The sequence below is a fragment of the Xiphophorus couchianus genome, chromosome 13, assembly GCF_001444195.1.
Source record: "Xiphophorus couchianus chromosome 13, X_couchianus-1.0, whole genome shotgun sequence".
Lineage (NCBI taxonomy): Eukaryota > Metazoa > Chordata > Actinopteri > Cyprinodontiformes > Poeciliidae > Xiphophorus > Xiphophorus couchianus.
Window position 1 is genome coordinate 7,920,662 of NC_040240.1, and position 144,179 is coordinate 8,064,840.

A 144,179-nucleotide genomic window follows, 5' to 3' on the forward strand; every position below is an offset into this window, starting at 1 on the left:
CTAGGGTTCCTATGAAAAAGTATATTTTAGAAACACCAAAATTATGGGTTTTTTTTCAGATACTATTTGTTGTACCTTAATACAGATGAAGACATTTTGTGACAAAGTCTACCATATTCTATAGACAATATGATTTAGCATTTCAATCAACTTTTTTAGAGTGCCGGTTTACAACACATCATCTCAAGACACTTTGCAAAAACGAGAAAAACAATTCAATCATGCATTCAGTTTACCCTAAACCCAACAATGCCCTGACGATTACATTGGAAACTCTAGTGCAAGCAGCAATAGAAAAGTTTATTCCAAAGTGAATGTGCAGAAAAGACTGCAATGCAGAGAGTCCAGTCTGGGTTGAATTTTAGTGCATGCTGAACAGAATCTTCACACACTGAACAAAGTAGATCTTAAAGGTCTTACTGTTCTGGTTGATGGTGAAGATCAGAGAAGGACACAACTGTATCCACAAGGGTTCGGTTTGACTGAGAGGGGCAGTGAGCAATCCTGTTTATGAGCCACCCTGGATGGAGGTGAGCGTTGGACAGTGGACAGGCAAGCGAGGATTCGATGGAGGATCCAGGCGAACAGCTAGGTGTGGCATCAGAAACATATCTGGAGGTCGAGGAGTGGACCTTCAATAGGGCACTGGCTGCAAAAGAACAGAAATATAGAAGAGTTAAGTACCAGAAGCTATAAGCAAAATCTTAATGAATAGAGCAATTAGTTGACCGGTTACCAAAGAATGTAGGTTGACATTGTAGCAGAGAAATCACTCTTCAGAATAATGTACCCTTGATTGCAGCTGATGAGCACACGCCTGAGGCTTTACCTGCCAGTCACATCCTGAGGAAGAGGAAAGTAGGAAAAACAAACACTCACACAACCACCACCCATCGCACAACCCAGTGGACACAACAAACAATGCAGTGAAGTCCAGTTTATAAACCCATATAGCGACAGTAGAGAGGGAAACTCTTTCTTAACAGGAAGAATCTCCTGCAGAACCTGGCTCAGTGTGAACAGTCATCTGCCACAACCGACTGGAGGTTTGAGAATACAGAGCATATATAGGCCTACGCAAAAAAAAAAGAAAAACAGAAGCCCTCATCCAGGACTATTTTCTATGTTAGAGGAAATATAAGTTAATGGCAGTGTTAGCTCCTTCAGTGGCTTCATCTAGGAGAGAAACACATCTTAGCAGATCACTTCTGAGTGGGTCTTAAAGGGTGTAAAGTGAGAGAGAGCACATTCAGTTAGTTGCAGCAAAAGCTCAGCCAATAGCTTTGCCTAGAAGAGAGACACATAATGTTGGCCTCTGTGTTGTGATGGACAGGGAACCTGACCAGGGCCCACTTCCCAACTAATGAGTGCCGGCATAGGCTTCCAGCCTCCCATGAAGACAGCTTTTGCTGCAATTAAAGGTTCTGTTTTTTTTGCGGTACAACTCATCCAGCATTGCAGTGTTGAGTGTTCAAAGATTTTGGCTAAAGCAAAGGGAACTAAATGCACATGTGTAGCAAAAATTTCACTTTGTTAGATGCTCATTGTAACATTTATGACAAAATATTATCATACCTAATAATATGATTATGAAGCTCCTGATCTTCCTCTGTATTTTTAACACATTAGGTAATTTTAAAATTATTTAACACATTAATATAGTAACTGATGGTTGTATGATTGTGAGTGCATGCATAATTCAAGAGGTCAGAACTAATTTGCCTACATCTTACATCTTCAAAGGTGGGCGAGGACTGAAGAATTGTTGCTAATTAGGTAGCACACGTTGTGTATTTGTGTGTGTGGAGGCACGACACTTTTCCTCGCACATTGGCTTCCATGGCAAATCGGATCCGTGCTAAAGTGGAGGATATGCTCAGATGACTCACGGAGTGGGTTGAAGTCAAATTTATGTAAGGAAAAAAAAAAAGGTCAGGGCGAAAGAAACAACAAAGATCAAAATCAAGGAAATTGTCACACCTGTGTGATGGAGTGGTTTGGCACCAACTTGCTAATGAATGGAAAACTCAAAAGCAGCCAATTAGACACAGTGCTTGTTAAAGCTGCCATGTAACACTTGCTGTGTTGGGATGGATTGGCCTTTCATGGCAGTTTTGGGCCTACTGATATGGCTGCTGACAAGTGTGTTAAAAAATAGGGAAAAATGCTTCCGGCCAAAGTAGTCTGCTCTGTTTGCTGTGGCATTCTCATCATAGTGGGCAACGAAATGAGGGTCAGCTGGCTAAATGGCACCACCAAAAAAAACAAGCAAATAAAACACATCCGCTGGCTGCCTGCGGGGCTTCACAACAATATTCAAGCCCCTTCAACTTCATCACGTTTTGGGAACGTATAAAAAAAAACAAAAAACATACAGACTTAATGTGACAGACCAAAATAAAGATGTGTATAGTAAAGCGTGGAAGAAAAATTATACATCTTTTCCATTTTCTTTTTTTTCCCTTTTTTACAGTTTCAAGTGTGTGGAGGCATATTTGTACATGAACAATAAACTTTTTCATTTTTACATTTCTAACACACACAACATCCCCTACAGTCACCAAGAGTGTGACGTATGTAGACAGCGTCTGGTTTTTCAATGGAAAAAAAAAAAAGAGCAAATCGTCTATTTAGAAACAAACTTGGTCTTCAACAACAAAACTCAATGGCAGGTAACAGAGGCAACATTTTTGTCACTTAGTGTCAGATTTCTTCACAACAGGAAAATGTGACTGTTGCTGTGGTAGAGGGGGAAGGTGTTTAAAAACCGAGATTTTTGGCCAGGTCAGTGGTTAGACTGTTCCTTTTGGGGTTCTTCAGGTAGCATTTTCCAACAAGACAAACTGTATTAACAGCTCATTGATGAACTGGAAAAGAGAAGAGACACAAATATTAACCTACAGAAGTCTGAAAACGCACCTTTGTTGTAATGCATTATATAAAAGAACTTCAGTGTTGTAAATGGTTGTTTCCTCTGCAGCGTGTTGCTAGCCTGGTGGAGCTCTGCCTCCTGGTTCTCCTCACTGACTAAAGTGATGCAACACAAGGGGAATGTGTTTTTTTGAAGCTTCTTTGTTGAGCCTCAGACATGATGAATATTGTCACCAAACTGGCCTTTCTGCTTGTCAAGTCTACAAGAGGTCCAGCTCTACTACTCACTGGTAGGATGTGAAATGCAGACATGGACTCTTCACCATTTCTCAATTTTCTTGTCTTTGCTGTTGTTACGTCATTATCATATTCATAGTAGACTGTTTATTAAAGTTTTTTTTTTTTTTCATTTAAATCAAAGAGAGCGTATTCTGTAAAACGGAGCTTTACATCATCTTATAATGTTATTCCTCCAGCAAAAGCATAGCTGGAGTTTTGCTTTGATTCTTTCATAGAAGTTTGAGGAACCCTTGAATCTCTGGTGGCAGCCATTCAGTGGTGCCTAAACGCAACCCCCTGCCGAGCAACAGTAGCAATTAGCAAACACCCGGTGGAACTGCACGTCTGCTCAGCTAATCATGCAAACTACACTACGGTACTTCTTAGTCTAACACACCTAAGAAAGGTTGTAAACAGCAGTATGAGAAGCATTGCTGTCAAGACATGCTATTGAAGGCGGACTATTGAAAAAATAAAAGCTTCTTAAAGGGACACAGACCCAATTCCAAAGTGTTAGTCAAATTTATGTTAAGTCATGTTTGACATATATAGCGTATTTATATCAACTGAAGGGAACATAGCTACTTTACTGTGCTATAAAATGGAAATATGTGTCTGAAAATTACATAATACTGCCCCTTTAAATTTACAATTAGATTTTATAAAACAGTAGTAGCTATAGCAACCCCTCCTCCCCCCCAATGCTGCCACCACTTTGCATGGTGCAAAGAAAGATCAATTCTGGCATCATGTAAAATGTGGTTTTTATATTTTTGCAGTGTCTGCGATGGTTTTTTTTATTGCTGCTTACCAGTAAAAAAAAAAAAAAAAAAAAAGGACCGGATTTTTACAGCATGGAGAGATCAACCCCCATGAGGTGTTGATCTCTCCAGACCCTCCAGAGCTACAATACTTCCTTTAGGCGCTTCTGTGATTAATGCTCAGTTCAGGGTTCAGGTGGACGGCCATGTTTTGTGTGCAGTTGTGGTGCGATATTCCCATGTTCAACTAATGGATTCAGCAGTGCTGTGAGAGACGATTTTGTGTTATAACTTAACCCATAATTACTTTGTGTTGGTTAATCACACATGGCAAGGCAACTTTATTTATATAGCACCTTTCAGCCAAAGACAATTCAAAGTGCTTGTACAAGAAAATTAAAAACAACATTTAAAAAATCAAGCAGATTAAAAATAGACAAAATAAACATTAACATTTTGAATATAGTGAATGAATAGAATTTTAAAAAATTAAGAATAGGCAATGTCAAATAAGAAGGTTTTTAACCTTGTTTTAAATAAACTCAAGGTAGGGACAGTCTTACAATGAGCAGGAAGCTTATTCCAGAGTGTTGGAGCATAAAAACTAAAAGCTGATTCACCATGTTTAGTTCTGACTCTGGGAATAGTTAGTAGGTTTGATTCTGATGATTTTAAAGGTCTGAGTGGTATATATGGTTGAAGAAGATCAGAAATCTAGTCTGGGTTTCTATTATGAAGTGCTTTGTAAACTATTAAGGAGATTTTAAATTCTATTCTTTGAGCAACAGGCAGCCTGTGCAGGGATCTTAGTTCTGGACTGATATGCTGATCTCTTTTTGTTTTAGTTAGGACTCTTGCAGCAGAATTCTGGAGAAGCTGGAGCTGTCGTATTGCTTTTTTTTTTGATGATACAGTAAAAATGCAATTGTCGTAATCGAGTCTACTAAAAACAAAGGCATGAACTAATTTTTCAGAATCTTGTGGGGACATGAGTCGTCTAATTTTAGCAATATTTTTTAGATGGTAGTATGACATGAACAATTGTGGTTGCAAAATTGCATTTCAAGGCCCACGACTACCTTTGCAAAAAACTGTGTGTGCTGCTTCATTTTATTTTTCTCTTTTGCTAGCTTCATGAGAAAGGGAATCGAGGGAATAGGGGAGTCTAGATTAAAACAGTGATGCACTGCCGGGCTGCAAATCCTCCCCACCCCCAAAAAAGGGGGATAGAGGGAGGTGGGGGGTGGTGGCTGACGGTGAAGATGAAAGCAGGGCCGATAAGCAAACAGGTGCATAAAGACGGTGAGAAGGAGTTCAAAAATAGAATATTGTAGAGCTAAGCCAGCAGGGATGAATAATGGAGAGGGAAGGAAAATGCAAACGTATAGTAAGGAGGGGAGGAGTGGTGTGATTCCACATGGGAGGATGACACATGTCTTCTTCTCCTTGGAGAGTAAAAGTAGAATTGGGGGAGGGGCTGATTGACTGGCACCATCTTCGCCTGTCATTCAACATCTACTCATCCTCATCAAAGCTGGCCGGGCGCCCTGCGATGAAGCCAAGGGCAGAAAACGAGCAAGGCACATTAAGATTCATCAATCTGAAGCTGTTCCCTTCCAAACAAGCTCACCACATAAAAAGGTTTTTCTTCCTTTCTCTCTCTCTCTACAGATATCAGTAAAGCCTCACCTTTTATTTCCCCATTATTCTGGCAAGCCATCTAAGAGTCGTGTCAACTGTTTCTGGTTGAAAACAAGCAGCGTTAAAGTCAACGTCATCTCTTTGAAGGAGTATTAAAGAAAATAATAAAAAAATAAATAAATAAAAAAAAAGGCAAACATAATTTGCTGTCAGCCGCTGCTGCTGCAGTCAGAAAAATATTTTCCTCCCATCGGTCTCTGCTCTCTGAGTCAGGTAGGTTGAGTCACAGAGAAGTCAAACATGCTCCTTTTCTCGCCCCCCCCCACCTCCCCTCTTTCACTCTCTCACTGTGCTTGTTTTACCAACACCAATATGTGGTTATTAATTACTGCGTGGCCTCAGCTGCTGAGTCCAAACATCCTGAATACAGTGGCAGAGTGACTCACCAGACTGGAGCTGTCCGAGGAGGCTGCCAGCGACGAAATACATCACACACATCAACACTGCGGCCCACCGCTGGCGCCTGAGAAGACGGTGTCTTAGCACTGCACCCTGCTGTTCAGCGCGGGTACTGCAACACTACCAAGCTAGATCTTCAGCACCATCTGGTGGCGAGGGAAGAGAATGCATTTATTCGAAATTTAATTTTGTGTTGCTATGTAGCGAAGAATTTAAGCGTCGCCCACAACTAGTAAATTATGTCAGAGAATGAGCCGTACACTGATTTTGATTGAGAGGAGGAACATTTTCCTTCGTGAATATTACTGCAGCATCTTGTATTCATACTGGCATTCTTTGAATAATTGTGCCTCCCCAAACAACCTGCTCCTAAGTGGCTATAATTACACATCATTTAGGGAGAGCTTGGGTCATTCAAACGTTTAGATGTTTTTGTCTTGAAATCAGTTGCTATGGTTTTATGTTATCTAGCAATCTGCTATTATTTGAAAGAAATCCAAAGCATGAATTAGACTGATGCAAAATAGCTTCATAAAAATACACATTACAATTTTTTTCTCTCACTGCTTGACATTAAATCTAACAAAAATGTTCCTGTTTTAAGTCAGCTAGAATTACCACAGCTTTTTCTAGATGGTCAATAACAGAATATTAAGAATATATGTATTTCATTGAGCTCTCTGGACAGCTCTTTTAATAAAGTGAAGGCAAACTCTCAATCGCTTCTGCGAACACACTGCAGCTAATTCTTCTTCATTGGGATTCGGCGGCCTCTTCAATCTGACTTAAATGTGGCTGGGAATCAAAACTAGGAATCAAAACGAAAAAATCTGAACGAATCCAGGAGAATTAAAACGTTAGTTCTAGTAGAAAATGTTTGGGATCCACTAAGGTAAGGGAACTAAGCTTCTAGTAACTTAAAAGAACAAAATTTGAATGATCTGTCTTATACTTCAAGAGGCTTCGACTGAAGATCCTGGTTATAGAGACCTAAATGTTGATTAAATCTTTAGATGGATGGATGGATGAATGGATGCATTGATGGATCGAGACCTTGGTGTAATCATCAAAGTATGCAGCAAAAAAGTAATTTCACCTAAATTATTAGTAAACTGTCCCATTTTTTGCTCCATCTCATTTTAGAAATAAAGTTGTACCTCACTGTTCTCAACAACTAAGACCTGCATGGTAAAAACAATCATCCTTCAGAGCCTGCAAAGTAAAATCAGTACCGTCGCTCAAACTTCAATGCTAGGCTTCCTTTCTCCTTATTTATTACAGTTTTTCAAAATGCAAACACTGTAATGTGACACCCATTTTATAAATCAGCCCCACTGCTGAGTGAGCACATAATTTCTTTGAGTGTTCACAAACTTACATAAAAAAAAAAAAAAGCCCAGCTAAATCTTTGAAAATTAAATGGTTCTTTTGTTCTGAAGCAACAGGGAAAGATTTGCAGCAGCATCGCCTGTGGGGAGCAACTGAGCGGAAGCACACGCTCCACGTTTTGACAGAGACAATTGATCAAAACAGACTAATTAATGTATGTGTTTTACATATATTCATTTCCGTATCAAATATTAATGGAAATAAACGTATTTGTTTTTCAAATGAGTGCGAGGCCTATCAAATATTTCAGACACACCTCATTAAAGATACAGAGCCGAGAGCGAGCATGCATTTTTAAAAGGGCCACAATTCACAATGGAATCTCGCAGAGTCGGCTGCTTACTGGTGCTGGCCTAGATCGGCTCTGCAGAAAGTGGGAGAGCTGCCAGAGATCAAGCTCTTCTTGTAGGGGAGTCAAACCCCCTTTGGCCTTTATCTCCTGTAGTATATGGAAAGCAAATAGAAAAAGATTTGCGTGGGTGGGCTCTCCACATCCACCCACGCACAAATATGTCATGTAGTATTTTTTAGATATTTTATTCTAACAGTATGCTGCCGTGTTCAAAATAAAATCAAACTGATATCACTGGCCAGATCAAACAATGTTTTCTATATGTACCGTATTGTGGAGGAGTAGAAAGCAACAGGCCTAACAGGCATGGCTTGCTGTTGATTTTGTGCAACCGAATGATTAATTGAAAATGGAGTGTGTTCAAAATAAAAGCAGCGTGGAGTTTAATCAGCGAGGTGATTCATTCGGTGTCAAACAAAATCATCGTTCAGGAGAACTGTCTACTTTGATTAGAAAGCTGGCTGGATGAAGGAAAACACACGAAGGACCGCAGGAATAGATGTCCTGATCTGCTGAAATGTTTTCGAATGTTTGGAACCAAAGCTAGAAAGCTGTGGAAGAAAGCTGACAAGTAGCTTTTGTATTCATAAAATAAAAAAAGCCAAAAATGGCGAAGACTTAGCCAATAATGAGCTGCACGGTGTTCAAATTACCAGCTTTTTGAACTATTTGCAGAAAGCTTGGGCAAAGTGCCACTCCTTTTCTCATGCTAATATAGCATCAGTTTCTAGGTAGAACCAAGGATCATAGATCAGTTTGACAGCATCAAAATACCTGACGAGCTCATGTTGCCTTATGCTGTATGAAATTACCCTTGAAGGTAATGTCTCACCAAAACAATGACACCAAAACACACCCAGCAAGAACATCAATCTTGTTAGCTCCTGATCAAGAAGATTAATGCTACAAAATGGCAAGCTCAATTCACAAACCTTAGTCATTTAATCTCAACAATTTTTCCTCATGTTTTTGGTTTGGAATTGAAGTTGCAGCGTTCCCAATGCGTTGGCATGAAGGCACAGACCGATACTATTTAGGAGACGGTGTCAGAGTATGTTAATGTCTCAACAGTTGAAGAATCCATCATCTCTTCCCAAAGTCCCTTTATGATTTTTTGTTCTTGAACTCAAAACTGAATATTGCAAATATTGCAGTACTCGCAGCAGGTAACAAAGCAATAATCTCAAACCCCGAGAACAAACGATAACAAAAGAACTAGAGTTTAAATAAATCATTCAAAGCTCACAACTTTCATGCTAATGTAAAGCCTGGTTTCTTTTTGCTTGACTAGAGTTCTGCTGGGTGCTCTTTGCTTTTGCACAAAGAGCTCAAAGTGTGCTATTGCTGTGATAAACTCGCTGAACTATTCCGCTCTATAGCTTTGTATTATTATAGCGCCTTAGAAAACACTAGCAATCATGAACGATACATCCAGGTTTTGGGGGCACCAACTCGTGCTGTATCTCAGCTTCACAGTGCCAAACTACATTTATTGCATATTAGATGGCTTTATAATAATGTGATCTGGCCTGTAGTCCAGAGCTGCCACCTCCAGAGTTGTTGCGTAAGAGAGAATACGACCAAGAGCAACAATTTATTCCACTGTACAGCATTTCAGTGAGCCGTTTGAAATGTACTTTACAAATAAAGCTGAGAACAAACTGTACAATTTCTAAAACATCTATGAAGCAGGCATGATAAACCATAACAGTATGTACACTGTAAGAGGTAATTAAAAGATAACTTTAAAATGAGAAATAAGTGCTCTTGACATGTCTTTTTTTGTTTTCAAATTCTTTAAGATGAGAATTCAATGTCTTCCTTGCTCTCCTCACCTCACTCTGCGGTTAATTGAATCTTAAAATATGAGATATCATTCAAAGCCAATGTCACAGAGAGGATGAGAATAATCAGAAAATGTAATTGTGCTTTAGGTATTTAAAGAGGTGATCCTACACTTAGATAAACATCCCTGAAGTTTCTCTCTTTAGTTTTTTCCCCTCATTTATTTGAATATTTTCATTGACTGGACCTAAACAATAAGTTGGCGACTGACCTAAAAACACTGAAGGTGTCCAGTGCCTTGCAAATGTTTTCATACCCCTTGACTTGTGACCTGAAAATTGATAAAAGCAATCTCCAATGCACATGTGCTTCACTGTATAATTCTGTTGTATTTTAAGTCTTTATACATGTAAGAATATTAGAGACCTACCTGAGAAGGTAAAATACACTGACGTTTGTGGTGGTAATGTGATAAAGAGGCATGAATACTTTTGGCAGCAGCAGTGGTGATGAGTTTGAATTAGAAGCAACTGTTAATTTTACATCGACCTGTTAAATCTCTGGAAAAAAGATTGTTTTGCAGCGGTCAAACAGCAAAATGAACCCAAACGTGACCCCGGTTCACATGGCACACCGGACACTGTAAAGAGAAAAGAAAACACACAATGTTGACCTGTTGAGAAACACAAAGCCACCCTGACGTCGCTGCAACAGGTTTGTGGCTTTGATCTTTATCTTTGTAAGCATGACTCAGTATGAGATCATGCTGACTCACAGCTACTACAATACAAAGATCTTTTTAGCTCTTAGTGACACCCACAGACGGAAAACACAAAGCCCATTGGAAAAAAAACAAACTACTTTTTAATCAACCTGTGAAGAGGTTCTCTCTCCTGATTTACCTCTGATAGTAATTGCATTCAGTAGTTAGAAATATGCCTTCTGCACAACTCAAGCATATCAAAGTGCAGTATTTATTTTTTTATTTTTGTAGAAGGTCACAGAGGACAAGACGAACTCCTTCCTGAACCCTTCTACCACCAGTTCTGTTCCTGTTAGGCTGTAACTTAATCTGCTACTCAACAAAGGTGCCACACATCAACGGGAGCGATGAGTAACAAACTGAATGCAAATTTTGTTTCACTTGGCACAGATTTCATTGTAGATGGCATTCACTGTATTCAAAGCATGCTTCGGCGAGGCATCTGCAGCTCTGCAACACTGCTGAAAGCACAGACTGTGACCGAGGTGCCGTCAGTGCTCTCGCAGTCAACACATTCCCACTTCACTGATCATTCTTATATCAAGCAGTTCATTAAATTGTGCATAATTAAAGCTAACGTCGTTACACTTGTAACAGCAGTCGGTGCAAAAACACGAGTTTGGGGGGGATTTCTGAGTGCAATTACCCGACTTCAACAACAGAGGGGGCGCTTTGATCGGTCTCCTGCGTTGCGCGGAGTCGTGATCCATTTGAGATCTAGTGAGTCATTTCTCAGTACCACCGTGTCCTGTGCCTTCCACGTGGTGGTGAGTCACCCTCCAGTGGGGGAAAGAACATGTAGGACAGCTTCTGACTGACATACTTGATGAGCAGATACCATCTAAGAAATACTTGGCTATAAGGAGCAGAGCAATTCAGAAAAAAAAAAAAATGTTGCCACAAAAGGAAATTGATTTTGATCTCCCAAATCAAGCTTGTCAATAAATAACAGCCTTCTGGTATGTACTGCAATAGAAAGAATGAGACCCACCAGAATGCTTTTTATTTCAATTTATTTATCTTTAAAGAACCAATACGAATCAGGGAGGGGAGATGTCTTCAAAATGGGTACAATGATAAAAAAAAGAGAAAACTGACCATTTTCCATTCTCCTCCACCCCGTCTGTCAGACCAGATCCGGGCTCAGTGTGTGAGCTGAAATCTGCATATTTGTTTGGGAAACCCTGTAGCCCCCCCCACCTCATCACAACCCTCTCCTCCCCATTTGGTAAAATGAATGACAGCTGGAGGTGTACCAGCTGGAGCAGCTCTGATTTCCTGTCTGAAATGTCTGCGTACATGTAAAATGTGTGTGAGGAATGCTCAGCAGGGTCTGATGGGCTTATCTAAGGTGGACTGATTATTGCACTCCAACAAGACTTGTAAGAAGAAGGGGGGAAAAAAAGTCATGGCTCTTACATAGTTACTTTAAAAAAAATTAAAAAAAGAAAAATTGGATAACAAAGTGTCCTTGCCCCTGCCAAACTCAACACTGCCACAATTCTCTTGCGAATAAATATTATATATTTAGACTCAGTGAGGCCCTAAACTGAAAGTGACTTGAAGCAAGTGAGGAGCAAAAAAAAAAAAAAAAAAATTCAATAAAAAATAAAACAAAACAAAAAGAACAAACAAACAACATTACTGCATTTTCAGGGTGAACCTTTTGAGTTTTGTGCAAAAACAAAAAACACAATCGAAATGTGTTCAAAGTTTAAAAATGTTTTTTTTTCTCTTTCTTAAAATAGAGGCCAAATAGCAATGAAAGGAAACAAGAACAGAATCAAAACATCATCACCATGTATGTGTAAAAATGAAAATTCACATAATGAAAGGTAAAATATCCCATGATTACAACTTAAAGTGAGAAGAAAAAAAAAAAAGAAAAACAAAAAGACAAGTACAGGATGGACTCGAGTGGAGAGAAAAAATTTTTAAAATAAAATAAAATTCTGGCCCGTGGTTTGGTTGAGCTGTAGAACCGGGAGGCGGGCCCATCTGTGTGCTTTGACCTTCCATTCATTGGTTCGGCTGGTGGACTTCCCCAGATTTTGTTTGATCATTCGATTTCTCTCAGATCAATTAACCATGACTCAGTGTTTACAAATCATCACAACAATTACTGATAGCACTCTTTTTTTTGTTATCTTCTCTTTGTTGGAAGATTCCGAACTAGATGTGCATTGAAAGCGGATGCACAGACGGATGGCCTACTGCACGCAGCAGTTGTGGCCGTTATCTTTGAACCGCAGACGCATTTTGGGTCTGTATTTCTCGAGGTAAAGAAGCTGTTTGGAGTTGAAGGCTCCACGTCTCTTCCTACAGGAAACAAAAAACAGGAAAGAAGTTTTAGTTCTAAAATGGGAAGGCACAACACTCAAACTCAGAGGAATTATTAACTTTTTAGAGTAATCCACTTCTTTGCTTATTGACCATTTCTCACTGACAACAAGGACCAACAATGTGTCTACAACTCATTAACTCATCTCTAACAGTTCAACCACATGAAAAAGGTTCATATTGCAACCATGCAGGCTTCTTTAAAGAGACAGTGGAGAATTTCTGGAATGAGGTTATTTTAAAAAAAAAAGAAAAAACAAGCCAGTTTTGTCTTATCTGCAGCAGATTACTTGGTATCTTTAAAAGTATGAATTTCAACTGGTTAGACCTAGCTAGACTGAAAGAAGCCCATCGTGCAGCATGTTTAAATTGTCAAAAATCAAAAATGTCAAAGCAGTTAATGCCAATGCTATTGTATAACTTTAAACCACTGTCATGTTTGCGTCGGATGCTAATTTACATATAAGCTAAAAATTGCTTTTACACAGAAAATTGATCTAGGAGGCTGTGCACTCCCAATAATCGTCCCATGAAACAAAGTGTAAAAAGCAACAAAATGTTAACTTAAAACGCTACAAATAATATTTAACAGAATTTTGTGGATGATTTGACTCTTTGGCTACACTTAGAGCATACAAGTGTCATATATGTCATTAAAAATAGGCATTAATAAAATGTAGAAATTCGTGTTTACAAGAATGTTGTTGAACAGACAGTGGAAGAGCAGGAAGGATACCAAAACAAGATGGCTTACGCTTCAGTAGAAGAATGCTTTTGCAGGTTTGCAGAGAAGATTGAGAACTTTGGCTTAATGCCTTTTTCCATTTTCCATTATTAAATTCTAAGTATTTAACAAGTATCTAATACTCTTTAAACTCACTTTACATGGACATTCTGATTGGAAAATGATATAGTTTGTGTCCAAGAACACATTTCATGTAGGAAGATTGTTGGTGGCACACCACCTACCTTGATTTCCTGTGTACATAATCAGTGGCTTCTTTGCAAAAAATAGCCTCCTGATGTCACAAAAAATAGTGTTGGTGTAAACTGCTGTGAAGTTCTTAAGGATTCAGTCATTTTACAACTACAGATGTCTTCTTTATTTCCAAAAACTGTTACACAACCCATTAGCTTCAGCCTCCACAACCAGGTAAGCTGGATTTATATTAATAAAGACGCAAATATACTCATTCACTGCTTGTAACCTTTTAACCTAATCTCAGTCCATAAAGAAATAATCATGTTTTGAGTCTGTAAAGCTCTAAGACTAGTACTCACTGCCTTATGAACTGCACGGCATCTTCATACTTCATTCCTCCCTCAAGGAGGGCTAAGGCCACCAAGACTGGAGCTCTGAAAGGTAAAGGAATCCATTAGACTGGTTAAAGCAAGAACAGGGAGAACAGGAGATGAAATGCCAAGGTTCACAGGGCTCCTTGGTAATAAAACAGGGGGAGGAAGGTAAACCTGGGAAACAGGCCTGGGAAATCTACAGGGGTGTACAAGTTCACAGGCGCCCTACTGAGCCGCTGTACTAGTACTTTGTGATAAGTTACAGTAAAACGGCCAACTCCTCGCTCACCAGAGAGAAGATGGGATGAGAAAAAGTAAATAAATATAGCTTGGACGAGTTCCTTGGACGAGGTCAGATTTCAGCTCTAGCGGAGCATTTCCTTCAGCTACTTTTCTAGCTCAGAAATTCTGAGGACCAGCGAATTAGAAAATTGAAAAGAAAAATGAAGTTCAGATGAAAATATCTCTCTCAACACGTTCTCTGTACCAAACTCACGCGGATGAGTTCAGCAAGTAAACCTCTACGAAAAAGACTGGTGGTGGTTTCAGAAAATACCAGTCCAACCAATACTTGGAAAAACGAAACCTCTGGAATGTCACAGCAATGCAAAAGAAAGAAGAAGAAGAAGAAAAAAAGGCCTAGAAGCTAGAGGAGCTGCCGGGTGTGCTGAGTACTTGTGGTCTGAGAAGACACTTTCACACCAGTTCGCCCACATCATGTGCTTCTTCCTGCATTGTCTTCATACTTGTGCTATTTTACACAACTAAACTGTAATTCCCCGTCACACTAAGGTGCGATTACAACGCGGCATAACTTCACATTACCCGTGCAACTTCACTTTATGGCGAGCGAAAATCGAATTGCCTAATTTTGCAGTCGCAGACAGAAAGTGTTGTAACTAATGACGGATTATCTAATCTGTTGACTTTATTTACAGAGCCCTCAGGGAACAGGAGGAGAACACAACAGTTCAAGTTACAAGATGAAACTCAGCACTGGGACAAAAGACAATCGGCTCAAGCTGTGTCATGTCTAGGGAAGAAGGAACAGGTGGTGAAGGGAAGAACAGAGGGTGAGAGGATGGCAAGAAAGATTAGAAAAAAAATAAAGAATTGACTTCTCAGACACTTCACAATTCTGAGCTTTCTGTAGCAGTGTGTGAACTCTGTGACCTCATCTAGGAGTCAGTGTGTTACAGGCGGATGAAACAGAGCCTTGTCTGACCAAGAAAAACCCCACGACTGGACAACAAACCCTAACCGTGGAGGCAGGGCTACAGCCAACAGGATTACATTAAAATATACTTGTGCATCAGAATAGCCCAGTCAAAGCCCAATTCTAAATTTAATTGGAATTCTAAGGCAGGATATAAAAACTAATGTTCACACATACACTTTTCCAATAACACTCAAGCACTTTTGTTGTAAAGTTTCAAACTTTTTCAGCATCACACTTTGGACATAAAAAAATCAATTTCAATAATGTTGTTTAACATGCAAAATATAAGACAACCTTTATTTCTAATACTATGCAGATCAATAAGTTACTGTATCAAAAGGAATAATAAATCTTTATTATAGTGAACAAGGTTTCCCCCCAGAAAACTTGCTAAGCCCGGTGGTTGGGAGCTCAGCAGTCCTTCATCCAGCGGTTAAAAAATGGTTAAAGTTGAAAGGGAAATTTGAAAATATCACTTGACAATTATGCGTTATTGAAAGATTAATACCTGAACACCAACTATAAAGTTTTAAAAATGCAAACATTTTAAAAGACTTAAATAAATAAGCGATGCTTAGCCTGGTGGGGGCACAATTAAAGCCTGGTGGCCCGCCAGGCTTATAATACACTGGGGGGAAACCTGGTGGACCAATCCAAACAGGTCATGCTAATGCAAATTACCTTCCTTCTCAAATGACATACTTAACACAATTTACAAAATTTACACACAAAAAAAGGAAAAAAATATCTCTAAAAAAATATTTTTGCCAGGTTTTCTGTCATATAGCAAATAGAAATAATTTTGCTGATTCTAACTGATGTAAAACAAGAAGTTATTTCTAATTTCACTTCAGACAGCAAGAAACAAAATGTGTTGGCTTTTTCATTGGGTGAATAAAAACATCTGCTTTCAACTGTAAATACTGTATTCCAAATTTAGGATTATAATCAGACGTCACGTTGCACTTTGATTTTCAAACTGCACAGTTTTGTAATAACCTCTTTTAAAGACTTTATCCAGGAATCAAGGAAATTCTAAGCCTTGAAAACACCTAACTGAAATTGTGTGAATTGAATGTGTAGCAAAGAGCAATTTCTGCAGGATTTAGTTTAAGTTTTTGTCTGAAAAACGACAAACTGAGACATTCGTACCTGCCCAGCCCTGCCACACAGTGCACAGCGACGCAGCAGCCGGGTTGCTCTCGAAACTTGGTGTTAAGCAGCTTCAGCCAGTCGTCCACAATCTGCGTGGGAGGAGGGGCACCATCATCGAAGGGCCAGTCCTGGAGTTGGAAAGAGCAAATTGAAAACTAATCAGCACGAATGACTTCGGAAGGCAGAGACAAACCCGGAAAAGCGATGCTCACCAAGACTTGTATGCCCTCCTTCTCCACTGGAGCCTTATCGTAGGTGGCATCACAAACTCTCACCAACGTGTCTACCTCGAACTTTTTCAGCTCCTGACAGACGACAAATAAGCTTTTAGTCGGAGACATTCATTACAAATATGAATGCACTCGATGACCAATAAAGCCTCTCACCTCGGTAAACTTGTTGAGCGTAGCATTGGTGGGATTGTGGGTGATAAGGAACCTCATGGCCTCATGTTTAATCTCGACTGCAGCAGGGCGGTTCATGTTGGCGAGACGGCTTGAAAAAACAATTACAATACTCATAAAATAAAAAGCGACTGTTGGCTCAGATGTACAGATTGCTATGAGGTTTGTGTGATCGGGGAAGGGTAGAATAAATAAAAAAAGGACAAGACGTGAATAAGAATGGGTCAGGAGAACGACAGGTCTTCACTGAGGGATGATGCACACAGAGAGAAAAAAAACAACCCAAACAAAACTAGTCCACAGTTTTCTGGGATGAGAAAAATGTAAATTGAAAGGAAATTGAAACAAAAAAATAGGAGGGGAAGAGGAAAAAAAAAAAAAAAAAAAAAAGATGAGACTATCCAAAAGTCATCCAATGAGTTTACCCCATTCAGGAGAGCTGGTTGTGATTGGCTGTTCAAGGAGAAAGCGGAAAGCAAATATTTTTCGTATTGGTTGGGATAGGGCAGGGCAGTCAGGCCAAGGACTACGCGATATCCCAGAGAGGAAGGGAGGCCTTTTGGAAAAAAACGTCAGCAGTTCCTAATGTGCTGGCAGTCAGGGAGGTTTCTGGGTAGCGTAGTCCCTTGGGGGGCGGCCGATTCACTTCTCCACTGAGGTGAGGTGCTGTGCCTGGCAGAATTCTCCGGTCACACACGCCATATAGGTACGGCTGAAGTCGACACAGAAAGCCTGCGTAGAGAGGGGAAAAAGGATTCTTAAATTTAAAATAATAATAATATCACACTTTTAAAACAGATCAATTTAAATTAAAAGGGACGTGCACATTTCTCACACTACAAAACGTTAAAAGTTGTTCTGCAGAGGATGTCTACATGATCACCTACTTACGACCACAAATGCAGAAATGCTATTCTCAGAATGTAATTACTGCTTGCTTATTAGACTGTGTGACCCGCCGTTGATATTTCACTTGCGACTCTGATGAAGACGCAGATCGTGTCGAAACGTTTGCACAACAAAGCTAAAAACGGATCATTGGGCTTAATTCTTGTCCGCAAGTTTGTGCTGCGCAGCAGCAGCACTGTCCGTCAGAAGACGTGTAGAGTGTCAATCTTTTAATTAATACTTCCTGTGTTCAAAATATGAGAGGTTATGTCCTCCAAACTGAGTCAGAACCTTGTCTCTGTCAATAAAAGTCTAAAAATTATCTGCTCCGGTTTACTAAACACAAACAGACTCAGAACAAAAACAACTCAATGTTTCTTACCTCAGACTATGTCCTTATTCTAATAATTTAATGCAAAAAAAAAAACAGAAAATAAAAATCCCCAAGCACTGGTTTCCATTTTTCCCCCCTTTCTGATACATAAAGCTTGCTTTAGATCTTAGAGTCCTCATGTTACCTTTAAACTCGGTATACATCCAAAAACCAAACTAATTGATTCCCTTCCCTCAGCCAGCAGTAAATGCTTAAGGTACCGCAAAGTGCGTTAAATTAGAACAAGTGCATGAGCTGAAATAAAATATTTTATAAGCTGTATTCAGATGAACAAATATTGTCTCAAGTATTGGATGGGCATGACTGGGCCAAATACTTTATGCATTATTTTTTTTAGCTCTCCATAGAAAATGGCTTTCCATTCAGCAATGTAATAAAGGGCTATTAAAATGAGTGCAGAAGTCTTGACTGGACTATGCACGCATCAGTTGAGATTTATTCGAATTTCTTTTAAATCATACAAGCATCCCATCCTAATCAAATTCAATAATAATGGATTCAACTTTAAAAGTAACTAAAAAGTTTATAATTATTATTTTTCAATTGGTGTGTGTTTGCAGCTCTAAAGCTCGATTAAATATTACAGTTTGAGACGTATTGAAATTTAGAGGTCAACGATGAACAATGTGTGCATCCCTCATCATAAGCAATATATTCAAGTCCTAATATCTCGCATTATTCCATTAGCTCCACAATAAATAGTGACATTCAAGGACAAGGCAATGGCAATGCGGCCAAAAGTCTCCACTGTCACTGTCCACACTAAAATGCAATAATGATAGCTCTTCAAGAGCACATCCATCCGTTTCTAATCATCGTAAATATAAACTTGAGTGACTAAAACCCTCAATAAAAAGGACACACCTAGCTAAATGCAGTGCAGGCGGCGTCTCATTGGTTGAAGGACACCACACACCCAGCATATCTGAGATGTCTAAACATGCAACGAATCACTTCCTCTTCCAGTGACTAAGACTGATCTAATTACATGTTGTTTAATCAACAAAAAACTAGAACAAAAGGTACACAGGGTATCTGCGGGTTTCAGAAAGTCAAATTTAAGACCTTTTTTTAATATCACTGTAAGTTACATTCAAAGCCAAAAAGCCTACAAATATAAGGGGGACTTCAGACATATCTGCAGTCTTGAAGACCAGAGTGCCACGCTAAAAATCTTGGGTTGGCAGCACAAGTGGTGGAAACAAACATTGTCCAGGGAGCTGACCATAAATGTGCACTTACCCATATAAGAGCTGTGAGTAACGTATTCAGGCTGACTTACATTTTTATCCTAATGAACTTAAGACATTTTAAGGCCTTAATCTTATACTTTTAAAAAAAGGTAAGACATTTAAGTATGTGCAGACAACCTGTTATACGCAGAAGAATAATAAAATTTTCTGGTCTTGGAATAACAAAGACCAGAAAGTTACACAGTAAGTTCATTTTGATTAAAAAAATAATCCTGCAACCTGCAGCACATTTTTGAGTCTGTAACACTGCTTTATTTAGCTGTGAAATTACAACACCTTTGGATTACGACACTTTGTAAATTCACCACCTGTCACCCAAATGGAAACTAATAATATGCACAGCAGGGCTGGCGCACACACAGGCTTCAGAAGACTCCGTCCCAGAACAGGTAATGTCTGGTCTGTAACTAGCTAGGGAGTTGCCACTCAAACCGCTGCCAAGTCCTCGACAGCCTAAAGCCAGCTGCCGCAAACTGGCTGGAACCGTCTCAGAGCGACATCACACGGAGGTGTGTGTGAGGGCCTGCGCGGAAGGAGGGGTTGCGGGGAGCTGGCTATCAGGACTAAGTACACACAAGAGTGGGTGGTAGAAGGCTCAGACTTTATCACTGCACAGGCCATAGTCACAAGGTGAGGATTAAAGGGTGGGCAAAGATTCAAGAGCCAGAACTTCAGTCCCACGCTCCCTTTTTAACTCTTCAAAAATGACCAGACTTGGGTTCTGAATCACCGTTTCTCTCGCTTACGAGAGCAAAAGCACATTTCAATGTGTCTCAACTGAATCTGCTTCCCTTGTAGTAGGTTTTATGAAGAAGAAACACAGCTCAAGGGATCCAGGAATATGATGCCATTCTTAGAAACCACAACAACTTTCTCATCTTTCCTCAACTCCCACCAATCTAGACTGCTGCCGCTTATCCGCAGTCAACTACCAACCAGAGTCAAAGGGACGCATCTACTCACTGTAAATTCTACTATTCGGTTCTTCTCTCCCTCTTCTGTGCTTGGCAACAGCTATAAGGGCACTCTCAAAGACAGACTTGACTTTTTTCTTTCCCCCACTCCTTTCATTCTGTGACAGCCGAGATCCTCTGTGGCGCCTTTAATTACCACCCTCGAGCTGCCAAAAACAGAACAGGAGGGTTGCATGCAGACAGCTGAAGAATGGGGACTTGAAGGACTTGATGAACTTTTGATTCTTCAGAAATGGAGAGGAGTGTTAAAAAAATGTGGCTGCTGGTTGTATTTAACATTAGCAATGAGACACAAAGATACAAGGAGATGAATAAACAGGAACGGAGCAAAACACTAACACAAGGACCAGACAGGACTTCCACAAAGACAGGTTAGGTCAAAAGATTAAAAATAATAATTAAAAAAAAAAACAGACTAGAGATGGTTGACCAGATGCAAAGAAGTCACATTGTTTGGTTTAAAGACTCAGCAAACAGTAGGATTTAGAGACAAAAAGACAACAAATTTGAATTGTCATTTGAATTGAACAATTTGAATGTCACCATGCATATAAATAAATAAAAAGGAAAGAAAGTAGGGCTTTATTTTGGGGCGGGATTTCCATTATGCCTAATGAAGTCTGAGTAGGCCTAAGCATCTTCACTTCCCTTTTAGCTTGCCATCCACTTAACATGCAGATAAGCAAACAAAATTCATGAAGTTAACTGAAAATTCGCAACGATTCCGAAAACTGTTTATGCAACAACTTCTTAAAAAAAAAAAAAAAGTGTAACCAACAGTATTTATAGATATTGGTTGCTCCAGCATTTACATGTTTATTTCCCTGATAAATATGAGCAAAGGATCAAGATATACACTTTGAGTTAACCACCATGCCTTCATTTGCGTTCAACAAAGTTTCTTTAGATTGCATTTAATCCTGAAACGATACCACCCACTAAATTTTTCAAGTTTGTTTACGTTCCAAATGTCTGGATTTTCACCTGACTTGTTCTAGAAAAGAGTGAATAAATGCAGAACAGGATAAGAAAAAAAAAGTAAAAGGAAGTTGACTTTATTGGGCCCTCAAAGTAGATAAACAAATTGGGGTGGGGGTGATTTCAAAAAGGAAGTAGGTAAAACTTGGCAACATCAGACCAAAGCAGCTGCCTGTAGGGCTGTCGTCAGTAGATTGTCGGGAAGGCATGCAAACTACAGTTGAAATTTGCAAACTGGTTCTGCGATCAAGAACCGCTTCAATGTAGTAAGAACGAGATGCACTTGCACTTGGTTTGTAGACAACAGAGCATGTTTAACCACACAGGAAACAAGCCGTGATGCATAAATTAGCAGTCAGAGCTGCCAAGTGACAAGCCAGCCATCTTTGGTTGAGTTTATAGTGAATGAGTGGTAGAGGTATTTTATGTAAATCACTTTAAACCTGTTTTTTTTTTTATCAATACCTCCAAAAGTCCCTTGTAATATTTGTCCTTGTTACAGAAAATCAGCATGTTTCTACATTATCCTGCACATAGCCAGAGGTTGTTGAATTCCACTATCTCCAAAAAGCATGAGTAAACTAAAACTTGCTTTTACTTTCTTATGTAATTGACTCCTGATAAATCCCAGAGAACGGAATAGAAGTCTTGAAATTTAAGGGGGTGCAAAAAATTGGAAATAACAAAGGGAAAAAACAAACAAAAAAAAAACTACTCGTGGGAAATCTGAATTGATTCAAAATGAAAAAACAATTTAAAGATGTGTTTAACTTGAACGTTTTTGCGAGTACATTGCAAGTTGCATTATGCGTCCACTCGGCTACCGTAGGAGGCCATCTTTGCACACTTTGCGCATTTTAAATAATTCTTTGACACATTTTTATTTAAGAAAATCCAGACAGCTAAGCTAAAACCCGATGCTGGGAATTTAAGTTGCAGAATTTTATGCACAGGCCCATTTTTCTTTTTAAATAAACTGATGGAATTTGATGCATTATGGAACCTTATAGACTGTTTTAAATTAAGTTTCTGTTTACACTGCATTTCCTCTTCTCAGTTATAATTTAAACAGAATCTTAGCGTTTTTGCTAGAAAAATTTGTTTCAGAATTTAATCACTAAACACTGAAAGATCCACATCTCTATTGGAATTCATCTCCTTGTTACAGTGCAGGTGTTCAAAACAAACAAAAAAAAGTGACCAGCTCAAAAGCATTTGCATTGTAAGTCCTTGCCATGTACACACACAGCTATATAAAAAAAGAAATACATAGCAGTTGCTATTTTGTGCATGCCTGGCTGTACAAATATATATTCTAAATTGGGTAAAAGGTCACTATGTACATGCAGAGGCCCACACAGTGGGCTACTTTGTGCTCCATTCCCACATCACATGTGCTGTGGATGAAGCACTGCTAAAACTGAAAAAGAAAGGAAAGACAAAAGCCAACAGTATATAGCATGGAGTTTAAAAAAAGCTAACTACTTGCACACGTCTTTTTAAGTGACAAAATGAGAAAGAACAGAAGGAGGCGGAATAAAATGGTATTGAGCAGGGAGTAGCGGTAACACTTGATAAGAACAGCGGTATCTGAGAACAGAGAGGGACATGCAAACCAAAACATGCGATAAAAGAAGCAGAATAATGGGAATCAGGGCATGGGTATCCAACAGGTGCTGAATCATTGGTTTAGGTGGCCTCAGCTGTAGAGAAATCTGAATAAAAAGTATCATCTGACCAGGGTTAAAAATACATGTTATCGTTTATGACGGACATTGTAAGGGCGTTAATGTTTCAACAGATTGCAGGGCTTGGAAATAGAATTGATAGCAGCTGATTTAATTCAAAACCTTTCACTTTGTTAAGCACTTCAATGCAACATGACTCCGTAACTAACAAGGACAACGAGAGTTTCTGTTGACACCCGATAGCACTCAGGTGGTCAATCGCCATGATTCTTGAAACAAGCACAACATATACAGAAGTAAGTAGTGTAAACACACAGAAGCCGGCTCAGGGAATACATTTGCTACATGGACGAAAGGGTGTTTTACTAAAATTAGATCGCACAAACACACACGAGGTTAAGTGTCTGGTCAGACATACACAGAAACTAGTAGGACCGTGATGGCAAAACAGACTTTTAGTAAACATGAATGTCTGAGGGCATTTCTTCCCCCACCTTCTTGTGAGAGATGTTATATGCATCTCCGTCTGGTGGTTTGAGGTTGTGTGTCTCCTCGCTGATGTTTTGTCTGGAGCCAGACCGGGCACGGCCAGATTATGCCGCCTTGAAGCAGCCGGAGGCCTAATTTTCTGTGTCCAATCCTTGTCCATTGGCAGGAGGAGAGCAGAGCAACATACATCACAGACGTGACATTTGGTGGCTCCCGTAAATTTGAAAGCAGCAGGCTGTCTTCTGCACCCAATTAATTTTTATTCTGAACTTTTGTTAAAAAACGTAAGTACCAATATCAATTGTGACAAAATAAAAAATAAAAAAAATGGAGAAAACTGAGAGGGGTGGTGGCTGACAGTTTTAACACTACGCAGACACCATCTGTAGGAGTAAAAGAGGAACAAAGTGTCAGACATAAACATCCCTTTGACCTCTCCAAGTACTAAATAATATAACTGGTATCTCTGGAAATGACAATGAGTTCAAGAAAGTACAGTTTCAAGAAAAAAGCTGATAAATCTTTGACATCCAAGAGAGCAGGGACAAAAGAATAAGTTTGCAACATTAAACCAGACCAAATGGGGAACAAAAGCAAAATAAAAAAAATATAAAAACAAAAGAAAAAAAACACAGGATGGTTCGGCAGCTCTCGCCTCCAACTGGGGCTGATTCAACCCAAACTTTCACAGCAGCTACGACTAATTCAAATGTTGAAGAAAAAGTGTAAGCAAAGTTCAAGGACCTCAATTTCAAGACCTCTCAAAACCAGCTTGCTTTTCCATTAGCCAGAACCATTAGATCAGTGTTTACTGCTGGTCCAACACAGGTTTCATTTCACTTGAACTCACCTGAACCCTCGAAAGAGAAGGGCTCTTCAGGAAGGCGGTTTGTCCTTTCTGAAGTGTTTTGATTTAACATTTTGATGGACATTTTTGAGAATGTTAGAAAAATGGATTGGCAAGTTTGCCATTTCTAACATTTCAAAATGACAGAAATGGCTACTGTATTGCTCCTCTCCTCTCCTTAAAAGTTTCCCCCCCAATCAGAAGCATTAACAAGCTCTGTTTGTAGTGGGAATTTTTTTTTTTTTTTCACCATTCACAACAGATGATAGAAAGCATACTGACATTATTGAAATCCAGTTATTAGAAATGTATAGTCAAACAGTCCAAGAATGTCAATCCAATCATGTAGAGAAATTAAGACTCCATTAAACGTCACTGTAGTAATATAACAGGAAAATCTGGTCAAAATGCCACTTAGTGAAAATGGGAACTTTCAGGAATGTCCGAAAAATAAATGCATGACGATAAATGTTGCACATGTTCTAAACCACGCAACTTTAGGTTATACGGTTTGAATCCTATATATAATGCTTGATTTATAGTTAAAGTTATTCATATAAATATCACTGTTAAACAGTTGATGTACAGCAAGGTACACGTCTGACTGCTGCTCCTAAACTTGTATTCAAGAATATCCAAAATATATTAATGAAGGTAAATATACAATGTTCCTTAGAAGACAAAGAAAACAAACACAAAAATACCAAAGTGTGGATATGCTTAATTTTTATAGTTGATGGTCATCTGTTCTTCCTAAACTTACCATTACATAAAGACCACGTATTTCTCTGATAGTCTTTAGGCAACACCGATCTAGATAAAAGTCTCAAAATCACTAACTAGCAATAATCAGCCAAGATAGCAGTAACTAATAATGACAGAAATTTTGTGTACCTTACTTGTAAATGATGAAATAGACAAATTTATTGATCACAAAATACCCAAGATTCAAGTTTTCCCCCTCCTTTTTTTCTACGATTTCATATCGACAGCAAATGACTTCTGGGAACTTTCTGAGGTGACACACATACACACTACATGACAGTCGTTTACTAATAAAATATTCTTCAAATACATATTATAAATCTAACTTCTTTAGATCGACGTTCACACTTATGGTATGAATTTTCTCAAGAGGGGTCAAGCTGCAGACCCAGAGGAAAATCTCGGAGTTTAGAGAGTTTTCCCTCTTCTGTTGTGCAAATAACATATAGCATGAAAATAACCACCTTCTTTATAATATGTAATGTGCAAGAGCTGACTATGGTTTCATATTTGGTAAGAACTCATGATAAAGACAGTTTCAGATTTTCAGGAGTCTTCAAAAAGCAAACACTTCACGTCTAAGGTCATCCATGTCTAAATGAATGGCGTCTCATTTACTTCTTGTTCTACTTATGAAATATTGTTTTTGGGTGGAGCATATGCGATGAGCACATCGCTCATTACACTAACTGACTTTGTTCCGACAAAGTAAAATGCCGAACAATGACGCAGCTCAAAATTTCTTTCCACCTGGTCTACAGCTGCTGCTTGTTTTAAACAGCTAAGTAAGTAACGTGTTGCAGCTCTCGCTTAAACTCACTGAAAAAACAAACATTTTTAAAACAAAACAAAAAAAATACAAAGAAATGCCTAAAGTTCTGTGGATATTAGGTCTTTTCAATGGTGAGGATCACACCAGCCTTTGAGACTCTATACTTTGCAACTAAATATTTTAGCTCCTTTCAGGAATATTCCTGCTATTCGGCCATATTTTCTCAGCAGTGACAGCTGGTGTTCAGGAGGGGAATTGCAGTGATAGTACAACACCTCCAGGAAAAGTTGAAACAATTTTTTTAGACAAATCTTAGGAAAGTCTTACTAACCATTTGAATAACAGAATTTAAACCGATTCCCAGGACTACTCGTGTTACTCTTGTTTAAAATGTTCAGGTTTAAAGACAATTGCCAAAACTACAAGTGTGACATATTAGGAAAAAGTTATGGTTTATTAAAAAATATATATATACAAATGAAAGTAAATACCCCAAGAATATGGAGTAGAATAATGCATGCAGTTGTAAACTAGTTGTGTCGGAATTCAGCAAGTGACAAACACCCTGCTATTCATCATGCTTGAAGGAATACAAAAGTCAAACGCGAATACCAAAAAGGAAAAGACAAAAGTACAATAAGCAACTCTAGTTAAACCTCTCCTTTTTTAGTTTCACCAGTTTATCTAGTGTAACAAGCACAACACTCAAATCCCCAGGCATGCCTAGACAGGCCAGCATTGAAAGATTGGGGCGTATATGCAAAATTCAGCTCCGGAGATCCCAGACTGTTGCTGTGCCTCTCACGACCTGAACCTCTCCTGGGGATTTGCAAACAGCAGGCTCGGCAGAAAGTGATACGTCAAGGCAGTGGATGCTGCGTGACTACGTGTTTTGTTGACGGAATTCTGCCACTTTTCCAGGAACGGATGTGGGAAGCACTAGAACATGTCCTTTCAGAATGTTTCCAAGAACAGAATCTTTGTTCGCCTTAAAAGATAATTAAAGAGAGAGAGAAAAATTGCGCAATGTTCCACTTCAATGGTCCTTTTTGTTGTTGTATATAAAAACTTAGCACACCCCTAACCTTTAGATGAGAGTGCTTGAACTGTTTCCTAAAGGATGGTTTTCAGGAAGTGCCATGCCAAGGGTCTAGTCAAACACTCTTCACCCTCTTTCCAAACTTTTATGAATACCAACTTTTGTCACAGTATGTCATGCTTTATTGGTGATGAGTTTCACTACTTAATGAGCTTGTTATTTAATTTGAATGTCGCAATCTAAAGTGCGGTTGAATTGTTTCAACACTCCTTTTTCAAAGTCACAGAAATGTGTCCCAATCTTCCATTAACCATGTTGCATTTATCCAAAGAAAATCAAGCGAGAAAAACAATCTTTAACACACAAAAAAGAAAGGAAACCAGGAGGTACATTTGCTAATCATTCATATGTGGAGTCTACAAGATCTCTAGAAGTATGCATGTAAAAAAGTCACAACATGCGTAAGTGGCGTGGAATAATACTCAGTGCAACCAGCCGGACAGGAAATATCAAAACTAAAAGCATGAATGTGGTTCTGAAAGTATGCAGTTCAAAAACATGACTCACATTGCAATATGACAATAGAGGCCAACAAGAAATGTGAGGAATAAACTTTCACAATTGACTGTACCAAAAATATGTTTCTTTTACAGTCACTTTGTGGGTGGGAAGTGTTTAATAGAAGTCTAAAATTAGATCGATATGCAGAATGATGCACAATGCATGCAACATTCCTACAAAAAGATACAAAACTAGTCACAAATGTTGCTTTCTGTGGCAGCAGAATATTTTAGAATATTTATTCATCAGTGCAGCAAGAAATGAAATTCCCTCCCAGAGCAGGTAATAAAGAAAGTCTCTGATAAGTAATTAACCTTAAGCTAACTTGGTATTGTAAATTTAGTTGATTGCTGTACTACAATACAGAAATAAAGGACTATTGTAAGAAAAACAGTTCATATTAAGGGTTAAGCATAACGTGGGTGAAACCTTGCTTTCAGAGCTCAAGCGAGGTTTGCTTGGGACTCCCATGGGTCAAGATGTCAAGACCTATAGCCCAATAATTACCCTCAGGCCAAATAAGTTCAGCTCTACTATAAGGAGGCATCACCTCTGGTAAATAATGGAGTTTCCCAATGAACTGAGGCAGGCAGGCAAAGGCAAGCTAAAAGAAATTACAGAAAAGGCAAGAGTTTCATTGTCCTGTGACATTCTGGCTCTATTTAGTATCTGGTCTCAAGGTAACCAGGTCCGCATGACTTAAGAAAAATCTAATAGCAATAATAATAAATACGTTCATGATGTTGGTGGCGATATGTTTCTTTTCTCATCATGTCGCTCTGTGACCCTTTACATTGTAAGTAATATAATTTTTGTCCCATGTGAGCATCTGCTGCTGAATGAGACTCTGTCCACCTGTCTAATCATAACATAAGCATTTACAGTGCAAGTTCTTAAGACTTGTAATATATTAGCCATAATTATTGCACTCCAGTCCTTTGCGATATGGATAATGCACACACCGACACTGCGTTGGCAATATAGTTGCACCAGATTCAACACAGCAGAATGTGGAAAGTCCAGAGAGAAAGTCTACATAGGCAACTTTTTGGGGAACTAAAAACAAAATGTCAAACAGTAAAAACTGCAGTTTTGTGAGCAAACTGAGCTTTCTAACCAATAACAGAAGAGAGGATACGTGCCATTTCAGTAGATGTAATCAAAATGTGGGCAGCCCTATACAGAAAAGATTACACATTCAACCAACGGTTTGCAAAAGCAGTATATTTTAATTAAATTTAAAGTGCTACAGTTTGGCTTTTGAAAATGGTCTGTTCCTGTTTGGCTTGCAGTTTCTACAAACAGACATCAGCATGTCTATTTTCAAATGCACAATATTTAGCAGTAATTTGTTTTGAGCTGTTCTTTATTAGATCCCCTGTTACTGGTAGCTTAGTATAAATTTAGTGTGTGCAAACCTCAAAATTCCATAAAGAAAAATCTACTTAGTGTCACATATTCACTTAAACCTAGGGTTTTCTTTCTGATAATTGGCACTTAAAATCTAAGGATTTATACAATATCTTCCAAAGTCAAGTTAGCTGACAATCTAAATGATTCGGGTTTAAACAAAGACTATTTGCTGTGTTTATGTTATAATAAACTGGGCATGCTGACTATACCCTGTTCAGCACAACAGGTTGCCTTGCTGTATCCCCAGAGGACAGAAGCTAATCTTCAGTTGGAGTGCTTGTTGTTCTGGCTCGTGTGTCCCTGTAAGCTAGAAACAGGAGGTGGGGGAATTATAGAGGGTAGGGGGAATATGGAAATCCCCTCCCTACTCCTATGAAAAGAAACACCCAGCACACATGTACTTTGCATGGTTACGGACACTTATCACATCGCTTTACAGCCTCTGAGTGAGCACAGATAAACAATGCAACGATCAAAGCCTTATGATAGTGCTTAGAGGGTGGGCAAGGGCAGGGAAAAGGGCTAAAGAGCTTACAGAAGGGAACAGAAATGTAGTGTCAGAACAAGCACCAAGCAATCAAAGCAGTCCTTTTTGTCTTAGTTTCTTCATTAAATTAAAACATATCTACCTACAGTATTAAATAACCAGTGGGACAACATAATAAAACTCAAAATTATTTCTAAATACACTAGGAACATTTAACAAGTCTGAGGGGTAGTGGCACTGCTGTTCCAGCCAAAAATGTGCTTTGGCAATCTAGCCCAAGGCATAAAAAGAGACACTTTTATGAATGATAAATTATTTCAACTTACAAAAAGAAGCACATTTGTTGCTTTTGCTGCATATGGCTGCCACCATTTTGAATCCATGTTGGAAACTCTTCTGTTGACGCAAGAAAGAAAATAGTTCTCGAGTTGCCCCAGCTGACTAATAAAGACGCTGTTTTCCGCCTGCTCGTCAGCTGGCGGAAAACAACCAAAACGTCTCCATTTACTTTTGCAACTTTGTGTGACATCATTTGGGGAACCAGATAGGAAAAAGGCAATTTGCAAGTACAATAAGATAAGGCTGTATGATGTGGTGCACTAAGGCCGAAGCTGGCATCCCGACTCATGGCTTACCATCAGCATTAAACTAAAGGACCATTTTGATTATCTCAATTTATGCAATAAAGCATTTCTCCGATCTAGATCTGTTGTTACTAAACTAAAAAAAATTGCATCAAACAGTTTGTTCATGAATCCTTCAGACCACAAAAGTGTGTTTTTCGTTTAGAAAACAAGTATAAAGTATCATTTTTCTTCAGATACTTATATTGTCAACCACACCGACCCAGAATTATGATCAAGCTAAAAAAAGAAAATAACACTAGTGAAAAAAAAAAAACTAAAAAAAAACATTGTTCCAATTCCATTGTGTGCTTCTGGTTTTAGTAGTGAAACAAGTTTATGTGCTGCTTTTAGTTCCAGAAGAATGTTTACAAACTTAAAATCATTGATATTTTAGGATGGAATGTAAGCATTAGGCTAAAACTAACAAAATGTGTGACTTTTAGAACAACAACTAGCGTTACCCCTACTAGTTTTACTGCAAAGTGCATTTTAAAAAGTTTCATGTAAACCAGGAAAAAGTTGATAATTAGTTCTTGGTATTTTGTTGGCATACACACCCTCTCCTGTTGCTCAAGTGTTACACTGGGTAAATGTGAACATTTGGAATGAGCAGATGTTACATAATGACTTCCACCCAAACTGCAATGAACAGGTTAGTTGGAGCGCCATAACCAATGCTCAAAGTCCAAAATGCTGCATGAAGTTGTCTGTACAAACCATCAACTTGAGAGTTTATCGTCTGAGAGTTAAAAAGATGGTTGTTGTTTAATTGTCTGGACTGTGGATTCGTCTGAATATTATTGATATACATGTGATGAAACCAGAGAGATGTACTACAGCAGGATGTATAGGTGAGCCACTAAAATAAAGATTTACTTTACAAAAGAATGCCAACACTGACAGATACAAGAGAGCGCCTGCACAAATATTTACCAAGAGGTTTGGTCCCACTGCAGCATCAATTCTGCTGACATTTGGAAGCAAACGCTGAGTTCGGAGAGCTGCATCAGGACTCGCCTGTTGCTATATCAACAATTATCTCTGTGGTAGCAACAAGTGCTTCTACAGGGAATTCTGATGTTCTTTGTGAAGAGATCTGAACAAAGGCAACATCTTTAAACATTCACATATTTGAGACTAGCAAGAAACTGGACATGCAGCGTTAGACCTTAATGTTTGAAAATGGACATCAAGGTCCGTCTGCTAGAATGGCAACTTTCTTAAGAGGAAAAATACACTTAATTATACAATCACAGCTACTGGGTACAAATCCCTTTTGTTCTGAGATCATGTTCATGAAGACCATGCAAGTTTAGAGTCATTCGGGGAGAAGCTGTCAGTCAGTTTAAGTGTTTGATAAGCTTCTTAAGAGGGAGAACAAAAAACAGCTGCAGCATGAGGCAAATTAATGCCTAGGTAATAAGAGAAACACAGCAAGATTGATGTTTACATGTTCCCCAGCACGTTAGACCAAAACAGATTTTGAATCAATGCCTCAGCTTCATATAAAAAAAGAAGAAAAAACCCAAAGCAAGGGTTAAGTCCTACCTGTTGCTATAGTTTCAGCAGGCAACACCACAGCAGCAGCATCTACATGAGGTGTTAGTCTGACAGACCGTCCCAACGAGTCTGTGTCTTTGCTCTAACTGAACGCTACGGCAACAACTGTAAACGAATACTGTGCCGAACACAGCATGACTCATTAACAGATACGTTATGCAGAAAAACTGAAAAGGCATAGACAGAGTGATGCGCTGCAATATAAAAGTTGGAGCATCCAAATGTTCAAAGAAAAAAAAAAAAGAAAAAAAGTGGAGATTGACTCCCTGCTGCTCGCACGGTGAGAAGTGATCACAACTTCAATGCACAAGAATAACCCTTAACGAAGCCAAAGATTGTACTATGTCGGGGATTTTTTTTTTTAATAAAAAAAGAAACAAAAATGAAAATAAATACAATTTCAGACAACTATGTAAAGCCAGTCAACATTGAGCAGGCCTTCTCCACCCTACCTTTCAACACTCACAGGATCCCCGTGGCTAGATGGGCTTAAAGCCAGCAGGCAACAACACAGGTGGTGTTCTCCCCCAGTAACCCGCTTTGATAAGTTGGCATCGTGTTACAGTACATGGGGTTCGCCTTTCACAGTTACGGTAACCAAGGCTGAGAACTTCCCCTTCTGCCACAGTGTATTTCTACACAGATAAAACACTACCTTTTTTTTTTCCTGTAACATAGTACGCATAAAACACGACAGTTTTTTCTTCGTATAACTTGAGCAGTTTGAAGATTGATTATATAAAAATTGCTCTTAGGTTAAAAGCATGGTTATTTTATTTTGTTTACTTTTATTTGAAAGCAAGTCTCCCCTTGGGGCTGGGCAATAAGATAAGACCACTGCACATTCAGCTGAGTTACCTGGAAGCCCCAGAAATAACTTTAGAGGTTCAAGTTAAGCAACTTCAAACTCTGATCATTCTTGGGGGGGGGGGCAAATAAAAATATACTTATACCAATGATTTAGCCTCAGCGGTTAGACTTTGTAACTTTAGTAAAGTCAATACAAACTAAGAAAAGATGGAATTTAATCAAACCAAATTATGCTAAATCAGCCTTTCCATTTGTTCACATCTGTAGCAGAGGAAACTGTACTGTGGTCAGAATTACAGCCCATTATTGTAAAGTGATAACATGTTTATATCACAGAGGTTACACTCTGAAACATTTAAAATCACTCTAAAAGTCAGAAAATGTACAGAGCCTTAGAAGCTAAATCTAGAACTCTGTGTCCCAAAGATAAATTAACCAAATAAGCGTTGCAGTGTGCCTCACTTCCTTCAGCCTAAAGTTGGTTAATAAAACTCAATGCTGAGGAACTGAGATAGATTTCACATTGACAGGAGAAGTACTCACTTAGTCAGCCTCTGTTTATTAATCTATTTAAATCCAAGCAAAATAAAACATTAGTTTTCATTTTGAGTTTTAATATTATGGTTGAAAAACAGCAGTTCCATCTGGATTTCAAGTAAAATACGAGTCTTCAACTGAGTTAAAGTGGGAGATGACAGAAACAAAATGCTAAGAAATGTTTGACATCCATTCTCAAATAAACCAAACCTTGACATTTGTGTCGAGGTACATCCACAAAGTCCCAACACCTTACCGGGAAAAATTTATTTGGCCCACGTCCTGCAGTGGAAACAACGAGGATTTAAAACTGGGGGAAAAAAAAGTTTCTGCTGTGAAAACACACAAACATGCACCAACGACTAGGTTATCTCAAAGAAATCCCATCTAAAGGTTTGCGAACTGAGACATTCAAGTTTACCTAGGACTCAATCTACCACACTTTTAAAAAAAAGCTGAAAATTCAAGTCAAGTGTGTGTCTGTGTGGGAGGGCGGTGGGGGGGACTTGGTTTCTCATGACAAGCCGCATGACATGGGATTCCCTCTAGCTCAAAGTCTCATTCACCACATCCATTTATAAGCATATACCTTGCAGTGTGAGACCGTATGACTGCAAGGTGTGATCTCTGTCTAGACTGGCCAGTGCATCACGCGCCAATTAGATTCAAGATGAAAGCCAGCTCACCAGCAGGAATGACCTGCGTATGTGTTGAAGCATGAGTCATATAAAAGAGTTGAGGTGGCATTACTCAAGATTGTCAGGTATTCTGGTCTTACATTAAACAAACCTTTGAATCAGTTGCTACAATTAGACACCATCAGGACAATCTTTGTGTCAACAAAAGAAAAAAGAAAAAATGCTCTTTATATCACAGGTTTCTATACCTCACTCTCTATTGCCACTACAAACTAAGTGGGTCACCTTGCTGGGGCTCACTCATAAGCAGGAATGTATAATTAGCTTACCTGTTACTCATTCGCTTATCCACCCATGTTGGCAGGAATGTTTAGAGCGTCAATATCGTATCACCCTCTCGTTGAAATTTACTACCAGCACCGAAACCGGAATCACTGAGCAGCCATAAATCAAAAACCAGCGAGGCATGGGAATTTGCAGTGGCCTTTAGTGTCACAGCTGCTCAAGTCAACTTCCTCCCCCAACTGCATTTCCTCATTTCACTTCAGCCCACAAAAGCTAAAATGCAGGGGTGCTTTCTGTTTCAAGAAACACCAGAAAGGATAAATTACAGACCCGTCCAACCTCGATTGTAGCAGCAATTTCTGCATCAAAGTAAATTGCTGGTGGAAATACTATGGCTGTGTGTAAACTGTTAGACAAGGTGTCAGTTCGGTTGATTTGTGAGGGGAACAGGTATGTTTCTATCAGCGAGTCTGTTCTGTTACAGTTGTTGGATTTTCCTTTTAGAGGACTCCGCTATCTTCGTCAAACCTGCTTATTTGGTATTGTGGAATTGCAGCTTCTAAAATCCACATTAATAACACACATAAATTTAGAATTCAATGCATTGTCTATTCAGTTCATGTTGGGATACAGCAAAGTACAGTCAGAACTTTTCGTATGAAAAAACCCCCCAAAAAACTAAACAAGTATGTCCTGAAGTGATCTTAATCCTTAAACTGTTGCAGAGTGCAAGCAATGGTCATGTATTAATAAATGCATAGATGATTCTTTTAAGTTTTACTGAAAAGTACATATAATAAAACTAAATTTCAATTAACAATCTATACAGGATCATTTTTTAGCTCTCCCTCCCCCCAATATTTGAGTGTTAATTGATAGACATACAATTGCCCAGAATTTCAGATTTTCAACTGTTCAAAATATACACATATAGGTATTATTTGAAAAGTTTAAACTAACAGAGCAAGTTTAAATGGTGGCCTGGGTCACGGCTTCGAACAAATAGGTCAACCCATACAATTGAGTCAACATTTGTCACTCAGGGTGGAACCGGCTAACTCAGTCGCCTTAAACTATTGCCAGTCTTAGCCATCTGGGAGCCACGACTGTTGTGCCACAACTACTGACGTTACTCTGTAAAAGAACTAAATCCCAGAACGTAAGATGACCACCACTTGCTATAAATTAAGATGTCATAATAGTACGTCTGCGGTCATTGTTACACTTGAAGCAACTGTAAAAAAAAAAAAACGTTAACCACTGGTTAAAGGCAAACTAGATCGTACAACACAATCTGCTAAGCTTGAGCTGTTTCGCAAGCTTAATGTACAATTAAAGGTATCATTAACCGCCAATGTGACACAACGAATAATATTTAGCTTTGGCAAAAATAAAACACCTTTGAAACGTTCACGGTGGACTTTCTTGTCGACATTTCAATAAAAACCCGTTCGAAATGTTCCGTTTTCCTCTAGGAAATGGCAGTGGTCACAATAGCACGCTAATACCGCTACATTAGCTAGCAGCTTAGCCGAACTCCGCATTTTGCCGTCACCACTAGCAACGTTCAATCTGGGAAAGTCTCAATAACTTAAGACTTTTCCCAGATGTATACTCATAACACTGAGGTCATAAACAAACTGGTAACATTTCCGTGCCTCATAATACATCTTATGTGTAAAAGCGGCGAGAGTCGTGGCTGTTTAAGCTATGAAGCTAGGCTAACATAGTGGTTCGCCTTATCAGGCAAGCCCTCATGCAACTTACTACGGCTGCCATGTATCGTAGAAACCTTCGTATCATGGAACATCCCTCTTCTAATTAGTCATACAAAGAAATTGAAAGCCAATGTTCGTAATTTGTTCAATGAATACTTACAAGGATCAGGCTGAACATTGAAATCCCGTAACTACCCCGGAGAAAGTGGAGGGAGTGAAAACACCGCTGTCACGTCGCCTTTTTGTTCCTCTTCAATGTAGCACCCTCAATTCTCGTTGGAAGTCGGGCTATGATGGAGGGGAGGAGACTCCCGATGCCTTTGCGGACCGTCGGAAATTGTATCACGAATGATACGAACTACTAGAAGGTACAACAAAACAATTTCAGAGCCATATGCACATTCCTACTGGGCACATACGAATTGCGTGAAGTATGGAAAACCATTAAATGCTTTTCATTGGACTTGTTTTGACAGCTACTTCAAAATGCGTCCTTTGTAAACACAAAAAATGGAGAAAAATGTGGAATATATAGCTTCCTTTAGACGAATTAATCCCTTTTAAATTAATGATAACAGAAAAACCAGATATAGAATAATGCAACTGTAAAAAAAAGTAGTAAAAATTTGCCATTCACCATAAAAACGTAGTCAAATGAAAAAAAAATACATTCTTCTTAATTTTGTAATGTTGTAAAACATGAAATGTCAAACGATCACTTATTAAGGACACACTGTATTTTTACACACCCAAATTAAGACCCAGTACTAATATTTACCATTGCATTTATGTGCTACAAGAGGAAAAAAAAATCTATTACTATAATCTAATATAAAATATAACAATCTGTTAAACACTGGCATTTATTGGAAATTCAGCTTTTCTTTTTCTGAATCTGTTCTTCTTGATGAAACTTTTTTCTTGAATTAACTTTAATATTTTATATGCATCTTTAAAATTGATATGACGGTTTTAAATTTGAACCTGTAACAAAATAGATAACTAACCGAATACAACTTTTGAAAAATGCTTTTTATCCCGCCCTCCCTCCTCTACTGAAACAAAACAAAGATAAAAACCGATTGCTACATTAGTTTACCAGAATCATCCAAACGCAACACGGAGAGCTGCGTCAGTAAGACGTAAGAGGAATCCGGGTGAATAATGACAGCTCACCATGGTGACGACAGTTCCAGAAAGTTAGAACAACAAATCATCCCTATGCTCGTGGGTTATTTGTTTTATATATAGATATACTTGTCACGTGTCCGTAGAATCAAATTCCAAACAAATACAAGCGTGCTTATTTAAGATTATTTAATCCTCCATCGTCCATCTATGAAATTTGAGATTACTGAAAAAAAATATCTTCAGCTAATTCTTAAATCATATTCAAATATCTTTAATCTCTCCATATTTACAATGCTATGTCAGACCTCGTATTTATTTGATACTTTTACAATCTAACAGCAAGGTACTCTTGGTAAGGTGCTTATTTTTGGATCTACTGTACATTTTTGGATCTTAACTGGCTCAAAGGTTTATCGGCACATCCGCCTGGGACCTTCAGTAATCCCTCAGATAAGTCTGACTGTATCTTTGCTGGAGTTCTGTGGCTCCCTCTAGCGGCAATTTACTTACTTGCAACAGCTTCCCACAACCAACTGTGCAGCACACAAAATAAATACTATTCTTTAAATCTGCTCCGTAACAAGTGTTGTTCATTCACACAAGTTAATCTCAGTGTATTAGAATATCACTAAAAAGTAAACTTATTTCAGTAATTCAAATTAAAAAACTAAAATACTCCTATATTATATAAAATGATTACACACACACAAAGAGATGTATTTCAAGGCATGAGACAAGAGTACAAACGTTTTTTATCTCTATTTTTATTGATGTGTTATCAATACAATCAAGTACTGTAGATTTTGTATAAGCAGACAAACATTTTCAATCAAAAGGAGTGCATTTTATACCCATATTCTATTGCAGAGTGCAAGCAATAGTCATGTATAACAACAACAACAAAAACATACACTACTACATTGTACGTGACACGTAAGAAAATAAACGTTCACAAGTAATCCTTCACAAACAACTCTAGAATGCTAGCTACATGTTACAAAGGCTATTAACTAGTCAATGCTATTAAATACCATTTGTATGTTCTAGGCTTCGGTGGTCAGTTTTGGCATCTCTATTAAATTATCAGTAATGTATAAATATATCTCCATTAATTTCATGTGCAAATGGGAATGGCCGTTTGTGTTTACTGAAAATAAAAACAAACAAATATCCCTTAAAGAACCGAAGCAAAACTGTTGGGATTCTTTTTTTTTTTATTATTTTTCGATTGTCGTTTTTTTTTTTTTCGTTTTTCTTTTTTGTTGTTTAATATAGACAAAAAGGAAACAAGTTCAAATATATAATTTGCGTTTTAGGATCTCACTGACACTTGCTAAATGATTTGCACACAATGCAAACTCAGCAAGCAAGTGACATTGTCTGTAAAAACTTAAGGAAAGAGAGCAATAAGCACGTGTGACTCTCATCAGCGCTTCTTTTGTTCAAAACTAAAAGATGAGTTCGAAAGAACAAAACACACACACACACACACACACACACAAACACACAAAGAAAAAACATACAGCAAAAAACAAGTCTTAGAATGTGATACAGAACCGTACTGAATGATACACAAGCAGTTGTTGGTGTGTTCATGCTATGTGAAGGAAAGGGTAAGTGCGTTGTGTTGGTATAAAATACTGATTAGGCACCATCCTCGCAGTGCTATTCTAGAGCAACTTAAAGGGTTACTGTTTAGTGACAGCATTCTGGATCAATTATGGGGGGAGAAAATCTGTCTAACAGCACACATTCCTTTTAATTGCAGATCTCAATGTTTGGCACAAAGATCATCTTCATTACCTAAGGTGTAAAGCTGTTTTCTTTCAGTGTAACAAGTGTTTGGGCAGCGTAAGCAGATTCTGTTGGATTTCAGAGAAATAAAAGAGCAGACTTAGGCTTTTCTCTTTAACTCAGTGTTCTGCAAAAGTATCGCTGGAACCTTTTCACGTTTCATGCTGGAACCACAAAATCCAATATATTGAAGGTGGAATTCAATGTGTAAGACCATCAGAGAGTACGGGACAGCTGCGAAGACGACAACGGCCCACCTAAAGTGACAGGTCGCAGACATAGAGAGGATTAGTCAAAGAAACAGCCAGGAAGTCCATGGTAACTCTGGAGGAGCTGCAGAGACCCACAGATCAGGTGCAAGAATCCTTTTGACAGGACATGTACTGGCCTTGCAGTCCACAAAAAAGGTTCTTGAAAAAGAAAGCCACAAGAAGTATTAGTACAGACTGCAACAAGCCGAGCAGGGAGGAGACGGCAGTATAACGCTTTGGAGATGCCTTCTTTAAGACCCATTCTTAATGCAGAAGCCGTGGCAACACTTGAAAGTCGACGTTCGCAGACACAGAGCTTCAATTTCTCGATGTGCAAAAAGCTGGTAGAGCATCCCTAGTGTGAATGAAATAATCGCTGTGAAAGGTGGTTCTGCAAAGTATTTCATCTGGAGCGATGAACATAAATCCTTACTATAAAATACACTGCAGGTTTTAGTGACGGTACCAAATGTGTAAAAGTTCAAGGCGTGAATACTTTTGCAAGGCACTGCAAATATGACAAATTTTGCCCCGGCTGGGCACTGTGTGATTTCGCCTGCTAACAGCTACTGAAATCGGCACATCTCAAAAACTGTTTACTTTTCTTGTTTGACTTGGTTCAGCTCAGAGTTTGCAGCAAGCCGTGATTCCGTTTGCATGAGTCAAAACGTAGAAAAACAGCAAATTCAGTGTTAATCATGAATGCTCCTCGATATTATCATCAGTATCTCGTTTCAGCTTTGGCTGTTTTCCATGTCACATGAATCATCTATTTCAGTAGCTATTTCTCTTTCTCCTCTCAGCAGAGACTCGTGATGTAAAACCTCCTGTGGAATTCCTGCCAAAACCCAGAGGGAGCTGAAGCATTCTGATGTTCCGATTCTCAAGCGTTCTTGAGGAGCATTAATGAAATCATAGCGTTTCCAAAGACTTTGTAAGCTTGTTCAAGTTTATTATTATGTTCGTTGAAATATTCATGTCCTGACTTTTGAACGGGACAACATGACGCAGCCAAAAAAAAAAAAAAAAAAAAAACACCACACACATACACCCACACATTTATTGACAGGAAGATCTTCAATGTTTCATCCAGCAGTAGTGAGTAAACACAGAGCTCTTACCTCTGACCTGCTGCCTCTTCTAGAAATAAACTGGGGGTTTGTTAAATGTTACACAGCCTGTATTTCACAACTGGTGAACTTCTGCTGGTCCCTTTTCTTATTTGCTTAGAAAATCCTTATTTATTCAGACTTCTGGACGTACATCACAAGTTGTTAGCACGGCTGGTAAACGTACATAATAATAAATACTCCTCTTACGGATGAAATAATTTGGAAAAAATCCAACCTTCAACTTAACCGGATTTTGTTCAGAGGGGTTAAGAAAAACCCTGTACATAAATAATTGTCTTTAATCTCACCAATGCCAAACCATACAGGGACAATATTGCCATAGTTTGCAATTGTAAGTCGATCAGACTCTGTAGAAGCTCATGTTTTTAGAACTCCACGACCTCCCGTTTACATGTGGTGTAGATTTGATGGGACAAAGCGGGCAGTTATAAAAATGTAAAAGACAACAGAAGAAGCCATTAATTCGAGACAGATGCATCTTAATCTTTATAACATAGGAAATGGAAACAGAATCTCCAAGGTTAGCAAGGCTCCAAAACAGCGGTGTCCAAAGTGCGGCCCGGGGGCCATTTGGAGCCCTTGGAAAAGAGTTGTGCAAATTTAGAAAGCCAGGACAGGTGGTAGATGGAGATGGAGATGTTTTTTTATTTTCAATCTGGGGAAAATTATTTCCGACAAATTAAAATCTTGGAATCAATCTTGGAACAATGGAAATGTTCTCTTGCCTCCTTATTAATTGCATAGTAAATAGAACTGCATCTATACAATGATGCACAAATATGACATTAAATAGTTTATTAAACTCGGCTAAGTACGGGAAATATTTTCAAGAAACGATTGGCACAAATATTATTCTTATTGTTGATAATAGCCAATTGGGTTCTCTATTTTTTCAGCAAAGCTCAAAAGAATCGGCAAATTGGATACCCTTTCTTTTAATTAGCCAGCTGTGCCTCTAAATGATTCATTTATTGTTGAAGAGGTAAAAAAAAATATTACAACATAGTTTTTCTTATTTTAGCTTGTAAGGAATTTCTTTACTAAAGGGTGACTCTTTTTACTTCTAGCAAATAAGCATGATCAATCTAAAGAACGATATTTTTTTTTTCTATAAAACCCAGTTTACAGTGTTAAGCCTCTGTACATATGTTTACTAGAAGTGCCAAAAATCACAGATGGCATAGTCACAGGCATTTTGTTTGAAATTTATCAGCATCTCCAGTTCTGGAGTACACTCAAGCTTTTACCATTTTCACATATTTGTTTTCTCTAATAAGAAGAACGGGACATTTCTGGCATTGTGTTTTGAACTGGTAAGTGATGTAGAATTATTCATTTATAGGAGATCCTTTTCAATCAGATGTATGAAAGATTGAGTATTGGGGAAAACAAAATCTCTTATTGGTGCAATAAGACAGTGCAAATGGGGGAAAAAAAATCAATCTAAGCTAATCTAACAGTAGACAGACTTTACTGTCCATTTGCAGATGCTCTTGTTATACATTTCTTACTGCATGTAAATACAAACTCTATTCACATCCTAATTTGTCTCAAACTACAAAAAACACAGAGAAACTAAGTAGCACCCAGTAGGTTCATATACCAACAAATAATAAAGTATAAATTTCTCTATAGAAATTTAGAAGTTGGGCAAAATAAAAGTGTTGGAGGACCAAATGCCTTGATTTCTTTTCACAGAACAAACTGTGATCTTGTGTTGAAGTGTTACTCTTTGTGCAGGGTTTTTTTTTTTTCTTCAAATAATTATTTAAATTACACACACAGAAGCGACTGCTGCCGGGAAACATGTCTCCCTCCTGCCCCACGTTTTGGTGACCATATTGTCTGACAGTACGTGCAGTCACACGGGAAGGTCTGTTACTCACTCATTACGTGTAAGGCACTTACAAGTCTAAATCCAACAGACAAAAGCGATACTGATGACAAGGTTCAAATAATAACAAAATATGACAATATAATAATTAAAATAATATAGGCTAAAAACATCACAAAATATAACCCAAAACATACATTTGAAGGACATTAAAAGAACACAGTATAACAATCCTTCCCCTGCCTTTTTACATTTCATATAGAATTCACAATTTTTTTTTCAAACAGACTGTTGGAGGTGAAAGAAATAATGCGATTGTAATAATTTTTTTTTATATGTTATGGGTTTTCTTTTGTTTCTATTATGGCTGCAGGTGTCTTGGGTATAGGGCTGATCTGAGTCACAAATATAGGAACTTTTATTTGAAGAAGAAAAGGTTATGTGGGACAGAGCAGGAATCCTGAAAAGGAGGAGTGGATGTACTCGGTAGAGTAAAGGCCGTTTGCTTGATCTGAGGGCATTTGAACCCATACCTCGTCACCTTCTTTAAGCTCTAGGACTGCACTGCCAGATGCTTGGTCCATGTAGCCTTTCTTGTATTCATCATAGGTATAAGTGGCTGGCACATTGTTCTTGTACAAAGCCACCCACAGGCTAGTTCCCTTCACGTGCATGTGGTACGCAAAGTAGTAGACGCCAGATAAAGGAGCGGTGAAGATGCCAGTAGAAGTGCTGTAAGCATTTTGTCCATTATACAGGGTCCTATCAAATTTGATTGGCAGAGAGGAAGGTGGGAATGGTGTGGTGAGAATAGCAGTGAACGCTGGCGCTAGTGAGGCAGAGAGAACTTGAGTGTATGCAGGACCCTTCCTGTCCCCAGGTACTTCTTCCCCACCCAGTCCTGCATCAGTGCCCCCTGCAGCAACAGTTTGGCCATTTCCTGGAGGGCCAGGAGGTCCAGGAGGACCCGGTGGACCAGTCATACCATTAAGCCCAGAAGACCCTGGTTTTCCTGGTGGACCTTGTGGACCCATTGCTCCCTTGTCACCCAGTTTGCCTAACCCTGGAGGCCCTGGAAGTCCAGCTTCTCCCCGTGGTCCAGGGGCACCCTGTGGGCCCATAGGACCCATAGGCCCTTGGAGACCGGGAATTCCAGACTGGCCTCTGGCTCCTGGAGTCCCTATAAAGCCTACCTCACCTTTAGGCCCTGGAGAACCTGTCAACCCTGGATTCCCAGGTTGGCCAATTTGCCCTGACTCACCTTTAGGGCCTGGTTTACCAATAGGACCATTAGGTCCAGAGATGCCCTTTTCCCCTGGGAAACCAGGTCGCCCAGAGATACCACTGGGGCCTTGGTCACCTTTGAGTCCAGGCAGTCCTGGGGGTCCCTTGGGTCCTAGCTCTCCCTTCAGCCCTGGCATTCCATGTTTTCCTGGAAGTCCCATTGGACCTTGAATGCCTTGTGGTCCTGGTTGTCCATCAAGACCTGGCACCCCAATTGGACCAATGATTCCTTGTTCTCCCTTGTCCCCAGGGACACCTGGAAATCCACCATGACCCTTTTCTCCTTTTGGCCCATTTAGACCAGGTTTTCCATAGCCGGGTGCGCCAGGATTTCCAGGATTTCCTCGAGTCCCTTGTTCACCTTTAGGACCCACAGGACCTGGTGTTCCTGGATGTCCATCTAGACCAGGCTTCCCCAACCCAGCTGGCCCAGGAAGACCTTGTAGACCTGGTGGCCCAGGCTGTCCTGGTTCTCCTAGTTTTCCTGGCAATCCTTCATCACCTTTAAATCCAGGCGGTCCTGGTAAACCTTTCTGTCCTGGTTTGCCAATACCTGGAAAACCAGGGGGTCCTGTACTGCCTTTTAGACCTGGTGGGCCCCTGATACCTGGAATTCCTGGTTTCCCATTACCATTCTCACCCTTAAGTCCACGTTCACCTGGTTGGCCAGAAATACCTTTTAATCCTGGCTCACCCCGAGCTCCAGGTGGACCTCTGATACCTGGGAGTCCAGGCTTTCCATTCAGTGATAAACCAGCAGGGCCTGGGACACCAGGGGGCCCAGGAAGTCCACGGGGTCCTGGCTCACCACGAGGTCCAACCTCTCCATTAACTCCTGGCATTCCATTCGGCCCAATCTTTCCTGGAAGACCTGGGAGTCCAGGCTTACCAATTCCTGTAAACCCTGGAGGTCCCTGAGGCCCTGGTTGTCCATTGAGACCTGGTTTTCCCAGTCCAGGCTTTCCTGGTAATCCTGGTGGCCCAGCAGGGCCTCTTGGTCCAGGTTTCCCTTGAGGACCTGGTTCCCCTTTCATCATAGGTGGTATATCTAAAAAACAAAAATCAAGTAGTTAGAGTAATCATTGCTTTCTCTCTTTTTATTTTGCAAAGAACTAAAGCCATTTAAGTTATTCCACAGTGTAATCCTGTTTGCAGCTCTCTTTTACAGTACTTTTATCATACTAATATTGTTCTTACAATAACTGTTTTAGATGTCACACATCTGCTGACACCATGTCAAGATGTTAACATTAAATGAAGTATTTTAAACAATCTTTTTATTGTTTTCTTTTTCATACATATGCAACAACTGACAAGATATAGATTCATTAATATAATATGAATAAATTAATTACAAACAAATTAAGGAATAATATTTGGGATACATGAGCACAATTCATATAAAGACGCAGAAGCCTTAGTAGGAACATTAAATTTCAGATATAAAATCAGAAAGGACCTTTTCGATTGAGGATTTGACTTTAGATTGTTGAAGTGCCTTTCAGTACAACAATCTCTAGAGCTTAAGCTCTGATATTCAACATTTAACTTAGAGCTTTTACTCCCCTCTGCTGGTACTGCATAAGTCTTGAAGCCATTTGTACTTTTGAAATAAGAAACTTGAAATCAAACACATTTTACTAGAAAGCATACCAAAAAACATACTGACAGTAATTTACCAAAGGCTGTTAAACAAAAGCATTGGCCATTCAGAAATTGCTTTCTATATGCACTCAGTGTTTATGGTGACAAAGTTTTGTTCAGTCATTATATTTCTTTATTGATGAATTAAAAAGGAAATTCTAATTTGCAATGTTAATTTGATTAATTAATGTATTTTTCTGAAATACTTTTTAAAATTAATTAACATAATATGGGACATTTAAGATCCGACCTAATTTCTAAGTCTTACCTTTCATTATGTTACATGGTACAGAAGATGATTCTTTTGTTTATTTGCTTTCTTTAGAATTTAATGAGCATTATTTTTATGAAAGACACTTTAATTCAAGAAATGTCTTTTTCTATTTCTGCACGTTCATTTGTTTTGAAAGTCTGCATGTTTGTGAGTCAGGTGACAATATAGGGACGTAGTGAGGACTCTTGACCACTGAGTGGCAGTATAGTCATACATCCTATTTGAACCATTCATCAAAGAGCAGTGTTTAGTTCTCAGGTCTGAGCTCACTATTCACGGAAAAAAAGGAATCCCTGTGGTCTTGTTGATGCTCCTGACAGATCTTTGAAGTTTCAACAGGAGAGTTAGGTGCTAAACGTCACCATCAAACAGTCTCCCCATCTCACTCATCTTTTTTTAACACCCTTTTATGTACTTACATTTGCTTTAAAAACTGGGCCTCTGATTACACTCGCCACCTCTCACATGATCCAGAACTGGTCAGGTACACTTTAAGTCCAATAGTATGCATTTGTTGTACAGTGATGGTTACCACCCATCCCCTCACCTCTATTCTCCTTCCCTTGAGTGTTTTTTTTAAGTAATTTATTTTCTTTCCTGGAAAATATGTGATTAAAAACATTGAAGTAACGGCATCCAGATGGTGTGAGGAACAACTAGCCCCGCTCACTCACTTCAACTAACATTTGGCAATCGGACCTTTAATAGGCCCCTACTGAGCAATGCCAGATTCCAGAGGAGGGATATTTGTGTACGTTGAACATAGGTTTCAAATATTAGGTCTATTTACAGAAAGAGAATAGACCTATTAGGCTGCAGAAGGGCTGTGCGGTCTGTTCCTCTGTGTGGTTTGCAGAACGTGAAAACAAATGATAGTGGAAAGAGGGATCACTTACCAACATAATGTCCCTTGCCCTCTCGAAACGGAGGCCCAACAGGTCCTTTCATCATGGGTTGCATGTACTTCACATGAGGGATGGGGGGGTAACCTCCAGCAAAAGCACGGCCCCCAAGCATCAGCAGCAAGCAGACAGGAGCCAACAGCATGGTCACCGGCATCCCCAGCTTCTCATACACACAAAGATCTGTAGGTGAGAGAGAAAGACAAGTTGAAAACTCGTCCTGGTATAAAGGCTTTCATCTATGAGCTTCGATGAACCTTTTTCAACTCTCTTCCATTGATAAATATTCATCATTTTTTATTTTTAAGTATTACAAATTTCTAAAGTGCATAATACTGCTAAAGTATTTGCTCACTCCTTCAAGTCATTGAATTTGCGTCTAATCACATCCATACTCCCAATGTGAAAAATCAGACTGCTTCTGCTAACATTTATGAAAGAATGACTTGCTCTTAGGAGCTAATGTGAATTACAGTATGTTTAGGTAACAGGGCGCCACCTGGGAACAAGCCAAGTTCTAACAATGTACAATTTTACATAGAATCTGAATCAGAAGAAATATCTAGTGAATTATTGTTTTATGGTTAGAAAGGCCTGGTAGATTACATTTTCATGAGGTCTTAGAAGGGTGAGCAGACTTTGAAGATGATAAGAAACAACTACTACTTGTCACTATAATTAAGTTATGCTTGATATTGTTTCTGATCAAGCGTAAAATTCTGACTGGCCCTTCAAAACTGGTCATTTACGCTATGTTTACTCAAGACTTCTGTCTGGAATCTTTTCGGATGTTGACTGGTGAAAAGTTCCATGTTTAGACAGCATCGCTAAGACATTTAATCTGTTGTTGTTAAAGCCTAAGGCACCAATTGGCACTGTGATTTCAGCATGTTATCGAAGCAAGCATGTGCTTTGGCTACCTTAGCTTCCACCTCACTAACTTCTACCTCGTATAAAAAACGGTAACCCATTTCCAATGAACCAAGTGTTCATGCAACACATACATAGTCCATATCAAATGTTATGTTAGACTGAACAGGTTAAGTAGCATATGCAACACAATGCAATCCGCCATTGTTTTACTTGAGTTTGTTCTTGCATACATAGAACAAACTGCAGCCGTGTGTTCTGCGCACGTGTGCTTTCACGTCTGCGGAGTTCTTCACACCTCCGCGGGGGTGTTCTCGAAAACTCCCACTCAGAGCGGGCTTCAAAAAGTGCCGGTGTCAGAGAGTCCAATCACTGGAGACGTGTAAACGAGTGGCTGGATCTCAACAAAAATGTTTTGGTTTCACTGAAAACCAGCTCTGTGTAAATGTGGCATTGGATAGTAGTAATAACATGCCTGGAAACACATTGCAGAAAACTGGATAACTGGGTCAATAAGAGGTCAGAAAATAAGAAAGTTTGGTAAACTACTAGTAAAAACCACTTTAAAAGATCGCAATATAATCTGGGTCATTGGAAAATAGATGCCGTGAAATGAGTGGTGGCTGAGGAGCCTTATATCATGACTGCCATGTTTCTAATTCCCTAAGTTTCAAACTCAAATATATTTACACAGACTTCTTTCCATTCAGTATGTAGCTTACGTTAACAGCAGCATGCTTTTATTTTTATTTTTCTAACTGAACCGGCAACAGGGACAACTTTAGATATTAATGATCTTAGGCATCCACAGTATGCATTTCTGTCAACTCAAATTAACCTCAGGTAAAGACGGCCACATTGCCTTTGGCCAAATATTTTTACAGCCACGGCCCTATGTTCACAGGAAAACCACCTGAGGACACTTGGCATGTTTTTGGTCCTAAAAAACATGCAATATTAAGTGCGCGCAACTGGATTCAACCTGCAAAACCAAGATGCATTCCAAATCCAACTCTACCCCCAAGCTTTTAAGCCCTGTTTGGGATAAAGAGTTAGGTTTTTAATGATTTGGAATGCAAAATGTATTTTGAGGCTCAGACTAACTGCATATAAATGCCAACCATATCACCACTTTATTAGGCAAGGAAATTCTGTAAATGTGGTTAATTTTTATTGCATAGCAAACATTTTTACATAGAGGTTTATTGAGGCAATTAGCACGCAGCTGTGCTGTACTTTTACAGCGCTGTATAACAAGTTTGCAAAAGACAGGTGATGAATATTTGAGTGGAAAAGACAAAATTAAGCAGAAACACAGAGCGTTCTAACATGTTTTAGTGAAGGTACGCAACAAATACAATAAACCAAATAATCGCCTTGCATAAAGGGTTCATTAAGTACTGCTGGAAACGACACGAGGAAAAATAATGCTAACAGGAAGTCGTCCATCCATCCATCCATTTTCTAACATTCTTGTCCCTAGTGGGGTCGAGAGGGGTGCTGGTGCCTATCTCCAGTTAACGTTCCGAGTGAGGTTCACCATGGACAGGTCACAGGAAGTCGTGACAGTCAAAAATTAAAGTTTGACACATAATTTGACTCACCAAACATGTGACGGAAGGTGCTCAGATCATATTAGACCAAAATTAAATACTCCAGTCAATATGCAAAATGCTACGTGTACAAGAAAACTAACAATGAACACCTCACTCAACGCACCGTCCCCACTTTGAAACATGGTGGTGGCAGCATCGTGATCTGAGGATTTCTAAACTTGCCGCTGGGATGGAAGTCTGTCTTCCACTGGGATAATAGCACTCAACACTCTGTCAGAGCTACAACAAAATGATTTAGATCAAAGTGTACTCACGTCTTACAATGGCCCAGTCAAAGACCAGGGCTAAGTCCAAATCGGTATGTGTTGTAAAATTTTTACAAGACTATCCTTTAAGAGTTTTCTTTGCAAAAATAATGCAGAAAACATATTTTTAAAGATGATCCTCTACTTTCGTTGTTCTTCTACATAAAGTCCCAATCAAAACACACTGAGTTTTACAGTTGTAATGTGACAAAATGTGAAAAAGTTCCACTCACACAAATAAATATTTCACACCACTCTATATTTGTCACCGCATTCCTCTACGGTATACATGCATGTCAGTACATGTGTGTGCAGTAGCAGCATCAGATTTCTCTTTCTATGAAATTGGGTAATTTATAGAGGGAAGAAGGATCTTTCTCTCCTCAAGTAATTGTGAGACGGTTACTTCCACAGCGTTTGTGGTTGTCATTTCCTTGTTTTCCTCTCAGCACGAGAGAGAAAAGTTTGCGCAATGAACGTCTGCGCCGAGGCGCAGCGTTCATATGAGCATAAGTTGACATCTTCTAATTTGACAATTACATCTCATTACACAAAATGGTTAATTGGCAACAGGATTGGAAGTAATTTGGGAATTCATGGCACGCTTTAAATCACAAGCACTTAGAAAATGAGGTGTGTTCATTGGCACCACATGTGCTGAGATTAGCCTGAAGTCTGCGATTTCTTTTGGGAACTAAAGCTAGATAGCCCAAATTCTTGATTTACGGCCATTTACCAAAGAATTCCTTTAGCTGTATATTTGAGATTCATCATAAATATCTGTAACTCGTGTTTGTTTATGCATTTTGGAGACTACAGATCTTCACTCGAAAGAAACATGAGGAATGCAAAGAAAGAGATGTTAAGAAAAATAAATAGGAGAAGGCAGACAGTATTAGTGAGACAGTGTTTGGTGGCTGGCCGACTTTCTGGCTGGCTGGCAAGGAAGCTTGTCTGGTGTGGGGGCCTGTGGTTTCAGCGCAAATGCGCAGCAATTTAAGAGGCAGGTCTGAATGCCCGCTGTTTTGCAAGGAAAAGAGTTGAAATCTAGAGAGAAACAGCATCTTCAAACCTTATAGACAAAGAAAAATTTCAATGCATTGAAATGTTCTGGGAAAAAAAACGTTGTTAAAATTTTTTTGTGTTTTTTTTCTGTACCAAACCACTTGTGTGACAACATTGGCATCATTTTTTTTTTTTTTTTTGATAATTCGGCGTTTTCATTCATTTTGTTCATCTGAGGTGTAGGAACTTCCTCTTTCCCTGGGTTAGAAATATGATTCTAACTCATGAAAATGTCTTGATAAGAGCCATTGATTTATATTTTTGCCCAGTGGTGGTTCTTACATAAACAGTGCAGTGGGCGAGACCCACCTTCAGCCAATCTCTAAACAATCCAAAATTACAGGAGGCCATTTCTAATACTGCTCTTGGCAACTGCCTATATGGCCGATAGCCAAAAGCACAACTGGCAATTGACAGCAAACCTTCACCTCAGCCCAAAATGTATTTTTTAAAATCCTTCCTCCCACCATCTATGACCAGTAACAGCCTGCTGAAGATAAACATCCCTACAGCATGGTATTAAAACATTTGCGTTCAGGGTGACGTCCAATGTTGTTTCATGCTGTTTAAAGTGTTTCGTAGATTAGTTATAGAGATCAGCAGTCTCTTAATAGGTTGCACTGGATTTTGTTTTGTATCAGAGTGAAGGGGACTAAATAGAGATGAACACCAAACAACTCTGTTGGTTTGTCACATAAAATCCAAATAAAATACATTGGGGCTTGTCACTGTAACATGAGAAAGTATGAATAAGTTCAAGAGATATTTACTTCAGTATGTGAAAAAAAACAAACTGCCACAGTGTAGTCCAAAATATTGAAGTAGACCATAAAAGGTTGAAGATAAACCTCTACTTGTTCAGTAAACCTCACAGACCTATATCTAGAAACCACCTGACATTGACGTGATGCCTGCAGTTATCACCTTTCATGAACGTGAGTTATGCGGCTCTGGTGCAATGTCTTAAAAAGCGCAGGAGGGCTGCAACAACTACCGAAGCATGAGCGGCAGCTTCCAAACCGTAATTTAGCAGCACCTCAAGAGGTCTGACATGCCAGAGAGACACAGACAACCCCGACGACTGAAGCCAAGCACTCGCTGCGCCATCTACCCACTAATGAAATGAACAGCGGCGGAGAGGTTTGACCCAAGGAGCAGGGCCTACGTTTACCCCCTAAGCCGTACATGTGCCGGTCCAGACTGCCAGACGTTTCCCAAACCACGTGCCACAGAGAGATCACAAATAAACCCAAGCGTGAGGATCTGGCGTCACGGTCAGGAAGAGGAGGTGCTTGTTTTGCGGTGAAAATACGAGCCTGCACGAGCGGACGGAACGGCACCTCAACGTTGTACGTTGCGTGAGGTCAACTTTTACAAAACGACAGAATACAACAATCGGGTCGAGCGGTGCTTGAATAGTTTTGGTTCCAACCACAGACCTCGGAGAGAACCAAACTTTAATTCTGACAAAACTTTGAGCTGATTCATCCAATTCTGATAAACCTCAGCCACAGCGGTGACCATAATGAATTCTCACTCAACCATGAACCCACACGGCTGGCAGGCGGCTTCTCAACCACCGCCACCTTCTTTCACCAAACTTTCCCCCTCCTTGCAAATATCTAAAGCAAACCAAGAGAGGCGGAGGGAGCCGTTTTCACACGCATAAAGAGCACTGGCTCAGTCTAGACATAACAGCATTTACAGGTTCTAAATATTTTCACTAAGAAGGCAAGCACACGTGCACGATGCCAAGAAAAGCCTTTAAACTTAAAAAGGGGCTCAAACGTCTGCTGGCAAGAACACATGAAATTACCGCTTCTGGAGGATGTTTACTCAGCTGTTTTATCTTGTAGAAAAGAAAATCCCAGACATGACACAAACGTGTGTTTTTTTTTTTCTCTATCAGCCAAACATTCTGTCTTTTAAAAACATGTCTTAAAAAGATCTTTGAATTTTAAATTAATTGCTTTTTTAGGCTCAAGTGTAGAAACTTGAAGAATAACATGACTAGTCATTTGACACGTATCTTTTGGCTTTTGTGGCAGCTTAAATGCTATGAGATATGGCTTTTACCATAAAAAATAAATAAAACATATTCAATCTGCAGTATATCATATGAATATCTCACACAAAAGATACGATAGCATATTAACACCACATAAAAATGTTCATATCTGTAAATTACAACTTCAAAGTATTTCATTGGTATAAAGCAGTACTCTGCAACCTGCAGCTATGGATTAATTAATTAATTAATTAATTAGACCCTGCAAAATGGCTCTTAACACCATAGGTGAAAAGATAAACATAAAGGTAACAAAATACATAGTCTTAGCTGTTTTTCATGCGTTCTCATGCAACATCTGCATAGCATTTCCACAACAGAATGGAACAAATGGTTTACGTCATACCAAAGGTGCACATTTGTGTTAAATAACTTGGTAAATCCCTTCAGAGGTCACGTAATTAGTAAATAGAGTCGATAAATGCAGTTTGTCTGTGAAGATAGAAAATTCCTACGTGAACAATCTGACTAGGGTTACGGAAGAACAGGAAAAAATGCAGCCTGTATGTACAAAGCTTGTCGAGACTTAAGCCAAAACACGTTCAACTGTTCAGCAGTGAAAGGTGGTTCTGTCTAAATACAAATGCAATTTTTTTTAGAATTTCATTTGAAAAGGATTTGAAAAGCAAAGTTTGATTTTCCTTCTCTTTCACCAAGATGTTGGACTTGTGTTGGCCTATCATATCATGTCTTAGTAAAATGCACACATTTTTGTGGTTGAGATGTGACAAAATGTGGAAAAAGTTAAATACTTGCGAAGCACGGTAAATTTTGCAGAAAAACATCTTGTTCTAGATCGTTTCCACTTTGAATTCCAACCATAAAATTGCAACTGGTTTAAAACCCCCAGGCTGCTTGCTGGCCATACCATCAAGCTGACGTGTCTGAATTACACTTGTGCAACATTATGGTCTGCGGTGGGATGCATATTTCATTCCTTAAAAAACAAAAAAATAACTTTGTCATCACCAAACCTAGTTTTGAATGATGAATAATTGCATTTTGTAGAAATAATGAATGTCATCTCTCTTTGGAATGAATTGAAATTTGCAATTTAGAACCATTTTTTCTTACTGATCATCTGTCACATATGTGATTTTCATTTCTTCAAAATAGATGCTAATTATGAGTCCAGTTTAGTTTTGCTTTTTATGGAAATCAGCCTTCAGTACAATTCTTTTTCTAACTCGGTTTTCTCTTTGTTTGCCCGTCTCTGTACACACTTGTTCCATTTTCTTTCAACATCCTTCTGTGCTCTACCTGTAAATAAACTGCAATGTACATAAATACATCCGAGAAGGCCTTTTGCCTACACAAACTGCATCCTTCGCCAAAGATTTCAAGAGATCTTCAAAATGTGAATACTTTCACGATCTTAACAAATTCTACGCACACGAGAAGTGCTGCGTTAGCACATGAAGAAATAGAAATGATCTTTGCAACCATAGAAATTCAGACGTAAAACACTTCATAATCAGCCACTTTCAAATACTGATCAACACAAACTGAAATGTGAAACTGTCTTTTCTATTTAATAGAATGATTACATATTCGAAAGCTTTAATATTAAAACTGCTCAATATCAGGAGATCATATTTTGTCAATAATAATAGTTTGTTGACATTTTTGGTAGCTTCATAGAAGTAATGTATTTTAAACTGTGCAGCATACATTGCTACTTCTTTCCTGAGATCCATCTCCGATTGGTCGATCAGAGCTTCATGATAACTCCTTCCCTGAATATTGTTTTTTTTTTTCAAAGTGCCTTGAAATTAGTTTGTGTATCATGTCATTTGCCTCAGTAATAAAGAATTTCGATCATTTATGGAAATAAGTAGCCATAGCAACTAAATGTCTGCAGTAAGTTAAATGAACTGTGTGTGATTTTTGTTTTTCAGATGTTATGTTTTCTCCTATTTCAATCACTTATATTTCTGATGGACAACTCAGATGGGATATGACAGAAGATGAGACGAGTCGAATGAAAATATATCTCAGCTTTCTAGTGCAAGTCGATATCAATTTTTTTAGTCAATATCACATAGCCACATTTCTTTACATAAAGTTGTGAGTAGATTAAATATCCGTTATATTAAGTCATTAGTTGCAGCACAAAATGTTATCATAGTAGATGCAAATTAAAGGTGAATTAATCTTGTGGCAGTCAGCTCTGCTTTTACCTGAAAGACTTGTGTATTTAAAAAAAAAGCAATAATATGATAAACAGAAAGGAGAAAAGTCTAGAACTTGAAAAGTATTTTGAGGTTTATTTGGCGTCTGCCTCATTTCAATGAGGTAATTCTTCCCTCAGCCTGATGAGCACTTGGAGGTGTCAGATCGTGGCCTATTATTTGAGCTGTGGTTACAAGTCCCTGTGTCTTTGAATCCACTGCATATTTCTCCACATTATAAAATAATCACCAGAGAAACAGACTGACCATAACACGACCATGATTGCGTGCAAAGGTGGCCAAAAATCTGCATGCATAATGCGAAATTAACATCTGTTATTTTAGGTGGCAGTGGTAAATTTCAGGTTTTGTTTGGTTGCTGTTCAGGAAAATTATTATTTTTTTCTCTCTGCCAGCAAAAAAACCCCAAAAAAAACATCTCCTGCCTAAAGCGGTTTTGTTTCCCTTAAATCATTAGTTAAGTAAACTGGAGTAAAAGTAAGGCATATTGTAAAGCAAACTGAAGTAGGATATGTCATAGGGAACATTAAAAAGCTCCTTTTTGCTTTTCTGAGACTGTCCTCTCTTCCAAAAACAGTTCCATGGGTGGTTCATTCATTCCAAGATGACTTTAATGACTTGCAATAACATTCAAAGCATATGAAACCGCTTTGTTTTTTTGTTCTTTTTTCCATACCTTTTTCAATTATTTTTGAAATATTAGGTTTTAATCCCATCCAAGTAGCTTTATTACCTAAATCTAACAAGAAGACATAAGTCTGTTCTCAGTTTGTGGGCGTGCGCAGGCGTGTGTGTGCGTGTGTGTGTGTATGCTGGGATGCCACCAAGGCAACCAACCAACCAGAACAATATCCAATGTCTGCTTCAAGATATGCCAAAACTAGCCTTGGATATCAAATAGTCTCAGAGCTCATGCTTATTTGCTTTGGCAGAATGTGTCTGTCAAAATTCATCATCAGATATTTTTTTCTTTTACACGCTCGATTTTAAGTCACATGCCGTGTTTGGTCTGATTGGATGAAGGTCGGTGTTCTGACATCCAGAGGGATCTTAGGAAAATCAAAAGGGAACTAGGATGATTTCAGAGCAACTCAGATTTGTCTGGGAATGTCAGGTTGTGCCAAATTGAGCACAAATTCCACGTAGGTTTTAACTTTAGCTAATCAGACGTTAATAAAACAACTTTACTCTCAGGTGTAGAGTAAAAGTGCAATGTGTTAGGCTTTCTTATGTTGAACCAAAACACTACTTTTTGACATTCCTAAATGCCAAAAGCAATTTTGACAAAATTAGTCATTTAAACCAAAATTACCAGGGTTTATTTAAGGCTTAAATTTTATAGACGTACTGCATTTTATTTAAGTTATACATATGTAACTTAAGAGTGTATGTTTCACAGGATTTTCTTAATTTTCTCACATTTAAACCCATGTAGCCTAAACTCAAGTGTGACAGCAGTCTTGCAATAGCAGCCTGCAAATGGCATTCAATTGCATATACCTGCTTCTGCAGCTCACATCGATTCGGACTATAAACACCTAACACCCAGTAAAAAGGGTAAAATGAGTAGAACCAAGTGACTTCAAAGAGATAGCACATGTGGACCATCCTCATGTTTTTCTGTCGTTTAGCAGGCGAGAAATAGACAAAGGTCAAGAGACATTCAAAGAAGCATGAGCTCATGTCAACTGATTGAGTAGTAAAACTGTAAGAAAACGAGAGGAGTAAAGTGTATAAAATGATGAAAGTTTGCAGAAAGAGAAAAGATGGGAGAAGGTCAAATTCAAGGTTGTTATTTGCTCGATGACTTCATTAGATGGAACATGCTGTTAATACCACTGGGAGTAAATTTGAGTGCAGAACCAGACATGCTAATAATTAAATAAGGGTTGATGCACTGTGCAGATGAAAGTTTTTGAGCACAGGATGAAAGGTGAAGCAGTCAAAGTAAGGCAGAATTACTGACACAATACCGGATCTCTGGGGTCTCACACATGTTACATGTTACACAATTACGTGTTTCAGGCCAGTAAAAAGGCATCCAGTTCATTGTATTCACCTGACTGATATCTGTCGCATTGCCAGTTCATGCTCTGTCATCTCAACTTTTCTGCAGATTGAGTTTGCGCAGCGTGGAAAGTTACCCCTGGTCCAGGAGGTGGTGGGTTCGCAACATGCACAACAAGAAGGAGGATTGTGACTGAGAAAAACAAAAAAAAAAGCGAGAGTCTCCAGGTAAACACAGACATCTGCAGATTTCTTCCTGCCCCAGCAGTGCACCTCAACTCTATACAAGCCCCTGATTAGGTAATCGAGAGAAAATAGTAGAAAAACAATCTTATAAAGGCCCCTGTGCTTAAACCTTTTCAAGGCAATAAATATTCTGTCTTTCATTGACTCAAGACTCACTGGCAAACTTTCACAGGCACAAAAACTGACATTAAGTTTTCTTTGTTGTTTTTTCTCGTCCAGTGAAAAATAAGAAGTTGATGCATTGATGCAGACTTATGTCTGGACGACTTTGTTATGAAGGGAGTTGTGTGTTAGAGAGCACTGAGGAGATGACCTCACCTCACCAGTGGGAAAACTTCAAGGGCATCCAGGAATCCGATCTCCTGTAAATCAGTATGATTGCCTTCTCGTCGTGCCATACAGGTCACCTCTGGCAAATTCAGGGCCTTTCCACCCCGAATCCCCTCTCCAATTTCCTCCTCTCTCTTCTTTAAGCGTCCTGCTCTCCACACACAGCCCGTTGCTGGTGTGAATGCTCCTATTGTGTGCTGCCAAAAAGGGCAACACTTGGTGATTCTGTTCCTGCAGTTAACTTAGATGTACCAGCAAAAAGGTGGGGAGGGAAGAACTTAGAAGAGCAGAAGGGGAAAGAATGTGTACATCAGCTCATTTAAATTCTTCAACGTATGACATAGAAGTAATAAGATTGTGTTTTCCAAATCACTCCAGAACAGAGATTTTGGTCACTTAAAAGTATGAACTAATAAGAGACTGAATAACTCTCCTACAACTGGTCAAGAAAGATTATAATATTTGCTAAATCGCTTCAGTGTAGTTTACTTGAAACAGAAATTTGAATTTTCTAGAAACACTTCTTGAACAAACTTTTAGTTCCAAAAAGGCAACACACATTAGGTAAGTATGGCAACTCCTAATATACATGTCCCTGCAATACACACTATGCCCATCCGTCAAAAGTAAATGTTAAGTGAATCAGCACTGAATGATCTTACTCAATAAAAGCTAAGAAAGTGTGCAATGTAAAATCACAACAAAATCCCAAAAGTGTTCCAGTCAGTGTTTTGTATTGAAGAAAATCCGAGCTCATCCCACTTCCCCATGCTAGAGATTTTAGTTTAACAGTAATAATAAAGTTATCTTTAAAATGAATCACTCAAGTGATATCAAGGCCCAACAGTAGACTTAAGTGTCAATAAAATAAATCTGGTTGTGTGTGTTGTTTTTGTCTCATGCAAACTTTGCTTTAATTCTACTTTTTTCTATCTAATCATAAGAAATCATAGTCAGTCAGAGAGATTCATGAAACAAGAAAAGCAGGTTTCCTGGAAAAAGAGGAAGTTTCCAGCCTGCAGATTTATAAAAATAGCTGAGACTATTCCTTAGTTTAAAGTATGAAAGTTTTAAAGAATGAAATCTAAACATTATTAGTAATTGGATAAGATTCAAAGTAAAATACTTATATGAATATTGGTTTACTTGTAATAATACACTTATATTTGTGGGAACTACAAGAAAAACAAGTAACTGTAACTTTAGTAGTAAATAATTAGAATCATGTATTATTCTTGGTTTCTTTTCAGAAAAACATCTGTAATAACTCACATTAAGATTATAATAAGAATAATTAATAAGTTATGGTTATAAAATCATAAATGAATGATAGATCAGAGAAGCTGAAGAAAATAAATGTGATATAAGTTATGGTTATAAAATTATAAATGAATGCTAAATCAGAGAAGCTAAAGAAAATAAATGTGATATAAATGTGATTTTGACATTAAACTTGAAATGGTGTAAGAAGGTGTAACTGCAATTAAACATCACTGATATGTTGGAGGTAGAGAGTAGGTGAAAGGTTGTGCAGGCAAGGGACACAGGAGGTTGAGCAACCCTGAGACATTGGCACAGACATCAGGAAATGTCTGTAAGACAGTGATGGATATGAGATCATCTGTCTAAGCAGACAGCAGGCGCACCAGGGGGGTGGATGAACCCTATATAAGGTGAGTGCAAAAGAGGAACCGTTCGTTGGATCCTCCGGGCAGCTTCGAGCCAAGATCGAGATGGACAAAGAACTCTGCAGCTGAAGAAGAGCCGGGGCCACGGAGCCGGAGACTGTCCTGCACATGGAGACCAACCCGTCTGGCCCACAATCTGTGGCTTCGAATCGCACTTCTCTCATCGGCTGGGTTCTGACCCCAAAGACAAAGATGAAGACAAAGACAAGGAAGAAGAACTGGTGCCTTTTTTCCTGCCAGCACCAAGTCCTGTGTGACCTCAGCATCCATGCGGAGAGGAGGCTCATCAGACCTGCGGAGATCCTGGCCTTCATCGATCAACATCTTCCTCCTGTTGCAACACCTTCTTCATCATCGTGCCAGGTCTGGGGTTCGAGGCGCCAAACTCCGTCCGTCTCTCTCAAAGGTTCCCTTTTTTAGTTCTCAGTATCAGCAGTAGGGAAAGATAGACTAGATGATTGATTTTACTTATTTGATTATTTCTGCTACTGAATTAAGCTGTACTGACCCTTGCAAAAATGCCTTACTAATAAAATATTTAGCATAAAGAAAATCTAAAAGATGTTGTGGACATTCAGTTAATGAGTCACCTTAAAGTTCTTTGATGGTTGTAAAATAGCTGTGATGTTTGATTCTGGAGAGGAAGAGGTGGAAAATGTTTTTAGGTTGCTGGTAGCCCATATTTAAAACCTCATCCTTGGGACTCGACCGAGTCACTAAAACCTACCTGGTTCAATAACAAATGCAAGTTGCAAAATAGAGAACGAGCGACCGTTAACAGGTGTGCTCTGTGAAACTAGTTGGCTGTAGGCTGCTCAGTCTGGCTAATTCACAGGGGGAAGAAGGGTGGGACACCTGGATGTAGGCCGTCAGATAACCAGGCGAATCGTTTCTCGAAACCAGCTTAAACAGAGTTTACTTCAGTTCTGGACAGGGTAAATCCCAGCAGATTTAGGAAACTCAACGGACCCGTTAGACGGAGAGCTGGTAGCACATCTCCCCTCTCAGAAGAGGAAGTACGAGAGTGAGAGAGTAGAGACAGAAAGGAGGGGGGGGGGTGTTGCGCAACAACAGTCAGGAAAGAGAAGGAAAATATCAAAAATGATAACCTCTATTCCATAAAATAGTTGAATCTGTAAAATGCTGGTGTGTTATCATTTCTAGCATACCCTGAAGAAGCCCACAGAATTGTTGTGACAGAAATGTAATAAGTCAGAGACGCAATTCTGATTGCTTTTTTCAGCATTTAATGTAAAAAGAAGCAAGATGTGCACATGTTGCTGTCATGGCAATATAATATTTACCTGGATTCAAAGCTCAGATTATGAATGTTTTATACAGAACTGTTCTTGTTATCAACTGGCAGACAGTACAGACATCATGTTGTCTGATCCGGACCCATAAAAATCAGTTTTCCACAGAACAGACCAGAAAATATAACAAGCCAACATGTGACAGGAGCTCATACAACTTTTTTATAGAACGCATCATTTTAATCTTACTTTACCCAAAAGTAATGAATTCATTTATGAATCATGGACTTTTAATCATGGACTCTAGTTGTCATGAACACATAAGTTGGAAACAAGCTGTCATGTAAACTGTCCACAGTTTTCACCAAATGGAGAAACTGGAATAACAGTTTTGCATTTTGTCTTAGTTATTCAATAACTTTGAAATGGTCAAAGTCCATGTGGGAGTGGAGCATGTGGGTGTAATTAAAAATGTGTGTGCAGAAGGTGAGGCATGTTATAGAGGGCTAAAAAAGAGGGCTAACAATAACACACTGTCAATTGTTCCACTCTCTCTCTTTTTTTTTTTTTTTTTGCTAGGACTGGGAAACAATTTTAAGCTGCACTAGAGCTGGGACAAATATCCAAGTAGGAAAAACAAAGTTAAAATCACTAGTAGTCTGCATCTGTCCAAGTTTATTCTCGATGAAAACACTGAGCTTGGTGCCTGAAGCTTATGTGTAAAGCATTTAATGATGTTTAAAGGAAGACCTGAGCATTAGATGGAGTAGGGAAAATTATAAAGGAGACATGAAATCACTGCAAGACATTGAACAAAAAAAAAAGAAAGAAACAGATGGAAAGAGGAGAATAAAAGCTTTAGATCTTTATCTCCTCGTCGATCCACTTAATATGCATCCTCTGCCAATCATTTTCCATGCTCACTCGACTTGCTGATAAAACAGCTTTCCACGCAGATGCACACATTGAACACATGCAGCCACTGTTGGTTGGCAGCACAACACAGAGGAAGGACTATTTTTCTGTCCAAAATGGAGAAAAGGAGACATAGAAGAGAGATTAAAATTTAATAAGGAGCAGGAAATCTCGGTTAAATCCCCCCCGAAAGAGTCGAAATGCCTCTGTGCTAAAGGCTACTGTACTGCAGCCTGAACGCTTCAACATGGGCCCCTCTGGCACTGACACTACACTGAGTCATTCTGTTATATTACATCTCTAATTGGCAATTTTGAAAAGTCTAGGATGTGTGGTAGCAAAATATTTAATATAACAAAAATGATATAGTATGACCTCTGGGTTGTCATTTAAGTAAGAGGCTTTAAAAAATGCCACTAAAGGGAACAACTGACTTAATTGAACAGAAATGGTACATTAAACTGCCACTTATTTTCAAAGGCTCATAAACATGATATGGACATATAAATGTAGTTTTGCAAAAGAGTTGTGCCGCAATGAAGAATTAAGCAAAATCATCCCAAATGTCTTTTCTATTTCACTTCAAAGGTCTCAGACTTTTAAAATTGCTCTGATCTGTACTTCTGTATGGTTGTAAATAGATAGAACCTCACCATGTCATTGTGTTGTGGTGCAAGTTAATCATATATTACACCCCAATCTCTAGATCTATCTATAATTGTGAATCTTGGCCAAAACCTGCCACATCAGCTAAATAGGTTTACAGAAAGAATCACAATTTGCACAGAAACATAAAGATTGTTCCTGGAGGCCCAAACTATAGTTTGTCTGTAAAAAAAAATTGATTCTAGATTAAAGTCAGGTGGCTAAAAGTATTAAAATTGTTGTGATAAATGCACTCATACAGTGAGAAAATAAGTAGCAGATAAATATAAAATACCATCCATCCATCCATCCATCCATCCATCATACCTATTTTATTCTATCAGATGGCAAACAATGTGGAAATTGAAAGGGAAAGGTAAAGATGTTTACATAAAAACATAACTAAGCTTGACATTCAACAACTTTTTACATGTTATATATAAAGGATATGAAAATATGTTTTTTACAAAGTAGAAAATATGACTGGCTCACCTAAGATAGCTATAAAAAAGCGATGTCAATACTTTGGGGGATTTTACCCCAAGTCACTGCCTACAAATCCCCATACATACAACACACAACTTTAAAGGAGAAAGAAACCAATTTCTATCTTTTTCTTCATTCTTGACAGCTGTGCCATAGGTAAACTTTGAAACTGCAACAAGTCTTAAGACTGTGTGTAGATATACAACAACACAGGCAGTGATGGCCAACGTGTGTTCAGAAGTGGTGAAACCCAACATTGAAACAAAAGCAAAATTACAGGCCCAAGGCTTCACCAGCTGCTTTCCACACACTGCGGACTGTAGATAGTTAAATATCTACAGTTTTATATACTAGATAATAGGTGTGTTTATTTCAAAAGCACTAATGATATCAGCCACCTTGAGCAGCTGGTCATGAATGATTGTGATTCTGTAGCAAAAGATAAAAAGCAAACAAGTATGATCTGCCAAGGGTGAAACAAGACGAATGTGTTGCCTTTTCTCCTTTCATGTCTTGTACCAAATGTGCATTGTTAACCAGACACACAGAATACTTCGCTACACGAAAGCACGCAAGGTAGATTCTCTTGAGATTATGACTTTGTAAATATTAAAAGAATTCAGCTGCCATGAAAGGCGTCCATAAATCTAGGAGATAAGTCAGAGAACTGGGCCGTTGGAAGTGATCTCTTAAGGCAATCCCTTGAGTTCTACGGTGCACTTTACAAATATTGTTTTGCATACGTGCATTGAAATCAGCAATAGCAGCACATCTATCTAAAGGTTAAGGTCAAAGCACAGAAGTTCATCTGGAGTCAGGACAGGGGTTCTTCAGTCCGTATCCTTGATTTGTGTCTGTGAGCTCTGGAGCGTTGGGGGAGGATAATGTTCGTTCAAGAAAACCCCTTGCTCCCTCATCCCTTTTAATTTCAGCTGGATGTTCATTAGATAATTTGGATCCAACTTAAGGCCCATTAACAATTCACTGGCCCTTGTTTGATTGATCACTCACTTAAATCTCCAGCCGCTGCCAGCTGAAAAGAACACACAAAGCACCTCATACCCTGACACGCATGCATGCCTTTCGCTCAGACCACCAGCGTGCAGCACATTGCTTCCTCCGACTGTGGTCTGTGCCCAGGCCCACCCCACCCATCGGGATCAATGCGAGCCTTTATTAGCTGCTGGCTGAGTCGGCTCGCTGTGTAAGGAGACCTCGCCAGTTCTGGCCTCACGCCTCCCAGGATCCACTGCTGGGCTGTATAAACATAGCCCAGTGTCTGTGAGAGCATGATTGCATAGTTTTGCAGAAGTTATGTCTGCATTGTGTTGTAAATGTGATGTGAATGTAAAAAAAAAAAAAAAAGAGGTTTTATCTCCAAAAACAGGAATTTCCTGGTGTTTGACCTCGTTGATTTTAATGGCTGCAATGTCCTGGAAAAAAAAGAGAAAAAAAAAAAGAAATCCAGTGTTGGTGGCGCGAGCATGCGATAAGTGAAAGTTTTACATCTTCCCAGTTATAACCATTCTGCTTTTTTAACATGAAACACATAAAAAAAGGCTTTTTGGCTGCTGAAATATACACACTGGGCCATGTAAGAGCTGTGAGAAAACCAGTTGATGTGTCCCTCGGGCATTGTCTGCAGTGAGCACAAGTCTGGTCTGATGAAGGCTGTAAAAGCCACCAAAGAGCACAACAGGTCAGAGCACGCAGCTTTGGGAGCTCTGGGTAGCGTCAGGCACTCACGACAAGTGAAGTAGAACTGGGATATTGCCCAGTTCTACTTCATATGAGTATGTAAGACACGTTGTCTGAATCAACTTGTGATTTTATGTTGAGTTGTGGCCTTAATTCACTGTACATGTGTGCCTGCAAGAGCTACATTTACGCTTCACGTGGGTTTTTTTTTATGGTGCAACTGTACAGAGCGCCCGTCACAATTATTGGAACAGCTGGAAAAGGTGTATAAAATACCTCAAATTCATTAGTTTTAAATATGAGTATTATAAATAATATTGTAATACCAACAAATTGACAGCCAAAAAGCTCTTAGCTACCATTCAATAGATCAGGGATGTCAAAGTCATTTTCATCTTCAAGATCCCAAATGTCCTCAAAGGTCCGGTTGTGGCTGAATGTTTTTATAAAACTATACAGTAATAATTGTCAAAAATATTTATAAATAACTCTCTCTGCATTTGATGAGTACTTCTTAAAATTAAATAATATTAAACATCTTTTCATATTGATTTAATTTGGCAGCATACAGAACAAAAAAAACTGCTTTGATTTGATTGATAAAATAGTATTTAAGCTCATAACTACTCATAACCATGTTTTCACATGCTGAATAATATTACAATGTTTAATTACAAGACCAAGACAAAACCAGGTGGAAACTGAGCCTAAGTCCACATAAAGGCTAAGACAGACCACCACAACGTCTAGTGAGTTTCGTTGTTTTATAAATTCTCTTGAAAGAATATATCGTGCAAGCTATTTGCAAAATGATTTACTTTTGGCTCAATCTGTAAGTTGGTTTAACATCAAGAATGCAATAATTTGTCAGTTTGATGAATATCAGGCTTCTAGGCCAACGCAACAGACAGGCTGTACCTCATAAAACAACACTGAATAAATAAAGACGGGTTTCTCTCAAGTTAGACAAGCGTGGATGATCTCAATGAAAATCACAGTTTTTATTTTATTTTTTTTCCCACTGCTGGTAAACAATCAGTTAACCTGGTGAGACTGTCATAGATGTCCAGTCTCACCAGGAGTTTTAAGGAGGTGAAGAAAAGGTGAGGTAGTGAAGATGGAGAAGACGAGTAAATCAACTCAGGTTTGTAGGAGGACAAGATTAGGATGCTTTGAGATACAGGGGTTAACTCAGCTTTCCCTCCTCCCTACCATCTGACGCTGTCAGTGAAAAAGAAAGATCTGTCTCTCTTAATCAACCAATCTCAGATGACTCTACTGTTCAGTTTTCCTTTCCTGATGATTACATTGAGCATGTTCGTCTCTTATCTCCATAATCCAGTCATCAGGTGGTGATCAGAGACACACAACAATGGAATGCCTCGGTTGCAGCGAGACGAGATGTGATGATGAAAGGCTTGTCAGCACGGGAAAGTTCACGGTGAGGGGAAAATTCCCAAAGTTATATCATTCAAACGTGACCTGTAAAGTCATCTGCACTATCTGAATGTTCGAGACAAACTATTAAAACAAAATAAAAGAAGAAAACATTATTTGACAACCATAAGATAAATTTAGTCTGGAAGATGCATATGGTCTGCTCTGCAGAATGATACGATTGAGAGGAGAGTTTATGATTGCAACAAGAAAAAATACAAAAACTTATTTGTTGTAATCATTTAGATTATTGTGGAGTGTTGAATGAGATCAACTTCCAGGCTCCTGCCAGCGATAAACAAAACAGCACATCCAGCCTGTGCGAGGACAGATTTATTAATAACCAAATCATTTTAATGAACAAAGTCAACCGTTAAAAGAAGAAGCGAGCCACAGGTTTCTGCGCTGTGGGATCTGAAAGCACTGCGGCTTAATTGAGCTGACATCTGTCTGTCTAACATAATGGAGCCCGATTCGAGAGGTTATGATAAGAGACGCCATCAGTCCGCACGCATCTCATGGTTCATTAAAAGGTGATTCGCGAGATCAGATGTGTTTATCTCAGGCCTGGCAGCTAGACGGAGGGGACATTCTTCAGAGTCTGCAGTTAGTTTAGATTCACAGGCCCTCACTTAGATAATCACCATACCAAAGGGGGGATGAAGTAGCGTCTTTGTCTCTCTGCTTGGCATGCGGAGGATGACCGGAGGGCTTGGTGGGAGGAATATGAGAGTTACAGAGGAATAAAACTTACACAACAGACAGGGGAACGAGACACATCCTTGGATACCTAAGCTTCTCTGGGGGTGGATGACGAGCTGCTGAGACAGAGCCCATCCAGGGCTACTAAATGAAAACAGACATGAAGACTGGTGCTGCCGTCTTTGCAAGCAGTGCAAGGTGCACATGTTGTCTAAATATAGGGCATTGTCTCTGAGACATCTGAATTACGCGGCGTGCTGTTCTTTCCGAACTTTACAAGTTCTTTCCAAAAAACGAAGATCCCCCCCAAAGATTTTTTTTTTTTGTGATTTTTTAAATAAATTTCTTATTGCTTTGGAAGAAAAATAAAATGACGCTCACAATGCACTGCTAAAATCATCAGTCGCAGCTCAAAAAAGAAGACCTATTGCACAACTTCCCTATGAAACGTGTAACGTATGACTGTAACGATACAGCAACCTCATGAGATCCAATAACGGCTTCATAAGAATGAGACAAAATCTTAACAGTATTTGTAAAAAAAACTAAAGGTACATTTTTTATCTATATAAACCCAGTAAACGCTTAACTCTTCATTATAATCAAGGTGTGACAAGATCATGTAATTCAGTTTTATGCTAGTCTAATTCTATGCTAATTCCAACAGAAATTAAAAATGCTAAAGGTTTTTACAAATCTCATACTGACTTTGAATCTACATTCCTTGATCGATAATCATGTTTGGGTGTGAAGTAGCTTACATTTTAACAATTGGTGTACAAGCCCAGAAAGATTAAGAACAGTGAAATAGCCTCCTAGCTCGGTGCCAATAGGAAATCATGAAGTCCATGCTATCTTTACAGTCATTAGCAACTTCACCAGCCTCGGTATGTTGACAAAGCTTCCTAATCATTTATATTTCAAAATGCAACCAAATAAATAGATTTATGGTGTTGAGTTTAAAGCAGTGACCTTTGTGTTCAGCTCACTATTATTAGACTCACAAAATAGGAGCAGATGGACGGAACTTTAAGAGACAAACTTTACCTTTCTGAGACTGAGGTGTTTTGATACTAAACAACATAAATTGTGGTCACTAATAACATTTAGCATAAAATTAAAAAACTTGTCATTGGTTAAGATAGTTAGATATTTGGAAGTTTGCTCACGCAGACTCACATGCCTCGGAGAAGAAAGAAGTCTGGTACTGGCATACCATAGAAAAAAATTTCAATGTTTCATATCAGATAGGAAACCAGAGTCCTCTGTAGATAAAGAAGTGTTGAAGTAATTCAATTTGAGACAAAAAGAAATCCAACTTGTTAATGAGCTTTTAAAATTTAATAGTTCCTCTTGAACACTTAATGGTAAGAGAGTACAACTGCCGGCTATAAAATCCAGCAGTGACTACATGAGCAGCAGGTCTAGCACTCTGCTTCTTGAATCTTCTAGAGGAGAAAATATTACCTGCATACTTGCTAAACGATGTAAATTGCTTTCACCAAGCCTCACAAAAAAAATTCTGAACTGGCATCCGGTTACTGACAAGGCTGTTTAAGAGGGAAAGAGTTGGCAAAGGAGAGCTGCTCTGCATCTTTGGGTAACAGAGCGCAGGCAGCTGCAGGAAACCTCAGCTCTTTCATGCCCTGTGGTCTGAGAAAATAATCATAAAAATTAAAGCTGCAATCAGCCTCGAACGGAACTCGCAGCTCAGTTTGATGCACCTCAGCTCGAAACTGTGGAATTTAGAGCCAAACGTATGGCAACGGCGTTACAGGTCACTTTGCCACGCTGCCATGCCCACCTGCTCCATCAAAGCTGGGCAGGCTTGGAAACCACATCACACCAACTTGTCTTCGGTCTCTGGACACAGTTTCATGTTGATTAGGTCAAACCGGTCAGATAGTGACCGTTCACAGTAAAACATAACACTTCCTGTTCTCTGGGGGCGTGGCTTAAGTGATGTCATAATTTGACTGTTGAGTGTTGTAGGACACCCGATGATGATCAATCACTGAAGGCTTGGTGCCTCTCTGAGTTTTTGTGTAGGATATATAACAGTTTCGTGTTTCATGGCGAGTAGGTGAACTTTGACCCCTGCTAAAGCCCCTTCAGCATGCACGAAAACTCAAGCTTCAAGCTTAATAAAAAAAGATGCAGCTTTTAGAAGACCGTACTTCCCCAATTATTTCCCCATTTCGACCCCCAACCTCCAAATTTCCAGTTCTTTCCCTTCCTTCTTTTATTCCTCCCACATTAGCATTTCTGTCTGTGATATCAAAGTTGAATAAAGATGAAAGTCAAAGTGAGGGAATGATTTGTGTGATATAGGGTTGCCCAGCACACAGCCACAGCTTTAGAAGGAGCTTGATCTACAAAGTTAAAGGAGTCTGCCCACTGGTAGCTCTGGTGACCAAGGTTTACAGGGAAATAAAGACCAGGCTTTGTTTCCAGTCAGCTGACTGCGCACGAACTGACATTTCTGCTGGGAGATGTATCTGTGAGACCGAAAACTCTGCTGCTTTTCTGAGCATGACTCGTTCACCTAGATCTCTGGGAGAATTTTGAATTTTTCCCCTTTGGAAGGAATCTGACCTAGCACAATTAATGTCTCCTTGAACTTTTTTTTTTTTTAAGGTGGCATTTAGCCACCAGCTAAGCATCCGTCAGTCAATAGCAACCAGACCATCACTGCCTCCTGACTTCCAGCTGTGCGCTCACCGTGACCGATTGTGACCTCGGAAATGTACCCAATTACGAAGTGCTTGGAAGGTTCAAAGGGTCACGTCTGGTGTCAGCCGTTGTTAGTTGCTGCTGTTTTTAACACTTATCGCTCATCTACTCTGTCAAGCTTTCTTATCAGACATAAAGTAAAGTTTGTTTAGGATCTGCTTGCGAATAAAATTCAATAATTAGTAACTTTTTCAGGAGTATGAACTCATTTATGCAATAAACCTTTTTATTGAAGAAAAACCTCAAAGTATATGGTAAATGAGCTGAACGTATTTAGCACTTTTGTAGTCATACTGACCACTCAAAGCACTTTAGGAACTCACACACACATGCACACTGATAGATTGGCAAACTGTCCAGGGGCAGAAGTGATTCATATGAATCTGAGAAGAACCAGGGATATCTGCAGGGACATCTACAATAACCCTGCCAACTGATTATAAAATCCTGTACAAACCACAAAAACTAACTTAGCTTCACAATTTCTGCACCAAATCTTTTTGATGCGGCTCAGAAAAGAAGGCTAGATACAGCAATGGCAAGTAGAACTAGAACTGCAAGACACAGTTAAACAATGTTGTCTCTTTTGCAGATAATAGGAAAAATGCAATAAAATGCAATAAGAGACATGTACACATGCACTGTAACAGATTCAGTTGTGGGCCTAACCGCTTCATGTTGCTCCACAGTTGCAAAAGGCCAAAGGAAAATCATCTCTGACTTCAAAGAAATACAAAGTGAGAAGCAGAGGGGAGTGTTTGCATCAGTGGAAAGCCTCAACCAATCCCCTAATGCTACCAGGACCATTTCCATACCACATTCTGGCTCCTCATCCTCGCTGCCCTCATAAAACCTTTGGCATAGCACTGTTGTCGGGTGAGAACAAAAAGAAGAAGAAAAACGTGTCTTAGCAAGAAAGCCATGCATTTTTGAAGCACTTCATCTGGTTCTAAAAAGGCTTCATGCACACTGAAGACACATGTTTCTAAATCCACAACGCAGCTTGGTGCTCCTCATTTAGTTTAAAATAAGGTCACTTTCCCGAGATTGCTGAGGTATTTTGTTGAGGAGTGGGAAAAAAAACCATGTTAAATCAGTTGGGTGCACTGTAAGGTTTTAATGATCTTGAGCAACGGCTGCATTTGCATACTTTATTCAATCTGGCTACGGTTCATCAAACAGAAACAATGAGTTGTTGTGAAGAAAACCTTCACGTTCCCAAAATCTTCCGTTTAATGGTAGTCCAAAGACCTGGCCAAACAGCACGTCATTCCAAAGGTATGAACCTCCAAACAGAACCTTCTCCCACTCTTTCATTCCAGCAAATATTTCCATAGTACATCTGACTTTACTGGCTTGCTATTATTGCTATTAGTTCCACAGGTGTAGTGAGACAAAATCCATTCAAAAAACTATGGGGCATTCCATCGCTGTTCTTCCCATTGGTCCGGAACATGAGGTACTTTTCCTCTGTCTCTCATATCACACAATGTCTTTTCATTCTAGGCTTCCCAAAAACACACTAGTCCCCGTACTTCACTCAATAATACCTTAAAAGCAGATATGGCCTTGCATTTTTCCATACGAGTCCGTGTGTCTGCGAGTAAGTTTCAGTGAGTATGTTTGTTGCTACAGTAGCTCGAAATATGCACCCAGTGTTCTCGACTGCGAGCTGATGTTTTCCCAAGCCCCTCCGAGGTTTCTGTATCACTCCCACTCAAACTGGCACAGGATTCAAACTACAACCAGATGGAGGACTTCTGCCATTGTTTCTCAGCAAAGGAATAAAAGGGGCTATTTGACAGAGAGGAGGGAAGTGATCATGTGGATCACTGAACGGACCTGAAATCTCTGCTCAAAGAAGGAATTGTAATTGTGAGGTAGTTAAAGAGCGTGTGAGAATGATGGCTATCAGACTGAGGTTTCCTGATCCGTCAAGAGCAAGACGAACAATCTCTCGCAAGCCCGCTGTTGAACCTGAAGTGCCTCAGTGTATGTGCAGTATTTACCCACAAACCTCGCTTTTCTTTTCAAATCACTCATCCACTGCTGAGGAAGCATAACTCCAGGACTTGTCTGACGCGACGCTCTAATGCGACTGTGTATGCTTTGGAAGCTTGCGTGTTTATTTAGGTTTTCGAGCTGTACGGCTGAAAACCTCGAGTCCCTTTGTTTTGTGTGTGTGTATTTTAAAGAGGAAAAAAAAATCAGACTGGGGCATTCGCTTGTGTTTAAGTCATCAGTTTAAGAACAAGGTTCTTGTGTCGGAGGTACCTGTAAGGAAATATATTTATGATGAAGGGCTACAAAAGAAACAAAGTGTAATCCAATAAAACAGATTCTTTAATAATCTATGAAAGTCTTTAAAACAACTTTGAAGGTGGATACACCCCCTAATGTCAGTATGTATTAATATTACTCTATAGACAAAAATATGTAACACTGTTTAAAAAATAGGAAAATAAAACAAAGTTGTGTTCAGTTAGATTTAACTGGGTAGTCGTGGTTACTGAAAGAGTCAGTTCACCTAAATTACACAAAAACACCTGGTGCCTTTCATACCTATTTGTGCCTGTTGAACATTATTTTCAATTTTGTCACATTACAACCACAAACCTCAATGCATTTGTTGGGATTTTATCTTATGGGCCAAGACAAAGCAGTGTATGACCGTAGAGTAGAAGGTAAACAATAGATGGTTCCTGAACTTCTGACTAATTAAATGGGAACAATGTGATGTACAGGAGGTTTCACCGATTTTTTCTTATGTGTTTTGAGCAGAGACTAAAAGTGAAGTTAGATTTTATATATATATCACTTCAAGGATTGCTGTTCAGTTCATTACTTATTAAAAAAATGGATTAAGTATGGCCTACATGATAACACCAGGACTACATTTAGACAAAACAGAATTGCACAGCTAAAGTTCAATGTTGAAAAATGGTTGTGGGTCAAAACTATTCGATACAAAAGAAAATCTGTTTTACTTTTGCTTGCTTTACAATCAAAAGGCTTTTATTTAAGCAGAAGGGATAAACAAACATTTATCAACATACTGACTGATAATATTTGCGGTAAGTTAAGAAAGTGACTTTTTTTGTTATTTGGTGATCCCCCCCCCTTCAAATGAATATTACAAAGACAACACATTTTAAAAAGTAAAGGACAAAACCAATCAAGACAGTCAAAAAATCTAAAGAGATGAGACCTGCAGTCTCCAACATCTGCTTTGGCCTACACCATATTTGCACTTTTTCAGCTCTGCTAATGTTGGCTCAGGATTGTATGGTATGAAATAGTTGTGTTTAGACGGTTTTTCATAGCTCCTCAGTTGAGAGCAGTGCAAACAGACATAATGCCAGAATAACAGTCAACGGAATGCATTGATGCATTTGTGGTTGTTGGCTTTGAGTGGACATTTTAAGGTCACAAGACAGACAGATAAACGCCCCCCTTCTGCTCCTGTTGCACGATGGTCTGGCCTGAAAGATTTTGACGGGAGTTGGTTGTCGGAGGTCGGTGCTGGGTTTTGATAGTTTGTCTAAACGGTCGGTTGGTGTGATGAGTCAGGTTTTATGAAGTAAAGCAAAAAGCAAATGTAACGGTTCAAACACTCTCCAACATCTTCTGGCAACAAGGTACCAAAAAAGGTCCAGCGTCAGAAGATATGTGGCCAGTACCACGGATTTACAGATTCCGCTAAAGGTTTAAGGGCCCAGTTAAGGGTTACGTGTCGGACTGAAGTTGAACCGCCGGTCACGTGGTTTCGGGATGTTCGTTTTCGATTACGGCCTTCACGGTACACAAGACACACAGAGTTGAGCTCCTGTGAAGGTCTTCCCACTGCAGTATACGCCATGATGTTTCATCATGTGTGTGGTTTGCAATAGTATAGTAAACACAGCAATCAAGGCAGAGAGGGACGACTAATACTACTTCATAAGTTTAGAGGAGGAGGAAATAATGATTGACGAGCTGCAACGCCACATTTTATTTTCAATGTTATATAAAAAAAAGAATGTTTAAAGTTTTGTATAAATGTCTTTGTATAGTTAATGGGACATTTGTGAGACTTTAAACTGCAGACATCCTCTTTGATCTTAACTTCTCGTTGAGCTTCAGCCTTTAGGACCAACTAATTTGGGCTTGTACTGAATACAAATGACAAGAAAATGGCAAGAAAATCAGACAAAATAACAACTGCATATAACTTTTAATCAAAGGCATACTTTAAAACATTTGGAAGCATCTCTTCAGGGTCTAAATTGATTACCGACTGGCATTCACACCTTCTTGTCACCCACCAATTACTTCCCCAGGCAGAAGATCTGTTTCTGCTCACATTGAAATACAGGAAAGTGAAAAAAGACAAAAAATGTAAAAAAAAAAAAGAAAGAAAAAGCAGAACTGAAAAACAAACACCATCTGACTTATTTTTCTTGCCTTTTCTTCCTCTTACTCCTGTACTCCTAACCTGTCCTTGTCATAACTTTCTCTCCTCAACAAGCTCTAATAATGTCTGTGGTTTTTATAGGAATTCCTTAAAATGGCTATTGCAATGTCTCTTAAGTGGTGGGTGCCTCTGTCTGCTCCGTTCTTTGTGCGTGCGTGTGTGTTTATGTGTGAGCGAGAGCCGATTCCAGACCTCGTTTCCATCAGTGTTGCCAAATTTCTCCCTCCTCAACCCCCACCCACCCATCCAACCATCCGCCCCCACTTCTTGATGTTCACCACATCTCCCACAATGGTTGCATTCATTTTTGCTGGTGAATTCTAGTTCTTTCTTTCTTTCTTTCTTTCTTTCTCCCTCTCACTGCTTATTTATCTACTCAGCAGGGAAAAACACAACTGCCCTCTCGCACTCGTAAGGTAATGGCAACAATTTGCTTATCGGGCAAGCACAGATGTGTAAATAAATGTCTAGACTGATAGCGGAGACAAAAAACTTTACCATCTGGGTTCAGAATTTGATTTCCCAAATGATCATAAGTCAAGAGAACAAGTGTTTTAGCACTAATACACTTATCACAACAGCAGTTTCCATTTCAATATCTTTTGATGCCATCAGTTAACAAACAACCCAATCAATTATATTCCCTGTCTGTGCTGCCTTTCTGTACTACCAGAATTACTTTGTTGTACTGAGTGGACTCCACTCTCACGGCAGAGGAAAAATGATTGCAGACACATTCCAGATCCGCTTTGTGGAGCAAGTGATGCACCGCTGGAGAAACACAGAAAAGATGCAGGGATCACAAAGGATGAAGTGCATCTGAGGTTGCAGACGAGGCAGGAGTGGGGTCTTTGCACTTTCCCTTCAGAATGTTTGAAGGGGTAAAGTTTGAGTCTCAGCACTGGGAAAATGAGCTTTTATGTATTTCGCAGATGATGGACAAGGATCACCGTGCTGCCAAAAAGACAACCCAGCCATGACGTACCAAAAATGTTAGACGAACTTAGCAAAACGCAACATTCGGATGTGCCAAGCTGAACGAAATAAGCAGACAAGCAGAGTCTTGGAGCGTGCTGTTGTGTCTCACTGGCCTGGGAAATATTTGGCCAATTTTAGGACCTCGGCAGCATTACAATAATCGTATTTTGAGCTGTGTAATACGTAGGGGTGAAGGCAAGCAGGAGGAGGGTCACATGGAGTAGATTAGCAGATTAATCGATGTGGACTCTGCCGAGTACATTCCCATGCGTTGTTCTCCCAATGGTCCGACAGTGATCAACATGGAAAGCTGCAGTGAGGAGAAAGAAAAGAAAGGATCTAGCCTCAAGCTTCTGCCTGGTGGAGCTCTGGTCCTCTGTTATGTAGCACAGTAGCTCTTTCACAAGCAACGTAAACAGTAAATCTGCCTATAAGGTTAGTAACATGACTACAACTGTGGGTCAAACACAATCTTTGCGAGATCACTATGACAGCTGATGAAGTGTTCATACTGCTAAAGGCAACATCAATAAGCAAATGAAAAAAAAAATCCTCCTCTCAATGGTGGTTGGAACAGTGATTTTATCCTGCTTTAAAACAAATATGCTAAACTGGTGTCTCCTTATTATAGCTTACGAAAAGGCAGCCCACTTTGCAGAAATGTTTAGCATCCTTGGACAAACAAGCGCCCTATCTTATTTTGGATCTTTGTTCTTTATGGAACACACAGTTCCAGACACAAGCCAAAAGGCTTGAAAGAATGTCTCCAATAAACAAGACAAAAACTCCAGTTGCCTTCTTCCTAAACAGGTTCTGGACCAATGAGAATCTACACCAGCACAGCCTGGTGTGTGACTCTGGTTGTGTGAGACTCACATCAGCTAGATATTTATATATCTAGCTGATATGTAATATCAGCCAGTTGAAGTCTAGTAATATCAGCTAGACTTCAACTGATAAGTTGAAGTCGAATAATATCGACGCAGCCGTCCATCTTTACATCTTTGTTATTTCACATGCCTGATGCAATGCGGCTGTGCTGTTAGCATAACCCTCAGCATAATGTTGGCACCACCATGCTTCATAATAATTGTTCCAGGGTTTTGAAATCTTGGCTAATTCTGCTCTGTATATTTTTGTTATCTGGGTTTGAGAAAATCCACAATAAATTCATTCAGTTCTTTCTCACAGAAATCACAAAAAATATGTTTTTTAATAACTCCACCCTGGATACTAGGTCAGATGCTTCATTAAAACATAAAATTTACTGTGTTTACAATTTATTTGGGGCTGCATTTTGGCACAACAGTTGACACTGTTGCCTTTCAGAAAGAAGGTACTTGCTCAGTCATTCTGTGTGGAGATTACATGTTCTCCTCAACCATGAATGGGTTCTCTCTAAGTGCTTCCAATAAAAGTATTTTATGTTAGTTGGTCTCTCTACATTGCTCTTAGGAGTGAGTGTGTGGGTTCATGGTTTTTCTATTGTGGTGTTTCTGTGTTGCACTGTGATTGACTGGTGACCTCTCCATGGTGTGCTCTGCCTCTTATAAATGCATATGACCAACAGGTCAATAAATGTGACCAAACCAGAGGTGCTTTTCATGCCAAATCTTGATGCAAAGTGAAAACTGTATAATCAGGGGAAACTGCATATATATTTATATAAGTATTACACAAATATACATTTTGAGAATTTCCCGAAATTCCAAAAGACCGTAACTGTTTGTGTGGGCAGTTTGCAAAAATACCATCAACTGAAAGCTGGTCTGCAGGAGAAAAAAAAAAGAGAAAAATCTGACTGTGTGCTTAGCTAGATTTAAAAAATGGAAAACCAGGAATGGAAAATATGCGCCGTTTATGACTTTTTGTTTAGGCGCAAACAGAGTCTGCGTTTGTCCCTTCGGGGCAACTTCACTTCCTGGCAATTTGAGTGAGGAAGTGTCCTCTATAGGAGAAAGGTCTTCAGTGCAGTTGGATTATCTTATTGCTATTATAATATATAAGTATTCTGTTCCATGGTGTGACTGGGTAGCTTCATAAAGACCCGCATGCAGCCCAAAGCCTCAAGCTCATCTTCTTCTTCACCGCATATAAATTTAACCCAAAGGACTCAGCACAGTTCTACTTATCTTTTTAATTTTATGAAGGACTTAATTAGTGCATATAGTGAACTTTTCTTCTGTGTTCACCATGAAAAATAAAATAAAACACACCAAGTACTGGCTGGGACTCGAACCCATAATGATCGAGTCAAGGACAGAGGCCTCTGTACCAGGGTCATGTGTTTTACACCTTGTTAACGTCTGTAGAGTTAATGCATTAAAATATGTATACATTTCCAAATGAAGCAGATATGCAGAGGGTTGTTCCACTATTAAAGGATAGGAGGCACCCTGTCTCTTTGATAAGGATATTTAGTTGTGAATCAGAAACAGGCAATCAGAAGAGACGCGACTCAAACTGCTAGGAAGTGAAGTTGCCCAAAAGGGACACAAACAGACGCTGTTAGTAACAAAAAGGCACTAGCATCATATATTTTACGGTTTGTTGACGTCCTATTAGCACGTGGTTTGGTTACAATCTCAATTTAGATAGTAATTGAGACCACAATCTTCAAATCACTGCTTCTGTTTGGCTTTGTAAAACCTTCCCATTTCTCTGTATTGGCTCTTCTGAATTTATGCATAAACATCAACGAAGAGATTTCCTTTAAGTATGGATGTGGTATTGGAGTAAAAGCAATACCTGAGTTGTAATCTAAAATGAGCCATGTGATTATGGGAGAAGTAAGAAAAAGACAAATAAACATTTGTGATCAAGAGTATTAAATACGGGAACAAGAGGGGAAACGGAGAAAGATGCCAGAGAGTCTGTTTTTTTTAATAAGATACACATATATACATCCCCCCTTTGGAAAATCTAACTAGGAAATTGTTAAAGAATACTGTATTCATTTGGAGGGGGAATATGAACTCTTCCTACATTTGGCAAAAGAGTTTGGACCAGGTACCGCCTCAGAAAAAATAGTTGGTGGATTTTTACTTTGTTACACCTTTCTTTTTCCACTCGGCATCCCTTTAGAAGAAATGTCATGACTGATCCTTTGTCAGAAAAGTAATAAGCATACAGATCTATGGTTTTCCAAGTGCTTCTAATATTTTATAAATTTCTTTAATTTACAGATGCCGGTTTTTATATGCTGCAAACAGAAAACATCTGTGCATTAAATGAAGGTTTGCAACCTTTATGTTCTTATCTGCAAGCCAGTTGCAAAAGGGTTTCAAGGATTTGATAGATTGTGTTTTGTTACTTTAATATGTACCAAATGAAAACCTTAAATAATAGCAATACAGAGGCAAAAATGGTAGTAGGGGCTGCTTTTGGTGTCTCCCCGTCTAACATTTGTATGCGAGCCCCACTAGGATTTTACCCAGGCCTAAAGGGTGAACTAGTAAAGGTAACCAACTATGGGCTATAATCCGATCTGGAGTCCACTTCTAATTTCATGTCTTACCAATATGGTCTCCAAAATGAATGCTGGCAGTGTGATTTCATTCAGAAATCACATTGAGGCATCCAGAAGGTGTCTCTCTTCAACTCTGCTCCTGAAGTGCCTTGTTAAATCGGCTATTGAGTTGTGCATATTAGTGACATCTTGTGGCAAGGTTACAGATTGCAACCTAGGTGCCATGGACCTCCAGACTCTACCATTCCTGACGTAAAAAGAAACTACATCAGTTGGAAAAATGCAGAAGGCCAACCCCACAGCCAATGCAGGATTTGTAAATTCCGGGCCGCCATAAAAATTAAGTCAAATTCAAGTTATCAGATTGCAAAACCAACACTTTTAAAGCCTTTGTAAACAACACAAGCTCATACATGTTGCCAGTTTATTCGCTACGTACATTTATCAGCCTATCATTTATTGCTTCATTTTTTTTTTTCTTTTCTGCATCTTTTTCAAAAACAGCAGCTGGATTTGATGTTGATAAAAGGGGTGAGAGTGAAAGTCCAGCAGGCACCGGTTGTAAAAAACAGAAGGCTTGAAAACCTAAATGCCTTCAAAGTGCCAGGTGGGGGTAGAAGTACTGAAGAAAGAGAAAATGTAAAGATTTCTCAATGCTACTGCGGCCCTCAGAACTTTCTACTCCCGCTTTCTCTTTAATGTCTCTGCTTCAAGCATGAGGTTTAAATCAGGAGGCGGTCACAAGACAGGGACATAGTATTCAAAACACATCCTCGCAATACAACAATCTGGCAGACATCAGCGCATCCTCGTCTTGCTCCTTATCATCCATTCCGCTCACCTTCTAGTCAGAAAATAACATAGATGAAGCCTAATCTTCTGGAAATAACGTTGACAACAGCAGATTGGATGGATCCTATATTGTACGACAAAATGAGTAATCACTTAACACTTAAAAAAAGGTTTCAACTTTTAAGTCGGCGTTGAACATTTATCCTATTGCAGGATTTCAGGGGCATTACTGACCCTTCCACTTGGCTTGAATAATATGTCACCCGGGTGATGAACAATGAGTCTGTGGCAAAGGGTAATTCATCACAAATACTCAGTGTCTAAACAAACACATGACCCCCTGAAAATTTCTGTTGACATTGGCTTAAACTACAAAGACGCCACATGGTTTCAAATCAAGTGGCAGTGATTTTTTCTTCTCTCATTTACGCTTCCATCTGATTCACGTCATTCCTGCTCTTTCACTCATCCTCGACTGCTTTCTGCTATCACTTCGTCCCGTTCCAAATTCCATTTTCATCAGGTTCTACTTTCTATCCATCGTCAGCCCTCCTTTCTATCCCCGTTGCTCATGTTTTCCATACCTCTATCACACTTTCACCACATGTCAGGAAGACCAGGGTTTGTGCGGTTTCTGCCCAGTGTTGGGAGCGGTCCAGCTAAAAATTTGCGAAGCTGGGACTGGTTTCGGGTTTGTCTCGGTGAAACAGTCCAGCCCTATTGTTAGGAAATGATCATTTTTCTGGTTCAAATTATCAATGAGGCAACGCTGCACTTAGTTTTTTTTTTTTTTCAGGCATCTTGCAGACAAAGGAGCAAGAAAAGTGTGTGGTGCGCAAGAAGGAGCATTGCCATCTGCAAACCACATGAAAGTAAGTGGTAATTGATTCAAAACCCTCTGTAATTAAGGATTATGTTGGTTGGCCGGAGAACATCCTCCAGAGGTGGCTGTATTTCTGTAGCTCTTTCTCAGTTTTCAAACAATCACAGACATGCATGGTTATTATCAGCTTGAGGTAAAGTTTTTGTGTTCTCTCGCTTTGCCATCTCTGAAATACATCGTCTACCAGAAATCCCGTATTTCATTCGGCTCATGTATGTATTTGGACTAATTTCATGGGGTCTTTGCCTAATGGAAATGCTAATGCATTTTTAGATTAGCTTTTGTTTTATTAAAACCAATCCCATTCAAGTGAATTCGAATGTTGCATCTTTGCACCGATGAATTAAGCAATTGCTAAATATAGTTGATTTGAAGAAATGAAGTATGGTAAATGGCCTGTACTTGTGTAGTACTTTACAAAACATTCAGTCACCCCTTCATACACACATTCATGCTCTGATGGTGGAATAATACACTTTTGCCACAGTTACCCTGGGGTAGTTTGACAGAAGACAGGCAGGGAAATATTTAGCCAGAGAACACGATGACTGAGACAGACAGAGTTGGGGTTCAAACCATCAACCTACTAGTTATAGGTCAAACTCCTACCGCTGTCGCCACAGTCACACCAGTATTGCTGTGTAACATTTGCAGTGATGTGGAAAAAGTGTTTCCTCTCTTAGAGATTTTTTTTCTTCTGTTTTCGCTCGTCTGTCACGATTATTTGTTTCAGGTCACTTAACAAGCATGACCTGAGTAAACAAAAATTCCAGGTTTCAGCTGACGATTTCATCTATTTGTGGTTTTCTGCTCTCCTTGTGTGTTTACCAACACAATTTAGCAGCAAGTCCAACTCCAATAAAATGAACACCTGAGTCCGGATGCAGGTTCTTTACTTGTGCTTTATTCTGGTGACCCAAGTACTTTTATGGCATGGAGTAAACTGTAACATAAATAAAATAGCTGCATTTATTATGAGTAGAAAAGAGTTAAAACAAAGAACACATTCTTAACAAGTAAGATATCAAATAAAATCTACTCTTGAATATTGAATGAAAACTTACAGACGGTGATGTCGATGGCGTAAACAAAAGGCTGATTGTGACAGATTCACCTCCTGTGACTGAGCAAAAGAAAACTATTGAAATGGCTGACTTCCTGTCCCAGACCTACCTTGACCTTCAAAATAAAAGCCGTATTACTCTAACACAAAAATTAAAACTAAGACCCTATTTTACAATAAAGTAAAGGGCAGAACATGTGGACAAAACCAGCCAAACCGACCTGACCGTATGTGAAAAAGTAATTTCCCCCTAAACCTAATATTTATCTGCCATCAAGGATTTGCAGTTACTGGCAATTCTGCTTTTTTCATTTCTGTGGAACAATTTTGGCCCGCTCTAGAATTTAGCTTGGATTGTTTTCAAAATATCATGGATGGCCTGTTTTAAGGTCATGCCACAGTATCGTAATCAAATTTTAACTTCAGACCAAAACCTTCTTTTCTTCCTAGCCATTCAGAGGCAAATTTTGTTCTGCTGAGTAACGTAAGTATTCCTGAGTCTCAGGTGATGAGTTGATGGGTGGACATTCTCATTCACTTTGTTTTTTTTAAATGTTCAAATTTTTTGTGGCATGGAGCTAAATTAATGACTCTGTCACTTACGGCAAGTCGCAGATGTCCAAAAGCAACTAATCAGCTCCAGCTCATCATACTACAACCTTTGGTTGTAATACAAGCAAAGTCTTGGGGACTATCAAGATGTTTTTAGCATATGTGATGCCTTTGTGTTCTCTTAAGACAGTCGCTGTTTTCGCCTTAAAACCTAATGTTGAAACATGATTAGACACGTGAGGTCTGCAGTGCTTTAAATGCTTTATGGACGGTTGTTTGGGACCTGCTAGATGAGTTGTCAATACACTCCTGGAGTAATTTTAGCATGTCTGGCACTTTAAGGAAGGTTCAAAACAGTTTCATGCCGTTTCACAGCAATTTGTAACTTGCCTGTCACTTGAATACCGTACTTCTGTAACATAACTTTGCATTCACCGAGAAATTTAAGTTAAAGGCTGACAATGAGCTAGAGAGCAGTCTTTTTAATGCAACAATTCCTGGTCTTTCTCTTTACGACATATAAAAAAAATAAATCCTTTGAAACTCTGCTTAGCACGTCGTTTTCTTGAAGCAGAACTGTAACCCCTCATGGGACTATTTGAGAAACTAATTCATTTTCAGTTGCTTTTTTAAGTAGCCAAACTGCATCATGTATGCTGTCTAACCCTGCGACATATTACATCTACAGCAGGGATACACCAAAACAAGGGGAGTTCAGTTGTAACTATGCAGACACACACATGCACACGCCCCTACAGACCGAGGTTTAGTCAACACACAGTCCCTAAAGCAACGCTCAAAAAGAATTACCTCAAATGAGCTGAAATAAGTCCAAAGTTGCTTTTCCATTTTATCGCCTCACTATGCTGGTGATTACAGGAAATGATTAGGACAAAAGCCCCGAAGGAATGGCTGTGCTGTACTTTCATTAATGCCTTTGAGCACTGCGGTGTGAAATACAAGTTGGTCAATCGGCCCATGGTGTGCATAGAAAAGATTTCGTTTCTGAGCCACAACATCCAAACATAAAGTCTGGGAGAAAATGCATTCAGCTGTAATAAGATGAAAAGAATTCTGAAAACCAATGTTTCGGTTGCTTTTCAATTGATCAATTCACTGTACCCAAGTCTTTGTCACACTCAATTGATCAAATTAAACACACTTCTGGGAGTTTGTTAGTTCTTAATGAGGTGCTTCGTACGGGGTAATGATGAAATAATTAACAAAACTGCAACGGCTAGGAGTCTTTCCCTACAATTTGTCTATTTTCTTCTACTTCAGAGATTAGGTAGGATGGACGTGACATGTCTAGGAAGGGACTCCTGATGCCTCCCTTTCCAGCAGCACTCTTTAACTCCACCTGTGGGACTCCAAGGCATTCCTAGGCATGAACAACTAGTTTGTATGAGCTGTCCCAGGGTTTCCATTAGCAGGAGGGGTCTGGAAAACCACTAGGTACTCTCCTGATTATAAACACAACAAAGAGGTTTGGTGAAGAAGGGGGTAACCTTGGTGAAATCCACCCAGTACCTGGAACAACCAAGCATTGAATAGGCTGTAAAAGTGACCCCAGTGCTCCATACTGTTCACCAAACTATCCACCACTTCAGGTACCCACAGCTTCTAGGTCTTGGAACTAACAGGTCACAAATATGGTGTGTTTGAATTCAATTTCCCCGAACTCCAACAGTGTGTGTGAAAAACTATCTCAAACTTGGGGGCTGAAGGTCTCACCAACAAAAGACATATATCTAAATAAAAAGAGACATTTAGACCAACATGTAGAATTTTGAAAACACTGTGTGCAATGACAATCATTTATGGAATTCCAGACATCAGAAAAATGTGTGCCAAACAATGCCAAATTTCTGTGCTACAAATGTCTCTGAAGGCCCACTTTTCCACCAGTTTGTTTACTCCTTGTTTTGCTTTCCCATGCAAAATACCACAAGATCATTAATTCTGTGTTTAGATCTGCCTTTACATATAAATGTTTTCCTTGAAGCAACCACCCACGACTTTTGGTTTTTACGGGGAAACAGCTTCATACACGTTTTGAATGCAACCGCAGTCGAAAAAATACTGAAATCTGGGAAGCCGGATGGTTTGTCATCCAGATGGTTTATTATTAAGCTTCTCAGAAGTGCCGCAGAATTCACAATTAACTTGTGATTTATTGTTACAGGTTAAGAAATCAACCTGTAATCAGGGTTAACCAGTCAGACTGGCAGAGTGGAGCTAGTCAGGAGGAAGTTGATGACGTCTGTACTTGTCTTTCAAATATTAAACTATGTTCACTTCTGGTATTTATAAATGTAAGCCAGATTTTAGTTCCAAGGTTTGCAACAATGTTAATAGGTTCTTAGTTATCCCAATTCTGCTCTTTTTTTTTACATTTACTGTTCTTTCACAGTATTATGGTATATAAAGTAAGATTCCCCTCTTCTTTTGTGTGTTTCAAGCTGCCAGTCAGTTGTGCACGATGGACATGTCCCCGTCCTAAAAAAAGAAAACCCCAATGAAGTAAGGTGTTTGGAATTTTCTCCTCCAGTAGAGAACAACACGGGCAGTCATCTTGAGTATTATTTGTAGATTAAGAAACTACCATATTTAAGTGGGTCTGACACAGGAAATTGTTTGAATAAAATAAAAGGCACCAGTAAGGTTTTGGACATAAGTGGTTTAACAAGCCTTGTTGATTGATCACATATTTTTCTGAAGCTGTTGCCTTCTACCGGAGAGTGGGGAGAAATCCTCCGCGTGCGATCATATGATGCATGTGTCACTTGCAAAGCATCCATTTCCTACTCCAGAGAGTCTGTCTCTGTGAAATAAAAAACTTTTTACAACCCCGATCCAAGGGGATCTTAACACCACAATAACCCCGGTCTCTTTTTCTCGTTTTCCTTTTTTTTTCTTACGAACACCTACGCACACGTCTTGTTCAAGTTCAGACTGAACAATAACAGAGTCTTGAGCTTTTCTAACAGTCTCAGAGGACTTGTTCCCAACCTCTTATTCACTATTGACCCATCAGGGAGATATATATCCATAATGGATCAAAAGTGAAATAAGAAAAATAAATACTTGACTTTGGAGGGTTGATGAAAAGAGGGATAATGGGAGTTTGATACTGAGTAGTTGATCCTGTAAAGAGTTGGCCCTATGTCCTGCTTTTGAAAGCCCCAAACAAAACCCTTGCCAGACAGTGAACAGAGGGGCAATGAGGTAGCATAGTAAAAAACAGGAGGGGTATACTAAGCCTCCCCACATGCACTGAATGATTATAAGACACCCGTGCTTTTACTGCCATTACCGACCAGCACAGCACACTTTCAATGCGCTCAAAAATGGCCTGGGTAATAACACACAACCAAGCTGAGTGCTTTGCTAATCTTGCCTTCGATCAAATATGGACTAATCCAGTACTAGGCTCATTAAATATGGAAAGGGTTAAGGGTTTTGAGTTGCACAAATCATACAAGGTAGGGTTGTGAACCCAAACAAATGGATTAAAGTGACTAATGTCTAACATTAAGGCTTCTCAGAGTGGGTTTAAAAGGATGACTTATAACATGTAAAGGGAAATAGGGTAAAATTATTTATTTCTATTCTTCAGATGAAAAAATAAGGACAACTACCTCATAATGTCTAATAAGACATTTCTTGACAAAATAATTGTCTATTTATATATATATATATATATATATGCAGGTCCACCAGGTTCTGAAACAGCTTTTTCCCACTTGCCATCAGACTGCTGAACTCTTAACTGGACTGCACTCAAAAACTGGTCTCCACTTGCACATGTACAGAGCTAAATAAGTTCTATTTTACTGTCAGTCCTGCACTTTATATTTTATATTTAGATTTATATTCATGTTTTATACTGTATTTTATTTTATTCTGGAGTAACCTCACAACATTGGAAGCTCAAAACATTGTCCTGAGCCGTATGCAACGAAATTTCGTTCTGTATACACCCTGTGCATGCAAAATGACAGTAAAGTCAGTCTAAGTCTATATATAAAGGCAAATTCAATACTTCACATAATAAAATATCAACACAGATGCACAACACCAGTGTTCTGGCATAGCTTAGAAATGTTTCTTTTCACTTTTTATGTGAACAAGTTCTAAAAAGAGTCATGTATATTGAGATCAGTGGGGTAAAATTCCTGACGTTCTGCTCCATCATGACAGGGTACTTTACTTTTCCATGACAGTATGACACTAAATATATTGGCAGGAAATAGAATTGCGTGATTTATGAAAATAAAAATAAAAGTAACAATTCTCGTAACAACTTTAACTGACTGGTCACTCACCTGACAAATCAAAGTATTGATAAATATTGAGATTATCTTTTCTTCCTTCAATGTAGGAAGCACTCATTTGCTGTGATAAATAATTAACCAAAGAGGTAAAAACACAAAAAATTCAGTGAAATCCACTGAAGTACCCAATTTCTACTAGGTCATTTTTATCTTGTGTTAACGATTCCCCTCATTTTACGGACTCAACTCCTGCATGGCAGAAGGCCGCCACAGATATCAGAAATGTCAAGTGAAACAGCATCCAATCAGAAATGAGTGAAAACCAAAGAAAACGAGGACTGAGCAGTAAAAAAGAAGATAACCCAGTCCATAGACCAGCGGTTCTGTCTGACCAGCAGAGCAGTTCTTTTTGTTTGTGCTGGGATTCCTTTTGGAAACGCAAGATGCTGTTCCAAAAAAAAAAAAAAAGACCATTGAGGAAATTTAAACTGCCTCGCTTTTAATGCATTCTGTTCCTTGTCTGCATTTCAGTGATGCCAATCAGCATCTGGCCTTAGAAAACAAATTTGCTTTGACATTCGTAACAAGGCCAAAAAGATTAGGGGTGAGGAAATCGTGGTGATGTGGTGTTGACAACTTCTACCTTGACCACAGTTTTTGTTCTACCAGAGTTCCTGTGATAAGTCCTGACTGATAGACGCTGTTCTCAACCCATTCTGCTCTCGCGGCACCGTCTAAGACTGAACCAAGCGCTGACAGAGTCAATGGGAGGCGGAGGAAAAATAACAAGGGTGTCTGCCAAGCCTCCCTACTGTTCGCTCTCTGTCTCTCTCTCTCTCTCCCTGTCTCTCTCTCCATCCTCCTGTTGCTGCCAACCCAGTGGAAAAACTTCCTCTGCTCCAGACAGTTATGAGAGGCTGAAACCACGAGAGGGATATTGATAAACGAAGATATGGAATAGCAGGCAAATAAATCACAAAACAATAAGTGAAGCTTCCACTTGAGAGATAATTAGACTCTACTTTTCAATTTCCCTTTTGCTCATGTGCTGGCCCCTTGGCTCACACAGAGTCAAAACAGTCTCTCTAGTAAGAAGCTGCCCCATCCGGTTTGAAGGGGAAGATATTTGTGTCGATTCACCATATCGGCTCAATGCAGACCAATTTCCACATATGTCATCTAGCTGTCCAGGCCAAGAGGGCTACCGGTTGAGTAAAAACAAGCTTAAACTGAATAAACAAATCAAATGAAGCAAAAGTGCAAACCTTTAAGCATCTGCACAGAAAAAAAAAGTGTTTATAGATTTTACTGAGCCTGTTTTTTCTTTCTCGCTCCCCTTTTTAGTTTGAAAAACAAATCCAGCCTATTAGTCTTGAACGATTTGGTCCAAGCCTTGATTAAGACCAGAACCTGTATTCGGTTCCCACCACCCTTCACTGCAGTTCCTCACTCAGTGTTTCACCAGAACTGGTTAGCATTCCTTCTAATGTGCGCTGAAGACTCATTGAACATTTGGGGTTGAAATTACAGATTCTAGCTAAGGAGGGGGGGGGGGAGCAATGTACTTAATAAAAAACACTCTCAAAGCCTGATTTTAAACGATAGCAGTCGCCCATTTTCACTTTCTCTGCCCCGAGAGGCATAATGGAACAAAAGACTCTGATAAGAGAAGTGTGTGCGTATGCTTCTTTGTGTGTGTTCTTGCGTCCAGGAGATGTTTTGGATTCCAGTACAGTAAAGGGCTAGTAGGGCGTTTGCTTCTGCTACAGAATGACTGGCATTCTCCTTCATTTCCTGTTAACGCTGAAAGTAGTGGAGGCACATGTGCTGGCCGAGTCTTGAACAGAAGTGCACAAGTAAAAGCATTACGAATCTCAGCAGAGCACACACACACACAAAAAAACTTTATGGGAGCAGAAAGGAAATAAACACTGAACAGCAAATTTGCATCCTTCAAACAGACTCAGGACAGCAGGGTGGCTGCTATGCTCACAGAATGTGAGTGCGGAAGGACGCAACCTTAAATATATTCACCGGTTCAACATGAATCCTCCTTTTGTACACAACGCCATGTGTTTTGAGTGAGCATTGGATGGGAAGCTGGAAGCTACACTGCCCCCTTGTGGTCACAAACTGCAGGGTGTTTTACAAGCCAGAAAGGATGAGCTTGAAAGGTCATCAGTGCAGAGACAGCTGAAACCAAAGATATCCCTTCTGCAGACATTCAGACAAACAGACAGAGGGAGAAAAACAGAGCAGGGGTGTGTTACTCTGTTAAAAAAAAAAAGTTTTTTAAAGTGAGTGTTAAACTCATGCAGTTGTTTGCACTGCACAATAGCTAAAGTACACCGCGTGTGCCCTCGACAACATCCAGCATGACTGTTGTTTGTGTACGCTCGGTCGCGCTTTGGTACTTTGCACAAGAGGCATGAATAGGCAGCTGGTTGGATCCTGGCATATGTGGTTTTAGAGAGTAATAGCTTGCACGAGCGCACACTTGAGCTGCTCGCAGCCTCCAGTCAGAGCCATGGCTGGCCATCTTCCACCCGGTGGACACTGTGAATCACTGAAAGCCAGGAGCAAAGGACTGCTTTATCAACAGCAGACAAGGATGGCATCACCCACATGCTTGTCTTTTGAAAGAAAAAGAAGAAAAATAAAACTACAGCAACCATTACAACAAATTGCACAAAGTAGTATTCATTAACCTAGAATTAGTTCAGTCAAGGCAAAGAGAGTGTGGGACATCAGCCTTGTCATATCCCGTGAAGCATGACATTCTTTGAGTTTGGTGTGTATTCCGTGTCACAGTAGATATAAATACCTGCAGAAACACTTGCAATAGTTTGACTCATTTCTACACCTGTAGTCAATTTCTTTCCACACATGACAGAAAATAGAGAGATGGTGCCAACCGTTTTTGGATGTTAAAAGTCGGGATCAACAGGCTTTTTCTTAGAACGCTTCCCGGTGCAGTGACCTACAAATTGGCGCACTAACCGTCATCGTAACAGGAGTTCTTGGCAACGCTGTGTTTGGTTCCTCTTTTTTTCCCCTTCCTTTCTTCCTCTCAGAGACTTTTTGTGTTCCATATGGGACACCCAAAGACTTGGAGTCACAACTATCTGTCCTCTCTGAGTTTTTGGTGAAGGGATGTTGTTACCAAAGGAATGCAGCATCGCTTGCCAGAGGCGTCACAATGGATGGAATTAAGCAACAGTGGAGGAGAAATGAGAGAAGTAGAGAAAGGAGAGAAGCAAATAAGAGCAGTTGGTAATTCTGGCACCATGGGTGTGTATATATATACTGTATATATATATATATATATATATATATATATATATATATATATACTATCACTTACATATTTGTGTGAGATTCATTCCATTGAAGAGCATTTGCATCGCATCTGTTCTTAAACATAACCTGCTGCCTCACTGTTCTTAGACATGCCACGCCTGCTTAACATTATTATTATTGACGCCCCCAAAACATGTGGGATGAAGGAAGACCATCTAAGTCCAGGGCTGGAATTTGCAGCCACAAAGAAGAATTTAGAATGCCATTACTTTCCAGATGACTGAGCTATATACAGTATATATATATACAGTATATCCACACACATACTATAAGGACATTCAAACGAAGGTTGTCAAGGGGAGGTTTGGTGATCAAACTCCAGCCACATTCTTTTTAATCTTCGAGTTTTGTACTTAGTGCACTAGCTTAGGGTTGAGGAGATTTACTCAGCTCTTATGACTGAGATGCTGAATCTGTTTTTTATACATTTTTTCCCCCTTTCCTGATCCCTCCTTCTGTTTCTCTTGGCCCGGCTCACCTCAGCCACATGTGATAAAATGGAATGATGACAGGACGTGAGGATGCAAGCGGAGCCAGAGGAAATGTGAGCACAGGTAGCGCTTACCTCACCCTCTGTGCGGGGGGCGGGGGGACGGTTGGAGGGGGGTAATAGGGCAGGTGGGTCAGGGCAGCTGTAGGTGTGCTCCTCAGATGGGTCTCTCTCTTCTGCCGCCCTCCTTGGTTCAGCCACGCGTGTCTCCCATAGGATGTGGCAGTATCAGATAGTCAGTAAACATGCAGCCAAAAATAAGGAGAGGCGTCCTTCAGGGCAAAGAGCTGGCACTCTAAACTGGTCCAGTGCTGCTGCAAGTGCAGAGAGTCGAATAGACAAAAAGGATGAAAACAACCAAAGAAGTAAATAAATAAATCTCAAAAACTGGATATTCTTTGCTGCAGATGAAGCAAACTCTATTTTCAAACTTTTTTTTTTTCTTCTGAGTCTGGAGAGAAAAATCTAAAAACAAAGTCCAACCACGTGCTTGGAAGAGACGGCGAAACCCAGGGAGAGAATGAAAGTGAAGGACAAGGGAAAAATCCTCTCTATGCTGTCTTCAAGCGATCCAGGCGCAGGTCTGAGGAGCACCTTCCCAATCTGTGCACTCTCACTCTCCAGGGTGGAAAGTAGGAGGGAAGGAGCAGGACAGAAGAGGGAGAGGGAGTGGAGGGAAACTCAGTGTGTCAGTCAGTCAGGTCAGGCAGGCGAGCAGCAAGGCTGTGTGTTTGGAGCTGAAGGCTGTCGGGTCCCACTCCAGAGACTTATAACCAGAGGCTGCGCACCTCTCTGCTCCAATCTCTCTGGCTTACTCTCCACCAATCCCTCTCCCACTGGCTTATTTCGGGAAAAGACAGACTGGATTGTTTGTCGGGTTAACCCCCTTTCATACAAAAAAGCAAGTGTCTGTGGGTAAAAGCGGAAAGGAAGGAGGGGAGTGTGCAGGACTGGGTGGGTCAGGAGCCGCAAAAAGAGGGGTGGGATAGGATGATGTGAAGGGGATAAAAGAAAAAAAAAGACATGAAAAAGGAAATTTAGGAGAGTCTTTTGGCCATATTCTGCTCAACTCGTGTGTAAGAAATCACTCCTTTTCTTATGCCATGACTTTCAAATCAGGTCAGGCATTAAACTGCCTCATTGTTTTGTAACAGAAAACATGTTACAGTTTGTGCATTGATCTGATATTACATTACACTAGTATAACTAAAGCCATGTATGTACGTTAACTTGGGAAGGGCAGTTTTAATTGTAAAACTATTAACTTAACCTTGTAACTTGTGATAAGTGTTACTTGGTCAGGATTTTGATCTCATGGTAATTTTTATTTGAATAATTCAAACACAAACACAATTATTTTTGCTCCAACATGAGGTTAACTCATGACAAAAAGCGATTTTACTTTCTATTCTGTGACTAAGTGGGAAAAGTTTTATTATTTGCCTCTAGGGATATATACAGTTACATGTTTCGGTAAACTTACGTCTTGCTCCTGCTGAGAAAACATATATGAAGCAGTTTGCTAAACTGACAAGCTGTTTCCTTTATTTTTTAAATATGATAATTGCATGAAATATCATAATTACAAGTGCAACATTTTTAATTTGGAATTTGTTATCTTTCTGTAAGTTGAACTTTCACCCCAGACTCGAAATCTTTGCAGCTTCTAAAAGGTTTTCTTGAAGATTAGATTTGTATTTAGTTTTATCTGTCCAATAACTCTGAGCAACTTCCTGTGCCTGCTATAAAAAAAAATAAAAAGATATCCTGAGCATGATAGTGCCACCACCATGTTTTACTGTGGGGATGGTGTGTTCAGGGTTCTGCACAATCTTAGCTTTTCCACCACATGTATTATTTTGCACGCGGGCCAAAAACAATGTTTCATCTGCCTTCTTCATCTTATGTACGTTCTGATTGGGTGCGACGGAGGAACCGCTAATCTATAGTCTGAGTTATAGATCAGATGCAAAGACTTCAAAAGGAGATCATAAAGTGCCATCAAAACCATTTGAGGAACTCAGAATGCCCCATTTTTGTCCAAAATCTTTATGGTTTTAATAATCATCCAGATGTTCCAGTCGGTACTGATTTAAAAATGGCTCTGTCATCTGAGCAACACCCACCGATTCATAACCCTCGATTCGCACACACGTCCCAGGCAGTTATCAAAAGCTGGCAGTCTCGCTGCTCTCCTCTCACTCATCGTCCCCAGACTGTATAATCTGCCGATCGTTAGAGCCAAAGTTGAGCTGAACTCAACTTTTCCTCACACGAGAATTTTCAAGCAATTTCTCTCACAGGGGTGGGGGGCATGTTTGGATCACGTCTATTACATTTAATGGGATCGGCCGTTTGAGCAGCGTCATTACGGCAGCATTTATTTGCATTTGCAGCATTTCATGTGGCCTATTCTGCAGCGTCGAAGTGGGCTTTCATTCGCTTACAGACGTCCGCGCTGAACCGACCGAAGGTCACAGGCATTCCATTGTTCATTGTGCTGGCAAAAATCTACAGAATCTCTTATGAAAACCTATTTTGTGCAGCGACGGAGCCAACGAAATTGAATCACCTTTAAAAAACAAGCAGCAGAGGCGTCACGTCTGTGAAAGGGCCGTGGTGCAAGTGAACGGCTCTGTGAACACACACAGGGTGGAGTGACCAGAAGCCCGGCGATGATGTCATCAATAGGACCCCTGTGTGGCAGTCTCGCCTGCCATTCATTCGGCTGCCAGGTGTGTGCTTCTGCGTGATCACACCCTATCAAATAAGCAGGCTCAGTGAGGCAAAAAATTGGTTGGTCGAGTCAACACGGAAAACACGAAGGAACGCCTCGGCCACTCCAAGTCATGGCTACGCTACGATTGCGATGAAGAATTCACCCTCTGGCTCCCCCCAAAAAAACCTCGGCTCTAATGCTCTCACACAAACACACAGATTAATGCTCACTCATACCCTTTGGTCAGAACACACCCCTTTGAAAAATCCCCAAATCATTCTCTAAGAGTTGGTTTTAAAAAAAAAAACTGCCTCTCACTCGCATGCTTTTACAAGGTGAAACATTCCTGAGAAAAGGGAAAAAACACCTGGTTGTCATAAGTTTTTGGATTTTTTCTTCCTCCTCTCTCTTCTTCACTGCGCTTTTCTCCTTCTCTCTGTTCCATTAGTAAGAGAAAAAAAAAAACACAAACAGAGGCAAGTTTACTGACTGGAAAACCCTTCCCGGAGAGCCGCTTTGCCATTGATGTTTGACAAACGCAGGCCAAAAATAAGTTGTGAAAGGCAGGTTGGCGTCACAGATGCACTCCACCCCTCACCGCACCAGCTGTCGACGAACATAGGTCCACTGTGTTTCAACGTATGGGGGTCTGTTCTGCTCGGAGATGGTGTGTTCAGGGTGGAGCGGGTTTGTTTGGGGGGGTTGCATGGATTGTGTGTGTTCCTTTAGAGGGTTACTTGAATGGTTGGACTGTGCAGGGTGGGTGGGGTTGGTTGTGAGTTTGATCAGAATTGGGTTGTTGGCTTTCACTTGACCTCGCCGTTCCAGTGCACCCAGTGAGGTACGACAATGTTAATGGTGTTATATTGAATGGTTACTGCTAGTAATATTTTATGGTCTTCTTCTGTCTTTTCCCTCACCAACAGAGACCTTAAGTACGCCTTACTAATTTATGCATGCCCCTTGAATTATTTTTCTATTCTGTCACATTACATACAACAACTCAAATCCATTTTCTTGAAATTTTACATGATAGACCAGCACCAGGTAAATGATCATTGGTAAGTCGGTGTGTTGCGTGGTATTCAAAGACTTAGTTAGTCCTCCGAAGTCAATACCTGCAGAGAAACAACAGTTCGAAGTCTTTTAAAATCTCTAGTGGCTTTGCACATCTGGAGAGGCAAACCTTCACGTAGATTGTGTACGTAGATTTTCCATTTCTTTCCTTTTCCATAGGTTCAAATCTGAACTGTGGCTCTCCCCGTCTTAAGTTTCAACCTCTAAGATTTGTTTTTCCAAAATTCCTTTCCATTTTGCATCTTCTTATCAACATTGACTAGTTTTGTTGTCCCTGCTTAAGAAAATGTCAATTAAACCTTTATCCACCACAGCCTTTCACATGTACGTTGACAAGCAAAGCCGTGTCGCCGTAGCTTCTCCAGAGTTTATATGGTCCTATTTGCTATTTGTCTGATTCTTGCCTGTTCTGTCAGTTTGGGTGGAGGGATGTTATGCCAAACTCTTCATATTTTAGACAATAGATTGAACAGTGATCTGTGTCTTGGGACATTATTTTGCAACCCAGCCCCATTTTAAACTTCTCCACCAAAAAAATAGTTTTAAAAAGTATATAAAATCATTTCCTAAACAAACGCAATAATGTTCGATCAAGATTGTTTGTTTTCTTTCATGAGTTTGTCTACAGACTCAGGTGGAGATTTATTTTAGAAGAACATAACAGAAAAGATTCTGCTGTTTTGATTTTCATGATGCTTTATGTATAAAAATGTGAAGGTTTGACAAGCTGCTGTTGTTTTTATTAGTCAGTAATATAGTAAGTGGGGTCTAAAACAAATGCATGCTACACTTTTCAGTAAAAAAAAAAAAAAAAATCCATTGTTGACTTTGTGCATAGAATTCGGTTTGTGATTTTGATGTGGGAAAAAGGTACAAGACGTCCTGAGACTTCAGCGAGGCACGGCCTTTAATGCGCTTTTCTTCATTCGAGCTATTTTTGATCCCACGAGCTTCAAAATTTCTGGAAAGAAAGGTCGGAGTTAAAGGTTCAAGCAATGACAGGCCGAGAACAGCAGCTCTCACTCCTCGACATTTCAGTAGAGCAGCTTCCTTGCAGGTCGACCTGATCCACCTTCCTGCATTCTAACCCCATACAGGAACCACTGCAGATAAAGATTGCACCGCCATCTACCTGCCTTAGCCTGGCAAGGGCCGGCAGGATTCCCAAAGAGAACAGGAAGAGAAATGAAGACATAAAATATAACTAAGTACTTCAAACATGATTTCATGAAATGTTGGTCATTCAATTGGACTGATGCACATTTCAACAAAGACATACTTCTGTTGTGGATTTGGTGCTCCGCCACTGACTGACAAAAGGGACGTGGAGCGTGGCAGGGGTTGACGCGAGGGCACATGACACGACGAGCACAGGAGGACGTTGGGAAAATGGACAGGGCAGGTAGAGGAAGAAAGAGACGGTTTTTGGCGAGGCTCCTCCTGGCGCACTTGATGCATACTCTTTGGTTTCCTCTCGGGTAATCATTTGACACTGACAAAAGAGAACGGAGACGGGAACGGTGCAGAGAAAAAAGGACGACAGTGTTTCCACCCTGGGAAAATGCTCTCAGATGAGAGTAGAGGACAGCTGGGACAATTCTTCTGTCTGTGCAGCTGAGAAAGGCCAGACAGAGGAAAACAGAGGAGGAGAAGAAAAAGGGGAGTTGCACTGTCTCGAATGTGCGTATTCGAATTTATTTACATGCTGCACATTAAGAAAGGAGTCCTATATAAACAAAAAAATGGCTCCCTCTTTCTTTCTGGCAGGTTATTGTCATCCTGGGAGGTCTTTGCTTAAAGAGCTGAAGTGTTAATAATAAGCAAGCAGGAGTCAAATGTCAGGTGTTTGTGTATGAGAGGGAAGTACAAGCAAAGAAAGGGGAAGGAGGACTTACTGTATTGTAATAAATGACAGAGAGGGGAAAATGCGAATGTGTGTGTGCATGTTTGAGGTTAGCCTTGCGTACCAGTGGATATACTAATCAGCTGAGCTGGTGGGGAGATGAAAGAATGTGAGGAATATTTACTGGTAATTGTTTCCAGAGTGCAACAGTGCTGACATCTCTCAAATAGAGAGATGTATAAGTGCACGTACGCTGCTTTTCAAAAGTATTATTAGTCCTAATACCCAAACTTTGTGGTATTTCATTGGGGTTTTATGAGAGACTAACAAAAGGTATTGTGAAGAAAAGAAAAAGATAACAAAGATGCATGCATTTCAAAATTTCTATTAAGGAGAATTAGTTGCAATAACGTCACATGCCTTCTTGTTAAGAAGTGGTGTTCAGAAGAATGAGAGTTGAAAAGAAGTCACAAAAAAATCCCTTATGGGATAAAATGGTGGTGGCAGTAACATGATGTGGGAAGGCTTCACTTCAGATCTTTGGTCATGGCAGAGATCAAAAAGTTGTTGATTTTTAAAGTGGTGGAGGTTTCTTCCTTAAACTCCTCTTTCTTTTTTGTCTTCTTAGAACCAAACGGAGTTAAAGCAGTACATGTTGGGTTCTTATACTTGATTCATGATTTCACCCCACTGCTTCTCCGCCAAACATGGAGAAGCAACATTCGGCTTCTATGAACCACAAATCAGGAACAAGCTTCCAGAAAACTGCAAAACACCTGAAACACTGAGTTTCAAAGCATATTTAGAGTTGCTTTTGATTGGTAGTTAGTGGAACATTGATCAACATATTTGATGTTACTTGATGATTTTCATGTTGGCATTTGACAAAATGTAATGTTTATTGCTCGTTTCATAAAGCACTTTGAACTGCCTTGCTACTGAAATATAATATATGAATAAACTAGGCTTCCCTCCACCTCACATGTTTCTGGTGAGTTGACATTTGATGTGGATTGTGCAGGACTCTGTCTCCATCTAAAGAAAGACCGTTACCAGACCTGCACTGCCTCGCCAAATCCCTGGCATAGCTTCAAGGTGCTTTGGTTCTAGAAACCGCTTGAGTTTGTCGGAGCACCCCTCTGCAAACAAACCAGGATGTCTGGGCACTGCGGCTGGTGCCGTCTCATGACAGAGGGAACAACATGAGAACCAGAACATAGATAAGGAAACTGGCTATTGGCAGTGGTAAACGAATGCCTGGCTGGTGCGAGTGCTCATCCTGGAGGGCCGGCTTCTGCTTCCTCTTGGCATTTTCAACTGCTAACTTGGTTTCACTGTTCGTGTGAGATAAGTGAGGCGCCACTCCTGGGTTATGTCTACTTTCCTAGGCACTATTTATATGCCACTTTACCATAGCAAAGCCAAGAACATGGGGTATGTGCAGAAGCAGAAAGGTCAGTCATAGGAAACAAGAAGCTAATGAGATTGTTACTGAGATTCTTATAAATGCGTGAAACCGACTGTTTATTATTCCACATTTTCATATTTTTGCTTATCTGAAGGGTATTCTCCAAGACAGACATTTTGCAAATGTAATTTCCCTGTCCAGTAAATTAACTTTCAACTTGGCGGCCTTCCATCTAGACTCGCATGCTTTCACGTAAAAGCAACACACCCAGAAATCTTTGCCTGCCTGATAAGCGTTTCACTCTGTAAGCTATTCAGCGATTTCCTCGCTCCCTTTTTCACAAAAAACTCTTCTCAGTTACCCGTTCCTGACAGGGCAACGAGAACATCAATCTTTATCAAACGAAGAGAAAGACAGAGAAGAGCTGAAATCTGTGTTGTTATAGTTTTTTGGGGAAAAAAAAAAAAAAAACTTTTTCTGTTTCAAAAAATTGGAGCCATGGGAGCAATTTCCCTCAGTCCAGCGGCAACACAATCCCTCAACCCAAACAATCAGATTGGAATAAATAAAGCTAACTGCTGGAGTTTAGATATCTCTTCGGAACATCCAAAAACCCCACCCCAGTCAGATATGAAGAACTGGCAATGAGGTACAAAGTTCACCCTTCCCCTGAAGTTCTTCTTCTTGAATCAAGATTGCTGACCGTAACCGAGCCGACGAGGCCTGCAGAGTTTTATGTCAGGTTCAGGGAGAAACCCGGCGTTCGGCTGCTGTTCGCCATTGTTCAAAGTCATCTCCATTTGTGGATAAATGCTGTCAGTGTGTTTCACTAGAGTTTCAAAGCCATACAAGTGAGCTCAGAGCCCGTTACAGAAATAGATTTTTATGACTTATTCGCTAACCTGTTTTCGAATTTCTTTTATTCAGGTCATAATGTTTTGCTTTGTAAGGTTGTTTGACCCGTTTCATGTCGTCATGAATACGAATCCTCTGATGATGCCTGCAACCTGGCTAGAGAAATTGAACAAGGTGGATAGTCAATTTTGTTTCCAAACATTAGTGTCATTATGGTTTGGAAATAGTTTCCTTAAAAAAATAACATTGTTATTTGAGAACTGATGGTAAACACTTTTATGGAATCAAATACAGGAAAAGTTTAAAAGCTCTGAAACAGTAGCTGAAAACCCCAAGACTCCCAACCATATTTATATATATGTAAAAAATGGCCAAAATAATAATAAAAAAAGGCAAATTAACAACTTAATCTCAGAAATCAAGAACACTGAAGATGATGGATGAAACATTCAGTTTTCAAATGCCATAATTATGTGGTTCTCTAGCTGTAGGTATGGAAAACCATGAGTAGTGTTTTTTTGGGGGTTTGGAAATGCTTTTGTGAAATAACGCTGTATCTGGACAACGTTAACGGCTTTTTTCTTTTATATTTAACATGATTCAATTTGGGCAGGTGGACTTCTCCACAGACACCTGAATTATTCCTGACTACCTAACAAAATAGACCACAGCTCATGGAGCTGCTGTGGTTGTGTTACAGGCAGAAAGGTCAGTCTGTCATCTACAGAACTCATATGACTCAGTTGATGACTCAATGTGGAAGCAATCACCTCATCTTTAATGTAAACAACACAAAGAAGATGATTGTGGACCTTTTAGGGAGTTCACCAAGACATCAAACTGGACTGGAAATCCACTTTTTAAGGGTCATATTAAGTGGAGTCAAAACAGCTCAACAGAAACATAAGTCAGACCTCTAGACTTGCCCTCACTCAGCACATAAGGGTTTATTCAGGACTTAAGTGGCAGGAATAAAAAGTAAGTCTGTATGAATTAAAAAAAAAAAAACATACATCACTGTATCTCAATTTACAGAGGTCATTTCTCATCAAAATTTCTTAAAAGCTGGAGACCGTGTTCTTTAAGAGTTTTATTTAGACCTGAATAACTATTAGAATCTAATCAGTAAAGTATTAATGCTCTAAGCATCTGTTTTCATGTCAAAACGTTTAGCTCATTGTCAGTTCTTTGTTTTCTAGTTTAAATTGTTTTGTTTCTCATATTCATAAGCAGATTTATTAGCTCGAAATTAATATATTTAACATTTGACTCTGATATTAGTCCACTAAGCAGATGAATATACATAAGTCAGGTTTTTTTTGTTTTGTTTTGTTTCATTTTGGAATCAAGATTTTTTTTAAGAAAAATGTATGCCTTCAGTTAATTTTGATTAAATTCATACCCAGTGATTTCATATAAATTACACAAATTGAACCACCTACATATGTTTTTAATATGATGTCTTCAACTAGACAACATATGCAATGAAATAAGTAAAGATAAACAGAATGTGATTCTTTCTGTGCAACAGGAATGAGAATAAATAGATGATACCTCTGCGCAGGGTGCCAACGAGTCTGTCTGAAGAAAACCTGAGTCCCAGTCATATATGAAACATATTTATCTTTTCCTTGGACTATAAATGTAAATCCTTCAGCTGTAGGCAGTTCAGTACATTTTGTACCACAAATACTGTGAGTAATCTGTTAATTAGTCAATTAACCCTGATAATGAGCAAATGTATGTAAACTTCTGAATTAGAAAAAAAAAGTTAAAAAAAAAAATCTCCCTGCATTTTCTGGCATTTAGGAAATGTAAATTATTTTTGAAATTATTACTAATCTAAAACAAGACAAGATTTTAATGATTTAAGTTCAAATTGCGAGAAAAAACCCAATTTAAAAAAAAATACTTTTATTCAGTGTTCTGGTTTCGACTGTGTATGTGCATATATAGATATGAGCTTGCTCGCAGTATTTGGGGAACAAAATGTACTAAACTGCGCACGGTAGAAAGATTAACATCTACAGTCAAAGGAAAGACAAATACTGTCATATATTCTCACTGTTCTTTGTGGTCCTGCCTCTAGCAGCATCTTCATGCTAACGAGGTCTCCTATAGACAGCGGTTTGACTTGCTGTGGTAAAAAGAAAACAGCTTGAAATGTTTTCCTCCTGTAATTCATAGTGCCTGGACGGTTCCAGAACGTGTGCTAATGACGCCGGGGTCTGTCACCATCAATCACAGCGCGGATTTACTGAAGGAACTATCCTGATGCAGGTGCAGGCTGTGTAATATCAGTAATTCAGCTGCAACAATCGGAAAAGAAACAGATATTTTCCTAGGGCTTTTTAATTTTTTTTCTTTCTATTCCCAGACGCGATTGTTAATCACGATGACATCCAAAGCGGGTCGAACGAGTGCTTTATTGTGGCTTGATTAATGCATTGTAACTGTAGCAGGCTTTTATCTTGACAGAATCAAACACACTTTCACCAGAGTTACGCTGCCTGTGCTCATTCAGTAATTAGCGTTGGCCTTTCCCTTTCCTCAAGTCGTGTTTGTCAGACTCATAGGTCAGTTCTTCGCAGCCTGCTCTTCTGTTATGAATTGATTTTGAGGCAGTTCGTGCCTCAAGCTGGATGTTTCACTTAACACAATACCTTTGTTTTTTTTTTTAGATATTTGGATGCTTATTTTTTCTAATCATTACTTTAATAGGTGAAATAAATACTTATGAAATTAATGTTCTTATTTTTATGATACAAACATTGAAAAGGTTTTATGAAGTGTTTTCGGAGTGGTGAACATACAGATATTAAACTCCTTTTGGTTACTTACTTTCCCCACAAGCAAATATCCTTTTTCAAACAATTCTTTGCTCAGATGAACACTTTAATGCAAAAATATACAGCTTAATATTAATGTGCCATCTTGCTCACTATCTTCTCACAATGGATAAAAAAAAAAACGAGACAAAAGGAAGATGAATGAGATTTCTCATCAAGATTTTGTGTTACCTCACAGATAATAAATAATCTCAATTGAGGTAAACGTCAGATCTACACAAACTTTATTTCTTAGAAATGAGCATTATTGTTGTTTTCCTTCATCTACAGGCAGCCTGAGTCACAGTTTTTTTGTTTTTGTTTTTATAACGTATATGATTTCAGAATCAGCTTTTGATCATTTACACATTATATAAACTCGGATCATGCAGGAGGCGACTACAAAGGCGACTGAAATTATGATTTTTTTTAATTTTTTTTAATTAATGGCAAAACATACAAAAAAGTTAAATGAAGATTGTTTTTAAATGTTCACCAAAACATTGAATCATTCAATGAATCCATTTTACATTAGCTTACCCACACTTCACTGTTTAATTTATTCACTAACAACACAATTAAAGAAATCCTTCATAATTTTGTCACTATTACATATAATAACAACAAATTCAGAAAGTTATTTAGCTAATCATATTCTGGATTACGCCATACACATCATCGCACTACTCTGTTAGTCACACACACGTACACGCAAGATGCAGCTATGTTTTTATATTTAAAAGAATCAAGGTTATGACCTCCCAAGTAACTACCATCTCTATTTATTTTGTTTTACACTGAGTGGTTGCTCTGCAACATTTGGACTTGCAAGAGGTTTTCTTAAATTCCCTAATGAGGCAAAAGTAAATTAAGATAAAACTGACATTTTAGTTTTATCTCTTTCTGGCTAAATGTTTTTTGCAGTGGCCCCTCTCACCTGATGTCCTGTGTAGCTGTGTGAATGTGTCCTGACCTTAGAGCCCACAGGAACCTCCTCCTTAAACAGCTGTTTCCACCGATGCCATCATTCATCGTCTTCAATGCACAAGGAAACAGAGGAACTGAACCCAAGTTAGTAAGTGACCAGGTCAGGTCTCACACAATCTGTGAACATTGCTTCATAAATTTGAAATTCTGAAAGGGAGTTTGGGCCAATATTTCTCAGGAATAGTTTGAATAACTCTAAACTTGTTCTTGGAAAGGCGTGTAGAAGGTTCCTACGTAGTCTGGAACGCTGGGAAAGTATGGAATTTTATTAAAGCATTTTCCAGGAAGAGAATTTATATTCTCTATCCCACTTTATTCTATCCTTCTTTGTGTTCTTCTTTTCTTTATTCCTTGCTGTTTTCCTCATAGCCTCTGGTTTCATAAAGCTGAAGCAATGTTGAAATATTCAGTAAATGCATGGTGAACTTTTCTATTTCCTATGTTAAAAAATTGTCTAAAGGACTGAGATCCAAAGTCAAGAAATGTGCAGAAATGGCATGTAGAAATATTACCCTATGAAGTGAATTTGTATTCAAATTTGATCAAGCTAAGAGAATAAACAATGAACAAGCTGACCTTCCTTTAAATAGAGAAGTCGGCCTTTACTGTAAGTGCTGTTGACTGAGGCGTTGTTTGATCCAAAATGCGTCCTGTGAGGAGAAACTGTTTTTTCATGCAAAATTCATTACGCTAACTTATTCCTGAGAAACCGACAAGCTAGGGAGGAGCAGGGATGGAAGAATGTGAATGTATATTAAACAAAACAAGCTGTCAAAGAGGAATATAAATACTCGGGCTGTCAACGCATGTCTCAAGCTTGCGCCAACAAACCACAGTTTGTATCAAGGGAACATGGCTAACACCAACACCCTCCAAGCACCTACGGGGGGAAAGTGGCAACTTGGCTTTGAAGCGATAGAGTTTGTGTGTTTTTCTGCCTTTTTCACTTCTCCGCCCTCTCTGCGTTCGCCTGCTTTTTATCCAGTTTCTCTTCAAGAGTCACCAGATGTGCAGATGTAAAAATGAAACAGACAGCTGGCCCCCCAACTTTTGTTGGCGTGGATAGCCGTGCCAGAAAAACAAGGACATTCGCGCTGTACAAATACCAAAGTAAAGACTCTGAAGTTGGGAACTCCCACAAAGGTTGCAAGTGCACAACCGAGGTACAAATGAGTATCTTAGCTAAGCACGACACACTTGTTTTGGTTTTATTTTAAAACAAGATGTGATAACTGGTCTCACTATCTATTTTGCTGTCAATATTCAGATTTTGTGTACAGAACAATACCTTGTACGTAATATGACTCAAGTCATTGAGGACACAGAATCACTGTGACATTTTTAGACATACCAGTTCAACCAAGAGACAGAAACATGTTCTTCCTTCAAACGTTGTTTCTTTTTGTAAATGTTGTCAGGATGGAGTTTGCTGCTGTGATGTCTTAATTTTTCGTTTATTACATTTCGGGATCAATTGATGGTCTAGAAAAGAAGTTTTGATGCTTTAAGGGTTTGCCCCCAAGTGGACGGGTAATGATTAACCGGAATAAGCAAGAAAAAAGGTAATGCGGTCAGTTTCAAGCATCCTGCATACTAAGTAAGTCTTCATCAATTAAAGACAGAATAGTGTAGCGCAAGATTAAGTAATGTTATTATTATCTGATTTGCAGTTGCATCAGTTATGAATCAGTGGCATAGATGTGTGGTATACCCAGCGAACAAAACCAGCAGTAAATGGACTAGTCAGACTTAGACTAGGTTACTTTTTGTGTACACCAGCAAACACAACATGTGTTTGCATGACAGTTTTTTTCCAAAAAAATCTAAACTAATATCATCTCGTCTCGCAAAACTAATATGGTGTACCGTTTTGTTTTGTGAGTTCAATACATCATTACACCACCAATACGCTCATTTGCAATATTGTTTGCTTTAGTAACCAAAAATAGGGCATTGTATTAGTTGTAACAAAAAGACTAACAAAGTAATATTAGAGTAATGCAACAATACATTGATTTGCTCGACAGGTCCAAGCACGTCACTGAAACGGCTTCAGCTTCCATATGGGCCGCAGACTATCTGTTGTGCACTGGCCTGTTTACAAAACTGAGGCAAAGATGATGGTGGCCTGGATATGTTTGGGACATCTACTTTTTCTCACATACATTTCCTGCTTTGGCGACCGTTTCTCTTCTTTCCGGAGAGAGACGAATAAACATAATTGTTTTGGGCTGATTGCTAGTACAGGACAAGGTTGTCACTCCGGTCGGTTGCGGATGTGCTCAGCAAAGGCACAGACTGCAAATATCAAAATGAAGGAAACAGCAGCAAAAGGAAAAGCCTCCGATATCGGCATCTCTGCAGCTAAATCTCTAGTCATTGAATTGTTTGTAAGGGCTCTTGCTTCTGCAAAACGCTGAAGACTACATTGGTTTCTGACAATAGCACATTTGAGGGTCACAGGTTAAAATCAACAGAAAACCCACAAAAATTCCCAAACAAACTTTGCATCCAACACCATTCGACTACTGAACTGTGGAATGCAAAACAACTTGCAGCAGAGGACGAGATATTGGTTCGGGCCAACTTCTCATGGCTGAATGGGAATTGCAGAAAACGACCATTTTTAAAAGTGCAGTAATGATTTCCTTGATGGTGCAATTCTTCTAAAATTGCCCCAGATTGTCACAATTACGATCGGAGCCATTTATTTTAGCTTCATATTCAAATACAAACAGCATTCTGGGCCTTTATGATGTTAAATAATGTCTGAGTGCAACCGATTTCTGAATGATAGAAGGTCATAGAAGGAAAAAAATCTAATGAAAACAAACCCCATATGTACTTAACAACCTTTAGGTTTGATTTATATAGCAAATCATGCACAGCCCATTTCGTTTTAATAGATCTATATAATAAAAAATACATCGGATGATGTCATCTAAAAGCCACAGGCAATCTTTACATAAATTTGATTTATGTCCTTGGTGGTGACTAATATGTCTTTCCTTTTGTCTTATAGCCTCATAAAGATTAAGTCACAATGTCCTGGAAAAAATATCAGCCCACGTTTTGACAGAAATTTAACTTAATTTTACACTTAATTTCCCTTGAAATCTGTGAATATCAATGTTAATGTCAGTTTAGTTATAAAGAATATTAAAATGTATATGAATTGAAGTGCAATTTGTGATGTAAGCAAAATAATAAATAGTTAAATCGCCAAATATAAATTGAATCAGACCCTTCACACATTCAGAGCCTTGCAAAGGTATCTGAACGTTTTTTTTTTTTTCATTCTATATGTCACAGCCATAAAATTCAGTGTATTTTATTTGGGATTTCATGTGATAGACCAACATGACGGAGGATATTCCTGTGTGGTGGAAGGAAAATCTTACGTGTTTTTAGCTACTTGAACTTCTTCCTAGATTCTAATTCTATAAAAATATTTCTGCTATCTGTGTTTTTGTGGTCAAGCAGATGGTAGAAGTAATAGTTCATTTTAGCATAGCAAGTACACATTACTTAAATTTATGTATCTTGTTTAAATTTGTTTTAAAAAAATGACATAATTTGACAGAATTTTTAACTTTCAATACATCATTACTATGTCCGGAACACGTCCACCCACATAAACAAACATCACCTTGTTGTTTTGTTGAACCACCTTGCGGTGCAGTAACAGAACCAAGTACTCATTACTTGGTACTGATAACAAGTACGCCCCTATTTGGTGGTATTCCTCCAAAGAAAAAATTTTTTAGAGTCTGCCTTTTTTCCCAGAGTGCTTCTCAAAATTAGTCACACTGGGTGGGGAGAGTGAATGTTACTATTCATGTACTGTAGTGCCACACAATACTGCTCCACATCATCATCCCTGACCGGTTTTTGGGTTTGTTCACTGACGTTCTCAAACAAAGCTCTGAGGCCTTCAGAGAACAGCTGGATTTCAACGGAAGTTAAATTGAACAGAGAGATATTTGCTACTTTAGGTGATATTGGAGCATTTTATTTAGGGGTATCCGAGTAAATACAGGCTATCTACACATACATACCACTCTTTAGAGATTTCTAAAATATATCAGAAAGCTATGTGAAATTACTCTTCTCACTCACAGCTATGTGCTACTTTGTGTTGGTCTTTCACATAAGATCCTAATAACACACTAAAATTTAGGGTTGTAATGTGACAAAATGTGGAGAAATTTCCAGGGGTCTTATTAAATAATAATAATTTTAAAAAAAATCTTTGTAAGGCACTGAATCAGAGACACTCTGAGTTCCAGAACTGTCTTTTCTGCTGTAAGGTTCGTTCCTCTGCTATGTTTTCTTTACCCACTTCTCGAGCGTCTAGTTCTCCATTCTCTACACATTCCCCCCTCGATGGGTGTTTGGAAGACTGAGCCTTCAACCCGACCATAGGCTGTGGTTCCCTCCTAAACCATTCACATGGAACTGGTTAGGAAGACATTCCTTCCATGGAGGGAATGTCTGGAACCAAGCGCCTGTATTACAGAAATCATAAACATGAGGTCCAGGCTAATCGCATCTCATGGCACTCTCACCCTCTCTGAGTTTCCTCTTCCTCTTTTGTCTTCCTCTCCTTCATGTGTGACGAGATATTAACAGCGGGTTGGAAAAGCGCACGCAGTTGAATCTTTAGTTGGTGAATATTCAGTCTTTTTAAACCCTTCAGTAATTTCTGTCAGCCAAATAGATTGCCACCTAAGACCAGTATGTCAGCAGAGATCTTCAGTGAAGGAAGACATGACACACCAAAACTGCTCCAGACTTACTAAGTGAAACTAAGGCCAGAAACTGATGCAGTACTGCTCCGACATTATGAAAGTTTTGGCTTTTTCTTGTCACTGTACCTCAATATCTTCCAGGATTGTCATTGAGAACTGGCAAATGTTCTGATGCTTCACAAATCATAAATTAGCTGCGGATGCAGAAAACATGTTTGCACTTTTTTCATAGCTGATCTCTTTTGTGTAATTAATGCAGTGCTTCATTATGTTTTTTTTTAAATAGAAAACATGAGACTCTCAACCTCCTCTTATTACTTTCTTCTGTGCTAACAGCAGCAGGTATTTTCAGGGGCAGCAGAGGAATAAGTTATGGAGTTCTGAATGTGTTTTTCAATAACGCTCATTTCATTTTTTTACAGGAAACGTGAATGAAGAGAGAAATTGTAGACATTTTAGATAAACACGCATCCCTTCTTTGCAATCAGGGCTAGAAAAAGATAGATCTGCTTAAACTCATTGATCTGCTGCCTAAATTTGCTTGTCTAACTACGGTAAAAGAAAATAGCAATGATTAACCTTGAGACACTGTTAATGTTCTTCGAATATCACATTATTTGCAGTACAATTATTTTCCATGTCTGTCTGATTTCATGTCTTTTTCTATGTTAGAGCTCAGATGCTCTGTTGGTTTGGGTTTCTCAAAGGAAACACCCCATCATTGGACGCTCGAAAGACTTAGCGCGAGGAACAATGGCGCCCTTGAATTTCTGCTGCTCGTTTTGCATGTAATAATATCTAGATTAAACCCAATATTATTGTTGGCCCGCACTTGCGCATCACAGTGTGGTGTTGTGTAGAAATAGTCCCTCCTGATGGCATTTATGGGAAGAGGGCAATTACGGCGCAGAGAGGGAAAGATTACTGAACGGCGAGGGAACAAGTAGGCAACGACTGACGGCTGCACAGGGGAAGGGAAGCAGCCTTCAACTAAGGCTGAGTCAAACTTAATGTACAGCTTTTAAGCTTTGGCATGAACAATAAGAACCATAAAAAACACACACACTACAACAAAAATGCCAGAAATGTTCTAATAAATTGACGAAATTCTGCTCTGTGTCAAAAAATGTCTTGATTTTAGAACTAGAAGGCATTAATGCTCCCTCGGAAGCAGTTGATCAGCATAAATGATCAACAACCTAACACTTTGTAGAAGTGTGATTCCTGCACATGCTCTTTCACCTTTACATGGATGCCAACCGCTAGTAGTTGTACGTCACACCAGTTTCCTTCTGGGTTAGTTATGCATGTACGGAGCAATTGCAACATATTTTACAGGACTTCAGGTGATATACTAAGTAGTGCATAATCACAATGTGGTATGAAGAAGGTTTTGGCAAACACCACTCTAAAATGTGTGACCTCCATTTACTGTATATTCAGCTCCATTGACTTTGATTCCCCTGAATAGAATCCAGTCAAACCAACCTCCTAATTAGCTAATAGTGTTTAATTTAATCTCCAGCCGTTCTGTGTGAAGGCCTCAGAGGTTTGTTAGGAAACAAACAACAACCTGAAGACCAAGGAAGGTAGCAGTGTTAACTTCTAAAACCTTATCCTAAGTGTTGGGTAGCTTTCAGTGGTCGTCCTTTAGCCCAACTGCAAACTTACCAAGACATGACCATCCGCCTTAATCAGGGGTGTCAAACTCCAGTCCTCAAGGGCCGCTGTCCTGCAGTTTTTAGATGTGCCACAGGTACAAAACGTTGGAATGAAATGGCTCAATTACTTCCTTCTTGTGTAGATCAGTTCTCCAGAGTCTTGCTAATGACCTCATTATTCTATTCAGGTGTGGTGCAGCAGAGGCACATCTAAAGGTTTGCAGGGCAGAGGCCCTACAGGACTGGAGTTTGACACCTGTGGCCTAAATGAACATGCTTGGCAAGGAGCGCATTAGCACTATCTCTCTTTCCTTGTAGCTCCATATCAAAACATCTATGGTAAGGAGCTACAGAGATTCACAGCTAAGTTACAAGAATCAGGAAATTGATTTGTGATGTACTCCATAAATCTTACCTTCATGGGAAAGGCGTAATAAGAAAGCTTTGTTTGAGAAAAGACCGATAAAACATAGTTTGCCACAAAGCATGTACAAGACACAGTAAACATGTGGAAGATTATGCTTTGAACAAATGAAACCAATATTACAGTTTTTAGCCCACATGGAAAACATAATTTGGGTAAAAAACTAACAGCACAGCACCCCAAACATTACACACTGAATCTTCCCCTTACCTAAGTAGGGTAAGGAAAAAGGTTGAATGGAAGACACATGTGGCTAAATGCAAGGCAGTCCTGGAAAGACCTTGGTAGAGGCTGGAAATGACCTAAGACTGAGGTTGAGGTTTACAAAAACAACCATAAGCATACAGACAAAACTGTAATAGAACAGTTTATTTTGAAACATGTCAATGTGTTAAAATTACCTAGTCAGGCCAAAATCCAAAATGAGAATCAATGGTACGGTTCGAAAATGTATGTTTACAGATGCAATCCACTCAATCTGACTAAGTTTGAGCTTTTTTTTCGAAGAATGGATTATAGTTTTAGTCTCTAGATATCGGTCCCAAGCCGGTTGAGACGTACTCCTAAAAGACTTGCAACAAAACCATCTGGTCTAACAAAAATCAACATCCCACTCTTAGGGTTTTGCTGTTTCACATAAAATCCCAAACTTTAACTTCACAAAATGTGTATGAATACTTTTGAATAAAAAGTGATCAACTGTTGTAATCAGTTGCAGAAAAGCACTGCGATTTGTACTGTTGCTTGATGGTCATCACCAGCTGCGGCCTTTCTCTTTGCAGTGTCCATGTTCTGTCTGCAGGCTTGGCTGTTTCCATTTACTGTGTCAAACACTGCATGTTTACTGTCAATTCTAGATTTGCCACGTAGGTGTAAATGGAAAAATATGAATTATATATATATATATATATATATATATATATATATATATATATATATATATATATATATATATATATATATATCTGTATTGGCCCTGTGATGTTTTGGCAACTGGTCCAGGATTTACTCCATCTCTCTTGTGTTGGCTGCTGGAATAGGCGTCAGCCCTCTCACGACCCTGATGGAGGAGGTACAGAGAATGCATGGATGGAATGTAATAATTATATGGGTTAAGGACTGTTATTCATATTACTTACATAGAAATAGGTGTAGTTTAGGCTTGAATAGCCATAGACAGTTGTAATTTATTTGCATAAAAGAGTATCTAGAGACGTACAAAACCCACTCTGACTCACTCACACACACTATGACTGTAGTAGGTTGTTGAATTGATGTTTATGAAAGAGATTTGTAGGGGTTTCTTTATGGCTAATTTGTTCTCTCCAAGTTCCTCCTCCCTAAGTTTGGCATTGAAAGATCTAACTGGAAAGAAAATTAGCTTTCTGTAAGATTTACAGATTCACTGGCCTCAGCCCATGGAGTAATAAACAGTGATGCTGTTGCATAAAGTTTATGAGTTCACGTTCATTCACAAAAAGGGGAGAAATTACAGTACTTTCATTAAGAATCCTGTTAGGAAAGACTGATGTTGCGAGGTTTCTTGATTTTAATGGTTCAATGTAAATTGAAATTTAACTGCTCCCCTCTGGTGACTAAGGATCAGTTTCTCAAACTCGGGCTTTGGGGGTTTCCAGTGCAAAGAGATGCATCAACTTTATTCCAATCAGTCTGACACTGAGCGGGCTGATCACTTAAGCCAAAATTTATTCAGAAAATTGGAAAATCTGGACCCCTTTAGCAAGTGGTGTTCAAGCTTTGTGCCACACAGGTCAAAACTAGGAAGATTGAAGAACTATAAGGAAACAAACAAAAAACAATAATCTTAAAGTGGAAGGATTTTGTAAAAATCAATTTTTTTGAGCTTTAAATCATGTTATAATGTTAATCCTTCATTAAAACCATAGCTGGAGTGTTGCTTTGATTCTTCCATGTATGTTTGAGAAATCCTTGAATCTCCCGTGGCAACCATGCAGCTGTGCCAAGCGCTTGGAGAGACTGAGTGCCGCCTTCAAGGCTAAAGCTGCCGGGTTTCTGACTGCACACCCTCCCTCTGAACTCCCCACACTCTCAGCTCCTGCAGACTAGCCAGCAGCAATTAGCAAACAGCTGGTAGAACTGCGCATCTTCTCAATGAAATGCTGGTAAAAATATTGTTAAAAGATTAATAATAGAGGTCTACTGGAGCTGAAGTTCCTTAAAGAGACAGAGGCCCAATTTCAAGGTGTTAAATTACAAAGTCAATTTTCTTTTTTAAGTCATTTTTGATTTTTACAGCTTTTTTTATAACTGAAGGTAACATAGTTACTTGATTGTGCCATAAAATGTCTCCATGTGGCTGGAAAACATAAATTAAATTTAAAAAAGGAAACATTTTTTAACATTGGGATTTTTTTCTATTTGCTCAATAACTTACAAAAGAAAAGAACAAAGGAGTCAAATTTTCATAAGCAAAAGGTTTGTAAATCGTTGCAGATCATTTGTCATTTGTTTTCGGTTTGGTTGACCAAATTTGTATAATTCCTGACTTGTAGTTGGGGACCACAATTCACAATTATTATAAGGCCACCAGTGACCCCCATTCTGCACTTTGAACACCCTTGCCTTACAATATAAAGTTTAAATTCTTACTGAATCAACTACATCAGTGGCAGTTTTGATATGTGCCTTATGTACAGTGACTTAACTGACCAGATAAAAAAGCAACCAGAAGAAAAAAAAGAAAAAGAAAATTAACATTTCCATCTTCTTCCTCCATCACTTCAGTCGCTTCTTCTGTCTTCACCGTGCAACCAACATTCTTCTCTTAAATTTCCAGCCTCTCGTTTTTCTCCTCACCTGGGTCTTTTGAGTGATAGCGGTCCGCAGGAACATCGGGTAATCTGTCTGGGTCAACGCACCGAGCTATGCAGGGGCTCACTCAGAGGCCAGACTAATCACCTTTCGGATCAGCATTCACAGAGTGGGCTGCACCTTTTATCCCAAACCAAAGTCAACAAGGGTAGGATTCTTGGGAGGCATTGCTGAGATTCTTGAAAGCAAAAAAAAAAAAAAAAAGCAAGCGATGAGAAGAGGAGCCTCTGACTCTTTCCTTTCAAAATCAAGAGATAAAAAAAGTTGACAATTATGCTTAACCGTTATCTTTAAATTTTTCATAATATATTTAAATAAAAACTTTAGAATCTAAAAGCGGTGTTTTGAAGGATACCTCAAAACGGCACTAGCTGCCTTTTGCTAGCTCTTCTTCTGTTTTTTTTTTCTCTTCCACCTCACACATAGATGACCCGGGGTAATTAATAACTCCTATAACTAGATGCTGTTTGCACAGATGTACTTTCTTTCCGAGGACTGACTGCTCGTTTTGCAGATGCTATTTTCTCTCCGCTGTTCGCCTGAGATATCTCACGCTGCGTAAACACCGACGCTCGCCGAACAGGCCAAACCCAGCGGCGCTTCTGAATGAGTCCGAATGTGTGTGACTGCGTTGCCTGTAAAAGGATTTTTCACAGCATACTGTTTTTTTTTTTTGTTGACAGTATGCTCTGTTTAAGGGGAAAACTGAGCTTTAACCAAAGCAAAAACAAACAAAGAAACCAAAAGCAAAGATGAGGCTGAGTGGTGGAGAGAAAGCTGAAAGTGGTGGCAGGAGGGAGGGTGGGATTGGAGACGTTTTGGCCAGGGATGTCAGAAAGGAATCAGTGAATAACTTGGCTTGTTTCTTTGCGGTGAGAACAGCATGGGCTGGAGGCTGAAGCCAGAGCCCACAATGTCTAGCCTGGAAGGTTCTCTCATTAGTGAAGATGGAGTGTGCAACCTCCTTGGTACTGCAGAGCTCATGAGAGCGCTGGGAACACTCGGAGCATTTCATCTCAGGTATAAATTAATGGTTCGTTTTCAAAGCTCTCTCTCTCTCATCTTCAGTTTCCACCGCTGGCGTTAGTGGCAGCTGCCATCCAACCCATCCCACGCCTCGTTGTTGTCCCGTTTTGAGAATGCGTCGGGGAACATCCAACGAGACGTTGGGCCTTGTGAGCTGTTGCTGCTGCTGCCTCCATTACAAGAAACATCGCGCCTTTGAAGAAGTGCAAAAGGCGTGCCAGTGTTTTTTGTTCAAACATCGGCTTTTGTAACTCCGGCGGAGCCGAGCAGAGCCGGTTGGCAGGAGCATGAGGAAAGCAAGAAGAAAAGGGATCGGGATCCAGAGCAACAGTGTGGGGGCCCGGCGAGCGTACGGCTCAACGAACCATCTGTGGCAAGGCTTCAGAGGCGGGCCTAAATATTGGAGGGGAAAAAATATATATATTTGAACGTGTGTATTCAGCCGTAAACTATAAACCGTCAGGAGCCTTAACAAGAGCCATGCACATGTAATTGTAACAATCAAAAAGTCATTTGGATATGCTCCCGGAAGGGGTTTTTGCTAGAACTCCCCTGTCAAACAGCTCCAACTCCAGGCCATACAGCCCCTCTGTACCCAACTTTAAAGAATTGTATGAAGCACTTTTTGAAGAAATGCCCATTTATTCAAGAATAACGAGAAAATGCAAGACTTAGCGAGTGAATTAAACAACAATGAAGACGTCTAATGTCTTTGAGATGCCGTGCCTCGGTCTTCACTTAAGCTGTGCTCAAGCATGTGTGAGGATCGTCAGTGGTTATGGTCAAAAATATCTCCAGAAATTCTTTCGTATTATTACTGCATGGCTATGACTGGGACTTGAGGGTTTATTCGCAGCAGAGATGCTACGTGTCTTTGTGATTGAGTTCAGAGTGAAATCGTCAGAATGTTTCACCAGACAGACGTCGAGATGTATGAACGTTTATTTTCCCCACATGGTAATTAAAGCAGCCAAAACCAACAAAAATCTTTAGAAAATATCACTTTGCAGGGGACTGCATAGCAAAAATCAGAAGAGAACTGAAAAATTTTGATTTTTTTTTTGTTCCCAATAACAATCATTTAAGAATAGAATAGCTATCAGACATGAATAATTCTAACTTCAATAAAGTTTAATGTAGATGTAATACATACACTTCATCGGTATTACATCTCACTCACCAGTGATGTACTGGGTGGTATGGTAACTCCTATTCTTATGGCAGCCATTGTATTTGCCTACATATTTTTGATTAGATTTTCATTAACACTGATACCTTCCTGTACCAGTTGACTCCCTTATTGCACACTAGTGATATTTTTGTCCAACCAAAAGATGCGGACGTCCAACTACTCAACCAAAGCGTGACCCTATTAACGCAAAGCTACTAACTACCAAGGCTGTTTGCAGGGCTGATCAATTATTTCAGACTTGTCAACTAGGTTGCCTTGAGAACGCCAAACATGTTAACAATAATCAGCACACTAGTTCACTGGTGATCTGGGAATGTGTCCACTATTTGGCTAAACCTAAAAATCTACCAAGTTCTCTAGTTGAAAGCATTGTTTTCATACACCATTGTGCTACAAAATTGGGAGATGGATAGAAAAAACTTAGAAGGAAAATAAAATTTAGCAATTGTTCCTAACATAGATATTTACTTTAAGACAAAAAAAAAGTCTTGATAAATTAATGTGACTGCAGGCGGTGGTAATATTTTCTTTTGTCGAAAAATCCATGTGACAGTACTGCATCCCCTACTGCACATGTGTGAACACTTTTAGGCTGTTTGCAGTTCACGCAGGAGACCGCATACAAGTCGTAAAATATATTTGGGAATGTTGAACGATCACAAAAGAAATACAGATTTTACAAAAAAAGTCTGAATTGAGCATTAAGGTTTGTGGCATGAATGTAAAGGTGTTTAAAAAGAATTATAACAGTTTCAGGTTTGAGTAAAGATAACAATAAAACAAATGACAAAAAATAAGTATTTTATGCAAAAAAGTGAATGAAAAATTGACAACTAAAATGCAAACCTTTTAAAATAGCTAAGATTGGGCTAAAATAGAAGGCTCCATACTAAATGATTGGGAGCACTAAGGGAGCCAAGCGAAAACAACAAAATCTTGGGAGCTCCCATCGCTAGAGTGTCTTGATTTTGTAGCAGAAGTTGAACCACTTCCCCTTGTGACTGCAGAAAGGAACCGACTGTGATTTAAAGGCAGGAGTTACTTCCCGTGAGGCAATAATCAGAAAACACACACCACTACTGCTTGGACTCCATATCCAGACTCTTGAAACTTAAAATTGCCCAACTATGAAAAACGCAGAAGAAAATTCACACAGTAAAAAGGTAGTTAAACAATGAAAATAACATCAGAACATTTCTTAAGGGCTCTAAAACTTTCCAAGATCTATCGTAATGCAAAAACAAAAAAAGGCCTCAGAGGAACCGTATGTGACGTTTCTGGAGTGTTCGAGTCCAAAAGCCGACCACTATATATTTGGCTCTCCTGAAGAAGGGTCACTCCTAATTTTAAGTGCATTTAGTGGCTTGTGAGTGTTCCTATAACATCTGCTTGTGATTGAGCGGAGGGTGCATAGTTTGGATCCCACAGGTGAGCAGCAGAGTTGTATAAAGTCTGAGCCATCTCAATACCAGCATCCTTACACAGCTTTTAATTGTGGAGGTGGAAAAACAGGCTGTCAAAAATTGAAAACTTGTTGAGCTATCAAGCTTGACATCATTAAAAAAAAAATGAAAAAAGAAAACCCTTACTTTATGGCTCAGCCACTCCACTAACACCTCACTGTTTGTGAAAATACCATTTCCGTAAATCTCTCCGTTGCTACGGCTTTTTTCTTGCCTGTCAGTCCTGAAAGGTTGGACGCTTGTTAATTCTCAAGAAAATCCAGCCATAACCTTTCCTGTAGCATTTACATCATGGGCTGCATGAATAAAAGACGTTTTGTGTTGAAAAACTGGTGATTAATTTTGCCCTAAGAAGCACAAATGTGTTAATTGTGGTTAGTTACCATTAAGGCGGGACACGGCGGTGTACTTGAGCGGCAATTAGTCGTCCCCCTGGAAAAGTAGCTTTCTGACATCTTTTTCACACCCAAGAGTTTTTTTAGTGGGAGTTATATAGAAAAGAGAACAAGTTAGGCTTCATTTTTATTTGAAGATAAATATTTTTGATCTATTGTCCTTTACCTGTTCCATATTGCATGCTTGTGGTATTAAACACGTTTCTCAGATAATTATAAGGCACATTCAAGAGTTTATGAATTGCCATTATGTAAAAGAAAATATTGCCTTCATTTAATATTTTTTTTAGGAATATCCAATATTACACCCTGAACTGCAATAGAACGCATTGGTAAAAGCTGCAGATAATTAAATTTAAAAAAACAAAACAGCAAAAGCTCATAGGAGAAAAACAAAAGGAGTCTTTATTCAAAGTAGCTTGAGGCAGAATTAAGGTATTATATGTGACACAACAATTATGGCATTTGACTCATAGGTTAGTAATTGGAAAATAAAGCTCTGCTTATTTAAAAAAAAAAAAAAATCTGAAACAGCAAATCTCTTTTGTCCCATCAGTGTTTTGCTTGCATTTTCCAAGGTGTGAAAGTGTAATGAGGCATCCACAAATTAAACAACGGCTTACCTAATTCACAATTTGGGTTTTATCTTTAGAACTGCTGCCTCTTCACTGAGCAGGTCAAGTTCTGGCTCGATCAAAAATAAAATAATATAAATGTTATTCCTGGATGTAAAAAATTTTACCTTTGACAGTTTAAACATGCATTTTAAACTGTCAAAAAATGAGCTGTATTGTAGATCTCAATGGGGTTTTAAATGCAGGGAATGAAAGGAAGATATAGGCTGCTTATGACTAGTCAAGAAAAACAAATGTTTAAAAATAATCAAACAGTCCTTCAACATTCTGAAGGGTTCTGTTCTTTTTGACAACTCAACAGATATTAGTCACATGCCCACCGGATGACGACCTCAATGAGCGTGACACTTCCTGAATCAGTAGGCCAGCCTCTGGTTCACACTGGTTCACATCAGATGTGCGTATCCTACTTCTGCTGTTCACACACGGGCCTTACGCCTGTGTGTGAACATCGTGATAAATCAAGGGCTCTGATCTCGTAGCCAGGAATTTCAGACTGCCTGAGCCACACCATTCAGATCCGTGGAATAGGAAAACAGCGGCTCCATGCACCAAGAATTCAAGGAACGGCACTGGAGTGTATTAGTTTTTTGGGGGGGGGTTTTCTGAGGTGAACAAAAGAGTGGGGTGGAGGGAGGCATACAGGAAATGAAGATATTTTATAATTCTAAAGAAGCAAAATAATTGACTTCTAACCACGGCCACATGTTGCACTGTCGGTAGACCACACATAAAACACTTACAAATGTTTTGCTACGTGCAGAAATAGAAAAAAAAACACAATACATGCAGCTGCAAAATTGAAAAAAGGGATAAATGTTTCTTACAAAGACATACAGTCACAATATGTTACACTGTGAATGGAAAAGAAAGGTAGTAAAGTTTAATGCAATGTCAGTTCTTCTTTGAGATCTTTGCTCCATGCAGTTGTTTCAGGAGCGCTGTCAAATGCAAGATGTGTAGAAAAATGTTCAAAATTAGACTGTATACATCAGGAGAAAGAGCTTGAAGCATGGGCTTTATTTCATCTCAGCACAGTTAGTTACCATCGTGCTCAGATGGTAACTAATGTCTGTGTGGAACGCCACACAGACATGTTCTGTTTGCGACATGTTTTGATTGCGTGAAGAACATAAGTTCATAAGTTCATAAGAACATAAGTTCATAAGTTCTTCACGCAATCAAAAAACATGAATGAGCTTTGAGCTAATGATTTCAAATTATTCCTGCTACTGTTGCGACTTTAAGCGAAGAATATGACCACTGCTGCCTGAGTAGTTTACCAAGGCCTTAATGAGCCCAAAATGTGTTTTTTTGTTTGTTTGTTTTTTGTATTTATTTTTCAGACTTACGACAATGGAGTTTGGCTCAATCACAACAAACACACTCATGATCAGGACTGAAAAATGATGCAAAAAGACGTTCGGAAATGAAGATCTAGAAGGACCACTATGGTGATCAAGAGTGACGATCAACAGAAAACTTAGCAAAAAAACATCCCACACAACTACCTGTTGGATACCCTCACATCAGGTACATAATGTGCGACTGTGCCTTCATGCACATCGAGAAACGTTTCTAAAGTACACTTAGAATTCCTTGCTATCGCTAAGGATGAATGAACCAATTACATGTCAGCAACTCACAGAAGTGTCTTGTTAATGTGAAAGTCAAGCAGACTAACTGGAGTTCACCACAACTCACATTTCTGATCAACTTTAAAGCATACCTCTGCTGCTTGCAAATTTTCTTGGCCAAGTTAGAGTAAAATAAGTTTCATAAAGTTCATAAAGCTTCATCAAAGTAGAATGGATCCAAAAAAAAAAGGAAAAGTGTACCCTGGGCAGACTCAAACTTGTTTCTAAGGCTTCTGCAGATCTGCTAAGATGGTGACAAAACCAAAGGTGTCCATATATAGGCTGACGTTTCCATAGCAACCTCATTTCGAGTGTCTGCGTCTGTGCGCAGAAATATTAAAGGAGGCAGCCAAGGCACAGTCACCCAAGTGGAATTTGCAGGGAGAAAAGGTAAAAGTATAATCTAGCATCCCAGATCAAAAGCTATTAAAAGAGAATTTCACATCATAATTCAAGACAAGCCAATTATAGGCTATATCATATTATAGGCTCCATTTATTTTTTTGTTAGTGGTATGGGCTTGAATTTCTGCCTTTTGCTTCAATGATAAAAAAAAAAAAAACACTTTAATTTGTCAAACTTCAAATCACCTTCTACTGCCAGGGTCTGTGAAGTGAAAAAAAGGTCTTATCGCTGATTTGAAATGAAATAGAAACAGTTTAGGTGCCAAATACACATTAATTTTCCCGAGTCCTGCCCGACTTCTCCTTTACAAAGGAAAATAATAACCATGTGTGAGACTCTAAAGGCTGACAGCTGAACTTGTTCTTATCAGCCAGCAACTAATTTGAACCCCGCAGACTCAAAAGGACTCGGGTTGTGTTGATTCTCTCGAAGCCAAGTCCCAACAGAGTGAAACAGAACTGTCATGGTAAGAAGTTCTTACCCTTCCTGCAGGTTTAATATTACAAAAGCACATTTAAAAGTTGAGATCCAAAGTAACCCTCTTGCCCCCCCTTATTTTCATGCTTGTCAGGCCACGGTAAAAGGCCAATAGCTGAAGGAAAAATGTTTGCCATTTGAGCAGATCCTTTCTTCACATCATGAGAGGGAGCTGGACGTTCATCAAACAGCAGCTCTTGGGAAAGCAGGAGAAAGCTTTTCCAAGCATGTCCGATTTCACTGACACACAAATCTCCACCTCGCATTCAGTAACAGGTAGGGAGATGGAAAGTTGAAGGAGACCGGAAAAGAGCTGGTTGGATCTGAAGGACACTGAGAATTTTTTATTTGAAAGGTTCATTGAGAGGACTCTTTGTTTGAGCTAAATTGAACTTCTTTGTGATAGAAAACAGATGAGACCATTCACTTTGCCCGATTATGCTGTGGCAGTCAATACTATGCTTATTTTTGAACCCCGTTTTTGTAGAATCATAATCCTGTTTTATTGGAAAAACTGAATGTGTTACCTGAACCCAAACACTTGCCGTTTTTTTCACAAAAAACTGAAAGAAACTAAGGAAATCTATCTAAATTTAACAACAATCAAGAAAGTTGTTCCAAAAAATGACAGCTGCACTTACCACCTTGGTAAAATAAGTACATACTGTATGTTTCTATGTATCCAAGATTGTGTGCATATTTTCTCTGAATGGTCATTGTAATTATGGTTATTTTACATTTGTCATATTACAGGACTGGCGGTTTTGTCACGTATTAGCACTAGGACTACCAGGATTTTGAGAAATTCCTATCTCTACCAAGAGGGGCCAAATTGGGTATCTTCCTAGAACTACCGAGAGAGGGCCAAACTGGGTTATTAGCATCCAAATGTGGCCAAACTGACGACTCTGGATGGTCTAATTAGCATCCCTGTAGATGTGACCATAGCCTGAGGGACCAGCAGGGGGGAGGAGAGCCAAACTCACTACATCAACTTTCACGCAGATTGTCCTTTGTCATTGTCAGTAATGGCCTTATTTACATAACAAAGGCGCCTCTTCACACCCTCTCTTGGAGGGCCAAACTGGCCCCTCTCTGGTACCTAGAGGAAGATTCCCATTTTGGGAATCTTTGGTAGTTCTAGTGTTAGTCAAACTGCATAGTAAGACAATCCTTTCTTGGATCATGGTTACTTCAATATTCTGGATCATTTTTCGGTTATTCCATCGAAGGCATTTCTAGACTTAGACTTAGACTGACTTTATTGTCATTTTGCATGCACAGGGTGTATAGGAACATTTATTTGTTCTGGAGCTCTTAAAAAATATTCGGCAAGCTTTTGCCGTAAGGCCTTTTTAGTGAGGTGTGGCTCGAAACCGGATTTCGCCAAGAAGTGATCGGTTTAACTGTTGAAAAGTTCAAAAACAGAGAATGGACTGATACACTTCATAAATTAGGCAGAATAGCAGTAAGCCAGGCACGAAAAAACTGAAGTGAACAAAAATACACCAACTGCACTGTGCACACACACATACACACACACACACGTTAGTGTGGGCACATTCGATTGCCAAGCCAGGTGTACCCACTCAAGAGATAAATAGACCATAGACCACATTTTATTGGCCCTGAAAGCAAATGAACCTTCATGTGGAAAATATCTCCCTGCTCAGAGGCAGAAAATAACATGCTAAGTATTAAATCATTGCTGAAACAATGTCTATTTTTTTATTTGAGATCTGTGAATAATAAGTCTGAGTATGTGCATGAGGGGTCCCGTATAACCAGTACGTTTATATGCCATTACGCTGCACAATCCAAAATCCCCGCTAGCGTGAAAGAGCAGGCTTTGGATTCCAGGACTTTGGATATCCACTCTGTGGCCTTTCCCCATCAACAGTCTGAGTCACAGAGGCAACTTAAGGAATGCCAACGTGGGCAAAGAATGCCGAAAATGTGAAGGAGTTGCAAAGATCATATGAGTGCTTGTAAGAGGTCTGGCACGGTGGAGGAATGGGCAAAGTGTAATTCGGACACTAAGAGCAGCTGCAGCAAATTCATCGGCAAAATGAAACACTCCACCTAAGATAAAGATGCATTATATTGGTTTGGAAGCACGCTCTTCTCTATTTTTACAATTTGATTCTGATTGAAATACCTTTTACCCACTTTATTTCACTCCAAAGTTTAAACTTCAGCGTATTTTGTTGACCCTCAATATGAAAAACCAACAATTCAAAGTGTGTAGGAAATAAAACATAGCATGAAAAAATCTATAATATGTCTATGTAATAAGTCCTCTTTAATCTAAATGACAGTGAGTACAATAATATATCGTCAGGCATTACTAATTGGTAAATAAAGAACGTGTGTGTGCAATCTAATCAGCATAAAACCAAATGTTCTGTGAAAGCAACAGAGGTTTGTTGGGGAACACAAGGAACTCAGCACAGTTGTTGCCAAGAAAGTTAACATGTTGCCCAACCTCCGAACACTGAAGGAAAACCAACACTGAGCATCACCCTGACTACAGTGCTCCTGCTGTCAAACACAGTGGTGGTAGCATCATGCTGTGGGGACTCCATTTTTGAGTTATGGCAGGGAGATTGGTGAGAGTTTTTTGGAAATTTGAAAAACCTTTCAAAGGTTGCAAAACAGCAACAATCAGAGCGGAATTGGAATTATTTACAAAGAATATCCGTGTGTTAGAATGGCCCAGTCAAAGTTCAGACGTAAAGTCAGCAGAGAAGCCATTATCACAGATGCTCTAAATGTAAACTTGTTGGGCTTAGCAATTTTACAAAAACAAAGTGTGGGCAAATATTCAGGTTCTTTAACAGGAGCCCTTTTCTTTCTTTCTTTCTTTTTGTTTGTGGTTTTAAAGAGACAAAATGGGAATAGAGTAAAGTGGAATTATTGCATTGCAAGGCTTTACTGTATGTGTCTCATTGAAGAGCAACTGTCAAATATTTTTGTCGCACTGACAATTTTTTTTTAGATCTCGAAAGGACTAAAATACTTAAAACAAATATTCTGAGAACCTCCCTTTTCCTTCACCTTTACCTTTCTCAATATCTTTGTATCATTTTCGTTCTCCTTAAGTTTTTAGTAGTCCACATGAACAGTCAGCCGAGTGAACGACTCTTAACTAATCACAGCATGAGTGATTTTTTTTCTTCCCGCAAACCAGAAGCAGACAGAGAAGGAGTGAGAATTATTGCGCGTCCGACAACGTCAGTCCAACCAGTTGCCTTACTTGCTTTCTTTCATAACTGGCCGTATCTTAGACAACCAGCAGTGTTTCTTCCCAGTTCATCCTGTTCTATATTTTGACAACTCTCTCAGAACAGAAGCCTAGACAAGCATCTCACCACGGCAGATTCTTTTTGTAAAGAAAAGGTGATGGAAACAGAGTGGCGGGAGCCTTCTGTCCCACTCCTAAAAAGGGAATAAGAAGGTACAGACACATTTCTGACATATTTTAGGAAAGGGCAAGGAGAGCTGAAAGTCTGTGATGGATACCGAGATCAGGGAGGCAAGAATATATGACGATTAGTGAATAAACATTAAAAAGAGGCTGACTGTGGTGTTTGCTTTCTAAAAGGAACACACATTGGACAGGTTTTGGACAAATCGTGGTCAGACAGAACAATTAACGGTATTTTACTGTGATAATGTCTAATAGGAGAGAGATTTTAATTGCATAGCGACTCTTTGTGTCACAGTTACAGGTTGTTGTCGATCTTTCGTCCCTTTCGTCCTCAACGTCTTGAGGAGAGTCAAGATGTCTTCACTAGTTCTTTTGAGGACAAACAGAAAACTCTGACCAAATTCAGATATCTGCTTTGTGTTTTATCTTGATCAGAATCTGAAGACATATTTCCTAAACCCGTTGAAGAAGTCTCAGTACGTTGATGTTGAAATGCAGCTAAAAAGTTGCCCGACATCAGCATTGTTTTCTAATTTCATAAGCTGGCGTAGCTATGATTTAACTTGGTTAGCCTACACACGTTCAAGGACAACTATCTTTTAATTCCCAAAATAAAAACATACTTCGTTGGGGGTTTGTCAAAAAAGCCAAATCATGTTGATCATGATTCATTTCATTAGAAGCCATAAAAAAGGGTAAAACATCCAAGGAAGTGAGTGCTTTCATAGGCACGATATCTTTTTCTTTTCCTAATATTGAAATGTGTTTGAAGCACTTAAACCCTGAAGTTTGACAAAAAATAAGAAATATTTAAGTGGTTATTTTTTTCACAGCCTTTCGTTTGTTTCTCCTTTTTTTCGGCGGGGGGGGGGCAAGAAAATAAAGAGACGTTTCCAGAATCGGGCTAGAAATAATCCGGAATCAAGTTTCCATGTAGCCGTGGAGGCAATTACAGCAAACATGTAAAATAACAATGTAATGTAAGTTAGGTGTGCTTTGGTTGGCAGGGGAAAAGGAAAGGAAAATGGAATATGGCTACATCAGGAAACACTTTGCTAAAGATGGGGAATTGTTATTTATTCAGAAAATGTGTTTGCATTGTGGTTTAATGGAGAAAATAATAAGCCTTTTTTCTCCCAAAGACAAACATTGTAGTATCTCAATATTATTTACTCAGCTTTCCAAGGGAATAATATTTTTATCATAAGATACTCTGTTGGGGTTTTTGTGATCCTTTGTGTATGTCTTCAGAAAAAGAGCTATTAAAATCCAATACCCGAACAAAAGAAATGAAATATTCTCATAAAAGGATCTAGTTAATATTATATATCCATTACAGGCTTGCATTTACTTTCAGACTTTCCATCCATGTGCAATGTACTGGTTGGCAGAACGCAAATTACTTTAAAATCAGCACTAGCAACAAATAAATACTGCATCTATTTTGATAAATGAACTACAATGTGCTGCCAAATACATATAGTGCTGGGAACATGTACTGAGCTAAAAAAGTTCTGTATCGTGTTATTTTATCCACAAACCACACGGTTTTTACATGAGACTCTAAAAGCCGACGTGTTGGAAGTTGCATTTATTTTCATTCAAGTCAGGAGATGATACATCTCTATGTGTCAGAAAACAAACATTTTCATGAAAATGATCTTGAATGGTGTCGAACCACCTTCATCATACATCTTGTGTTAGCATGTGTCATGCTAGCATAGATAGATTAGACTGTACATAGGAGAAAAGCTCCTATGTGCAGTGTAATCTGCACATAGATTAGACTACTACTAAGTTACTACAGGCCAAAACATGGCCTGTAGTAACTTAGTTTTCATTGATGATGCCTTTCATGACAAAATGAGCTTTAATATTGCTGCAGCTTTTAACTAGAAGAACTGAAGAAGATGTAGCTTCAGCTAGCTAGAGCTATTCAGTGGATCCCAGGAATTCATGTTGGTTAGAGACCACAGTCTTTCTACGGAATACAGTCAAATACAGAATCAAATCAGTTTACTCTGGAATCTAGTTTATCTGGTCACCACAAAATACAGTGAGATTGAGTAGAGCTATAGTTTAAAGTTAGTGAAAACTGATTTAAATGATTGGAGCACATCCAAAACTGGTAGGATACTGACGTAAGAAATCAAAGGACATTCTAGAGTCACCCTATTTCCTGAAATCATTTGTCTTCAGCAAGTACTAACAATGACAGTGGAGAGAAATTGCTCATTTGAAAAGCAAGAGTGAGCTGCAAGGTTGAGACAAAATGAGTTAGTTGTTTGTAAATTTGGCAACATTGTAAACGTTGAAGAAAATGGTCCTCGACATGTGGGACGTTCAGGTCAAAGATAACACAAATGTTCAATAGTTCTGCTTCAAAAAGACAATGTTTTTCTTGTCTCATGTCATCAGCTCAACAATGAAAACTAAAATTTTAGTCTTATGGGAGTTTCCAGGCCAAGAATTTGTATGTGAAAAGATGGAAAGGGAAACAGGGGACACACACAAAGCTTGTGTGTGCGTAACACTTTTCAAGAACCAACTGCTAGTCAAAACACTTGGACAATAAAAAAAAACACACACACACACACACAAAAAACACATTCAAGACTTTATCATATGAGCGTCTTGCAGTCAGTAAATTAAGACGGGGAAAAAATTGTGAGGACTGTGCCAGTAGAGATTCACCCATGGGCCTACAACACTGCTGCTTGAGAAGGTCATTGTGTTTCCAACTGGCTGCTCTGTAAATCCTTGACTCATATGTCTGCGTATGTACGTCTCCTCTCGGCCTCCTTATGTACATAAAACTTTTAACACGCCGTATGCCTGTTCTCGTACTGCCCTGGGAATTATTGGAAAGTATGAGGGTGACTTTATAGCCCTGCTGGCCTGCAGTGAAGGATATACAGTGCCGCCTCACGCTGTGTAACTGGACAGTGATTGATGACAAGGCTGATGGAGTAGTGGCAGGACCCAGAGACCTCCAGGGGCTCTCAGGTCTGGGGCCCTACAAGTCCATGGTCTGCTCCTCTGCATGTGGTGGTCTTAAATCTCTCCCAAAACCTGCAGCCTTACAAACACATGACATAGTACAAGTGTATGTGTGTGTTGCAAAGACAAACTGAACAGTAGTGCACAAAGGAAGCAGGTAATCCAGCAGCAGTAAATATATTCACTTCCTTTCGATTTTAAATGTTGTCCTGATGGAAACAGGATTTTATGTGATAGAGCAACATAAAGAAGTGATGAAAAAGCATGTTTATACATAATAATAAAAATTTGGAAAGTGTGATGTGCATTAGTGTTCACTGGCCCAAAGTCCCTCAAAGACGTTGTCAAAACATTTTTCGCTGCTGTTTCGTCAAATGCAACTTTTTTGGGCTTACTTACTTTCTTACTTTACTATGAGATCCTCTGTTAACAAAAAATTGCAAAATTTTCCCACAGATTCTTGGTTGGATATAAGTTTGATCTAATGTACTTTGATCAGAACTATTTCCATTGTAACTCATTGAAGGGTTTCATTGTTGCCTTGTCTCAAAACCTTTTCAGCCTCTTGCAAGTTTGAGTCTAGTGATGTGCAATCTGGTTTATGATCAAATGGAAATAGCACATCCTATGGCTGTCTTCTTGACAAATATACTAGTCAATATACTAGTATATTGACTAGTATAATCAATATACTAGTCCTCCTTTCAATCCTTCATTTCTAGAAACAACATGAATCTTACATGTCATAATTTTAGCGATATTCTTTAACTGAAGGGGTGCGAGTTGAGTCAAAAGTGAATTTTTGGAGAGTTTCTTGACTCAGCTGTGCTCAAATTCTCCCCGCCTTTCCTCGCTGACTCGGCCGGCCCGTAGGTAGCGGGGAGAAACAGTGGGCCAGCTAATCATTTGCGGAATGTGGCGTGGATATAAGATAGGGCCAGATTGGGAATGCTCGGAGCCAGAGGAATGGTAATTACTGTGGAAATCAAACACCATCAATTGTGAGGTTTTTCAACATTTCACAGCGTCCCTCTCCCCACTTCCCTTCCCAAATCCCCTTCTCTTCTCGCTCCAACTCAAATGGTCCTCGCTGCCACTCCCCAAGGCCCTCAACCCTCAGAATGTTTTTTTTCCACTCCTTCCCAACCCTATTTCATTTTTGCTACTTCTGCTCTCCTCTCTGCCCTCCCATTTATTTTCCTTTGGTTTTCTCCACCCTCTTGCTTTATCTATCTGCACTTTGTTTTTCCTGTCTCTCGTGATACACCCATTTATACCCAGTCCCCCGTGCCAAGTTCACTTCGTTTCCCATCTCAATCGCTCCTCCCGCGCTCATTTGTTTAGACTCGCACACATTTAAACACAAAGACATGCACTCACACAAATGATCACATAAGACAAATGACCCTCATCACTGTATGTCTGGAATGTGAAAACACTTTGACCGAAACATTTGTTTTACATTCCAAATCCTTTCAGAGACGCTCACTTACTGCACAATCCACAATCTAAGGAAGCGGCGCGCTTGAAGCTAATCCTCCTCATCCATTTTTCTTCAAGCTAATTTGGGATTATTCGGTTTGAACGCTGCCTTCTTGACGAGCGTCGGCTTGCTTTTATATGACAAGGAAACCTCAGAGGGAGTGAGATGATTGTCGCTCTGCATTAGCCAGCCTTGGTGTGATTAAAGGTACTTCTTGACAGTGTGGGAGTTTTTATGTGCTCACGTCTCTGCAAAGAAGTGCGCATGGCGTGCAGAAGTAGCATAACTTTCATCGTGCTCCTCGTCATTACTATTGCAATTTGGTCAAAGAGAAATGGGATTAGGACAAATGGGGCCTCCACCAGGGGTGACCCTGACAGGAGAAAGGCGGAGATGAGGATTGGGGCGAGGGGCACACTTCATCTATCTTTAGACAACTGTAACTCCCAACAGTAGCCTCTTCAGTCTAGCTCCAGCTGGATGGGTAATGTAGCAAAACACAAATCTCGCTTGGCAGTTGAAGCGAGGAGCAAATCCTTACTACTGACTTGGCATGAGCGATCATGCTTTTCCAAGCCAGCGATGTGATAAATTTTACTATTTCCTACCATTTGCTCGACAGTTATCAGCTTTTTATTAACAACGGCAAAGATGCTGGATGATCTGGAAGGTTTTAGAGGGGGTTTAGAAAATGTCAGAGCAGGGCAAGTCGGCCAATTAGAGGAGATGCTTTATGAGCTTTCCGCAACTTCTGAATTGGGTCCTCCCCGACTCTAAAGCACACACATATGCACGCAAGTCTGCAGCGTCAGCCGCCCGTCTGTGGGAAGACAAATAGAAAAAGGAAGCAGAGCATTAGAAAGGCACAAAAAAAAGAAAAAGGAAAAAACTTGCACTGGCTCTGACACACGTGTCTGAAAATTCGCTGGGCGGTCCAGAGTTCTCTTCCCTGTCAAGTGTCACCAGGCAGTATTTCTCAGAACATAACATTCGCACTGCCTCATAGGAATGAGTGCTTCCTGCCTCTTGTATCGCAGTGGGATGAGACAATATCTGGAAATGAAGTTTGCCGCGATGGTGAAAAATAGACACACGTGAAAGAGCTGCTGTTGCATGAAGCCATGTGGAGCCTTGCGCAAAATAATTCATTTTGGAGTTTTCTTTTTGTTGTTTTTTTTTGTTTGTATTTCCTCATGATACATTGCTAACCAAGGGGACCAGTCAAGGGGAGATCATTTTAAAAAATTGTGGAAAGCTATATGAAAAAGGGTGTTTTATGATCAGTAACAATTGTGACCGGTGGGATAATATGGTATTTTTACTAAGGTGAGCTAAAATAGTTTTTTCCAAATAGAAAAGATCACAAAAGGTGAACATTATTTCTTTATTTGAATATATCTTGTCACAGCATTATTTTAGTGCAACATTTGCTCTGTAAAGTACAAATTTGACTATCTGTATATTCTAAACCAATGTAAATTGGAGTGCTTGAGTGTTTATGTATAATTATATTGAACTTCAGTCAGTTGTGCTGTTATGTTATCACATTAATTTAGATCATAAAGATAACATCTATAGTAGAGGCCTTCATTTATATTATTAAAAATCATGAACATCTGTCAGTCTCACTGTCATACAGTAATAAACTTAGCCCAGGGGTCTTCAACTCCAGGGATTGAGGGCCGGTGTCAGGCATCTTTTCCATCTGTCTCTGCTTCAATACACCTGAATCAGTTGACTAGCAGGACTCTGGAGAACTGGACTGCATACTGAGGAGGTGATTCATTTAATTCAGGTGTGTTGGACTGGGAACACACTTGAAAGCTGCAGGATACAAGACCCCAACACCTGGAATCAAAGGCCAGCTGAATGGCTCTTCTCACCATTTGATGACTTTGGTATTCTTCAATTTTGGGTTATTTCATCCCCTCTTTACTTTCTATGTTCTTTCTTGAAGCACTCAATGTACAATAAAGCCTTGAATTTCTCCCAGGCATGGGTGGTGCAAAAGCAACATCTCTGGAAACGATTCTTGCATTGACTGACCAGTAAGTGTCTTGGTCATATCTTGAGGAGAAGTGCCCATTTGAGATCTATTTCCATGACCTACTGACTTTGTGCCAAACCTTTGCATAAGATAATAAGCCACAACCCATGAGAAGGTGAGCAAATTAGTCATCCCTCCTACAACACATTTTTAAAATAATATCTAAAAGGTAAATGGTCAGTACTCGTATAGTTCTTTATCAAGTCCAAATTACCTGAAAGGGCTTTTCACCACATTTAGTCATTCACCCATTCAGTAGCTACTGATAGCAGTAAGCTACTATATTGTAGCTACATCTTCCCTGGCACAGTTTGACAGCAGTAAGACTAAGACTACCACCGGCAGGCATGGCAGGTGAATTGTCCTCTTGATCAAGGTCACAACAGCTGACAGACAAAGTGTGGGTTCCAGCAGGCAACCCACCAGTTACAAGATAAACTCCAACCTCCTAAGCTACCATCACCTTATTTACAGGTGCACTTTTGAGATGGGCCACCACCACTTCTTGGACCTGATCATGACTCTGTACCTTGAGGGGTTTTGGTCATGAAGGTCTACCCTTCTCATGTGTTCATTGATCTATTTGACATCAGTCCCTGTATAGTTCTTTCTCATCTTTTTTCTACTGTGAAAATACTGTTGTCTTTCTAGTGGACTAGCAGTTTCTCATCTTGTGTCAGAACCTCATTTGGATCCTGTTTAGTTTTAAAGGGTACATCAAAGAGATAGTTTTTCCCTTCATCATAAACTTTGCAGGTGGTAACAGAGGGCCACATGACTTGTGAAGGGTGAGATCATCCTCTTTTCCCATGAACTGATCATATGCATTCAAACTCGGTCATGGAAAATGGCCTATAGTCCATGTCTAAGCCACCACTACCAAAATCAGTAAGGATTCCATCTTTCTCATAACTACATTGTTGTATACTTTGTCTGGCCATCACTAAGTTCAACAGATCAAGAACCATCCTCAAAATTAATCTTAAAAATGGAATTTGGAATTGGAAGAATATGGTATGTATTGAAATAAGCGCACTTAGGTCAAATGTATTATCCCACCGGTCACTATTGTGACAGTCAACATATTTACACATCCTGCTCACACACCATCCAATTTCTGTAAATGCAAAGGTGAATATCATAACTAGACACTTTAAAGATTATGTGCACCAAAAATCTGTGTCGTATGTTTATTTAAACATACATTGCTAGCCTCTTCTTTGGGAGGTTTGTGGCAATCTTCCTCTCGCCAAGGTGTAACCAAGATATAAATAGCTCTGGTCATGTGATGATTTACTCTAAACATGTGATACTGCATCAGTCTAAACTTTCAATATTTGCTGAACATTAACTGAACATTTAATCAGTAAGCTTTTTGGAGTCCTTGAAAGTGAAATGAATTTCTTGGTCACTATTGTGACCAGTGGGTATAAATGGGTTAGTGTACACTAGACTTCAGATCATTATTTGTAAAACAATTTAAAATGGCGACGCTTAATTTTCAATTATGCACTACTTTGATTTGGCTTACCACATAAAATCACAATAAAACATAGTGAAGGTTTTGCTTGTAACATCAAATACTGTGAAGAATTTCAGAGGATATGAATCTTTAGTCAAGGCACCGCATTTAAATTGTAGCAGCTGTGATACCAACAAAGGACAAAAGTAAGACTGCGCAAAAACAATGGGTTTTCCAACAACAAAAAAAGCTTTACTGCTGTTGACAGCTTATTTTGAAAAATGCAATTTACTACGAAATTCCAATCTATGTCACAAGATCAAAAAAAGCTCCAGAGCGGTTGGTCCCAATTAGTAGAACAATGAAGTCTTAACATTCAAAATCAGCAACAAACACCCAGATAATGTTTGATAAAGGTGTTTGAAAAATTGGTTTCAACACATGAAATTGTTTCCAGAATCCGCGTTTCATCACTCGGAGAAGAAAGTAAGAGTGTCAAGATAATTCCTGCATTTAAATACAATACTTTTGGGCTGAGGTCTAAACAAACTCCTGTCATAATAAACTGTACAGTCGCTTGGGCTAGAGTGCTTCCTGTTTTTGAAAGTGTGGTTATCATAATATCCTGCTGGGGAACAGGCGCAAACAGCAAATTGGCCTTTTAATTACACTAACATCTAAGAGGGAAAAAGGCCCTCGGGTGAGAAACGGTGAGCTAAATGTATTTGTTAGTGAGGGTTGAGATAAGGTGTGATTGCAAAATAAGAATTAAGAAAAATAAACCTAGTAATGAAAATAAATTATAGGAATTCATTTAATTTGCAGGACAGTTTACCACATTTATGCAAAGAACTTCTGTTTTGTTTTTTTTAAGACATTGAATAGTGCAACTTCAGAAACAAATATGGTTTGCTTTTATCATACTAGCAAAATGATTGATGAAAACATAAAAAAGCAAGAAGGTATGCAAAAGATACTGCTTTTGCATGCAGCCCATCATCCGGTTCATACACAGCAAACAACAAAACTTGTTACCTACATATTCAAGAGTTGCTCCACTCTTCACAGCTGAAATGAGATTATTTTCATGGAATGTTGTATTGAATTTATTTCAAATATAACCTCCGTTCTGAAAATAACAATTGTTTTTAATCACCTGTCCAAAAAACATTATTCCATAAGTGCAGGGGCCTCGAGTGGAAATCATTCATGTGCACAAAATTATGTCTTAAACTATTTTTGACATAATAGTTCAGATGTACGGATTGACCGTGAAAAAGAGAGCAGCCGCATAGATATCTAAGACGGGCATACGCAAGTTACCAGTTATACGCTCACTGAGGACGCTTAGTGCGAATCCTGAGCAACTGCTAATGAAGTGAATTTTCTGGCTCAAGACAAAACTTATCATCAGCCACTTTCGGTTCCTTCTGGAAAGGTGCATGGACATCTGGAGGTTGGAACATGACTCGATGGGAAGCTGTATTCCCCATCCGTTCAGCTGTAATGTTTTGTCTCTCACAATTGAGATGTGCTTGATGATGACGATTCCAGACCTCTACAGCCTCTGTAAGTGGGAAAACTAGAATAGTCGGCATCCTTAGTCTGACTCCTTGCAGAGGTGAACACCAAAATAAAAGGCAAAGACGGTCACCCTACAACGGAATCAAATATCAACTACTTTGATCCCCAAATGTTGCCAAGGTTAAATTACAAGCCCACTCACAGCTAAGGACGAGCAAGTAGGATTGCATGAAGTGAAGGCGGACTCGAACAAGCCAAAAAAGGTCATTAATGGAGATGTAAATGAAAGAAACTCAATTCTGTTCTCTAATATTCTTAAAACAATTGAGTTGTTTTAAATTTCAATTGAGCTTCTGACTAAAAGCAGAAACTTTGCAGAGGAAAACCAGCAACACGCGCAACAACCTTAACAACATTCTCACATGTCCTTCAACTTTGCGGCTAAAGTTCCACCGTTAAATGTATCATCAAGAGCAGCAACGCCTCTGAAGTGAATCGACCCTGACAGCGTGCTCACACAAACGCACAAAGACCAAAAACGTAAGGGAGCTAATAAAGGAAATCAAAGCAGAGAGCCTCGCTTGGTGATGACAGGTTGCCCTGGGACGTTGTCATACAACCCCTGAATGGTCTGTCTGCTTCCATGGCAACCCACTCGCTCTGATCTCATCGCGCTCGAAAACAGCATCCGATACCTCAGTAAATACAAACATGACAGCCTGCATCCATCATCCAGTGGTCAGAGTACAGTCTTGATTTACAGTTTACTGCATTGTGCTCGTATTTTCCTTGTTGTTCCCAGAGTTTTCCCAGTTCTTTTGGTTTCGCATTCCTGTGCCGTGACCCCTCGCTGTGCTGAAAGTTTTGTGTGCGCTTGCGAGACAGTTCGTGACATTCATTGTGATGAATGCCCCAGCACCTGGGAGGGAGCGACATAATGAAATATAAAATTCACTGCTCTGTAAATGCTGGTCTGACCTGTGATGGAGCTTAATGGTGAGTGTTTTTGAGGCCAGAAGTATGTTAACAACTACAAGGCAGACCGAATGCAAACTTTTACCTCATCAATCTTCAGATTAATTTAATTTTTAGACATTAAACAAATACACAAAATTGTTTGCATTGAGAAAAAAAAACTCAAGCATGGACCATTTAGAAAATATGTGTAATTTTAGGTTTGAGATTAGAGATTAAAAGCAATCAGGATTGAAATAACTTGAGTACAGTACTATATTCATATGGGTTGAACTTTTTACACGTTTTGTCACATTAAAATAAAACACATATTTGTTTGTTATATGATATACCGGCGATTCTCAAATTTGTCATACGAGTGTTTGAGTCAAGACTATAGGCCGACCTTTAACTGCAGCTACAGCTGCGAGGGTCTTACAGTCTCTAGGGAGCAAATAAGCTCTAGGGAATTTCCCACCGTTCTTCTTTGCAAAACAGCTCAAGCCAGTTTGATTGGATGAACAGCATGTCTTGGCATAAATTCTGAATTGGTTATAGGTCTGGACTTTGACTTAGTCATTCTACCACTTGAATATGCTTTGATCTACACCATTTAATTGTTGATTTAGCTGTAAGTTGAGGGTCATCTTGCTGGAAGATCAATCTTAATCCCAGCCACAACCGTTGACACAACCACTGTGTCAACGGTTGCTTTCCTCTTGCCACTCTTAGCATGTAAACAGAAGATTTATGATTGAACCACATGATTGAACTATTAACCTTACTGGTTAATAGTTAATAGTTATCCTTGTTTTGACAATGAACTGAACACTCATCCCTGTGACATTTAAGAATATTACATTTATGAGCTAACCCTGCTTTAAATTTTTCCAGAGCTTTACCCCTGACCTGTCCTGTGTCTTCCTTGGTCTTTGTGATGATGTTTGTTCTCTAACAAACATCTGGGGGCTTCACAGAACGTCTGGATTTATGATAGTATTTATAAATTAGTTGACCTATTCAGGGATATCAAAGTAAGTGTGAGGGAGGGTAATAATAAAACAGTTTGCCATAGTTTTTAGATTTTTCTTTGAAAATCTTATTTTATTTTTTAGACTTTAAAACTCTATATTTGTGCTGGTCAATCACATAGCAGCTACATAAAATGACCTGGAGATTGTTGTGGTAACAAGACAAAATGTGAGAAAGTTCCAGATGTAGGAATATGTTTTGAAGGTATTGCAAATGTATTAAAAAAAATAAAATTGGCAACTTTGAAAGAACCAATACAGTTTAAGGGCTTTTTCATAAAGGTAGAATTGACTCGTGAGAACCAGTGTGATGAACAGGGAAGCTGAGCCAAGTGTGATTCTCAAGATACAGTATTTACAATTATTTTGTGCAGACTCTTGGCTCAAGATCCCTCCTCTCTTTAAGGTCTTCCAGGACACTGTGTGTGAAATTCTCACCATTATATGCTGCAAGAATACTCATTCCTGCCATCTTAAAAGCCGCACATCGCTCTGCTCCCCAACCATTAATCACCAGTTTCTTTGGCATAAAACAGAAGGGATCATTTCAGGAAATTCACAGTGTTGTTTCCGCTGACCTTTGTCTTCTTCCTTCATATCCTTTGCCCGATTGTTTGTTTAACCAAAAAGAGCAAGAAATGCTAGATCCTGGAATAACAGGCAACCTGACACGTTAGAAACAAGACAGATCTCCCAGAAACGCAGCTGCAAACATAAACGTTGTGAATACTTGGTATTATATGCTCTCCTAAGTAGAAAACCTCTAACTCTGGAATATGTGCTTTCATTTCTGCTTAGTTTGGTGCATTCTATCCTAATTAATCCCAATGGTAACTGCATTTTTTTTCCCCAAGTTGAGGAAATTCTGAGTATGAACTCAAAAAAGTGATGGAACAATATGGCTTTGCAGCTATGTTCAAATTTAAATTTAAAATTCAATTAAGTTTCTCTCTGAAATGAGATAAGCATTTCTCAAAAAATGACAAAAGGATATAAAAGCAGTAACTTTCAACGTCACTTTCATTTAAAAAAAACATCTAACATTTTTTACACCCTTCAAAATAATCAGAGGAAAAATATTATTTGCATTACAGAAAACACTTCCTATAATTGTTGACGAGCTTCGTGCATGTTTCTACTGGTATTTTCATAATTTATATTCGGTGATGAGCTCCAAGTCCTTAATGTTAAGCCATCTTTGCCATTGCCCTAATCTTCAGATCGCAGCATCAAAATATTACCATAAATCTAAATCTCTACATTTTTTTCTGAATCGGAAATATATTCCCAGGCAGCCATATCAGTCAAATACATCTCAGTTTTGATTGGATGACAAAAAAAAAGGATCAACAGAAGTCAGACGCAAGTTGAAGTACATCGGAAATACTCCTTCCCAACTTTCCCACAAGCTGAAAACATTCCCACATGGACATTTACTAGTATAAACCTGCTGCAGCTTTGTTTTTGTTCCCCATTTGTGCTTTCAGCACTAAAGGTCTGAGCAGGAGGCTGAGAAATGCATTCAAAGGCAAACATCGAAGTGGGAAAGTTAAGACAAATCACATCAAATCACGCACCGGTTGTGCAAAACATGTCACTAATTCAGCCAGGAAGTTTAAACATCTAAAATCAACCCTAGCAACCAAGCTATTTGTGTACGCACACGGATGAAATAGCCAATATTTTTAACTAAACACCAAATCAGGCCCCCCGAGTTTACATTTTTGGGAAATAGACAATCACTTTATACATATTGTGCTACCGCAATTTTAAAGTTATGTCAACAAATCTGGATGATCATGAATAACACATGAACAAAGCAAATCATCTTGGTTCTGAGAGAGCAAACTCTTTTCTTGTGTCTCTCCGCATAATAAATATTTATACCATCGCACAGGCAAAAAGTCAATCACCTGGCTCAGCTCTTACAGGTCTTCACGACTGCCAAAGACTGAAAGCTCGCATGAGAGGCTTAAGGTTGCAATCAGCACAAGGTCTGGTTCTTGTGCTAAAAATAAAAAGAGAAGTCAGTGTTTAAAATGCACTCATTGTGCTGCATATGGTCGATTGCTCGGTAAAATTTCAGCTCTGCAAATTGTTGGGAGAGCCTGGCTTTGGCACAGAAGTATAAAAGCATGCACCTGTTCTGCATGCAAAATATACACGCTGACATATTGCAAAGCTGAAAGCACCAATGGAAGGAGATGAAAGGCATCCATCTATTCATTTCTAAATGGTTTGTCCTGTTCAAGGTCATCTTATCTCCTATAGGACCCACACACACACACACAAAATGCTGAAAACTAAACAGTGCAGACATCGCCTGAAGGATTGCTCAGCTGGAGCGCAGATGTGTTGACTAGAGAGACTAGACAAGGTACAACTTACACACGTGAAAATATTCACACACACGTTTTTGACCACAGAGATGAACCGGGAGGCTTCAGACAATAGATAAGCATCGCGCAGAGATTGTAAAGCTAGGCGGTCGGTGTGGAGGGAATGTTAAAATCCAGGGAAATTCTTCCTGAAGAAAAAAAATAATACTCCTGGGTCAAGACGAGACAGAAACAGGGAAGTTAGAATGAAAGCAGAATGCCAGCATACGAAAGGAAGCACACTGAATTCAGACAGCAATGCACAACAATGAAAATCTTAAAAGCAACCACTTATCGCTTCAAGAAAGCTGGCAAAATGTGGCGCTCTGCTTTTATTTTCAGTCTCCTGATATTCCAAAGAGGTTATGACTCTCATGAAGTTCCCAGTCACTTTATAAGAGAAGGAATCCCACAGCGTCATGACTCCTCCACCATGCTTACCGTGTGCTTTTCCATATACAGTACAGACCAAAGGTTTGGACACAACTGTGTGTCCAAACCTTTGGTCTGCACTGTATTTAGTTTCTTTTTTTGTTTTCTTGTAATACTATCCCCACCAAAAATTATTTTTCCAACTGAAAAAACTCAATCCGACCAAACGGCGTGGCTTTTAAAGCCTGGGAACCATTTATAAAACAACACATTTACATTTGAAATAGCAAAACACAAATAGCGTTTGCCTAGCATGCATCCTCAACAATCGGTCGGTAAATAATAAGCTGTCATCTGAATGTTGTTCCGGAGAATTTGTGAATCTTAGACGATGAATCCTCCTAAGGTGGAATTTGCTAACAGTGAGTTTACAAGATTTTCTTCACTGCCCTTAGTGCTGCTCACTCTGTGCGGTAGCTGTCCTAGTGGGGCTTTAGTGGCTTGTGGTTGAAATAAATTGTCTTCTGTGTCATATTTAAACCCCAGTAGAATATTAATTTAGAACGTCATTTAATCTCAAGCAACCTAAAAAGGGCATTGATGTTTTTTTGTTTTTTTTTAAAAAGGTTCAGTTACATTTAACTGAAAGGGAATTTTAGGGGTAACAATAATTAGGTGATTTTGTTAAAAACATCTTTTAATGTGCGACACTGCTTTAGACACTAAAATAAAAGTTGGATTTTATTTTAGTATCCAACTAAAATAAAATCTAAACAAGTTGGATAGTTTAGTATCCAACTAAACTAAAATAAAAGCAAAAGCTTTTTGCTTTTGCAGCAGCAAAAAGCAAGTTTTTTTAACTCTTTACCAGTGACGTCAATGACCGAGCCGCTGTAACCAGGTTATTGGATTTTTTACCTTATCTCCTCATGTTGCCTCAGTTCTGTTCAGCTAAGAAAAGAATCGAGTTACTGTACTTCTCAAAGCATTATTTGTTTCTCTTTGACTGTGTTGCGTGAGGAAAGAATGGATGTGACTTAAAGGAAACTGCAATTGCTGGCTGTCATTGGAAAACGCAGTAAGTAAATCAGTCTGAAATTATTTGTAGTTTCAACATCCTAATCATCATTAATCAAGTGGGGTGTAAGGGGGGGTTCTGTGAGGTTTTGGAAAAGTTTTATATCTTTCAGGTTTTTTTTTTTTTCATATTTAGCTTAGGCCCACATCTTTTTGAACAAATAATTCAAGTTTTTATGTCTGCATTCCCTATATGCCACAGATGATAAACAGGTAACAGAAATTAGGGCACAGCTCTCATCTTGAACCAATTCAAAGTGAAGCGGCTTTTGAATGTTTGCTTAATAGGGACCGGGGTCCATGAAGGCTATTAAAGAGTCTGTTTCTGATTTCGAAGTAAACAATACAAAAAGAACACTGTGCATGCTTCCCCTATATAACACATCAATGTATGTTCCTGAATACTTTTGCATGGCAGTGTAGTTTCCCTCTGGAGTTCAGATAAGCCTCTAAAAGTCCATTCCTCCAGTCTGCAGCTTGTATCCACACCTGAGGAGTATTATGGACTCAGACAAATACTGCACACACATTAGGATGGACCCCACTATCCCACAGATATAATCATCCCTGCATGAAGACTCTCCTCTAGTCTGTTTCCCATTTCAAACCTCACAGAACCCTATCCCTTAAAAGCACACAGGCGCTCACACACCGTGGCCTCTGGAGTGGGTTAGGGCATGCTTGCCGTGTGTGTCAACTCAGTGGAAAATTTCAGAACCACGGAAATGAAGCCATTTGGACGAGTTGTCAACAGGACTTTTGGGTTGTAAGTAATTTGTATTTGAACAAATAATTCTCGTGCAGAGGTATTTTGGTGTCCTGAAGTAGGAAAGAGCTGACTTTAGAATAGTTTTCTTGTTTTTGACTCCATAATAAAGTGACTTTTCCACTCAATATTTTTTGATGCAAATATAAATGACTAGAAAAGTCCAGTGACTTGATTTGAGTCAACATGTCATGTTAAATATATATATATACAAGAATAAATAAGAAATCAATTTATTGCAGTATAGACAAAAATAAACTGAACCAAAACTTTGCAGCGGTTGAGTTTGTGCTCTGAGACAGCCAATGGGCACATACAGATATCCTCTGATCTTTCCTTTTCCATTTTGCAAATGACAGAAAAAAAAGGAAACTGTGTTTGCAGGATGTAACATTCAGTCATATGTGCTTGTTTCAAAAGAAGTCTTGGCCGGAGCCGTGTGTTTCCAATGTTGGTTCCGAGGATGAAAATGGAAACACATTGATAGGCCTGTACCGATCCAGCTCTCCTTCAGCTGTGTACATTCTTCGCCGGCCCTGAGTGGTGCTGCTGAATCAGAAGAAGTTACGTAACACAGCGTTGCGAAACCAGAATTTTAAAGGCAACAAAATACTCCTTGTTGTCCCATTTGGGTTACAGCCTCACCATGAAGACTAGAAACAACTGGATATTCTGTTTCTTTCAGCTGTGAGAAAATCTTCAGATAATTTAAACACTGAAAGGATATTGTCTTCTGTAAAACTTTATTTTGGTGATTGCATGATATCATGTCGATCTGGAAAAGGCCAGTGCCGCCAGTTTGGCTCTGTGTGAGACTGGTGGGAATGACTATCATTAATATAATCCACAGTTACAATTTCTGATCCAATTTCCAATCACAAGGTAAGGAGGTCAAATTGACCAGAACCCCGTGTGGACCACAAAATGGGGCTGCAAAATAGTTTATACTGATGGTGCCTAAAATAAAAATATCCACCATTTTTTATTTATTTCTTTATTTTTATGCATGTCACACTATTTATTCCTGTTTCTGTTATAACTGGGTAATATGGATTATTTTACTCTCTGCATCTTTCATTTCAGAATTTTGGAATTTCATGTTAAATTAGTAGAAGTGATGTTCCACTCTCTCCACCAGCCATCTAATCTTTACTATCTCTGGAGTAACTAACTGAGTTGTGCAATGTGCATGACTAATTATTTCCCAAACTTTGTCCTTGATAATCTCATGACCTTTCATGGAGATTCATCACTGTCGGTATCCTGAAACGCTTCTCATTTATCTCCCTCGGTGCGATACAGAGACACTTGTGATCAAATATTTACTGGGGAAATGTCGGAACACTGACTTGCAAATAACTTTGGTGCAGATAATTCCCTCAGAATCAACCACAATCATTTTGGCAAAAGTTCATGTCATTATTCAAATAATATGTTACGAATGCATTGATTCTGACTTGGTTTGAATGGTTTTGCTTATCATTTTGTTTGATCTATCTAGCTAAATCATGTTCAGATATAATTCAAGAATGTGTCTAAAAGTACAATGAGCATTAACTTTAATGTTGTGCAAATTTGCTTTCGTGCCAGTTTTCATCCACCTGTGAGTGATTAATGAGAAATTTTACAAAAACCCTTTGTTATTAGTCGTTTGTGCATGTGCATGCGTTTTGTCACTGTTATTTGCCAGGAAACCGTCTTGCAAGAATGTATATTTAAAAGAAAAGTCTTCATCAAAACAAAACAGTGAATTAATATCTATATAATGTATTTGACAGGTTTGACAGCCAGAACCTATGAAATACATCAGCAATTAGGGAAAAATATGTGAATAGTTTCAAACTAGATCTGCTCAGATAGCGAAATCTGAGCAGATCTAGCTTGCTTATGAGACAAATCTGGTGAACATGTCTTTAAAAAATGTTTTCATCAATAGAAGCTTACACCCCAGCCGTGCTACACATAGTGTACAATCTACGTGCGCTTACACACGCATGCTGTACCTCTTTAAGATGCTGTGGTCAGCACTAGCTCAGCATTACCGAGGAGTTCAGCAGGTAGTGAGGATTGCCTTTAAGGCCCTGCCAATAAAATCTCCAGGGCTTTGCAGCACCTCATTGGCCATATGCTTCAAAACACTGCCCGAATCCTGGAGATCACACTTAGAGGGAACATCTGCTGGCCGGAGCAAGATGTGTGTGTACCTGTCTGCCTGCAGGGGTGTACAAGCATGTGCTTGGTTAGCTACCCTATTTAGAACAATTTGTGGTATATTTACTAACCATCTGAATACTGATGGGTCAAAGCCCAGTTCTAATGTAACCCCTTGTTTAGAGGTTTGGTTTAGAGGCAAGTTGGGAATTGGGTTTCAGTTAAGGTTAAGGTAAGGAATCCACGAGTATGGTTAGGGTTAAGGAAAATGTCAGCGTTAGGCATGATTGCAGTTTTTAGAATGAATGGAAGTCAATACAAAGTCTCAATATGGCTAGATATACAAACTTGTGTGTTTGTGTAGAGAAACTAAGGACTAAAACAATCTTGTCACAGTATGATAGCGTTAACAAAATCTACTACAGTTTTAACGTATTAAGGTATCAACACAGCTCACCAACTCTAGTTTTTGAAGTAGCACTACCTTAATACGAGTGGCCTGCGGCTCCACACTTTGGTAGTTTGTTTTTTTTCATGTAAATATGAGAAAAACTTTTTCAGCAAACTGAACAGCGGTCTTCAGCGTCAGACAGAGGAAGGGTAGCACTGTGCTGCTGTGTGCTGCATACAGCTGGAAAAAATAAAGACATTTCGGCACTTTAAACAGTAGGAGCAGTATGACGGAAAACCGTAACTCTGTAAAATATTGGTCACGTTGAAATGCTTTCTCTCATGATAAATTGAATAGGGATATTTTATTCATCTAAGGGCATTTGGGGTGTTACTTTCCTCCTATAGATTTGATGCAATCTTTGCAACTTTTTAATGTTTTAATCCAGTAAGAAGAGGGTAAGCACCAGGTCTTACTTCAACATTACATTCAGCCTTTCCTGACTATGTGCCCATTTATTGTCCAAAACACAGTGAATAAAGGATATTATACTGTAGGCTTTCTAATATGTTTTAATTCCACCTAGGTGCAGTTTTTTCTCCAAATAAAGAATGTTCTAGACAGATTCTCAGTTTTAAAATGCTCTCATTAGCATTCTTGTCGACTCCTATTTTGTGCAAAGTGCCAAGTGTGCTTGAAAACACATTCTGCGCTTGGACTGCAAGCTTGCACTACATTGTACACAAAGAAAACCTCATATGGTCAAATTAAACACATGTTGACACACCGTAGATTCATTGCACATACACACCTCCCACACAAGTTGCACTTGCAGCCAAGAATAACTCTGACTGACAGCTTTAGCAGATTCAGTCAGTCTATCTGTTCCCATCAGGTGTGCTGACTGCAGGGCTGAGAGGCTAAATCCGAAACTTCACTGTAAACACAAAAGGGGCGTACATTTAAGCCCGTCTCAGCCCACAGGCCAAGGAAAGCAGGACGCTGTAGCCACCTCAGCAAACAGCACAATTAAAAAGATTTACCATTGATTTCTCAGCTAAAGTTACAGTGGAAATATTTGGACGATAGCTGCTATCAACATGAATTACCACTGACATGTTTGTACATTTAAAACAGGGGCAGGGGTGCAACACTGAGCTAAGCCAAAGAAAAACAAATAAGGAATCAGTGGGAAAAACATGGAGAAACATAGACATACATCAAGAAGATCAAAGTGCTTTACGAGAGTGGCATGGATGTTTGAGATGAGTGTTTCTTGATGGGAAAGTGGAGCCTCAACACACTCTTGTTTGTGGTTTTCCTGAGACTAAGTAGTCCCGGCCTAGCCTAGCTCTTTCACATAGACACAGACCACTTCTCTGAGACAGGACAGAGCCAGGGTTTTCCTTTTCATGTGGAAAAAAGGAGGGAAGGAGAAGGGGAGACTGAGTGGAGGTAACCCTAGCCATCGAGGTGGCCTTCTGGTCGGGCCCAAATCCCACAATCCTCCTTTCTGAATCTCCAGGCCCTCTCACTCACAGACGCTTACAAGCAAGCTGAAAACATGGGGCGAGGCAATATGTGTGGATGTTGGTTGGTTGGTTGGGTGGAATACAAGCCCTGCCAAGGTCTCTCTCTGTTTGACCACACTTAAAGTTACATACCTGTAGATTTTCTAGTTACGAAAATAAACTCCTGTCCAGACTCGTGCAGCTCATGACCCCAAACACAGGAATCCAAATTCAAAATAAGGGAATTAAGTTGAGCTCTTTGGCTTTACTTCCCTTCTGCATGGACTTCTCGCAGTCCAAAAAACGATTATCAATCTTCCAAATTGTTTAGGCAAGCAAGAGCAGAAGGCTCAATCTGCTGAACTGCAGACTTTAACTGTGACTGTCAGACAGAAATGTTGGTCTCTCTCATCACTGGTTTCCATTTTCATTTTGCTCTCCACATCTCTGACTCCCATTCAGTCTTTCTCTCTCTCCATATGTTACTCCCACTGGGGGACGGTTTGCAGGTAAATATTTGGTGATATTTCCAAGAAAAGGAAATAAATGATTCTACATGTGATTCTATAGATTTAATTTGGTATTCTGAGAAAACAAAGCTTGCTGTCACAAAGAATTTATGTTCTGACCATGAGTGCATCTTGTGCTGACTCCATGGATGCCTTTACACTTTAGATTGATCTATGATGATAATACACTCATGAAAGTGTTGCTTGATCAGAGACATTCAGTTGCTGGCATGGCTGTCAGATTTTCTGAAAAAGAAGTATAACTTTGATTTGCCATCCATCCGTCTGCCCATTCTTCCATCCTTCCCTCTTTCCCTCCCTCCCCACCTTCCTTTTGAACATCAACCAATCAGGAAAAAGTATTTTGATTGATCACAAGTCCACACTGAAGAGATCATTAAAGATACTGTGATTTCTTAGACTCCCGCAAATTTTTCCACTTTCCTCCATTTCAAAGAGCCTCTTTAAGCCAAGGGCTGCTGAACAAATGCACACACTTCTCTTATGATAGTTACAGGCCAGCATGGGACTACTGTAAGGTTATTAGCCTCACAAGTTAACCCTGACTGTAAATATGTTCCCAGAAGCAAAGAAGGAGGTTTCAGGTCTATGTCTCTGCCAGGGTCTTTCTGTGTGGATTTGGCAACTTTTCCATGTGGGTTTTCATTGGGTACTCCGGTTTCCACCCACAGTCCAACAATTTAATTTTGAACTAAACTTAGGTATATGTGTGTGGACATGATTCTCTGCCTTGGGTGGCTCTATGTTGGTCCTGTGAGCCTCAAGGAATTTACTCACAGGACCTTTGGATTCACTTATAGCATGAGGTGAGGTGACAAAGGGTATGGAAGAAAGGTGGGACAGTGGAGAGGTGGTTTGTCGTAAGAAGAAACACAGTCTTAACTGAAATGCTATTTTCTTGCTTCTGATTAACTTGACCCTCCTGTGGACTTAGCAGAACACTTAGGAGAATGGCAGCAAATGTTGCGGTCAGACAGCAGGGAAGCATGAGGGTATCCCATCAGACCGTCAATTCCCAAAACCATACAAAAAAAACACAACTTTGTAAAAGGGAACAGGGGCTCAGTGGAGTTCCTTAGCATCAATTGACCCTGTCTCTTTAGACCACAAGAGGGTTAAAACAAAGGAAAGCAAAATGCAAACTTGATCTTCAAACTACTTATCAATGCAAGGGGAATAACAATTAAAATACATCTTAAGCTTTAATATTTGCCTATTAAAGCTATCGTCATCATTAGAAACTGCCAAGAAAGATATTTTAAATCTAAGTAGTAAAATCTATGAAGGGAGAGTGGAAAAAATGAAAATGGGTGAAACAGGATTTCTTTAGGCTCTCCTCAGAATTTGAACTCTCTGAACCATCTAACACAGTGAAACAGGAATAGATAGTGCCTTAGTTGGTTAGAGACAGCTGTTGAACTACCAATGAAGTGGACCGATGTATCCATCTCCCTCAGCTCTTCTGGTTCTACTCCGACAGGCAAGCAGTCTTGCCTCTGATTTTCGTTTCTTGCACAAAAAGTGTTGCAGTTCTGTAAGTATCCACCTTGGCTCAGAATGGAACCAAAATCCTGATACTAACAACACAGAAACTGAGCCTCTTCTAAATTAGCCTAAGCTCCACCATGATGGCATGACAAAAAGAAACAAAAAACAACCCTGATATTTTACACACAAAACAGACAAACGTAGCTTAGAATGTAGACTAAGATTTTACTAATCTGGCATCCAGCATCCGGGCAAAAGTTTCTGAGAGTTTAGTTTCATATTTAAAACAAGCCTCCAATCAACTGAAGCCTTCATTTTTACCCAGATTGTACCTGGATGATAAGAGACTTTAACGGCCAATCAGAAGTAGATTTTAGTGCAGTTTCTGCAAAGAGCTGAAGAGGGAAACTATGTTGTATATCCAGATATCCTTTGTCGCAAGAGGTGTCTGTTGCCACAGTGTTTTGCACTGCTACTGACATGGCAAATCAACCAGACCCACACAATGAAAGAGGTTGCTTTGCAAGTCGTAATACAATCAAAGTTGCGATTTTAGAATGCCATGATGAACTGCTGCAAATTCAAATGGAAACTGCATCATCAGTTCATAATTTTCTTACTTTAGATGGAGAGAAGGACAGATGTAGATTTGTTAAAAGGAAAAGAAGTGATACATGAGGGACAGGGATTTTGTCTTTATTCAGACTAATGTTCCTTAACCTTTAAACAAACTATAAATAATTAAGTGAACTTATCCTACAAAATACAACATTACTGTCAGATTAAAGGCATTCACATTGTTCTATGCTGCGACTAAGAGTCAACTATAAATTTCACATGTCAACACATCTTTCTCAGCATTTAACCTTAGAAATAAAATTATTCAATTTCCTCAATCACAACAACAGGCTTTTTAGAAGTCAAACATGTTCATTCTTAATGGACTTTGGCAGCGCAGAACTACAGCAAACGGCTCTCCGGTTACAGCTGCACTGTGCGTGGCTCAGTTCAGGAAACCAATTTGAAAAGACAGATCCAAGGTAAAGATGGGATTCAGTGGCTTTTACAACAGCCACACTGACAGTGATGAAAAAGAAAAACAAAGAAAAGCCAGAGGGAGCAGAATTTCAGAGGAAATGAATATCTTACGGCAACACATGGTGTGAAAGAAAGAAATGTGTGTCTCGCTGGCCTCCTCTTGTTTTTCATTCCTATTCTCTCCACCTAGCCTCACTGCCGTCCTTCTCCAGGACTAACCTAAGCTCTGTGCCGATTGAAATGTACAAACCTATTAGCCTGGGAAATGGGATCAAGAGTTTTAGGAAGGAAAATGTATCTGGGATGGGCCCACAAAGTTTCAACAGAACAGGCCTGGCCCAAATGCACATTCTGATAGATATACCATTAAGGTAATTTGAAATGATCAAATCAGCAAAGACTTCACTACAATTACATCATCTAAAATTCACAAAAGTAATGTACAGAAAAATTAAAGCACAATCAAAAATACTCATACAGATCAATTTAGACGGAATACCTTAAGGTCAGGTTAAAGCAGGAAGCCAAGCGAGCACTTTCACCTGTACCTTTTCAAATCAAAATGTCTACAAAGACGTTAAATGGTGGATCTTGATATGGATTTCGACTTACACTAGAATATGATTTGATCTAATTATTTCAGCTCTGGTGGTACATTTAGGGTTATTGCCCTGTTTGAAATGTGAGTCCCCCCAGGCTGCCCCATCTCAAGCC

General features: G+C 39.3%; 2 protein-coding genes and 1 long non-coding RNA gene across 4 annotated transcripts in view; all 3 read right to left on the reverse strand.

Annotated features, from left to right (window-relative positions):
* The window catches only part of LOC114155543 (uncharacterized), a 6,299-nt gene extending 155 nt beyond the window's left edge, over nucleotides 1-6,144 (reverse strand). Inside the window, exons 1-3 of the long non-coding RNA XR_003597772.1 lie at nucleotides 5,999-6,144; nucleotides 737-2,867; nucleotides 1-649 (exon numbers count right to left, since the gene is read on the reverse strand). The exon at nucleotides 1-649 is cut by the window's left edge and continues 155 nt beyond it. This is a non-coding gene — a long non-coding RNA (uncharacterized LOC114155543). The remainder of the gene's footprint in view (nucleotides 650-736; nucleotides 2,868-5,998) is intronic.
* Nucleotides 6,145-11,296: 5,152 nt separating this feature from the next.
* ptp4a2b (protein tyrosine phosphatase 4A2b) lies at nucleotides 11,297-35,768 on the reverse strand. 2 transcript variants are annotated; one of them, XM_028035480.1, is made up of 7 exons: nucleotides 35,597-35,768; nucleotides 17,140-17,446; nucleotides 16,697-16,805; nucleotides 16,523-16,615; nucleotides 16,308-16,438; nucleotides 13,922-13,996; nucleotides 11,297-12,619 (listed from the first exon to the last, which is right to left on the reverse strand). In XM_028035480.1, exons 2-7 carry the CDS (start codon nucleotides 17,142-17,144, stop codon nucleotides 12,511-12,513), a joined length of 522 nt encoding a protein of 173 aa, XP_027891281.1. In that variant the 5' UTR covers nucleotides 17,145-17,446; nucleotides 35,597-35,768; the 3' UTR covers nucleotides 11,297-12,510. The 2 variants fall into 2 exon arrangements, with proteins under 2 accessions (XP_027891281.1, XP_027891280.1); XM_028035479.1 differs by lacking the exons at nucleotides 17,140-17,446; nucleotides 35,597-35,768 and having other exon boundaries at nucleotides 16,697-17,106.
* Nucleotides 35,769-37,322: 1,554 nt separating this feature from the next.
* On the reverse strand, nucleotides 37,323-89,085 carry col8a2 (collagen, type VIII, alpha 2). The gene is made up of 3 exons (XM_028035478.1): nucleotides 88,272-89,085; nucleotides 45,678-45,866; nucleotides 37,323-43,911 (listed from the first exon to the last, which is right to left on the reverse strand). The coding sequence occupies exons 2-3, from the start codon at nucleotides 45,838-45,840 to the stop codon at nucleotides 42,017-42,019; spliced, it is 2,058 nt and encodes a 685-aa protein (XP_027891279.1). The 5' UTR covers nucleotides 45,841-45,866; nucleotides 88,272-89,085; the 3' UTR covers nucleotides 37,323-42,016.
* Between the last annotated feature and the right edge of the window lie 55,094 nt (nucleotides 89,086-144,179).

Coding starts and splice junctions, on each gene's coding strand:
- ptp4a2b (XM_028035479.1), bottom strand. CDS start 16,831: ATGAGTATTGTAATTGTTTTTTCAAGCCGTCTCGCCAACATGAACCGC. Junction 13,997..16,307: donor TGTGTGGCAGGGCTGGGCAG/GTACGAATGTCT, acceptor TTTACCTTTCAG/AGCTCCAGTCTTGGTGGCCT. Junction 12,620..13,921: donor GCCGTGCAGTTCATAAGGCA/GTGAGTACTAGT, acceptor TGTTTCCTGTAG/GAAGAGACGTGGAGCCTTCA.
- col8a2 (XM_028035478.1), bottom strand. CDS start 45,840: ATGCCGGTGACCATGCTGTTGGCTCCTGTCTGCTTGCTGCTGATGCTT. Junction 43,912..45,677: donor GGGCAAGGGACATTATGTTG/GTAAGTGATCCC, acceptor TTTGTTTTTTAG/ATATACCACCTATGATGAAA.